At 36.6% G+C, this 130,160-nt stretch overlaps 5 protein-coding genes across 8 annotated transcripts; 4 read left to right on the top strand and 1 right to left on the bottom strand.

The window, feature by feature from the left end:
- Positions 1 to 25,126: 25,126 nt before the first annotated feature.
- Positions 25,127 to 25,591, top strand: LOC114353938 (uncharacterized; the record flags this gene model as incomplete). Its single annotated transcript, XM_028306129.1, has 1 exon — positions 25,127 to 25,591. A coding segment is annotated over one exon (465 nt), but the record flags the coding sequence as incomplete, so codon positions are not given.
- Positions 25,592 to 26,888: 1,297 nt separating this feature from the next.
- LOC114353939 (uncharacterized) lies at positions 26,889 to 39,336 on the top strand. The gene is made up of 6 exons (XM_028306130.1): positions 26,889 to 27,122; positions 28,749 to 28,910; positions 36,733 to 36,755; positions 37,710 to 37,813; positions 38,167 to 38,340; positions 39,091 to 39,336. Exons 1-6 carry the CDS (start codon positions 26,947 to 26,949, stop codon positions 39,334 to 39,336), a joined length of 885 nt encoding a protein of 294 aa, XP_028161931.1. The 5' UTR covers positions 26,889 to 26,946.
- A 1,696-nt stretch (positions 39,337 to 41,032) lies between these two features.
- Positions 41,033 to 45,842, top strand: LOC114353940 (uncharacterized). Its single transcript, XM_028306131.1, has 4 exons — positions 41,033 to 41,062; positions 42,162 to 42,335; positions 43,416 to 43,657; positions 45,809 to 45,842. Exons 1-4 carry the CDS (start codon positions 41,033 to 41,035, stop codon positions 45,840 to 45,842), a joined length of 480 nt encoding a protein of 159 aa, XP_028161932.1.
- Positions 45,843 to 72,505: 26,663 nt separating this feature from the next.
- Positions 72,506 to 76,562, bottom strand: LOC114353937 (uncharacterized). Of its 2 annotated transcripts, none has more exons than XM_028306128.1 (8): positions 76,327 to 76,562; positions 74,600 to 74,628; positions 74,440 to 74,519; positions 73,549 to 73,628; positions 73,247 to 73,282; positions 73,137 to 73,160; positions 72,813 to 72,936; positions 72,506 to 72,709 (listed from the first exon to the last, which is right to left on the bottom strand). In XM_028306128.1, exons 1-8 carry the CDS (start codon positions 76,391 to 76,393, stop codon positions 72,559 to 72,561), a joined length of 591 nt encoding a protein of 196 aa, XP_028161929.1. In that variant the 5' UTR covers positions 76,394 to 76,562; the 3' UTR covers positions 72,506 to 72,558. The 2 variants fall into 2 exon arrangements, with proteins under 2 accessions (XP_028161929.1, XP_028161928.1); XM_028306127.1 differs by having other exon boundaries at positions 74,428 to 74,519.
- A 1,207-nt stretch (positions 76,563 to 77,769) lies between these two features.
- Positions 77,770 to 120,504, top strand: LOC114353926 (uncharacterized). 3 transcript variants are annotated; one of them, XM_028306111.1, is made up of 9 exons: positions 77,770 to 78,167; positions 79,072 to 79,268; positions 79,825 to 79,863; positions 90,818 to 90,928; positions 113,267 to 113,367; positions 114,070 to 114,133; positions 115,513 to 115,604; positions 116,770 to 116,917; positions 118,061 to 120,504. In XM_028306111.1, exons 2-9 carry the CDS (start codon positions 79,157 to 79,159, stop codon positions 118,336 to 118,338), a joined length of 945 nt encoding a protein of 314 aa, XP_028161912.1. In that variant the 5' UTR covers positions 77,770 to 78,167; positions 79,072 to 79,156; the 3' UTR covers positions 118,339 to 120,504. The 3 variants fall into 3 exon arrangements, with proteins under 3 accessions (XP_028161912.1, XP_028161911.1, XP_028161913.1); XM_028306110.1 differs by lacking the exon at positions 114,070 to 114,133 and having other exon boundaries at positions 113,267 to 113,431; XM_028306112.1 differs by lacking the exons at positions 79,825 to 79,863; positions 114,070 to 114,133 and having other exon boundaries at positions 113,267 to 113,431.
- Positions 120,505 to 130,160: the final 9,656 nt, after the last annotated feature.

Below are 130,160 nucleotides of genomic sequence, written 5' to 3' on the forward strand. Positions count from 1 at the left end.
ACATTCCTTAAGGTTTACCAAGTTACATTTTACCTTTATAGCAAGTTGCTTTTGCGAAGCCCATCGCCTTTCAACTATTATATGATGATGATGATGAGACAAATAAAAGTTTCTTTGGAAATTCTATCTAACCACTTAACGCATTTCACGGAAGCGTTGTAACGGCCTTCCGAAGGGATTAAATTGATAAAAATGCAAATCCCCATGCATAAAAAAGGGATAAGGGCTTCTATTACCATCGATTTTATTAAAAAGGAGTCTAATCCGATTTAAATTGACAATCGGGGTGTGGACCAATCATTTCAGCCAGTGAGCAGTATCCAAGCTTTTGTTTGGCTCTTTAATATCGGTTAAACGAATTACACGCTCCCCTGAATCCAGCTGGAGGTTCAGTTACAATTGGTACGTTTTTGTATAACGATTTAATTTGATTTTACAAAAAACTTTGGTGAAACTCAGTAAAGAGACCTAGGAAACGGGACTATTCCCACCTCTCGTTCCCACCACTGCAACTCCAGTGTAGCCAAAATCTACAGCTTGACCGCCATAAAAACCCAACCAATGAAGGAAAGTTAAACTGTCATTGGACCCGCAACGAAATTAATCAGAAGAACGTAGGAGGCGTTCGAAAAAGTGACATAAATATACAAAGGTTATACGCATGTATCACTCATCGGTAAATCCCGATTGAAGGATCATCGACGTCAAGAAATCAATGCGTTGATGAAAAAGCAAGAAAAAGCACTAATTGTTAATGATGATGGGTTCGTCCGTATGAAATTCAGTTTGTCACAGAAATACCGACTTACTTACATTATACTTACTTAAATTACAGCCTGTATATTATTCTGTACAGTTTGTTTCAGTAGTTTCTGCGTGGAAAAGTAACAAGTATTTTTCCATCCTCCCCAATTTTCATTTTAGTAGGATTAGTAAGATAAGATAGGAAGAAAAATAGCATACACCTTAAGTAAATATTACTTTCTCATAGCACTGGCGTAATATCCAATAATAAATGAAAAACCTTACAAAAATGGGGACTGCTTGCTCTAATGCCCGGAGCTAACTGGATAAATTCCGCCAAAGCTTATGTGCGAATAATGAGTTGGAGCTTACAAAAAGCTTCCCGGAACAAAACGACGGCAAATCGTCTGCGGATAAAGCTGAAGGCTTATTCATGGTATGTAGCGGTTTGATTCCGTTAAGCCTTTATGGGACTTTTGTGCAGCAGCGACGTCAATTGCTCTTTTGTTGAAAAATCTAAGGAGAGTACACATTTTCTTACTTTCTGAAATTAGGCAATGAAAAATATAGGCAAAAATGCCTTAAAAAAGCTGCTGGCTAAGGCCTAAACCCTTCTATCAGGATAATCTATAAATCGTGATTTTTTTATCTATGGAAGAATCACGTTTGGTCAGCTCACACAAACTCCTTAATTTGAGTACCTAACCCTAAAGGTGTCGAATACACACATTATTCGCTACAATGCCTGTCGCTGCGGCGTCATTCAACCGCGTGTAACCTTCTGTAGCCTTTCGCTCCTTCGTGTCAGGCTGAAAGTTTTTCGTCACAGCGCCATTCGTCGCTAAAGCCCGGTCTGTGAGCACGTAGAATTTTGTCCAATGACCCCAAGCTACCCATCCTTATCGCTCGCGCGTAATTATGTTGCTGTTGCGCTCGCACACTCACTGCGGGCTCCCGTCGCACAGTCGCGACAGCAATATAATTACGCGCGAGCGATAAGGATGGGTAGCTTGGGGTCATTGGACAAAATTCTACGTGCTCACAGACCAGACTATAGACATATCTCCGCTTCGCCCCTCACAGTATCCTCACCCTGTTCATATTGGAGCAATAACAAAAAACATTCCGTGCCTATTAGGATTACCGGGAGACGTATTGTGTATAAATAGCTGGGCGTTTATTAAAAACAGTGATAAATATGGTTTAGGAACCGCAATTTTGACGGCTGTGTTCCCGCGAAAAGGTTACGGCAACCTTTCATGATATTATTACAATATATCATCTGCATAATGTTTCATAACATGTATAGGTACGTACCGTGGCAGCCATTAAAGAACGAATAGATCATGATCCTAGGTTCTTAAAAATCTCCAATATTGTCTGCGTATGCCTCTGGTAAATTAGAGAGAGTCGTTCTCTTGCGGTGGAGACCCTGTTTAGTAAGGACATTTCAGTATAGCGACTCATAGTCTAACGCCCGTATTCACAAACGATGCTTGCTTGAGTGAAGCAGCAAAATATGACAGCACAGCGTTGAATGGAGCTCTGTGATTGGTTCATGTGTCACCCTGTGCGTCCACACGCACTGTGAGACCTGAGAATTTGGGCGTAACTCTCGAACCGCAAAACATTTTTTAAATGATATTAGCAATTTGTAAATACAAATTACTAGTAATCCTGTTTACCCCTCGTGGTAAGCTAAATATGCTTGTATTACGAGTGGGTTAACCACGATCGACAAAGTAATCAATTAGTTTAATTAAAGATATAAATTACCAAACATAATAAAATCATGAGATTTTATCAAGAAAGATCCAAGATAAAAGCCAAAATCCATGAGCCAAACAAAATACAAAATTAAACATACGGAATAATCTCTCAGCCTAATTGTTTTCTCCGCAAGAAATTTGTACGCTTCTCCTGCAGAATAAGTAATGCGGACAAATGAAGACGGAGATCCTCCGCTAACGGCTTGTTACTCATGTATGTGCTCATCCGACCAGAACGGCGTTTCGATAATTGCCTGCTGGCTGTATAGAAGTATTTCCTAATAATAATACATGTTTGTTGAAAAATACGAAATCTTCTAAGAAATATACAGGGTGGACCAATATTGTTTGCAAATAGCAAACCTTGGTTTCTCGAAAACGGTTCGAGGTAGGGACGCGTGGATGATGAGAAACACTGCATAATTTCATGAATTTTTAGTCACTAAGGATTGCTGAAATAACAATACTGTCTGAGTTAATGATTTACAAGACTTCATCTCACTTAACACCAGGTGCGATTGTGGTCAAATAACTGCCTTGTTATGCATAAAAAATTTAGATCTTCTAAAAACTTCTGCATCTCTTGGTAGAAAACAGAAAGTGAAGAGAGAGTAGGTGCAGGTAAACTTAAAATAGGAAATAGCAAAAGTTTTCTATAATGCGAAGACTTAACTATGTATAGTTAACATTAGATACCTACTTGTTATTGTAAAACCACACAAAGCAATTTGCTACAACATTTAACAATCAGATTTTACCCATTTTCATCATACAACCCAATGTCCATTTACTAATAAAAACCCTTTCAATGGGTGGTAATTTGTTTTAATGCAAACATTAATAAAACCTACATCGGTACAAGTTCTGCAAACTTCTTTTGACATCTATTCTATAACCACAGAATAAGTAATAGAAGTACCAAGCTATAACGCTGCCCCGATAGTTAAAAGGGCGCATCACACCAATCAAAACTGAAATAAAAATGTTTCAAATAATTTTAATGGAATGTAATAGAATTAATTCTTAGCTGTCCTTGAGTTTAACTCATATCCGAAAAAAGTATAAGGCTGAGTTGTACCACCTAACTTTGACCGTAACTATAACGATAACCGGTGTTTTTTGTATGCAGTCCGACAGCTCTTTGACTTTTGTTAAAGTTAAAGTAAGATGGTGCAACACAGCCTTAGCTGCGCCTTTTCAACTATCGGGGGCAGAACGGCAATAAAAAAACTCTTCAAACTCAATAATTTGCGTAGGGGTAGGAGTTAAAAATAGATCCAACCCTGCGAATGGTTTAGGTATTGAAATTCAACCGATGTCAGGCTTCTACTTATTGGTAGTCTGATACTGGGTTTCGTTTTATATTACGGTCCTAAGTGTTTAAATCAAATTCCTAACCTTTGAATTCGAAGACTAAGCTCGCAGGTCTCAAATTTTGTTGATTTAATCTGGGGGCACGGCAGTGCCCCCGCCAAGTCGAGCGCGAAGCAAACACTGCCGTACCATCTTTACTGGAACCATTTCGCCCCATTTTCAGGCCCCTATTTGAGAACCTCTGGATAAGACTAGAACGCAGAAATTTTCGTCATTTAGTAAGCTATAATCACATACTTAAAATCCAAAATTTCAAGTCTGTAGGTCATTTAGTTCCGAAGTTAAGCGAAAGCAAAGTTTCGCATTTATGACACTCACTCACTGATAATCATCAAAATAGAACTAGTACTTCCCATAAACTCAGAGAGCTGAAATTTGGTACAGAGTTNTTTTAAGAGATAAACAACAGCTCCATCGAGACTTGGCTAGTTTTTTACAGAATGTTTTTGGTGGGATTTGTTTTACAGCCGACAGACTACATATATTATGTAAAAAGGCATATAAAATACATACCCACAACTGAATAGTCGGCCGTTTGGTGTAATGGTTCGAAACGGACTACTATTCCGGAGGTAGCGGGTTCGATTCCCGCACAGTACAAACATTTGTGTGCATGAACATATTTGTTTGTATTGGACTGGGTGTTTTCTATGTATAATTAGTATGTAATTACAAAAAAAAAGTATTTAGGTATGTTTATATTCGTTGTCTAGTACCCATAGTACAAGCTTTGCTTAGTTTGGGACTAGAAGCGCAGTGTAAAATGTCCAAGGATATTTATTTATTTTCAATGCTCACTTTTGTCTTTCAATTAAAAATAATGAGACATTCCTTGAGAGCATTGTAGGACTACTGTAACAAATAAAGCCATTATTGATTTTGAATTAAAATTTTGATTTTGGTTACAGTAAAAACATATTTTTTGTCAACCTTGAACTGATAAAACATGTAGCAAAGAGGTTTAAAAGTAACAAAATGAATATATTTTGTTTAGGGACGTAACCTAGGATTACAGAAGATTACAAAAACCTCATTATAATGTTAATAAAGAGGAAACAGGCCGGAAAATGGATCCCACCATTTTAAGGGGATATAAAAAGTTAATTATTAAAGGGAAATGCCTGAATGAGACTGTATCACAACAAAAATCTACAAAATAAAGAGTTTATGTATGAGGGAAATTAAATCGTACCTATAAAGGACTAAGGGCTGATTTTTTAATCGTTGGATAACTTTTAACTGAAGAAACACATTGACAGTTTTAGTATGGGAAATATGTCAAAATGACAAGGTTATTCTTCAATTAAAAGATATCTGACGATTGAAAAATCAGCCCTTAATCAGTCTAAGAAGAACCTACAGAGATTTTGTAAATATCTGTCTATTTCCACTTTGTTTAACCGTGGAAATCCTTGGGGGAGGCCTTTGCCCACCAGTGGACGTCTTTCGACTGAAACGAACGAACAAACGAGGCATGCAACCTTAGATGTGCCTTAGACCACCCATAAGGTGATAATTATTTAGCATTTATATTAGTCTGTCACAAATTGTACATCTATTTGCGAGATAGAGAAATCATCTGATAGTTCATATTATAAATCTTTACCAAAATTCATTTAAAAAAATATAGAGTTAGGGTACGTTCGCTCTGTTGGAGACTTTCTTAGCGCCTAGAACCTAACGTATTACTGTGAGCTACCTACGCCCACACATATTATGTAGAACTTATTTATAATACCTAATGTTAAATATAAATTATGACAGCCATATTACATACGATTCCATTGCGTATCTCCAGATCATCAATCAATTACCTTATTCCAATGAAATTTCCAAGCATTTCGTGTCTTTAAAAGGTTTCGGTATATTCCAACTGATTATAATGTATCATTTAAGAACCATTAATTAATTGATGGATGCGTGTATTCAGCGTAAGTATTTCTAAATGTAATTGTGTTTTATATTTTAGTGTTTTTACTAAAGGCTAATTCAGTTTCAATTAAGGGAGGCCTTTGTTCAACAGTGGAAGTCCTGTAGCTGAAACTATGATGATGATGAAAAGCCAATTTTTTGGCTTATGTCAGATTTTCAGCAAATAGTTTCATCAGTGTAGGGACACCTCAGGTACACCTAGGTACATCGGTTGCTTAGTGTAATTGGAGGAATACCGACGTGTATGTGTGTATCATTATCATCATTTCAGCCACAGGACTACGCCTTCCCGATGATTTCCAGATTGGCCGCTGGTACTTACGAGGTCGTCTGTTCACCTTATGGCACATTATTAGTAATTCACAATGTTTTTTATCCCATCTGGCTTAAAACCCATCCTACGCTGAACAAAATCTATTAGCATCCTCGTACCATCCTCATTACTTCTGCAACATTTAATAAGAACTTACAAATAAACACTAACCTATTTCCCGCTTTCCATGTCCAATTGATTCCCATCGCGCCCTCGGGAAGTCCCTGACTGTAATAGAGTTGCAAAACTATCGATAATTTGATTTTCGATAGTTGATCGCAAAAATAATCACAATATCGATATATCTGTTTTCAAATCTGCTAGTTTGTTACCAGAGTTTTTTATACATATTGTATTTTGACTTTCTTAGACAAGTGTGTTTTTAAGAGTGTGGAATAGTATTCTGTTAACCAACAGATTGCATGACTAATATTGATGATAGGTAAAACCATCTTTAATATCTAAACTATTCAATTTAGATACCATCGATGTATCGTTTAATAAATAGTTATTAATATTACTGTTTGATAGATTTTAATCGATAATATCGATTAATAGTTACTATTTTTCAAGGATATTCGTAAACATCGTGGATAGTATCGATAGAATTATCGATATTTTATACTATTGCTTGCAACGCTACCATAACTTCTCAAACAGTACGCTGTCAAAACTAATTTGTATGGAGCAGCGCAAACAGCGCCCTCTACAAGCCGTAATTAACAAAATGAAACAAGTTTTTAATTGTTTCTTCAGACAGGCTATTTATCTCAGTCGCCTCAAGTTTAACGAAGACTTTGTATTGTAAACATGTGTCAGTCGTAAAGAACGTCAGCTTGTATTGCCTTATATCGGTTTGGTTAACCGTGAAGGTTGAACTGTTGGATAGTTCGCCATTTTATTTATTGCATCGAAATTAACAACAATTGTTGTTTCTTGCAAAAAGAACGGCAAAGAATGTTATCTATCTTTTATACATTTCACAAAATTAATACCTAAAAACTTAAACAAAGCTGAAACCTACAAATTGTTGTTTTACAGCGCTTTTACTTCGCCTACGCTACATACGCTAAAAATTTAAGTGCCCATAACATTATTATGGTTGAAATTATCATTACATAAAATCACACCAGTTAATTCCTCTAGATATCAATCCAAAACATCATCATCAAAATATAAACGCACAATCACTGATGCGAGCGATAACCAAAATTGCGTTACGTCATCCGTTCAACCTTCAAACGTCATTTCCCATCAAAGTTTCGAACCGACAGGGATTCGAAATTCGAATTCGAAATCTTTTTAATATTCGCCAAATCCGTGACAGCTCTGGGAAACGCTAGTCGCGCCGGAAATTAGGAAGTCGAGCAAATCCAATATAAATTCTTGGAGCATCTAAAAAGGTGTCTAGTGGACTAACGAGCTAAAATAGAAAGCCATGAAGCTGGGATTGGATTGGATGTAAGGTTTATTTAGATATTAATAGAAGTATTTTTTGCGGAAATACATTTCCAATTGTAATGAAGATTTTATTACCTATACATGTTATTGTGTGTCTTGGAAGATACTTTAAATTAAAGGANAGTCTAATCCGATTTAAATTGACAATCGGGGTGTGGACCAATCATTTCACCCAGTGAGCAGTATCCAAGCTTTTGTTTGGCTCTTTAATATCGGTTAAACGAATTACACGCTCCCCTGAATCCAGCTGGAGGTTCAGTTACAATTGGTACGTTTTTGTATAACGATTTAATTTGATTTTACAAAAAACTTTGGTGAAACTCAGTAAAGAGACCTAGGAAACGGGACTATTCCCACCTCTCGTTCCCACCACTGCAACTCCTGTGTAGCCAGAATCTACAGCTTGACCGTCATAAAAACCCAACCAATGAAGTTTAAGTTTGTCCCCGGGGAAAGTTAAACTGTCATTGGACCCGCAACGAAATTAATCAGAAGAACATAGGAGTTCGAAAAAGTGACATAAATATACAAAGGTTATACGCATGTCTCACTCATCGGTAAATCCCGATTGAAGGATCAACGACGTCAAGAAATCAATGCCTTGATGAAAAAGCAAGAAAAAGCACTAATTGTTATGATGATGGGTTCGTCCGTATGAAATTCAGTTTGTCACAGAAATACCGACTTACTTAAGGCCCTTATAAATTACAGCCTGTATATTATTCTGTACAGTTTGTTTCAGTAGTTTTTGCGTGGAAAAGTAACAAAAGTATTTTTCCATCCTCACCAATTTTCATTTTAGTAGGATTAGTAAGATAAGATAGGAAGAAAAATAGCATGGCGTAATATACAGTAATAATACAGAAATTTCTTACAAAAATGGTGACTGCTTGCTCTATGCCCGGAGCTAACTGGATAAATTCCGCCAAAGCTTATGTGCGAATAATGAGTTGGAGCTTACAAAAAGCTTCCCGGAACAAAACGACGGCAAATCGTCTGCGGATAAAGCTGAAGGCTTATTCATAGCATGTAGCGATTCGACTCCGTTAAGCCTTTTATGGGATTCTATCTTATGGCCACCATAATTTGTGTTAGTGAAAAGCTGGTGACCCCTAAGAATATCCCAGATGATGTTTTTTTTTCAGACTGTAAACTCACATTCAACTCTCAACCAGTCAATAGTAATTGATTATTAGTCAATAGTAATTGACCTATTGATACCTCAAATCGCAAACCAGCCAACTCCATTGTGCTGAAGTTTGCAGTAGACACATAAAACTTTCTAGTTTTTATTGTAAATAAATTAAAAATGTTAAAGTTCAACAAATATTACAATTTGAACTCACTTTTCCATGGTTAAAGTTTCAACCCATAACCAGCGGCTTATGCCTGTTTTCACTATCAATCCCCAATTTTTAAGTTACCCCTATGGTAACAAACAGCAACAATTTTGTTTACAAAGGGGTCACTTAAAAATTAGGGATTGATGGTGAAAACGGGGATTAGTCTCTTCTTCGCTCCTCACAGTATCCTCAGCCTGTTCATATTGGCGCAATAACAAAAAACATTCCGTGCCTATTAGGATTACCGGGAGACGTATTGTGTATAAATAGCTGGGCGTTTATTAAAAACAGTGATAAATATGGTCTAAGAACCGCAATTTTGACGGCTGTGTTCCCACGAAAAGATTACGGCAACCTTTCATGATCTTATTACAATATATCATCTGCAAAAATATGTTTCATAATAACATGCATACCTGCCGTGGCACTGCTGAACATAGGCCTTCCCTAATGCTTTCCACGTTGATCGATTGGTAGCGGCCTGCGTCCAGCGCTTCCCTGCTACCTTTACGATGTTGTCGGTCCACCTTGTAGGTGGACGTCTCACGCTGCGTTTTCCGGTACGCGGCCTCGCCAACCCGCCTGCCAAGCGTGGCGAGTACTGGCAATTCCCCCAAATGGAATATATAATAATAATAACAGAATAGATCATGAGTTTCTTAAAAATTTCCAATATTGTCTGCGCCTCTGGTAAATTAGATAGAGTCGTGCTTCTGCAGTGGAGACCCTGTTTAGTAAGGACATTTCAGTATAGCGACTCATAGTCTTACGCCCGTATTCACAAACGATGCTTGCTTAAGTCAAGCAGCAAAATATGACAGCACAGCGTTGAATGGAGCTCTGTGATTGGTTCATGTGTCACCCTTTGCGTTCACGCGCACTGTGAGATCTGAGAATTTGGGCGTAACTCTCGACCCGCAAAGCATTTTTTAAATGATATTAGCAATTTGTAAATACAAATTACTAGTAATCCTGTTTACCCCTCGTGGTAAGCTAAATAATGCTTGTGTTACGAGTGGGTTCACCACGAAAGACAAAGAAATCAATTAAGTACATAGTTAATAAAGGTATAAATTACCAAACATAATAAAACCAGAGATTTTATCAACAAAGATCCAAGATCTAAAAACCGAATCATATCCATGAGCCATACAAAATACAAAATTAAACATACGGAATAATCTCTCAGTCTAATTGTTTTCTCCGCAAGAAATTTGTACGCTTCTCCTGCAGAATAAGTAATGCGGACAAATGAAGACGGAGATCCTCCGCTAACGGCTTGTTACTCATGTATGTGCTTATCCGACCAGAACGGCGTTTCGATAATTGCCTGCTGGCGGTACTGAAGCATTTCGTAAGAAGAATACATGTTTGTTGAAAAATACGAAATCTTCTAAGAAATATACAGGATGGACCAATATTTTTTGCAAATAGCAAACCTTGGTTTCTCGAAAAGGGTTCGAGGGTGATACGAAACTGCATAATTTCGTGAATTTTAGTCACTAAGGATTGCTGAAATAACAATACTGTCTGAGTTAATGAATTACAAGACTTCATCTCACTTAACACCAGGTGCGATTGTGGTAATAAAATACCTGCCTTGTTATGCATAAAAAATTTAGATCTTCTAAAAACTTCTGCATCTCTTGGTAGAAAACAGAAAGTGAAAAGAGAGAGAATAGATAATACTTAAAATAGGAAATAGTAAAAGTTTTGTACCTATATTGCGAAGCTATAACTATAACCGGTGTTTTTTGTATGCAGTTTGACAGCTTTTTACCCGACTGCGCCAGAAGGAGGGTTATGTTTTTAACGTTTGTTAAAGTTAAAGTAAGATGGTGCAACCCAGCCTTAGCTGCGCCTTTTCAACTATCGGGGGCAGAACGGCAATAAAAAAACTCTTCAAACTCAATAATTTGCGTAGGGGTAGGAGTTAAAAATAGATCCAGCCCTGCGAACGGTTTAGGTATTGAAATTCAACCGATGTCAGGCTTCTACTTATTGGTAGTTTGATACTGGGTATCGTTTTATATTGCAAACCTAAGTGCTTAATTCAAATTCCTAACCCTTGAATTCGAAGACCTTGCTCGCAGATCTCAAATGTTGATTTAATTTGTTGTACAGCCGACAGACTACATATTTTTCTTGCTTCGCGTCTTCTAAGACATACTTACCATCGTCTAACCTTATTTACCTATTATGTAAAAAGGCATGTAAAATACATACCCACAACTGAATAGTCGGCCGTTTGGTGTAATGGTTCGAAACGGACTACTATTCCGGAGATTCCGGAGGTAGCGGGTTCGATTCCCGCACAGTACAAACATTTGTGTGCATGAACAATGAACATATTTGTTTGTATTGGACTGGGTGTTTTCTATGTATAATAAGTATGTATTTACAAAAAAAAAGTATTTAAGTATGTTTATATCCGTTGTCTAGTACCCATAGTAAAATGTCCAAGGATATTTATTTATTTTCAAAGCTCACTCTACCAAAGTTCACTTTTGTCTTTCAATTAAAAATAATGAGACATTCCTTGAGAGCATTGTAGGACTACTGTAACAAATAAAGCCATTTTTTTTTTATTTGGGCATTTTTAATTTCAGAGAGAGCGCGGCGCTATCGGTTTACGCGTTGCTCTCTCCTACGTGATTTAGAATTTTAATTGTTGAAAGATTTTAGGTTGCTAACTATGTTTTCAATGTGGGTGGTAAATAAAGCCATTATTGATTTTGAATTAAAATTAAGATTTTAGTTAAAGTAAAAACATATGTCAACCTTGAACCGATAAAACATGTAGCAAAGGGGTTTACAAGTAACAAAATGAATATATTTTGTTTTGGGACGTAACCTAGGATTACAGAAGATTACAAAAACCTCATTATAATGTTAATAAAGAGGAAACAGGCCGGAAAATGGATCCCACAATTTTAAGGGGATATAAAAAGTTAATTATTAAAGGGAAATGCCTGAATGAGACTGTATCACAACAAACATTTACAAAATAAAGAGTTTATGTATGAGGGAAATTAAATCGTATAAAGGACTAAGGGCTGATTTTCTATTCGTTGGATAACTTTTAACTGAAGAAACACATTGACAGTTTTAGTATGGGAAATATGTCAAAATGACAAGGTTATTCTTCAATTAAAAGATATCTGACGATTGAAAAATCAGCCCTTAATCAGTCTAAGAAGAACCTACAGAGATTTTGTAAATATCGATCTATTTCCACTTTGTTTAACCGTGGAAATCCTTGGGGGAGGCCTTTGTCCACCAGTGGACGTCTTTCGGCTGAAACGAACGAACGAACTAGGCATGCAACCTTAGATGTGCCTAAGACCACTCATAAGGTGATTATTATTTAACTTCTATATTAGTCTGTCACAAATTGTACATCTATTTGCGAGATAGAGAAATCATCTGAAAGTTCATAGATATCTTTACCAAAATTCATTTAAAAATAAAGAGTTAGGGTACGTTCGCTCTGTAGGAGACTTTCATAGCGCCTAGAATATAACGTATTACTGTGAGCTACCTACGCCCACACATATTATGTAGAACTTATTTATAATACCTAATGTTAAATATAAATTATGACAGCAGATTACATAAGATTCCATTACGTATTTCTACATCATCAATCAATTACCTTATTCCAATGATTCCAAGCATTTCGTGTCTCTTAAAATGTTTCAGTAATATCCAACTGATCATAATGTATCATTTAAGAACCATTAATTAATTGATGGATGCGTGTACTTTTCAGCGTAAGTATTTCCGAATGAAATTGTGTTTTATATTTTAATATATTTCTACTAAAGGCTAATTAAGATTCAATTGAGGGAGGCCTTTTTTCAGCAGTGGAAGACTTGTAGCTGAAATTATGATGATGATGAAAGGTCAATTTCTTGGCTTATGTCACAATCAATATAAAAAATATAAATTCATAAGTATTCGACTATTTTCAGCAAATAGCTTCATCATTTCAGCAACAGGACTACGCCTTCCCCGATGATTTCCAGATTGGTCGATTGGTACTTTAATGAGGTCGTCTGTTCACCTTCATCATTTTATTCACCATCATCATCAACATCATTTCAGCCATAGGACGTCCACTGCTGAACTATGCTATGATTTCCACAATGGCCGGTTGGTGGCGGCCTGCATCCAGCCAGCCTTCCTATTCACCTTATGGCACATTACTAGTAATTCAATTTTTTATCCGACCATCTGGTTTAAAAACCTGTCCTGCGTTGATCAAAATCTTTTAGCACCCTCGTACCATCCTCATTACTTCTGCAACATTCAATAAGAACTCACAAATAGACACTAACCTCTTTCCCGCTTTCCATGTCCAATTGATTCCCGTCGCGCCCTCGGGAACTCCCCGACTGTAATAGAGTTTCAAAACTATCGATAATTTGATTTTCGATAGTTGATCGCAAAAATAATCATAATATCGATAGATTTTTTTTCAAATCTGTTAGTTGGCTACTAGAGATTGGTGTTTTTTTATTGTATTTTGACTTTCTTAGACAGATGTCTTGTACAGAGTTGAATAGTATTCCGTATCGATATCGATAACCAATATGTAGTTTGTATGACTATTGATGATAGTATCTATTCTATAGAATTTAGATACAAATGATACAATCGATAGTTATTATTACTGTTTGATAGTTTTAATCAATACTATCAATGAATTGTTACTATTTTTCAAGGTCAAGACAGTATAGACTATCGATATTTTATACTATTCCTTGCAACGCTACACTAATTTCTCAAGCAGTACGCTGTCAAAACTAATTTGTATGGAGCAGCGCAAACAGCGCCCTCTGCAAGCCGTAATTAACAAAATGAAACAAGTTTTTAATTGTTTCTTCAGACAGGCTATTTATCTCAGTCACCTCAAGTTTAACGAAGACTTTGTATTGTAAACATGTGTCAGTCGTAAAGAACGACAGCTTGTATTGCCTTCGGTTTGGTTAACCATGAAGGTTGAACTGTTGGATAGCTCCCCATTTTATTTATTGCATCGAAACAATTATTGTTTCTTGCAAAAATAACGGCGAAGAATGTTATCTATCTTTAATACATTTCACAAAATTAATGCCTAAAAACTTAAAAAAAGCTGAAACCTACAAATTGTTGTTTTTACAGCTCTTTTACTTCGCCTACGCTACATATTTTGTTTAAAAATTTAAGTGCCCATAACATTATTATGGTTGAAATTATCATTACATAAAATCACACCAGTTAATTCCTCTAGATATCAATCCAAAACATCATCATCAAAATATAAACGCACAATCACTGATGCGAGCGATAACCAAAATTGCGTTATGTCATTCGTTCAACCTTCAAACGTCATTTCCCATCAAAGTTTCGAATCGAACCGACAGGGATTCGAAATTCGAATTCGAAATCTTTTTAATATTCGCCAAATCCGTGACAGCTCTGGGAAACGCTATTCGCGCCGGAAATTAGGAAGTCGAGCAAATCCAATATAAATTCTTGGAGCATCTAAAAAAGTGTCTAACGGACTAACGAGCTAAAATAGAAAGCCACGAAGCTGGGATTGGATTGGATGTAAGGTTTATTTACATATTAATAGAAGTATTACATATTTTTTGCGGAAATACTTCATTACAATTGGAAATGTAGTATTGGAAATGTTGTATTCATTTGTTATTGTGTGTTTTGGAAGATGCTTTAAATATTAAATTTATGTGGATGACATGCTCATTCATGCACTGACTGTAGCTGAAAAAGTAAAAAAGTATCAACTTAATTAATTTAAAAGTTATACCAAAATAATATAAGGGGTCCAAAGAAACATAACTCTAGGGAACATTACTAAATTTGTTACTTGTAGGTAGGCCCAGACGGAGTGTGTCTTGAATACTCATTTTTGCTTAATTCCCTTTTTCACTCCATTTGGTTGGCGTCGAGTTCGTGACTTCACTCCGTATGTAACAAGAAAATAAATAACGAATCAGGGAGCTAATGAGAAGTTTCTGAAACACATCGGAGTTTATTAGTAATGGAATAAAACAAATTAGTAAGAGTTACTAGGTGCCGTCCATTTTCATGTTGAAATGATCTCAAAATTTTCTGTAAATGAGACTATTCTGGAATGATTTTCTATATTTAGCGACCTCTTTTGAGATATTCATTTATATTCAATACTCTTATATTACTGCAATTTAAATTACTTATCTTGCATCAGTCTGAATTGCACCTTTTATTCGCTTCAGCGAAACATTCGTCGAAATATTATTTTCGGAGAAGCGTTTAGTTGAAACATGTATTTATAAATTCCATCCATTGTAGTCTTCAAAAAGCTCTTTTGAGCTTTAAAAAGAGCAAACTTCGAGTTGTTAATTACTTTTAACTGCTGCAGACATTGAATAATTAGATAATTAGCTCTACCCAATCACTACCAGAGAATATTAAGTGGGAGGCGTCTAATACAATAAGCAAGTTCTAATGCAGTTAATATTGTGTGCATTTCATGAATGTAACTGAAGCGTATGGGCGCTAACTAGTTGAATAGCAGGATTGCATGACGTAATTATACATATTAGGAGCGTGGTTGAAGTGCTAACTAGGACGTGGTCTTGAAACTACATAGGTACATAAGACTGATTGATGTCTGAAACACGGTGTGTTAGATCATTAAGTAGTGGTTAGACTGGGAGTCTGAGCAAAATCGGTCCGAAGTGGGAGTAGTTTCATTTGTATGAGTGATTAAGATTTGTAAAAACTTGTATAGGTAGAGTTACAATTATTGTCCACAAAACATTGCAAGCAAAAATTTATTGCTTTGTTTGCAAGAAAACAGGTTCGATTGACTGTCATGTGACGAACAAAGGTGAATTCATCATTTTAGCCTTAGGACGTCCACAGCTGAACCTGGCCCTTCTAATGTTTTCCAATTTGGCCAGTTGTAGGTAAGTGGCCTTGTGGATTGACGTCCTTCTCTGTGCTGCTGTCAGTTCTGCGTGTTATGTGTCCTGCCGTGTGGCAGTTACCGCTGAATGGAATCCCCATTTTTTGTTTCAGATAATGCCTCCAAAGATATGCCGCGCTCTCAAAGGCAATTCATTCTGGTTGTGATTGTTATACTGCTGTACAGTGCATCCTGTTGCTATTACCCCAGACCCACCACAACCACCACTGAACAAACCACGACGAAAAAACAGCCATGTAGAGGGTTTTGCTTATTGAAGAAAGTATTGCTGTACACTATACAACAATTGTTGGACGATAATTAAAGGGTGATCCTACTGTGCCAGGATCTTAGAGGTAAGATACTTTGGCGAGTAATACTCTGCCGTACTAGCTAGCGATATCGACAGTAACTCCAATTATTTGCTGTTACAAAAACGCCTGTCAGCACATACGATAGAGCTCATTATAGTTTTGCCAAAAAGTGGAGTTACTGCTGATACTGTTAGTTCGTTTACTGATCTCCTCATTGCTGATTCGATCGAAGAAACACCGAGCATAGCCTCTCCAAAGCACGCTGGTAACTTTGAGCTCCCTTATAAGGCCTATAGTAAAAGGCCTGGTTTCCTAAACATATCACTGAAGGTGCAGTGGATGATGTGAATTTCTGTGGCTGAAATGATGATTATGATGATGATTTTACTATTAAGCAGTTTGGCATTTTAAACTAAGGGCTAGGTATCTGGTTAGGTGCTCAGGCATAGTGTGAACGAACAAGGACAAAAAGACGGATTTAGCTTTTTATGTTAGTCATGTAATATTCTTTGGCTCCTGAGCAGGGAGACGACAAATGAAACAGCTGGATGCGTGTGCGATAATCAAGAGCGTAGTTTATTAATTATTAACTGCTTATATACCTACTAATAAGATGTGCGTCAGTCGTGACGCGCGACCTACTGTGTTTTGTCTAATAAACAAATGCAGTGTACGCTGACGCTACATCACTCCCCCCTTAAAAAAGTTCAATGTAANCGGAGTGTGTCTTGAATACTCATTTTTGCTTAATTCCCTTTTTCACTCCATTTGGTTAGCGTCGAGTTCGTGACTCCACTCTGTATGTAACAAGAAAATAAATAACGAATCAGGGAGCTAATGAGAAGTTTCTGAAACACATCGGAGTTTATTAGTAATGGAATAAAACAAATTAGTAAGAGTTACTAGGTGCCGTCCATTTTCATGTTGAAATGATCTCAAAATTTTCTGTAAATGAGACTATTCTGAATTGATTTTCTATATTTAGCGACCTCTTTTGAGATATTCATTTATATTCAATACTCTTATATTACTGCAATTTAAATTACTTATCTTGCATCAGTCTGAATTGCACCTTTTATTCGCTTCAGCGAAACATTCGTCGAAATATTATTTTCGGAGAAGCGTTTAGCTGAAACATGTATTTATAAATTCCATCCATTGTAGTCTTCAAAAAGCTCTTTTGAGCTTTAAAAAGATCAAACTTCGAGTTGTTAATTACTTTTAACTGCTGCAGACATTGAATAATTAGATAATTAGCTCTACCCAATCACTACCAGAGAATATTAAGCGGGAGGCGTCTAATACAATAAGCAAGTTCTAATGCAGTTAATATTGTGTGCATCTCATGAATGTAACTGAAGCGTATGGGCGCTAACTAGTTGAATAGCAGGATTGTATGACGTAATTGTACATATTAGTAGCGTGGTTGGATATTAGTAGCGTGGTTGAGGTACTAACTAGGACGTGGTCTTGAAACTACATTGGTCTAGATAGGGCTAATTGATGTCTGAAACAGTATGTGTGTTAGACTGAGAGTCTAAATAAATCAGTGCGAAGTAGAAACAATGTTATTTATAAATCATTAAGTACGGATAAATGAATTGCATCCGATTTGCAAAAACTTTTATACAAAAACAAGTGCTATCTTTTCTGCTACTGTTCTAAGCGGTGTTTGCTAATACACAAAACATAGCAAATAAAAATAGATTGCTTTGAAAACGAATCGAATTCATCATTTTAGCCTCAGAACGTCTACGGCTGAACACAGAACACATCCTTCATCTAACGCCTCATGAGTGGACGTCCTAACTACGCTGTGCTTGCCGTTACGCGGCCTCCACTCCAGAACCTAGCTACCCCATTGCTCTGTGTACTATGTGCCCTGCAGTGATTTACCAATGACAATGAAATTAACCCATTTTTTGTTTCAGATAATGCTTCCAAAGAGATGCCGCGCTCTCAAAGGCAAATCGTTCTGGTTGTGATTGTTTTATTACTCTACGGTGCATCCTGTTGCTACTACCCCAGACCCACCACAACCACCACTGAACAAACCACGACGAAAAAACAGCCATGTAGAGGGTTTTGCTTATTGAAGAAAGTATTGCTGTACACTATACAACAATTGTTGGACGATAATTAAAGGGTGCTCCTACGGCTGTGTCAAGATCTTAGAAGTAAGATATTTTGGTGAGTACTGAGTATTATTATAATTGGTTCGTTTACTGATCTCCTCATTGCTGATTCGATCGAAGAAACACCGAGCATAGCCTCTCCAAAGCACGCTGTGTAACTTTGAGATTCCTTATAAGGCCTATAGTAAAAGGCCAGGTTTCAGAACCACGTCATTGAAGGAGCAGTGGACGTCCTGTGGCTGAAATGATGATGACGATGGTGATGGTAAGGTGCTCGGAACGGACATAGTGTGAACAAACAAGGACAAAAAGACGGATATAGTTTTTTATGTTTGTGATATAATATAGATTCTATGAACAACAAAAACACATTTATCACGAATTTCCTATGAAAACCTATTGAAGTTTTTCTATGAAATATTGATAAAAACTGCTAAAAGATTATTTTCCGTCATATAATGGTGCGTCCAGACTGGGCGAACTTGCTCGCGCGGCAAACTCAACATCCTGCTCACTCAAGAGCAGAGCAAATTCGCCCAGTCTGGACGTACCATAAGAGACAGAAAAACCTATGAAACATACGAAGGCACATTTAACTGCGTAGGTGCGAATTCCCGAGAAAGTCGATACTTTTCTCGGGATAAAAGAAAAGTTTGTATCTATAGTGAAAGTATTTATTCAATATCAAAATATAAACAAACTCAAAGGTGTCTGACTGACTGACACAGTGATCTATCTACGCACAGCCCAAACCACTGGACGGATCAGGCTGAAATTAGGCATGCAGGTAGATGTTATGACGTAGGCATCGGCTAAGAAAGGATTTTACGAGACGTCACCCCTAAGGGGGTAAAACGGGATCCACGCGTACGAAGTCGCGGACGGCCGCTAGTCAAAAATAAATCTCGTAGATATTTAGGTACAGGTAGATATGACATCTTATATCGTTGAAAATAGGTGCTATTTTGCAATAAAATAATAAAGTCTGATGGAACAAGACGTTTCTTTTGAAAGATTTCTAATAGAATGTGAGGTATTGGTTTGTTGGAATTACGCGGTATTTGGGGATTCTTTGATACTTTTACGTGTAAGTACGATAGAGAAATAATCTTAACATGCTATAAATAACTTACGTAGGTATTTTGTAATAAAAGTATTTATGATGTGGGTGGGGTTAAGGCAAAAAATTATATTGGGATTGGGACATATAAAAATGCTCTATAATCCAACTTACCTAAATTCGTTAATTCGTCATACGTAGAAAGGGAATAATACCTACCTTTCCTTTTTATTTTGAAAATGACGATGAAAATTCTTTATTCAAATTTGACCAAAAAACACTTATGAACAAGATCATAAAAAAGTTAGCTCTAAGGGGCTCTTCACATGTCTCCTTAGGTTATCTTTTGGACTCTATCAACGCTTCGCGACAAACTTATGGCAAGTACTGAGAAGACAATTTTAAATTGTTATAACTACATTTCCCAACCGTTTTTAAGATTCTTGGATACGTCATATTCCTAACCAAAGGACAGAGCACCGCAAAAATAGCTCTTATTCTACTTGAATATACAACTGGGAGTAGCCTGTCTACATACTTGGTAGTTTATTGTGTACCCTATAAAAGGATTTTCTGGAGATAATCCCATTTGTCTTTTTGTATCCCGGACAATGGTAGAGTTCCTCTTTATGCTTGAAACATCTTAACCGACGGCAGACAAGTGAATTAAAGTTTATAAAGAGACTGATGAAGTATAAAATTAAAAAATAGGTACGTAACGTATTTGCGGATTACTAAAGCCATAACGGGCGACTTTGGTTTAACAAAAAAGTATCGAAATTGAGCAAATCTTGCGACCAATTAAAAAAAATGACGTCAGTAATGCTATGTAATAATTGACCTGTAGACATTGCTATGAAGAGGTGTGAAATTAAATCTTTTTTTGTTTTGAGCCAAAGTTGCCCTGTAGGACTAAATATAAGGTAACTTCTAGAGAATCTTCTGAAAGTGTATAAAGTACGTAGTATGTACAATAAGCATACAAAATATTATTCTAAAGCAGATTGTATATTTTAAGTTAGTTTAAAACAAAATGTTTTCGTCAACAATGTATCTAAAATGACGAAATGTTACTTCAATCTAACGTTATTTCTCAAAAAACTTGTAAAAAGTAAATTGTCTTCCTTCAGAAGTCGAATTTTCGTCTCTTAGCACGTGATATTGTGATCTAACGCAGACTAGCAATATTAAAAACTATTTCTAACATTACACTGGAAAATCCCAAACAAAATGAAAATGTTTACAACATACATCTTGTCCAACAAATCATAGAACTTGTGCATTTCGCCGAGATTGGTTCAACAGAGCTCGCACATTCATCTTCTTTAACTCCGATGATTTCTCACGGGGCACGTCGACTTGATAGCTTTCCCTAGAAAAGGTATGTACAGCACCCCAAAATTGTTATATCGCTGTACCCCACCGACTTAAGGTCGAAAATAAAACATGTTTGAGCGACTGTACTTTGGATATGAAAATGTAGGGGCAAACTTGAATTTTAAATCTACTCTGTTGTGTCGAACACAAATATGGCGGATAGGTATTGAAATACCTGGGAGAATTGTGATATTAGTGATTTATAGCTAACGTGTCTGAATTATAAGTTACAATACGTATCTATCTAAACTCGACTTTTTTGCCCGTTATTTAAGGGGACGCTCAGGCCCGTATTCTATAAGGTCTCACAGTGCGCGTGGACTCACAGGGTCACAAACGAACCGATTACAGAGCTCTATTCATCGCTGTGCGTTCGATTTACTGCTTCACTTAAGCAAGCATCGTTTGTCAATACGAGTGTAAGCCAACTACCGTTCCAAATGAGTTATGTTAATTTTTTTTTATGTCTAACACCAGAACTATGATGACCTTAGTGGTTATATTCATAACAGAAAAAGAAATAACAATAAAATACTTTCTTTTGAATCTTCGATTGAACTGAACCTCGATTTTGAGATTTTTATAAAACAGTCATTCAACAACTTATTTATCACAATATGGCAAATATGTTTCCAATAAAGATATTTCTAGACAAACTGACAAAAGAACCACCTGTCTATCTTACATAATAATTGTCATCAACAATTTTTATCAACACCTGCTAGAAAAAATGTACTAAACCAAAGCTTGTAGCTTATCGCCATTTACGAACAATGGCGATTGTTTCAAAACCAAATGGTATATAAAACATAGTTCCGAAAATACCTAAACAAACCTTTTCAGGACCGACAACGAAAATTATACCAGTTTGGTTGAGCAACTCCACTTTGACTGTGCTAGAATGAGTTTTAATTATTCTTTGTGACACACTAAATTACGTTAACATGGAAAGTAAGTTTTTATTGTATTTTTTACTGTCAAAGTTAAGACAAAGTAAAGTTCATTCGAAAGTCTAACCCATTTTATGCAAAAAACCTTGGGCCTTATTACAAAGAATTAAACGCGCATTGAACACTTATTTAAATTGAGCTTTAATATGGAAATTAGACATGCCACGAATATTCGGCTACTANCGGTGCTTGACTCTTGAGACAGGCTAAATTACACCATATTGTTAATGACATTGAGCATACATTTTTTTAAATACCTTCGCGAAGTAAAACTTCTGTACGTAGCACTTATTATTATTCTGTGGTATTATGTACAATAAGCATACAAAATATTCTTCTAAAGCAGATTGTATATTTTAAGTTAGTTTAAAACAAAATATTTTCGTCAACTATTTTTCTAATTTGACGAAATGTTATTTCAATCTAACGTTATTTCTCTCTAAAAAAACTTGTAAAAAGTAAAATGTCTTCCTTCAGAAGTCGAATTTTCGTCTCTTAGCTTGTGATCTAACGCAGACTTGCAATATTAAAAACTATTTTTAACATCACACTGGAAAATCCCAAACAAAATGAAAATGTTTACAACATACATCTTGTCCAACAAATCATAGAACTTGTGCATTTCGCCGAGATTGGTTCAACAGAGCTCGCACATTCATCTTCTTTAACTCCGATGATTTCTCACGGGGCACGTCGACTTGATAGCTTTCCCTAGAAAAGGTATGTACAGGGATCCCGAAATTTTTATATCGCTGTACCCCACCGAAATAAGGTTGAAAATAAAACATGTTTGGGCGACTGTACTTTGGATATGAAAATGTAGGGGCAAACTTGAATTTTAAATCTACTTTGTTGTGTCGAACACAAATATGGCGGATAGGTATTGAAATACCTGGGGGAATTGTGATATTAGTGATTTATAGCTTACGTGTCTGAATTATAAGTTTAACTATCTAAACTCGACTTTTTTGCCCGTTATTAGAGGTCACGCTAAGCTAATTATCGTTCCAAATGAGATATGTTATCTTAAAAATCATTATATCTAACACCAGAATGACCTTAGTGGTTACATTCATAACAGAAAAAGAAATGACAACTAAATACTATCTTTTGAATCTTCGATTGAACTGGCCCTCGATTTTGAGATTACTATAAAACAGTCATCTAATCCCCCTTTCAACAACTTATTTAGCACAATATGGCAAATTATGTTTCCAATAAAGATATTTCTAGACAAACTGACAAGAGAACCACCTGTCTATCTTACATAATAATTGTCATCAACAATTTTTATCAACACCTGCTAGAAAAAAATGTACTAAACCACAGCTTGTAGCTTATCGCTATTTACGAACAATGGCGATTGTTTCAAAACCAAATGGTATATAAAACATAGTTCCGAAAATACCTAAACAAACCTTTTCAGGACCGACAACGAAAATTATACCAGTTTGGTTGAGCAACTCCACTTTGACTGTGCTAGAATGAGTTTTAATTGTCCTTTGTGAAAAACTAATTTACGTTAACATGGAAAGTAAGTTTTTAATGTATTTTTTACTGTCAAAGTTAAGACAAAGTATTCATTTGAAAGACTATTTTAAGTGACAACCCTTGAGCCTTATTACAAAAAGTTAAAATCGCGTTAAACTTATTTAAAATGACATTTACTATGGAAATGCCTAGACTGCATCTCACTTAACACCAGGTGACACTTAACACATTTTAAATCAGTGTTCAACGGGTGTTTAACTTTTTTCTAAGATGGCCCTTTATATTCTTTGTTACCTAACATACTATTTTTAGAACAATGGTCTAAATATGGTCTCCGAATTAGGCAGAATACAAACTCCAACAGCCGCGAGCGTTCACTTGTTTTATAACAGAGAAAAAATCCAACAAAAGAACAGATTTTTCTCAAGCAAAATGCAAATGTAAAATGGAAATATTTCAGAAAACAAATCCATTTCTTTAAGAATTCGCTACTATGTTATCGCGAGGGGAGAAAGCGTTAAGAATCTCCTTACAACAAAAGAATATTTTAACAGTGAGAATGGGACTTTTGATTAATTCCTTTGAAATAGACAAAAGGTATAAAATATTTTTAAAACAACTGTTTTTATGAAACTAGTGTCTGTGAAAGAGAATGAGTGATTCGTGAATACGTTAGTTATGAAAATTGCAATATTTTGCTTTTTTTAATCATCAGTTTGAAAGAACCATCAGACTAAGTTTGGTGGACAGAAAGATTTTGTATCGAAAAATATGTCATCAAATAGCAGTCAAATAAAAACCTTGCCACAGAAAAATCAGGTTTTCAGTAAGTAATATAAACAGTCAGTTAAAAATAAACAGTCATGTTACATAATAAGGTAGGTACGTTATTTTTTTTATTAAAAAACTATAGTTACTGAAAATTAAATAAATATCAACATCAGGTGATCCGTCTGCTCGTTTGCCTCCTGTCACATAAATAAAAAAAAAAAGTTATTTTTGAACAATTAATCGATACAATCTTTATCGTACAGGGGGCGTAGAGTGAGTTTACGTCAAACGCATTCAATGTCGACTGCGTAAAAAAGTGACATTAAATGTATGACGAATTGTACAACGCCCCTAGCGGAAACTTTCAAGAACTAAAATCTTCATATTTTATATTTTTTTAACGCAGTTGATGTTGAATGCGTTTGACGTAAACTTACACTACGCCCCCAGAAAGTGACAAAGCATACCTACTTTCTAATAGACCTCACGGTCACTCTCATAAGTATTATAGTTACTATTGTAAATTTTTCACGCCTCAAAGAGGTCCAAAATGGCATATCCTCTTTTTCGTTAGGATCCATTTAGATGCAATGCACTGCTCAACTTCCTTTGACATGCAAGATCGATGCAACCGTTCGCTTATAAGCTGGGACGTGTACACGAATTGAATCTTAAACGGACGTGCTAAAGTTTAAAATTGAACGCAAGATTAACTCCCTTTGAGCGAGTACATTTCTCAGTAACTTGGCCCGTTTCTAATATATTAGAAATGGGAATGTTAGGAATATACATTTTATAGACATGTAATGTTCCACGGAAATAAGTGCCCATTTGGTTCTTCTTATATCTTTTATCCTTCGATACAGTAAAAAAATTCAAATAACTGTCTTTTACATTCAAAACCTAGTCGCAAACATGATTTACTAATGGAAATACTATAATCAAAACACATGCGAATCTAAATCAGTTTACTATATATTATTTTCAGACGTTTGCTACAGACTGAAATATTTGTACATATAGCGAGAGAGTCAAAATACAAAATTGCGTAAAACTCGACATCGCTTTCTAGCAATTTTTTTGGAACTGTCGGTTCAGTGTTGTGTGCAATAAAGAGTGTCTATCTAAATACTTTCAGAGATACTCATCTTGACAATTCTGCCGCTAATCACGGTGGAGGCCAAAACCAAGTTCCTATCGCAAAGCCTGGACTCGGAGCCGTCGATATCCATCCTATACGCCAGAGACAAAAAGAGCGACAAGGTCACCAACGAATGCTTGACCGAGATGTACCCTCGGAACTTATACCAGTACCCTCTCCACATAGACAGGAATGACATCCCCTGCATCATCCACTGCGTCTTGAAAAAGTTCGGGATCATGTCCAACGACGGTCTGATCAACATCAAGAACTACTACAAAAGAGTCCAAGCCATCCACCGATATGACCCAAGGATCCTCATCTCAGATGTAGGGGAGACCTGTGCACAGAACATCAATGGGATGAATTTGGATCACGATGTTTGCAAGAAGGCCAAAGTCTTCAACGACTGCACTCAACTGTACGCGATTTCTTTCAGAGACCCTGAAGAATGGTAGTTAACTAGAATATTTTTGAATTTTTGATACTTTCGTAAATAAACAACACAAAGTTCCCGCTTCTTTTATTCAACCTTTGAGTTACCAAAATTATGTGTATGACTAAAGTGAACGAAAAGTTTCTGATTAGGAACGCTACTTCAGCATAAAATGAATATCTTAGCATATCAAAGTGTTCTGTGGATTTTTATTACATGTTTAAATTTCATGAGAATATAAATAAATAACTTGATAGCCATGTTACTATACTTAGAAGGTATTGAATGCTTACCTGTTTTCTGGAGAAGTTCCAAAAACTAGTTACATAATAAATAAATAAATAAATAAATATCCTTGGACATTTTACACTGCGCCTCTAGTCCCAAACTAAGCAAAGCTTGTACTATGGGTACTAGACGACGGGATAAAGATACTTAAATACTTTTTTTTTGTAAATACATGCACATTATACATAGAAAACACCCAGACCCGTCACAGATATTAAAATTCATCATTTCAATTTCTGCCCGGCCGGGAATCGAACCCGGGACCTCTCGGCATAGTAGTCCGTTCTGAACCACTACACCAAACGGCCGACAACATAAATCTAATATTATACTAGCAAGCCACCCTGAGTTCGTCTGGGTTGAAAATTATCAGTCTTGTCTTATTTACTGAGTGTACTAATACGTAAAGTAATTCCGAAGAGTACCTATATACCAATAAACAAACTTGTAACGTAAATTTCGTATAGCTAATTACACTTTCCCTGAACAAACTACATAGTTTTCAAACGTCAAAACGTCGAAGCCATCAAAATTGGGTTAGCATTTTTAGGGTAAAGAAAACTTTACACACATACACTGACGGTATTACCACAGAATAATAATAAGTGTAAATTACTAACACTGTGGGCCGAGTGTGAGTTTACATCATATAAAATGTATGAAAATTTTAGTTTTTGAACAGCCAGGGGCGCTGTATACAATCCGTCATACATTTAATGTCATTTTTGACGCGCTCATAGTGAGCGCGTTTAATGTAAACTCACACTAGGCCCTCTGATCTAAAGTCCTATGTATAACGAGGTAGCCTCTCTGCAAGTCTGCAACTCTGTATAACTAAGAAGTATATGAAATACCAAATGGTACAAAACATCACACTTTTTTTGCATAATAACTAAGTAGGTAGGTACATAAGATGCCACAGTTATGCTTTCGTCTGTACTGTACATGATATAAATTCCAATTTACTTCACATTCTCGTAATAAGGACATCGGATAAGCGAACCTCCGCATTACCAAGCTCCCATTGTTCCAGGCTCAATCCTTCTGGTCCTGCTGCTTCCATACATCGCCCAAGCCCGCATCTCAGTCATGTACGCCCACGACAAACTCAGCGACTTGGTAGCGCAGCAGTGCTTCAACGAGATGTTCCCGAAAGCCAAACACGTGGAAATCCAAGAGTCTGATGAGCCGTGCATCATCTTTTGTGTCCTGAAGAAGCTGGGTATAATGTCCGCGAATGGCGTCATCAATTTGGAGATTTATAGGTGAGGAATTGAAAAGAAAACTATAAGTTATAGCCATAATACGAAGAGCGCCTTTGTTTGTTCGTTTCAACCGATATGACGTCCACTACTGGACAAAGGCAAGGATTTCCACAAAGACCGGTCCTACGCTTGCGGAGCGCCTACTACTAATATTATAAATGGGAAAGTAACTCTGTCTCTGTCTGTCTGTCTGTCGGTCTGTCTGTCTATCTGTCTCGCTTTCACGCCTAAACCCCTGAACCGATTTTAATGAAATTTGGCATAGAGATAGTTTGAGTCCCGGGAAAGGACATAGGATAGTTTTATCCCGGTTTTTGAAACGGACGCGCGCGATAAAGTTTTTCTGTGACAGACAAATAGCGAAGCCGCGGGCGGAAAGCTAGTCATTAATAAATTCCAATCTCACTGACTAAACAAAAAGTTTCATGCTTCAGCTATTAAACTAAGGTTAGATTGTAATTTACAGAATTCTAACTTTCATAATCATCTAGCGTCTATAGTTTCATATTACAATCCAGCCTATAGCAGAATTTGTGAATACATATTAATTACAATCAAAATCAAATTCGAATTACCAAGAACTCGGAGTAATCATTAAAAGGCTTCTAGCAGTAACTATGAACATATAACTGGAATTTTCTCATTAAAACATATAACTTTTGTACATAATAATCTGCCGCAAAATGGCGAAGTTCTTTGAAACCAGCAACTTTAATTAGAAGTTGGTATAAAAATGTAATATCGAACTTCATCTAGAATCAAAAGCAAAAGCCTTCAGCTTCTGAGAACTCAGAACTTATTTCAGCATTACTTAGGTATAAATATAGTGCTGTTTAACGAAATACTATTTTTCCTACTTAATTGTGTGACGTGATGTTCAGCTTATTCCATAAGACACTTGTAAGATTTTTTTATTTTACTCCGATTTTTTTTCGATTGATTTATCTTCCGATTTACATCAGGCTTTAACTGAATTGTTTTTTGGATCAACTATAAAATTTCAAATACTTATTCTATGTCTGACCAGTGCAGCGCGCAGCGTGGGTAGTGTAGACAATCCTCTATTTTTTTTTATTTATGTATACTTCAGCACACAAAGTAACAAATGCACTGTGGCGGACTTAATGCCGGATGGCATTCTCTGCCAGTCAACCACGGGCCATGCAGAAAGAGTAAGGCGGTGCAAGAAATTTACATTTTTGATAATAAACCTACTTACATAAGATTACATAAAATAAATAACATAATACAAATAAATGTAATAGACATACACATAAATACATAAACATAATAATATTATAGATGTACGCATCACTCATGTCTGAGATAGCGAGAAAATGGAGAAAAAAAGGTCATTCCTTGAAATGTTTGCGCAGAGCCTGTTTTTTATGCACAACAAGGCAAGTATTTAACCACAATCGCATCTGATGTTAAGTGGGATGCAGTCTAGGATGGTACATATCTATTTGCCTCCGGTAAATTATTAAAGGGCCGTGCCCCTACGGTGGAGACTGATGATGATGACAATCATCAAACTAAGTGTTACAGATGTAAATACGTAAACGTGCTTGATGATCACCAAACCAAGTTAGGTACGGTAAATTCTAAAATTAATGTTATTTTCAGAAAACGAGTGCAACTGGCTCACCAGCTCGACCAGAGGAACCTGGTCAGCGACTTCGGAAGCTCATGCGTGGAGAGCGCAGACGCAACTCAGCACAAACAAGATGTCTGCCGAAAGGCTAAGGTCTTCAACGACTGCACGCACTTGTACAGAATCTTATTAAAGTAAACAGTTTAAATCCAACGTCTTTAGTTGAGACAGCATTGTACCTACTCTGTTGGTATTGGAATAATGCCAGTCTTCCCCAGTGAAAACAAAATAGGGCAAAACTTTTTTTTATGAAGACAAGTCAGGTATTTGACCGAAACAGCACCTGGTGTTAAGTGAGATGTAGTCTAGGATGGTACATTTCTGCCCTGTAAGTGCCTATTCACTCCTCGCCTAGAAAAGGCCCGGATTATAGTGTTCAGAATGAGTGTGTGTTTGCCATTAATGGGACTATTCCCAACTCTCGTTCTAACTGAAACTCATATGTAAATGACTGACCGCCAAAGCCCAGCGAAGTCATAGTAAAAGGCATTATGAATAGCTCACACAATTATGTTCAATGAGTATTTTAAAACTCTCTATCGTGATCTTTTATAGATAGAGCTTATAGAAATATAGCCAAATGTATCAATTTCGTTTCAATTACCTTCCAAAGTGCGTCCTCATAGATTTTCATGAAAGATAAGGCCCAACTAAAAGCCTTGCCTAAACCTGATACCTAAACTATTAACTACTCATACAATATTACAACGTTTCATCAAGATTCGTCGAGTAGTTTACTTACAGGAAAATAATTTACAAACGTCCGTTCATCCACATACAGAGAGTAAAGATTGAACTGTATCACACGTCATTGTACAATCGAGAATACGTAAGCCTTTACATTTTTGTTGCAAAATAGCGTCTATTACAACTGTATAAGGTCCTATGTGGTCGTATAGTGTAAAGCTTGACGCGCCTTTATAGGTACGTTGCTCAGATCTTTGGCAGGAACACAAGTAATCCTTATAAAAGCCTACTCGCAGCTTGAATTTAATTTGACACGTCGGATTAGTCGGAAATGATGACGTTCTTTTGGGATAATACCACAGCTCGACAAAGATCAGCCAGTACATTCACACTATTTTATTTTATTTGCCTCCTGTCCAAAAAAAATCAACAAATTTCTACCAATACGAACTAAATTACGAACATTAACATTTGGTTACGAGGTAACTACAAACTTAATTAAATATCAATCAATACACAAATATTAATCCAAAAAAAATGTGTGTTAACATAAGATTGCTCTGGGTCGTGTTTAGCACAACTTGTAGCCCAATACAGTACGACAAATTATACCTCATATTCATAGAAAAAAGTAAATGCAACGATTAGAGATTTGAATATTCATTCAACGTATTGAACTTGCGTTGATGTCGACCTTAAAAGCTTCAGAAAGGTTATTATTCAGCACTTACGCTTTATGTCCCCATGATACAGGATTACCTAGTTTGAGGACTACTAGTAAGCTGTAATTTGTAATTTTGGTAATGAAAGATTTTTTTACTAGGTATCTGGTCAAAGAATTTTGGCTAACACTTTTCTGAAAATCTTAAAAAATTTCAAAAAATATATTTTTAATTGAAATGGAATGGCTTATTTCTTTTAGCTGTTCCTTTGTGAGGTATCGAAGCGCTCCTGGCATAGGGACCTGGCGGGAACATTAAAGGTATTAATGATCAAACAAACGAACAGAAAATGTACCTACTTACGTTCAGAAATCATTTGATAGGGGTTTGTTCAGGCGACGACACGTCAAGGTAAATACTGGCATTTTATAGGGGTTTATTTTATCAGTGTTACTTTATGCACAACTTTTTTCTTACTACCTCTTTTCTAACAAAGGTGGACTGTCTTCCGCCACGTCTTCCCAGTACCAGCGGATATGTTATTATAAATGCTTTTTTCCATCGAAATTAAAAAGGTTTCAAGACATTTTCCTCATTTCAAGACATTAACTTTTCTTGATATTCTGGCATGACACCATGACCATGACCACCAGTGCCTTTAATTTTTTATAATTAACAATAGAAGTACTAGTAATATACGTAGGGGTATATTGCTATCATTAACAATTAGTAAAATAAGGATGTGGCGAAGCGAACATAATCTCGAAATTCTCGAATAAAAACTACTAGAACATGAGTCACAAGTTCTAAATACGTTAAGTACTTCTAGCAATCCGTCGAGAAAATTCTTAACAAGAAAAATAAAAACCTCTCGATACCGCAGCATAATTTAATACTTCCCCGTCCCGCAATTGGAAGATTAAGTTTAACTCGTTTCGATCAAAATTAAGCTGCTCCAGTAAATTCCTAATACCACGATGATCCGTTCATATTCCCATTGTAATACGCACACTATTGCAGCTGCTAGTATCTCGTTATCTATATTTAGTTACATGGAAAGAAACTGTAAAATAAGGATTTATCTATCTACTAGCTTTTGACCGCGGCTTCACCCGCGTGAAATTTAGTTTGTCACATATACATAAATGTCACACGATATATCGTCATAATTTATAGCCTATATGTTATTCTGGGTTATAAACAATAATACTGTACATTAAAATCCTTTCAGTAGTTTTTACGTGAAAGAGTAACAAACATCCAGACATCCAACTTTCGCATTTGTAATATTAGTAGTTATCTACTCGAACAGGGGGATGAGTAGGAAGGCGCTGGATGCAGGCCGCTACCAACCGGGCGATGTAGAAATTATTGCGGGAGGTGTAGTGTGAGATGTCGACTGCGTAAAAAAGTGACATTAAATGTATGACGGATTGTATAGCGCCCCTAGCGGAAACTTTCAAGATCTAAAATCTTCATTTCAATAACTAAAATCTTTTTTTAACGCGCTCGCTAGCTAGCTACAAAGCCCTCAGTTAGAAGAATACAATGTGATGCATATAAAAGTATCTACCCTTCCTACCTACCAGTTCCTTTTGATGTGACTACATAGGTAGCTATAGCTGAATTAAAGTTTTTAAAGCAACTTTTTAAACATTAATAAGTCTTGCACAGAAAATGTTACTAATAAAATAAAAAAGAACGACTAAATGTGTTGCTGTGCAAGAAATACTGAACAAGTAAGCGTTTTTTGTTGATATTCACTGAAAACCAATAAACCGAGAAGGAAAAAGAAAATTGGAAATATTTTCCCTGAAGACATCAAACTATCTTTTGCCATCGATTTCGCCCACATGTTTTTGGTTTGTCACTCACAGACAGAAATTTTGTCTATTCTCCTTACAAACTTTTACATTTACGTATAATATACCTAATATGAACTGAAAGTCTTATTTTCTAAGGAAAATTGATTTCTGTTAAGATACTTTTAATTTCTGGACGAAGAAATAGGTTTCTGTGGGGATACTTCTAATGTCGATATCACATCATCAACAACATAATAATGTAACCAAACATACTTCCAAAGTAGTCTTTAACACATCGAAAAATACCCAAAAATTCTGACAAAAATAAAAACGCGGCAAATGTGTTTGATTTAGACGCCGGCGCTCGTTTGCCGAGCACTCAAGACTGTCGGATTCACGCAAAGGAAAACAGTCAAGCGTAAATTGGAAAACTTACTGGGTTCCACAGCTTAGTAACGACATGAAAATAGAAACCAGTTCATAAAAAAATTCTTCAAAAGCTCTACGGCCATTGTGGAAGTCATTTGGGGAGGCCTATGTTCAGCAGTGGATGTCCTATGGCTGAAATGATGATGGTGATGATGTTTGTTATGTTACATACATATCCGCTGTAAAAATTAATGAGTTATCTCATTTGACTTGTCTTAATTGAAACGGTGCCTTTCTACTTGCCCTCCAAATCACAACCTTGTAAGAAAGATAGCAATCAAAAGGAAATGCTCTTAAAAAGATTATATGAGTACAGCAATAATCATTTTGATTTCAATATTAACTATAACATTACAGATATGTTTGTAGTTTTAGTCCTATTTCGACTTGTTCGTCAACTCGCCCCTCTAAATGTGCGAGTTGGTACCTTCATTGGTTCACGGATCTCTAAAAAAGATACAAATTTATTTCAAACGAAGTTGCACTGCGGAAAGTTACGGAATGGAACCGTTCGCCGATATATCTGAACACTTATTTATCCGTGACAAGGATGCTTACACTTAAATGTGTAAAGCGTAAAATGTTTCTCTCCTTTCTACTTTATTTTCAAAACAACTTTTCAGCACTGTTATGCAGAAGAACCTAGCAAGATTCTATTGTCTTCATTGATTACTCTACTAAATAGAAGAAAATTATATGGGTTGAGTTGTGTTATTTTTCATGTAAACACTTAAAAAAAGAAGATTTCACTTCATTTATTATCATTTAATTACTGATTGAGAAAGAGCAAATATATTCGACAATACAATTTAATTCTTCGGTCACCATTTCAGAAATAACTAATAAAGTAGGAAACTTCACTAGTTCATAACATTTTAACATAGGATCACATTATGAAATCGGTATTACAAGAATTCAATTGGGAAAAAAACACTGTTAACTTGCATCAGTATTTTAATTACAACACACTCAGTTACCACTAAGAAGCTGAGAAATAACAAACATGGCGATCTTCTGTATCCAACACCAAATCGAGCAGCCTTTCTTCGGCGGTTCTTCTTCTTCTTCTTCTGCCTTTGTGGTAGCTGCCGTCGTCGTTGAACTAGCTTCTTCTTCTTGACAAAGAGTAAACGAAACCAGAAGAGACGTCAGGAACAGAACGATCAACAGCTTCAGAATTGTCGATTTCATTTTACTGATCTTCTTTTCCTTTTAAAGTATGAAACGCGAATGAATGAGTTTGGCTGATCCAACACAGAATTTAGATGTGTATCAACTAATTCTATTTTGGTGATTAGTTCCAGCAGAGCTTAATGGCGTTTATGCATCGGTACAACGGGCTCGATTACAATAATTTATTTTAAATGGCCGACCAATTTTATAACCATTTCGTGTTGCTAATACTCTATGCTGAAGGCTAATGCCAAAATATTTACTCATGTAATATGCATTAAACAAAACCTCAGACCACCACTAATTATTAGTTTCATTGAAAGTCTATTTTCTTGGATTCGTAGATTAGTTCCAAGAAAAAAGTATAAGTATACCTATCTATCACTAAGCTGAAAAGTCTATTAGGTATACCTACCTACCACAAAAAAAGTTGCAAAGTAAGACAGCCTCTGGCTGGCTTACTTTTTCATTTGAATCAATAAAATGAGAGATGAACCTAAGAAATCAAACACGAATCGTGTAAAATAATTTGGCAAAACGCAATCATATAGAGTGACCGCTGAAAAGCTACCCATGCATCATTTTACACCTTCTTTTATAGCATAATCACCCTTATTATAGCTTAAACACAGTAAGATATACTTCCTCGGTCAATATATCATCTACAACATAAGGCACAACAGAACAATTTAGCGTCTAATATAAATTTGTTCACGCCGTATCTCGTGCGACCGCGATGCGAAATAAACTCCTATTACTGACGACCAAGATATCTTGAGCCATGATATTTTTTCATTCCCTCACAAATTGCATAAGGAGACTAGCCGTCTTCGTCACAGTATAATTATGGAACAATAGGTCAAGTTCGGATTTGAAGAAAACCATGAAGTTGCCATTCTAGGACCTTGCTGCCCCATCGGCCGTCAGTTCTGCCCTGCCCATTGCCACTTCAGCTTGCTAATCCGTAGGATTATGTCCGTAAAACACAGAGTGGGACGTCTACCCACAAGATGACCCGACGACCTCATAAAAGTAAGAAGGCGCTGGATGCAGGCCGCTACCAAGCGGGTGATGCGGAAATAATTAGGGGAGCCCTATGTTCAGCAATGGACGTCCTGTGGCTGAAATGATGATGATGAGGTTGCCACATCTTATTTTCAAACGACTTAAATACCACTCTCACTCTTATAAGCAAGATTTTTGAACCAAAGCAAATTGTTATGTGGACAACTTGTAAACTTGCATGACTCGAGAGACTTTTCAATTCAATGTCTGTGCCAGTTTATTCCAGAACCCAAAATGGCCTCAGATTTGAAAATAAAGTTATCTTTGAAACTAAATTTCTCCACAAAATCTTTTCAACCGAGAGCTGTCCACTGCTGGATTTAATAAACGCTTTCTCACAGGATTTCGACCACGACCGGCTCTGCGCTGTCTGCACCCAAGTGCTCCCGCGACCTTCACTAGATTGTTAGAGTTATTGCCTTCATCTGAACTGTGGCATCCTCAAGGATCAAGTCAAAGTAAATTGGTGGCCGTGTAGAGTCCCCGCGAACAATTTGCGCGGGGACGTCAAAAGTTCCCGTATTTCCCCCCATTAGTATCACGTCCCACGTCCCACACCAGTGGAGATGTCCCAATAATAATAATGCTAAGTTTTTGGCATTCGTAGGCTGATGAAAAAAGTTCGGTATAAAACGGTGTGTATTCAAAATAGGTACATGCGAAAGATTTGAAGGATAGCCAACTTTTTTAATTACTTTAGTTGCGCTCTTACAGTGCCTTATTCTGCTAATTATAAATAGAAAATGTTATCGACGATAGCATATCAAGCTGAACATTTTGTAATTATTAAAGGTGACCGCTTATGTAAAATTTGTAATAGACGCTATTTTCGGATAGGTATCAAACTGCATTTTTAGATTGATGCTGATGAGTTTTCATAGTGAGTCATAATAATGGTTTTCCGCTTCATTTTCTATGAAATTCTTTTCTTATCTATGTACCTCTTCTTATCTACACCAGATAAACTTTTACACATAATAAGTATTATCTTTATACCTAGAATTTTTACATATTGATTGATCGGATGCATTGTGTAGCCGATACAAATAAAAAGACCTGCATTACCTACACACGTCTCGTATACTGCTGGCACTGGCAAGCGTCGAACCCACGCAAAAAAGTTCCGTATCACAGCATTCGCAGCGCGTATTGTAAAAAAACGTTCATGCGTGGAATTTCACCGAACTGTTTTATTTTTCAACGTTTCAAACCCACTCAGATGTAGGATGATATCGATAATCCTAGTGATGTGCGATGTCAATAAATTTATTCGTTTCTTTAGAAGGAAACATTTCAACAAATATATTTTTCAACAAATTAGATTCGATAATTCACTGAATGTCTCCCTATTAAAATTTAAAATGCACATTGCGCACTATCAGTGGTGTGTAACTTTTTCTTTAGATTAACTACATTATCATTTCTTTGCTATCTGCAATCCGTTTTGCATTGGACTTATCCCAAGTCAAGACTTATCAGCTCTCCATAGAATTTGGTTTCCTTTTTTTGGAGTATTAAGATTCTCTAAGTAGGTAAAATTTCAGCTAACGAGATAAGAAGTTACTGAAAGGTGAGTAGAGAGATACAGGCCCTCAATGCGCGAGTTTGATACACACTTTCACACTCTTTTGTAATTGAAAACACTTTTTAAACAGTTTAAAGATAATGCCAAAGCTATCGATGATTAAAGTAACATCACTAATTCTACTGTATCGCTATGAATTTCGCATTTGTTAACTGTTATGTAAAGTTATGCAACCTGCGTAAGCTTATATGTATTGTACGAAACAACACTGCAACTGGTGTGTGTGTTTTTGGCATTTTTGATACGAAACGAATTTTTATCGCATGCATATTTAATTTTTAGTCTGTATCAATGAACTGTATAAAAATTAATACGGACGGACGGATATATCGATATCATTTCGAATATAACAGTTTCATGAATATGTAGGTACAATGATAATTTCTGAAGTTTATTTCATTTCCAAGAAGGGACAAATTGTGTAAAACCAGTTTGTAGTTTGCTTTCGTTTAGTTAGTTACATACTCGTAATTGATTCATATGAAACCTTCATGTTATTTTTTGTTCAAATCAATCGAATTTTCAAATAAAAAAAAATTCTGTATTTCAGAAAGCACAAGCCGGATTATGGGGGTATGGCAGTTCAGTAAGTGGTTCATAATAAAGTTTGACATCGCTTTAATTCGCTAACTTTATGATTCGACTTACGAAGCGATATACGTACTCAATTCGAAATCGAAGGCTACATTTTCTACAGACAGTAACCTCAAATATATTTTTTATGTGACAGGAGGCAAACGAGCAGACGGATCACCTGATGGTAAGTGATTACCGTCGCCCATAGACAGCCGTAGTCCCAGGGGCGTTACAGGTGCGTTGCCGGCCTTTAAGGTGAGACGCTCTCTTCTTGAAAGCTTGCAGGTCGTATCCGTCCGGAAACACCGCAGACGAGAGTCCATTCCACAGTTTGGTAGTACGGGGCAGGATGTTTTCTTCTCTCTTATCCCTCTACAGTCACTGAACACTCAAAATATCAGCCAAATTGATGTCGTAAGCTGAAACAAAAGCTAGTTTCGCAACAATAGTGATTGAACATTGTTTGATCGCACAATCGGAGTTTTTTCAGGTTTCTTTTTAAAAGGACAGCTGGCGCGAGCGCAGGAAACGCATTGGAGTCTACAGCTGCGCGCGAGACAGTTCATGTAAGTTCTGTGGAAACGGATTTCTGTACCATTTTGCTGAACCTTTTTATTCGACCTTTGAGTCAGTTTATTCAATAATAATTGATGAGTACGCTACGTACGTACGTACGGTAATATGCTTGCTTAGTTCATATCACAAAATTACGTAATAAGTTCTCTACAGCTTAAAATATCATAAAGGCCTTCTGTAATAGGTAAATAATAATAATCTTTCTTTACTAGAAAGGACCGTGTAATTTTATCAAAAGCTGCTCAGTAACTTTTGCTTAAAGGAAGAAGTGTACTCACTCAAGGAGTAGTAGTAGATTACTTACTTTTATAAGCCTTAATTTCACAGTTGGCTTCTTACGAATATACAGCTTCAGTAACAATTTATTTATTTCAGGAACCATGATGGGGCTCAATATATTGACGGTCATTCTACCCTGCATGCTTACGGTGCAAGTTCATGGCACCTCTGGTACTCTGGTCGATTTTACAGATCCGAAGGTAAGAGATATGAGCTTAGTGATCACACTATAATTATGACTATACTAAACACCTTTGGCTCCATCCAGTTTATTTTAAATTGCGTCTGCATCCTACTATTTGTGGGTCTCCCGGCGCCCTAAAAGTAGTCTATATCAACTCAATCAAGTCAATTGAGACTTGCAAGTGGTCTATTTGAATGCAGCAACAAACCTAGTACCTATTATAGGAGAATGAATTTCCTCCACTGTCTCACTTTCAGGCGAATCAAACAATTAAAAAATATACTAGGGATCTTTTGAAAACTGATTCATAAACCTGGAACTTCTAATTTATACCATTAGGTATTTCCCTCTCATGTATGATCTTCCCAGGTTCAAGGTCACCTGGACGCCCTAGTCCGTCTGGCGCAGTCCTGCGTCATCAAAGTGCGAGCCTCCCCCAAGGACGTCAGAGCATACTTCACCAACTCCTCGCCAGTCTCCAGGTCTGGACAGTGCTTCGCTGCTTGCATGCTGGAGCAAAGTGACATCATCAACCATGGGAAGGTGAGGGTAAAACAGACGCGGTATAAAAAAGGTACTATTTCGTGGGTGCTACGAGTATGTGTATTTATTTAAGGAAATTATTCCTGTATTACGCACCGCAGCGTGGGACGTCTAACCACAAAGTGGACCGGCGACCTCATAAAGGTAGCAGGAAGGCACTGGATGCCGGCCGCTACCAACAGGGCGATCTAGAAATCATTGGGGGAGGCCTATGTTCAGCAGTGGACGACGTCCTGTGGCTGAAATGATGACGACGATGATGATGATGCCTGTAGAAAGCCATGTGACAATCAAATTAATAATATAAGCTATCCACCGTGGACCCAGAACCTACTTTTCTGGGCTAATGTTCTATAAATACACAATGGTACAGACGACAGCACGTCAAGGAAACACTGTGGGGTCTTTATGCAGTTGTAATACGAACGAATTTTCAACGAAAATGGGTAGTCTGATGTGCTGTTTTTTGTACATTACTTTCTTTAGCGTTGGCGTTACTCCAGAACACCCCACACAATCGCAGATGGAAAAATTTTACTCGGTTACTTTTAATCGGTTTCCTGGAATTGAGGATAACGTTGCAACGTAATTTATGTAGGCGTTTTTATTTCAGAAGAATTGTTTTCCTGTTTTTCCCCTTTTCTAACTGCCCAAAAAAGGATATTCATGATTCTAAATTGAAGGGGTTGAAACAATTTATTGTTTTTTGTTTAGTGGGAATCTTTTATTGAAATAAATTCTTTTTTGTAGGTTAACAGAGATCTGCTGGTGCACCAAGCGAGTCTCGTCAACGGCAAAAACTCGAGGGTAGTCAGGAAACTCAACAGCATCTCCAGACTCTGCCTGGACAGCATCGAGGGCATGTCTGACAGGTGTCAACTGGCGTCGACGTATAATGACTGCTTGAATGAGAACATGCTGGAGTTTGCCTTCCCTCTGGATATTGCTGAGGAGGCTGTGAGGAAGATGCCGTTCCATTTGATACAACCTAAGTGAGTATGATCATCATCATCATCATCATTTCAGCCGTAGGACGTCCACTGCTGAACATAGGCCTCCCCCAATGACTTCCACATCGCACGGTTGATAGCGGCCTGCATCCAGCGCCTTCCTGCTACCTTCATCAGGTCGTCGGTCCACCTTGTGAGTGGACATCCCACGCTGCGTTTTCCAGTTTCCATCATCATCATTTTAGTCAATAAAGCCAACTGGAATAAAGTCTACCTTCTCTGGAGAGAGTACGGTATCCCACTTTTTTCGAATCATATTCGAGCGACAGAGATAAAAGAAACCAAAACTGGGAAGTTATTATCTCTAATAAAGAAATAGCCAAAGCTCAAGAAAATCTTATCCAAATCTATTAAGTGCATTAGCACTGAAACTAACCAAAGGTACCTATTTTTTAATTCAATTCGAATTATATTAGGTAGGCCCTTTTCATGGCATTTTCACTACACACATCCCAAATTATAACTTGCCCTACCATAAAATAACCTCACCCATTTTTCTCAGTATGAATATCGTTTATTATTACACTAGCGGCCGCCCGCGACTTCGTACACGTGGATCTCGTTTTACCCCCTTAGGAGTGGAGTTTCGTAAAATCCTTTCTTAGAGGATGCCAAATTTCAACCCGATCCGTCCAGTGGTTTGGGCTGTGCGTTGATAGATCACTATGTCAGTCAGTCACCTTTAAGTTATTATTTAGAAGATAATTAGATAATGATAATCTTAGCCATTTTGAATTCACGTTGAAGGTAAAACGGTAGTCCATAACTCACAAACTTTAATACCAATGGAATTACCGAGATCTCACAACTTCGGGAATTAGATTAAAACTGCTGATTTGAAAGTCTCGAAGAGGGCTGGAGTTGATTAAAGGGTCGGTGAATCTTTAATTACCATGCAGATTGATCCTGGCTTGCCACTTCTAGGGGAGGCCGAGGAGAGTTGTGACGTTGACGATTTTAGAAACCTATCAACTGAGCTATTTTTAGCTCGAGACTTGAACTAAAAACGCGCACTGTTACGAGCTCGCTAACGGGACTATTCCCAACTCTCTTTCCCACCACTGCAACTTTTGTGTAGCCAGGATCTACTGCTTGACCGCCAATAAAAACCCAACCAGTGAAGGTCAAGTTTGTCCCGGGGGAAAGTTAAACTGTCGTTGGACCCGCAACGAAATTAATCAGAAGAACATAGGAGGAGTTCGAAGTTGAAGTTTGACTTCCCTCCATTGCAATGCGGATGACAGTTGACAAAGAAAGGTTTTGTAACCTAATGAAAAAGATATGCACCACGGACAATAAATATTAATTAATGGGACCTATCTTACGAGCTCGCTAGTAGTTAGTCGTTAGTTTCAGCCAAATGACGTCCACTACTGGACAAAAGCCTCCCCCAATAATTTCCACAATGACCGGTCCTGCGCCGCCCGCATCCAGGCACCTCCCAGGCTAGTAGTTAATAGGTTCAAAAAAATCGACAATGTCACATAACTCTCCTCTGTTACAATAGCCCCGGTCTCCCCTGCGTATTTTGTACATTTTGTACGGCTTTGATGAGAAGCCGGTTTCAGACGAAGTTTCAGGTACCTACCTAGCCAGAGATCGATCGAGTAAATTGTCTGATCTAAAACCGTTTGATGTTAATTTTTTATAGAGCTTTTTTTAATCAAGCAAACGAAAATACTATGCATCAGAAAGTTCATGTAACTACAAAGGTACATCATGAACATTATAAAGATATAAGATAGATTAAGACTGTACAATAAAGCCAGAGTTGTTGACGATACGAAGCTGCGAAGTAAAAAATATTATCAAATCAAATCGTTTTTATTTGCGAACAAGAGTTTATAAATAATTTTGCATTGAGTATTAAATTCCATTCCATTTAATGTGAACGCGTGGATTTTCAAATAAGAATGCCAAAAATAGTTACGAACAAACAACACCACTTTATTAGTGGTCATGCATTATTAATTTTATCGTTAATCGTTCAGTAGTTCACGTGATAGAGCAACAAACATTCTCACTTTATTTTAACGGACTTTTCCCAGCTTTTCCGCGGAATTTTCCACGTTGAAAATACAATACCTTCCAGAAATTGAAGCGTTGAAGCTGCTGTTTTGTAATAAGTTTTTGATGTAATTTCGCTTCTGTTTCAGTTTACCGATGGAAATAAGGCAGTCCCACTTCTGAAAGCGCGGAGTTCTATAGTGTTTTGTATTCTTTTCTATGTTAATAAATACTTTTTGCAACTTGGCTGTTTTGTTTCATGGATTTCAGCAAAAAAACAACTAGAAAACTTGGAGATTTACACTTAAATATCTATCTAGAAGGCGTCTCTCTCGTACCTACTGGTTATCCAGNTAAGGTAAGAATTAAAGGGTAAGGTAATAATCCTAAGGTAAGGTAAGAGCTTAAGGGTCACACTAATCAACTACTGGTGAAGCTCTGTCCTTTTATTTAAGCCAATGATACCCAAAGAAGTCTCTATCGACCATGACAAGTGATCGGGCTGTCTGGCTACCTAAAATAACCTAGAATAGCATAAAAATAGATTTTCAGTCACAAAAAAATTTTTCAACTTATAACCTGCTGTTAATTGACTGAATTACCATGTTATAAGAATCAGTTAGGACGGCCCCATAAAGGTGGCAGGAAGTCGCTGGATGCAGGCCGCTACTAACCGGCCTTTGTGGAAATCATTGGGGGAGGCCTATGTTCAGCAGTGGATGTTCTACGACTTAAATGATGATGATGAAGAATCAGTTCCAATTTTGAGGTGTAAACTATTATTTCTCACATATAACTTCCCAGGTCCAAGGCCACCTGGACGCCCTAGTCCGTCTGGCGCAGTCCTGCGTCATCAAAGTGCGAGCCTCCCCCAAGGACGTCAGAGCATACTTCACCAACTCCTCGCCAGTCTCCAGGTCTGGACAGTGCTTCGCTGCTTGCATGCTTGAGCAGAGTGACATCATCAACCATGGGAAGGTAAGAGAATTAAAGAGGTACGAAGAAGAATACGAAAAAAGATTTTTACAAGCCACGATAAATACCTACCACCTATGTTGGATTAGGTATTTACTTTTGTACCACGCGAGTATTGTAACACCAGGTGCGATTGCAGTCAAATACCTGCCTTGACAGCAGCGCTCTCTGAAAAACATCAATCTTTTAAACTGCGATCTCCAACCCGCCTGCCAAGCGTGGAGATTATGGCAAAACCCTCCACTATAGTGGAGGAGGCTCATAGTCCAGCAGTGGACTGTAAAGGGCTGTTGATGAATGAACCTGCCTTGTCTTGCATAAAAAAATTGAGAATCTTTCAGAACGACTTGGCCCACTTTCAGCTTTAGGTCCACGGGTCAAGTTGCAGGATTGAATTTTTAAAGATTTTTTCTTCGGGCAACTGGGTCCACCTTCAATGTTTTATTAATAATTCAAACACAATATCAACAAAAATCTACTCTAGTATGTTAGAGTGGGCCCACTTGCAGAAAAAAATATTTAAAAATTCAATCCTGTTTGTTATCCTAAATAAAATAAAATCCGGCTACTTGGCCTGTGGACCAATCTAAAAGTGGGCCAAATCGCTGGAAGACTCATCATGGCAACAGTTGGATTTACAAATTACAGAGTACCTAATTAATAAAGTACAGACTAAGTTGTTATAAATTATGTTTCTAGATGTTATTTTTTATAATCGCATTCAAATGCTTTATCAGTCTGCCATTAATAAACCCCTTTTCGGGGCAAATGCTCCTCAATAGTATAAATAGAATGTATGTACTACATTATTCCACAATTATTCTCTTTAGCGTAGGCGTTTCTCCAGAACCACCCCACACAATCGCAGATGGAAAAATTGCACTTTTAATCGGTTTCCTGGAATTGAGGATAACGTCGCAACATAATTTATGTAGGCGTTTTTATTTCAGAAGAATTGTTTTCTTGTTTTTCCCCTTTTCTAACTGCCCAAAAAAGGATATTCATGATTCTAAATTGAAGGGGTTGAAACACTATTGTTTTTTGTTTCATGGGAATCTTATATTGAAATTTCTTTTTTCGTAGGTCAACAGAGATCTGCTGGTGCACCAAGCGAGCCTCGTCAACGGCAAAAACTCGAGGGTAGTCAGGAAACTCAACAGCATCTCCAGACTCTGTCTGGACAGCATCGAGGGCATGTCTGACAGGTGTCAACTGGCGTCGACGTATAATGACTGCTTGAATGAGAACATGCTGGAGTTTGCCTTCCCTCTGGATATTGCTGAGGAAGCTGTGAGGAAGATGCCGTTCCATTTGATACAACCTAAGTGAGTACTGACAGAGTAAATACAAATGAGTAGGTCATCTTCATAAAAACGCACCGAGCGCGGTTTGTATGTGAGCGCGCCAATACGTATGCGGCGCGCACGCACACACTGACAAAATTCGGCGCAACACCCCGCTAATCCACGCTAAATTTTGCTCGCTCCGCGCTCGGTGCGTTTCTATGAAGATGCCCTACTCATTTGTATATACTCTGGTACTGATCATCATCATCATTTTAGTCAATTAAGCCAACTGGAATAAAGTCAAACGTCCCCGGGGAGAGTACTATATCCCACTTTTTTCGAATCATTTTCGAGCGATAGAGATAAAAGAAACCAGAACTAAGAAGTTAAGATCACTTTGAAGAACTAGCCAAAGGTCCAAAAAAATCATAACCAAATCTTAATGCACTAAAACTAACCAAAGGTACCTATTTTAAAATTCAATTCGAATTATTTAAATTATTTATTAGTGTGCCCTTTTCAAGGCATTTACACACGTCCCAAATATAACTTGCCCTGCCATAAAAGGACCTAACCCATTTTTCTCAGTATGAATAACGTTTAATATTACACTACTATAGCGGCCGCCCGCAACTTCGTACGCGTGGATCCCGTTTTACCCCCTTAGGGGTAGTTTCGTAAAATCCTTTCTTAGCGGATGCCAAATTTCAGCCCGATCTGTCCAGTTCTTTAGGCTGTGCGTTGATAGATCACTATGTCAGTCAGTCAGTCAGTCACCTTTGAGTTATTATATTTAGAAGATAATTAGATAATCTTAGCCGTTTCAAATTCACGTTGAAGGTAAAACGGTGGTCCATAGCTTGCCAACTTTAATACCAATGGAATTACCGAGATCTCACAACTTCGGGAATTAGATTAAAACTGCTGATTTGAAAGTCTCGAAGAGGGCTGGAGTTGATTAAAGGGTCGGTGAATCTTTAATTACCATGCAGATTGATCCTGGCTTGCCACTTCTAGGGGAGACCGAGGAGAGTTGTGACATTGATGATTTTAGAAACCTATTAATTGAGCTATTTTCAGCTCGAGACTTGAACTAAAAACGCGCACTGTTACGAGCTCGCTAGTAGTTAATCGTTCGTTTCAGTCAAATGACGTCCACTACTAAAGCCCGGTCGCTGAGCACGTAGAATTTCGTCCATTGACCCCAAGCTACCCATCCTTATCGCTCGCACTTAATTATGCTATCGCGCTCGCACACTAGCTGCGGACGCCCGTCGCACAGTCGCGACCACAATATTATAATTACGCGTGAACGATAAGGATGAATGTGATAAATTCTACGTGCTCGGCGACCGGACTATAGACAAAAGCCTCCCCCAAAAATTTCCACAATGACCGGTCCTGCGCCGCCCGCATCCAGGCACCTCAAAGGCTAGTAGTTAATAGGTTAAAAAAAATGGACAATGTCACATAACTCTCTTCTGTTACAATAGCCCCGTTCTCCCCTACGTATTTTGTACATTTTGTACGGCTTTGATGAGAAGCCGGTTTCAGACGAAGTTTCAGGTACCTAGCCAAGGATCGATCGAGTAAATTGTCTGATCTAACCGTACCGTACCGTTTGATGTTAATTTTAAAGAGCTTTTTTTAATCAAGTAAATGAAAGTACCTACTATGCATGAGAGAGAAAGTTCATGTATGTACAAAATAATGTACATGAATATTATAAAGATAAAAGATAGATTAAGACTGTACAATAAAGCCAGTGGTGTTGACGATACGAAGCTGCGAAGTAAAAAATATTATCAAATCAAATCGTTTTTATTTGCGAACAAGGGTTTCGTCGGCTGTATATTGGCATATCAATTTATAAATAATTTTGCATTGAGTATTATATTCCTTTCCCATTCCATTCCATTTAATGTGAACGCATGGATTCAAATAAGAATGCCAAAAACAGTTACCAACAAACAACAGCACTTTATTAGTGGTCTTGCATTATTAATTTTATCCTTAATCGTTCAGTAGTTCACGTGATAGAACAACAAACATTCTCGCTTTATTTTAACGGACTTTTCCCAGCTTTTCCGCGGAATTTTCCACGTTGAAAATACAATACCTTCCAGAAATTGAAGCGTTGAAGCTGCTGTTTTGTAATAAGTTTTTGATGTAATTTCGCTTCTGTTTCAGTTTACCGATGGAAATAAGGCAGTCCCACTTCTGAAGGCGCGGAGTTTTATAGTGTTTTGTATTCTTTTCTATGTTAATAAATACTTTTTGCAACTTGGCTGTTTTGTTTCATGGATTTCAGCAAAAAAACAACTAGAAAACTTGGAGATTTACACTTAAATATCTATCTAGAAGGCGTCTCTCTCGTACCTACGGGTTATCCAGTAAATATACTATAGTTATAGTATCAGTTGATTGAAATGAAAAGGATCTAACTGACTTTGCACCTCTGTAAAACCTAAGTGAAGACACCATAACAAACTTCTCTAAAGCATAGTTCTAAACCATCTACCTATAGTGCAAGTGTGAGTCAACAGGTAATATAGAAGTTTAGTAACTTCTAAATTACCTTTTTGTGTAGGTACTTACTGAAGTAGGTATAAACTATTTTCTCAAAATTGGTAACTTTCACAGTCACGTTCGGGGAGGTTTTTTTATACATATTAGTGCTACTGAAATGCATTTGCAACTGGTGCTAGGTTTACTCCAATTGCAATGCGGTGTTGTGGGTGTTCATTTATTAAAATCTTTCAGGCTGTTTACTATGTAGGTGGAGGTTACCCACCTTATTAAAACCTTTGTTTTCAATCATCATTTTCCTGAAAACCTACAAAAGGCAAGTTTGATTCTCCTTGGTCCTGAATCAGCAACACCTGACCTCGTAACTGAAGCCCAACAGATTTGCACGAGTTAGCTAGCAATCATACAACACAATGAGAAACACACGCGGTGCAGCGTACTTCATATTAGCTTTCAACTCGATACAACGGAATTTTCCGATGCAATAAGTCTAGGTCAACGGTTCGCAAAGTTTCAAAACTTATATCCCACTGGAAATATAGAAACAAGCATAAAATACTTCATAAGACTCTACATTAATTAATTATTCACAATACCAATCTTATGTTCAAGGCTCATGAGACAGAAACTNTACAAATCCTTACAACATATAACTTTCAAAGTAGTTACACCTGGAAGATTCAGTTGAATGTTAAAAATATTGGTTGAATGTACCCAATGCCTCTGTTTAGTTATTGTTTTTCATTTCATCCTAACTTTGGGGGGAAAATTTCTCTAAAACAAGCATTAAAACGCTTAGATGATCAAAGAATTTTATCGACGTCAAAGGCTTGGTGAAAACATTTTACCAAGCGCCCCCCACCCACAGGAAATAACCAATTTCCAGTTTGGGAAACGGTGGCGCTGATCGAACGGAATATGCGCAGTTTTGCAGATATTACAACTTGCTCTTGCGTAGTTTGTTGGAAATACTTTTCCCCCAACTATTTACGACCTTATGACCCTTGAATTAGAGACTATGGGGATTAACCACATACTGCGACATGCTTCGAACACCCTTGGTTAGGCAGAACAAACAATGCTTGTATTTGTTCGCAAACACGGCCCCAATATCGGTGCAATAGGACGGAAAATGTGTCTGAAATGGGGAAGGAAAAGAAGTGTATATTTAGAATCGCATTTTCCTATGTGCTTTTGTCCTACATTCTTTGAGCGAGTAAATGAATACGTTAGGTTCTAGCATATCAAAATAGCTTTGAAGTTACTTTTACGAGTTCAATTGCTAGATCCACCCGTTATGTGCATTGTAGTAATACAGTCAGTGTATCAGATTATTCAGTTCCCAGTTTTGTTAGAATATAGCAGGCCTTAATGGATCATGTGTCATGTGGTCAAAAATCACAGCAAGCTTACATAGCAGCAAGCCGACTAGCCAGCCTCGATATCCAGAAAAGAGGTAATTAATGGCTTCTAGATTTGATACCACGTTGTCCATGTTCTACCCAACTGCATAATAGACTGATGACTTTAAGAAGGTAGATAACAATGCCAATATAAAAAAAAGATATTGTGCTTTATAGAGCTTAAAGTAGAACAGTAGACTGCTATAGGAGGTTAAAATGATAAATGCCCCACTATGGTTTTCCTGAAAAATTAAAACTAAAGAACACGGCAATATCCACGTTCAGCCACTTTGCTCAGGATGTAATTACCGCTTTTACTCGCTTCCAGATTAAATTAACAACGCTCTACTTTCTATTTTATTAAATACAGGGTAGTTTTAAGGTTCCGTGTTGCCTTAAAAAGAAAAGAAACTCCTTCCTTACTAAGTCTATCTGTAGAGTCATCATTTTAGAAGATTAGAAACATTATAACAACAGCAACAAGTCTTGGGTACAGCTACTCGTATAATAATACATTGAACATTTTCAATGCTTGAAAATTATTGTTCCTTACGAAGACTTTATTAGTAATATTACTTTATTTCTGACTTTGGGAAATCAATTAAAACCTAACCCCCTTATTAATAAAAGTTACACCATAATTTTATTGAACCCTGTTCTAGTAACGTTTAGTATGGAAATGTCACTTTAAAACAGTGTTCACCTAGAGCAGGGATGGCGAACCAATGGCACGCGTGCCACCGATGGCACTCGCCACAATATTTAGGGCACGCCACCAATCACAAAATTTACAATAATATAAAATAAAATAGTATAATGTGTTTAGATTATGGGCGTATTTGCCCTCATCAATTAATGCCACTGTAAAGTGGTCCTGTCACTTGTACGATACTACACCTCATTGATACCATCAGGTGTTATTTTGATGGCACGTCTATGACTACATCAAAAAATATTTACAAAGGTGGCACGTTGATACATAAAGGTTCGCCATCCCTGACCTAGAGTGTAACTTTTATTAATAAGGAGGTATGAAATTTTTCCGTTGACCTATAATCATAGTAAGAAGCAAGTTAGAAAGAAGTATAGGATAAAATCTGAAAGTCGTTCATTAGTAAATCTCATACCATTACTTAGGTAGGTACATTAGATAGTTTAATGAAGACGTATCTCATCTGCTCAGAAGTTTATTTTTGTATTTCAGTTAAGTTTCTTCGAAACCCTCAGTGCTCGACTCGCACTTGGCCATTTTTTACCCGCATATGCTAGCTGAGAAATGAGGCTACATTAATGCGATCATTATGGGTGAAATATTTCCCTATACTTCCAGCTTCGTGTTTATTTTCCCGGGAATTACCTTATAATTTTAATTTACTTATTTATCACCGTACCATATGATAAAAGTGTGTAAATTATTTTCAATAGAATGTATCTTATAATGCCATCATACTCGTGTCTTAACGCTTCGATGCCAACCAATAAAATGTGACTAGTGGCCACTAACTAACTAATAGGTATAAAGTTGCCATTTTTTTTCTTTACCCATAAAATCTCCTTTTTTTCTGCAATAATCATGAGTTAGTGTAAAACCTATTACAAAATTTTCCAAAGCTCTTCTTTAACACGATACACTTCTTCAATATTTAGAAGCTTGCCACTTCAGCAATACTTACTAGTAGCTGCTGCTAATTAAACAGTGATTGAAATGAATGAAACAAATGACAATCACATGATTACTACCGTGTTATCTCTCCCTCACTCACTGTAAGTTGCTGATAATAAGTCTTGAGGATTAGGTATACTCGTACATTCGGAGTTGATGCAAGGAAAACATGACTTTATGGTAAGTGGAATTTACAGGATACCAAAAAACGCATATGTTCTATTCATGGGGGTTTTATAGTCTTTCCACGATGGTGGCTTATGGAGGGTCTGACTATTAAGAAAAGTGGGACACGTCAAAAATGTTCCAAGTACTCGTAAGTCAACTTGTGTGTTGTGGACTCTCCTACTTACATTTTTGATGTTGTTTTGGTGCACACACATCACACCACCGCCCAAAAAAGACACTTAAAAATAACAAATTGAAACGGCACAATTAGTTTATTACATCTAAAAAAAAGATGAGTTATCTTGGAAAAATATCTAACAGTAAATAAAGCAAGTACAGTCGCGGAATGAAAAGGTTCGTCACCTTAGTGTCGGTTTTCGCTTGCACTAGGTATTGTAAGAGTCAAACCTGCCAACATAACAGTGCACGAAACAGTGCTGCTAACATTTAAATAAATACGACGTTTGCTAACGAATAAGGTTTTGCTTGTTTATTTTTCTATCCCATCAGTGCAATGCAATGATGACATTGACCAATTGACAATAGTTTTTTTTTATTTAATAGAAATAATAATGGCAGGTTGAACCAACAAGAAGGTTTTAGTTTATCAATCACAATAATCTCTTGACAAAATAAAACGTCAAACAACTTTGATCTGAATAATTTTGAACTTTACTGACTAACAGTTAAAGATTTATTTTCTAACTCGAGATTATTCTGTAACATAGTTTCAAAAGGTAATATGTGCTCGCGATTCGTTGAAGGAATCAATTTGAAAACTGACGAACCTTTTCATTCCGTGACTGTACAAGCAAGAAGGAAATCCCATTATGAAAAATGAATTGTAAAAAGCACGCTAAAATTCAAATCATGAAGGTAGCAGAGAAGCGCTGGACGCAGGCCGCTACCAATCGATCAACATGGAAAGCATTGGGGGAGGCCTATATTAAGCAGTGGACGTCCTATGGCTGAAATGATGATGATGATGACGTTAAAATTCGTTTTTCTTGCCGCTCCAATTTAGTTTTCATCATTTCTCTTTAGAATTAAAGCTAGTGTCGTCATGTCTACACATACTACGCTCATTCGACTACCATACTTCGAAGGTGTGCCACTCAATCGATCACCAACTCCAGCCCTAGAGCTTAAGAGCCAACTCGATGTAAGTATGTCAAGCATAAGTCGCTCTCCATTGCACCACGCCTGAGAGCCAATTGCCCTGCAGTGGTTTCCTGTTCATACCAGCGTTCCTCAAACTTTTCCTGTTGGACGGCCTGCGGGATAATTAAATTTAAATAAAGGAATCAACTGCATTATTCGACTGATCTGTAACTGGCATTAGATTCGTTCGTTTAAGCCAAATGACTTCCACTGCTGGACAAAATCTTCCCTCAATGATTTCCATATTTAACGACCGATCCTGCGCTGCCCGTATCCAGGTACTTCCTGCGGCCTCCACCAGATCGTCGGTCCACCTAGTGGAAAACCTGCCACTACGAATAATAAGTAAACTAAATCTCGAACGAAGGATGTTTGATAGAGACAGTTCCCTCACTTCGTGTTTGCATTTTCGGACCATTCTGGCTGTCGTTAATGCTAGCAGCGCGGTTTGTGTGAGAGAAATACCTAGTTGTTACCAAAAATAAAACCAATATTAGATTGTGAATTACGTTTCCCCCATAGGTCTATAGATTCTACATGTTGGGAATCGCTGCACTATTCGTTTATTAAAATACCAGGTACCTATAATATGGAATGTTTAATAAACGAAAAATCTGGGCAGTTCAATTTTGTTCAGGTAAGCTTCCAACATTTAATAACCTATCCATATTAATGGCGTTTTTTGAGTATTAAATTCATAAGCTTTTCGTTTTCATTTAAAGTAAAAAGTAGCGGTATTTTGAAGAGTCTGAAAATTATGTTCTTATGACCTGGATTATCTAAAATGTCTTCAAAATGTGATGGTCACTCATCATCATCATTTCAGCCATAGGACGTCCAGTCCTGGATCTGTCAATAGGCCGTATAGGCCGCGGCCTAGGGGCGGCAGCGTCCTAGGGACGGCAGATTTCAGAATTCAGATGACGCTTACTCGATTTCAGAAGATAAAAGTTAAATAAAGATCCAACCCCATCCTAGCCTACGGGCGGCAATACTGTAAATCCGCCACTGAGGACGTCCACTGCTGAACATATAGGCCTCCCTCAATGCTTTACATGTTGATCGATTGGTAGCGGCCTGCGTCCAGCGTTTCCCTACTACCTTTATGATGTCGTCGGTCCACCTTTATGACGGTCACTAGATGGCCAGAAAGAAGAAGAAAGGTGAATTAAAAGGTGGATATTCCAATGGAATGACTTGGCAAAGTTAGTAAGTATAGGACTTTGCTATGGACCGACGACTTTAAGAAGATAGAGAAGCGGCTGGATTAAAAAATCGGGAGATTGCGGTGTATGTCCAGCAGTCGCCTTCCATTGGATGAAATGATGAAGAATGTCAACATTTAACAGCGCCCATTACGCCAACATGCGACCTTTTGATCAACGCGCCGTATGACTAGTGATGGTCACAATAAATATCGATAACTTTTTGTTGAGCTATCGCTTTTTATTAGACATTCGGATTGAACCATGTTGGCGAACACATGGAAAACGTAGTGTAAGCGCCTGGGGAGGTCAATTCCTGGGGAGATCTTTCGACGTCTTCTGTTTGATATGAAGAAGAAGAAGAAGCTCAAACATTTTTCTCGATTACAAAGTAAGTACCTACCTACGTTCATCCTGGACTTTAAAATTGTTAAATCCCATGCTTATCTCAAAGCCATAAAATAATATTTCATAACGACAGCATCACATCCCTAAAACCAAGGCATAAGCAATTAAAATCGCCTGAACTTTGTGATAGCCGTGCACCTGCCCCGTGGTCACATTACAGTTATTACACATTTTACAGGAGAATTTACAGAGGATTTATTCAGGTCATTTTAAAGCCATTTAAAAAGCCTGGTGTCGCAGTCATGTAGAAGTTGAAACAAGAAGACACAGGTTCAATCCCTAAAATAGGTTATTAGAAAACGAACATTCAAGAAAACATATTATTTTTCTCACGCCCACCCACGTCACTTTCTTTTTTTAATCTGGATTACGAACAAACTAAGTTTTTCGGAAACTCAAAATTGGTAATTAGTTTTTCGCAAACTTAAAATTAGTTTGTTAAGAATAGAGGTTACGTTAATTTTTAATTTACATTAAACTAGCGGATCCGACAAACGCGCTTGAGTAGGTATCTAAAATAATCTAATTCCTTTTATTGACACTCAAACACACACAAAAATGACTTACCTCTACAGAAGAATTAGTTATTATCTAACTTTTATATTAAACAAAAGTATTATACTGAGCTTAAAAGTAGTTTCCCTTTTTATGAACCAAGTAAACATTGGATATTGAAACGCAGGATCCTTATTCAACTCAAAGTTTCTATTGATTTATTTTATAAATAGTTCAACAAAAAATAATACAACTCTGCGGTATCGAATACTGTCCATAAAACACAAAAGTTCGTGCCAAAGCTTGCAGTTTTAATTTTATCAAAATAAGCTTGAAGATTGGATGAAACTTTCAGCGATTTTATAAGTCCTAAAGAACGTCCATCATTCAGAATTTTCGACGATGTTTTTCTAAGTTGTTTATGAAACTTGTGAATAAATTAATTAAACTTCGTTTGGTTTAAACAACGTGACTTTAAAATTTTAAAGAATATTCACGTTAAGAGTAAAGTACAATGATATTCCTGGGTTGATTGCAGTGACGGGGTATTTGCAAATTGAAGACCTCAGTAATGATAAATGTCCTCTACATCGTATGTACCTTAACTTGTGTATTATGTACTATGTTTATATCCGTTGTCTAGTACCCATAGTACAAACTTTGCTTAGTTTGGGACTAGAGGCGCACTGTAAATGGTCCAGGGATATTTATTAACTTCAAGATTGTATCAATCATTATGTACCTAATTAGTGTAAGTAATTAATTAAACAAACCTTTGGTGTAATATTCCTGAGATAAACGTGTTCGTATTATTTCAGTTGTGTTTGAAATATGAAACTTATAACCAAGTCAACCGTTTATTCTTAGACCCAAATAGATACCTACAAAGGTCTTCCAAGAAAACCTTTATAAATATCAAACCTTTTGTCAGCGTTTCAGAAAGCCTTACCTATTTACAGGCTGTAATATCAACCTTCTCAATTTCCTGTAGCGAAAAAGAAACGCCTTTGCAACGGCCTTTGCCATTTCGTTAATTGGACGTCAACTGAAAATGACACTCGCTTTAAATTCAATTTTCGTATCAAATGACAATTCAAGTATTTTTAAACATTTGAACTAGCAGCCCATTTCTTGGCAGGTTTGGCGGCTGCAGTAAGTAGGTAGGTATTTATGTTGTGTGTGCAAGCCTGGGTGCAAAGGTACCTTAAAATATTATACATGTGCAATCTTAACAATTAATACTTACAATGAGATAATGTTCTTGAGTGTATGTTTGTAAGAAGTAATTTTTGAAACTACTGAACCACTTTCGAAAAATATTTCACGAAAGCTACATTATTCCTATCGAAATTCCCGCAAAGGAAACCGTGGGCGAAAGCTAGTTTCTGATAACATTTTTGGTACAAAATAGGTAAGTCGTTAAAATATTTATCGGGTATCGGCCCGATAATTTTAAATGTGCCCTAAGCTCATTATAAAATCATTAAGAATCCCCATTTAATTATACTTTACAATGTCGTCTTAGGGGGAAAATTATTCCTCATTTTTTGAATATTTAAAGATTACTAAACGTTTACAAGAAAAAGGTCACACAAAGCCCAAATTTCATAACGTTATAATTTTGGGAAAAAAGAACGAAGAAGTAGTGTTAGGTTGTGTAGCAGTTCTTAGGTTAATACCTACTTTTTCATTTTTCTAACAGCAAAGCTGAAAAATAGAGTTATATTGATAATGCTTTTTCAGAAAAATCCATTTGAGAGTTGTAATGTGGGGCATTAGAGCTCATTGGGTGAAGTTACGATCAAAAGCAATCCATTAGTGTGAGTAAAGAATCCATAAATGTCAAAATAACTTAATCCCTTGAATATAAGTGAGACACAGCTATGTAAGTGTCAACTGTAGCTAGGTAAACACAAAATTAATGGCATCAAAGACTGACGAATGGATTATTCTTTAATATCTAGAAACATCTGCTAGTGGCTGCTCTTTTGTAACTGCCAATATCCTCTCATATCAACCACATGTCCAGTCCAAACTGAAAACCAATTTTTCACCGTTTTCCAATCATACACGGTGGGTGGACTTTTCTGTGACAAACAAAGCATGCAAAGAGTATGCTATTAGGGATGGTAGGGATAGCAAGTCTGTGGTTAAAATATTCTTATTTTTTATCATCATCATCATCATTTCAGCCATAGGACGTCCACTGCTGAACATAGACCTCCACCAATGCTTTCCATGTTGATCGATTGGTAGAGGCCTGCATTCAGCGCTTCGCTGCTACCTTTATGATGTCGTCGGTCCACCTTGTGGGTGGACGTTCCACGCTGCGTTTTCCGGTACGCGGCCTCCATTCCAGAACCTTGCTGCCCCATCGGCCGTCAGTTCTGCGTACTATGTGCCCTGCCCATTGCCACTTCAGCTTGATTTTTTTATTAATAAAACAAAGTCACTCCCACTTTCTGTGCGCTTAGATCTTTTAAAGTAAGCAACGGATTTTACTAAAGTTTTCAGCAATAGGTAGAGCCGGAGCAGGGCGGGTCGATAGTTTACTTAGGCTCGATACGATCAAACTTTTATCCGAGAATAACTCCTGGTATAACTGGCACATTGACAGTTTCAGTATGGGAAATATGTCAAAACTGACGATTTATTCTAAGATTAATATTTACTCTTGTTTGGTCGAATCCACCCTTAATATAAAAGTATTTGTAGATTAATCTCGGTTAGTAGGTTACAACAAGGACTTTTAGACACCAGTGGCTAGATTAGATTAGATGAAGTGCCTAATACCAACGTGACCATTTGTAGTATTTACGACGATCGCAATTAGTCCAACAAAAATTATTATGGATCCAATCCCACAGATTTGACGTCGCATCCATTCGGATTCCGGCTCAAAAATATGAGCCAATATTTCAGAGCAACTAATCGTAGTTTGTGTCGTCGAATATTGAACGCATTCATTCCGCTGTAGCCCTGTTTTATGATGACTTTTTGATGCCAGGCCTGTGTGTGTAGGTGCAAAATTGCTGCAATACATACGTAGGTGTTTAAAACACAACTGTACCTCTGGCATGAACAACTTTCGTTCGAATTAAACGATAACATGACAATTTAGATCCTCAAAATAAGTTTCGTGCAACCATTTCTCATATACTAAGTTCACTTTACGACACTTTCACAAGGGCGCTCGTCGTGCTTCAGCCGTACTGAAGTAGAAGCACATGAGTGTTACAGTTACGTTTCTTAGGTATTTGGGCATAATGATATTATTCTTTACAAAATAATGTTTTTGTCCATCAACTTCAAAAAGCTTTCAGAAACCTGCATTAATAACAAACTTAATTGGAATCTTTGACAGACGCGTAAACAAGATCGGCTATGAACATAAATAAACTACTTAACAACAAACATCCTTTGCCCATCAAAATAACTTTATATTTTAACTGTAGGTACTTATAGATATACCTAAGTACATAGCTGGGCATTAACTCGTTAATCCATTAATCGTTAATTAACGAAGTTAACATTTCTATTAACGGATTAACTTTTAAGTTAACTTTAAAAAATGTTAACGGACTCGTTAACTTCCGTTAAATTATCCTAAGTCCGTTAATCGTTAATCCAGTACCCACTATTTACCAAACTCACGCTGAAAAACGCTAGAAAAACGCTTTCTGACAAGTACGTTCGGGCTTTCAGAACTTCCAGAACCCAAAACAACAGTTTTTGTAACCAGATCACTAACGACATTTGTTAGTATGTGTGGGACAACTCTTGCAACTGAATTTAAGACCAGTTTTCCTCAACCGATTGAGCTGAAATTTGGTATACTTATGTAAGTAAGACAATGCAATGTTATGGTACCATTGAGCTGGTCTGATGATGGAGTCATGAGGTGGCCATAGGAACTCCTAAATGAAACGGCGGCATCGCATCGACTTTGGGTTCGTTGGATTTGTGACCGCGAANTATAAATTATAAACATTACTTAATGTAACACTTAGCTGTAAGTTTTCCAAAAAATTGTAAAATAAAATAAATAAATAAAATAAAAATTATTCCTCGTTTTTTGAATATTTAAAGATTACTAATCGTTTACAAGAAAAAGGTCACACAAAGCCCTATTTCATAACGTTAAAATTTTGGGAAAAAAGAAAGAAGAAGTAGTGTTAGGTTGTGTAGCAGTTCTTAGGTTAATACCCACTTTTTCATTTTTCTAACAGCAAAGCTGAAAAATAGAGTTATATTGATAATGCTTTTTCAGAAAAATCCATTTGAGAGTTGTAATGTGGGGCATTAGAGCTCATTGGGTGAAGTTACGATCAAAAGCAATCCATTAGTGTGAGTAAAGAATCCATAAATGTCAAAATAACTTAATCCCTTGAATATAAGTGAGACACAGCTACTCGTATGTAAGTGTCAACTGTAGCTAGGTAAACACAAAATTAATGGCATCAAAGACTGACGAATGGATTATTCTTCAATATCTAGAAACATCTGCTAGTGGCTGCTCTTTTGTAACTGCCAATATCCTCTCATATCAACCACATGTCCAGTCCAAACTGAAAACCAATTTTTCACCGTTTTCCAATAATACACGGTGGGTGGACTTTTCTGTGACAAACAAAGCATGCAAAGTGTAAGCTATTAGGGATGGCAAGTCTGTGGTTAAATATGTTTATTTTTTTATCATCATCATCATCATCATTTCAGTCATAGGACGTCCACTGCTGAACATAGACCTTTGCACCAATGCTTTCCATGTTGATCGATTGATAGCGGCCTGCGTCCAGCGCTTCCCTGCTACCTTTATGATGTCGTCGGTCCACCTTGTGGGTGGACGTTCCACGCTGCGTTTTCCGGTACGCGGCCTCCATTCCAGAACCTTGCTGCCCCATCGGCCGTCAGTTCTGCGTACTATGTGCCCTGCCCATTGCCACTTCAGCTTGATTTTTTTATTAATAAAACAAAGTCACTCCCACTTTCTGTGCGCTTAGATCTTTTAAAGTAAGCAACGGATTTTAATACAGTTTTCAGCAATAGGTAGAGCCGGAGCAGGGCGGGTCGATAGTTGACTTAGGCCCGATACGATCAAACTTTTATCCGAGAATAACTCCTGGCATAACTGGCAAGTTGACAGTTTCGGTATGGGAAATATGTCAAAACTGACGATTTATTCTAAGATTAATATTTACTCTCGTTTGATCGAATCCACCCTTAATATAAAAGTATTTGTAGATTAATCTCGGTTAGTAGGTTACAAGTATTTTTAGACACCAGTGGCAAGATTAGATTAGATGAAGTGCCTAATACCAACGTGACCATTTGTAGTATTTACGACGATCGCAATTATTCCAACAAAAATGAATATGGATCCAATCCCACAGATTTGACGTCACATCCATTCGGATTCCGGCGCAAAAATATGAGCCAATATTTCAGAGCAACTAATCGTAGTTTGTGTGTCGTCGAATATTGAACGCATTCATTCCCCTGTAGCCCTGTGTTATGATGACTTTTTGATGCCAGACTTTTGTAGGTGCAAAATTGCTACAATACATACGTAGGTGTTTAAAACACACAACTGTACCTCTGGCATGAACAACTTTCGCTCGAATTAAACGATAACGTGACAATTTTGACCCTCAAAATAAGTTTCGTGCAACCATTTCTCATATACTAAGTTCACTTTACGACACTTTCACAAGGGCGCTCGTCGTGCTTCAGCCGTACTGAAGTAGAAGCACATGAGTGTTACAGTTACAAAACAGTTACGTTTCTTATTTGGGCATAATGAGATATTATTCTTTACAAAATAATGTTTTTGTCCATCTACTTCAAAAAGCTGTCAGAAACCTGCATTAATAACAAACTTAATTGGAACCTTTGACAGACGCGTAAACAAGATCGGCTATCAACATAAATAAACTACTTAACAACAAACATCCATTGCCCATCAAAATAACTTTATATTTTAACTGTAGGTACTTATAGATATACCTAAGTATTAAAGGTGAACTAACTTTACTTAAATGTAAAACGATGAACATATTAAGCCGACGAAATGTTATACTTTCTTGGCATACTACATTTCCCTTATTATTTAGAACTGATACTTAAAAAATGTTTCTATCACTAAGCAATTTATTGTTAATAATATTGTTTTAGTTAGAACATCGAATATTTTGCTTATTAGTTAGTAATCTCACGTTTTCAGAGACAATATATCGCAAGGGTGATTAGCATTCAGGCTAGTAGAGTTTTTGCCGTCTTATCTACTAGATAATTTATCGGCGCCCTAAGCCTAAGGCCCGGTCAACTAATTAATGTTGTTATTTCAATCCTTTACCAGTAGATACTGTAACATTCGATCTGGAATTGAGATCTGTGTGCTTACCATGAGTTTACGTTAGATGTGCTCGCTAGCGACTGCGTAAAAAAATGACATTAATTGTATGACATATTGTGCAGCGCCCCTAGCGGCTACTTTCAAGAAACAAAATCTTCATAGAGATTTTTGACGTACTCGCTAGCGAGCACACCTAACGTAAACTCATGGTAGGTACACTGACCTAATTGCTTTGCTACGTCCCAACATTAAATACATGCATCACAAGTTGTATTCCAGTAGTTCTTGTGGTTGAGGAAATGAGGATTCCGGTTGAAGCTCGCTTCTTTCTACGGCCTGATCATCACTTTCCATCAGGTGAGATGCAGGCCAAAAGCTTCTTCTTCTTCTTTGGATAAAAAATTATTGTCTTTAACACACTTTTTTCCTAAATCGCAATACAACATACTTACCTATCTATCACATTAAGTTTGATCCACAATCCATAACTGCACGATACCTACCCGCAGCGAGCGATATTAATTTACCCTCAACGGCAGTTGATTGGGCGACCAATGAAAACGCGGAGGCGACGGAAATTGGAAATCTCACCGTAATAGAAAGCGCGAAGTGTTCACAGCTCACACTGTACTGTGAGCTGAATGCCTAGGTACATACTGTTTATACCTAGGTAGAGGTAGCTACTTTACTAAAGTACTTTAGGTACAGCGTTTTCCGCGATTTACTTTCAATGGACTTGGTTTTCTAGTACCCGAGTTCATCAAGATCACTAACTGCTACTGGCCCAGGATGCGCGCCGCTATATGCTTTTATTGCGCCATTTTATCGATTTACGTGATAGGTACGCATACATGTGTCACGGCGCACATAGCCCGGTTGGAAACGAAACCTACTTATTCCGTTTTGTACTAAAAAACCTACTGTATTTGTAACTCGAAAGGCAGTAAGAGGAAACTTTCAGCACGTTTCTTCTTCTTTGCCATTCCCATTTCATTTGGGGTCGGCACTCCGCATCATGCGTCGCTAGGCGGCTCGGTCCTGGGTTGTCTTACCTACTGTTAAGTTGGGCTTCTTTAACTTTATTTCACTTTAAACTTTCAGCACGTTTAACACATTGGCTGCGAGCGTCGCGCCGTACGTTATCCCTCAGTGCTAAAATCTCACACAAAGCGTGAGCGCCCGCACCGGCGCACAGTGTGTTATGGGACTGTATAATCGGACATTCTCATTGATTTGATGAAACGTATAGAGCTCAGTTATACAAACATGATAGTAAAACTCGCGTTTGAAAATTCCACGTAGTTTTCGCGGTATAAAAATTCAAAGTTACCTATTTTTTTACTTCAAAATTATGCAAAAATATTCTCACTCGTTAACTAATAACATTTAAGTCAGAATTGTTCATAGAGCTCTTAAAACTACACGTAATAAGCGTATTAAGTGCTTCGTAAACGCATTCAGTTAATTAGGAAAAGTGATTTTAGTGATTTTTGTTTTTATTTTTTTTTTTCTCAATTATACCTTAATATATGCAAACATTTTTTATTGCAAGATATAGTCTGATATTTAATCTAATTGTATAAAAAAAAACCTTATACCGCGAAAACTACTTGGAATTTTCAAACGGGAGTTTTACTATCATGTTTGTATAACTGAGCTCTATACGGTTCATCAAATAAATGAGAATGTCCGATTATACAGTCTCATAACATACTGTGCGGCGTTCCGCGCGCTATCTGGATCCAACGCCTGTGCGGCCGAACACACATTACGCGTAAAAGTTCGACGCTACGGCTGTGCGGGCGCACACGTAAAGCGCGTAATAAAATCTGCCCATACGTCAGTGCGGCCCAACACATATGCTGTGTTTTTCTATAAATTATGATTTTCGAATGTTTCTTTTGACAAATCGCGATCCTGACCACACATACAACTTATATTATCTACACTAACGGAAAGAAGTAGGAACTTAGTTAAATACTTATTAAAACTGAATTTATAAAGTTTATTTAACAAGTTAAGACCACATAGGACTGGTTTCCTATTAGTTTTAATCATTCATTCGAGTGCAATCAGTGCTTTCATCAAAGTTCACCACAAGTTCCGCTTTATGAAGGTCGGAAGTTAGGACTTCCACGTATGCAGAATGGTTTAGTTTAAGGGCTGGAGTTAGGGATCTGTTTATTTCATTTGGCAGTGAATGTAGAATTGTAAAAAGAAATACCTACTTATATTCTTTATGATACAATAAATAGAGAGTGGATGTAATATCGTTGAGATGCAGTCCAAAAAAACTAACAAGCTTATTCTACGACTATACTCGTGTTAGTACATAAGATAGGTAGGTACCTTATTTCATAAAAGTGTATTACGATTTCAAACTTCTCTGAAGAAAATTCCACTCTACGTAGCAGTGACTCTATCTACTCTACTGTCGTATAATGTCGTAAACATAAGATTAAGCAAACTATTTTTTTAATTCGATAAAGATCGCGATATGATTACCTACCTTAGTAGGTACCTACTTATTATGGGCACAGGTTCCAAAAGACAATACTAGTGTCAGAGCGCTACTTAAGAATATACAGGATGGAATTTTCTAATGCCACCTGGAGGAAAACTACTCTTAATATTGTAGATAGAAAAAATTTCTCAAAGAAAACATTCCTTTATTTTTTAAAAGAAATAGAACTGCATTCAAAGATTTCCAAAAAATTGCTTGCCACACCCGGGAATCGAACCAACTAAAATATGTTAAAAATTACACCCTGTATTTTTATAGCATCGATCGTTAGGGTCAAGTATAAGGATGAAATCTCTCTAACAAACTTGATAAATCAAATGAAAGGAAATCCATAAAATCTTAAATTATTTTAATTATGTACAGAAAATTGTATGGTATGGGAGTGAATTTTCGAAAATTTTTCGAAAATCTATGAATGCAGTTCTCTTTCTTTTCAAAAATAAAGGAATTTTTTCTTTCAGTAAAATTTTCTATCTGCAGTATTAAGAGTACTTTACCTCCAGGTGGCATTACAAAATTCCACCCTGTCTTACATATAATTAAGAATATTTTTGGTATGATGCTTTTCTGAGAACCTGAAGCGCAGTATGATATAATAAGATAGGCCTTGTTGTGATTAAGATCCGTAACGTGGTTAAGATGTGAAACGTAGTGAGGCCCTTTTTTGCGTCAGGAAAATACATCTCTGTGCCCAGCCTAAGCATCAATTTACTACACTACAGGTAATTTTCAAGTTCAACACAACCCAACTTGGACTGGCTTGAATCTCGTCGCGGACTTGTTAGCGTGTTGGACCAAGTTCGCCTTGATACCATACACACGGCGTGATAATGATGTTTGAGACTTGAACAGTTTGGCAGCCTGTCCCATTGGTACTTGGTAACGATTCACTTGTACCTACTAAAATAGATTTCAGTCTACTTTCTTCATTTGTACTTGGTAATGATAATAAATTAAGCTTTTTTTCAGCGCTAACAGGAGCGGAGCGCTCTGAAAATGGCTACATTCTATTAAATTATTTTATATTCAGTANTTCTAAAATAATAATCCTTGCTTGCTTATGAACCAAATAGTATGAATTCATGCATAATTTTTTTTTTTCCGATGCGCAATAAAATTCGCCCGCTGTGTCCTGAAGAAAAATATTTTTCACCTACTTTTTGCGAAAAAAGTACCATACAATGTTATATTTTTATAATCTTGATAAATGTAGCTTTCAGGTCATATTTTTTTTATTAGATTATCTCCAGTGGTTTAAAAGTAAACGACGTTTATTTAAAAAAATACTTTTTGGTTTTCGTGAATTTTGCTCAATATTTCTATTTTTTTGTATGAAAAGGCAAAAAGTTTGTTCTAGAAATGAATTCGCCATCCTTTAATTATCTGAAAATGATACCACACTACCCATAATACCCATAGTTTTGAAGATATGGGCCTTAAAGTGAAGCGCGGCAGAAGGAAACTTGCCCCCCCTCCCCCTGCTACCACAGGGGGGGCTCCCGATGTCTACCGACGGAAATCCACTCAGGAGCACCCAAAGAACCATTGTTGCAAAAATGAGCCTTCTATACCAAAGTGGAGGGGTTCTTGCACTAAATTCCCTACTATTGGCTGCGAGCGTCGCGCCGTACCTACGTTATCCCTCAGTGCTAAAATCTCACACAAAGCGTGAGCGCCCGCACCGGCGTTCCGCGCGCTATCTGGATCCAACGCCTGTGCGGCCGAACACACATTACGCGTAAAAGTTCGACGCTACGGCTGTGCGGGCGCACACGTAAAGCGCGTAATAATCTGCCCATACGTCAGTGCGGCCCAACACATATGCTGTGTTTTTCTATAAATTATGATTTTCGAATGTTTCTTTTGGCAAATCGCGATCCTGACCACACATACAACTTATATTATCTACACTAACGGAAAAAACTAGGAACTTAGTTAAATACTTGGTTTAGAACTGAATTTAAGATTAATTAACAAGTTAAGACCACATAGGACTGACTTCCGATTAGTTTTAATCATTCATTCGAGTGCAATCAGTGCTTTCATCAAAGTTCACCACAAGTTCCGCTTTATGAAGGTCGGAAGTTAGGACTTCCACGTATGCAGAATGGTTTAGTTTAAGGGCTGGAGTTAGGGATCTGTTTATTTCATTTGGCAGTTAAAGTAGAATTGTAAAACTAAATACCTTAGGTACTTTAAATAAAATAATGTGTCTGGAGTCTCAAAAAACTAACATGCTTATTCTACGAGTAATACTTACTTATTACTAAGAAAGATACCTGATTTTAATTTCCCATAAAGAAAATTCCACTCTACGTAGCAGTATCTAACTCTACTGTTGTCTTATGATAAGTAAACATAAGATTAAGCAAACTAGTTTTTAATTCGACAAGGATCGCGATGTGATTAGAAACGTACTCGTAGTTATTAAGGGCACAGTTTCCAAAAGACAGCACTTGTTTACTTACGTAGGTACCTACCTACCCCTTTACTTGCTAATAAAACTTACACGCACGTTGAAGTGTTCTAAAGTAACGTTTAGTATGGAAATGTCATTTTAAAACAATGTTCAACAACTGTGTAACTTTTTATTAGTAAGGGGGTTAGTGTCAGTATTAGGAATATTTTTGGTGTGGTACTTTTCTGAGAACCTGAAGCTCAGTATGATATAAGAATAAGCCTTGGTGTGGTTAAGATCCGTAACGTGGTTATGTGAAACGTAGCAAGGCCCTTTTTTGCGTTAGCAAAATGCATCTCTGTGCCCAGCCTAAGCATCAATTTACTACGCTACAGGTAAGTTTCAAGTTCAACACAACCCAACTTGGACGGGCTTGAATCTCGTCGCGGACTTGTTAGCGTGTTGGGCCAAGTTCGCCTTGATACCATACACACGGCGTGATAATGATGTTTGAGACTTGAACAGTTTGGCAGCCTGTCCCATTGGTAGTTGGTAACGATTCAATTGTACTAAAATAGATTTCAGTCTGCCTTCTTCATTTTTGTACCTACTTGGTCTTGATAATAAATTAAGCTTTTTTTCAGCGCTAACAGGAGCGGAGCGCTCTGAAAATCGCTACATTCTATTAAATTATTTTACATTCAGTAGTTAGGTAAATTAAATGACAATTAAATGGTTAATGAACATGCATGCCTACTCATTAGTACACTCGTATTTGAACATAGATAGAGGTTTACCTAGTCTAATGACAACATTCACAAAACGTACGGATTTTTTCGATATGGGTTTGAATGATAATTTGAGATTTTTTTGGATAATAAATTGAATGTATAAAAAAACAATTGTGTATAAGTAATGGGTAAATATTTATTTTCAAAGTTTTACAAGATAACTGGGAGTAGACACATTAGAATAAGTCCTTCAGTCACTCTGTTGGCAAAATGGCAGTACCCATCCGTCCTAATAAGACACACACGGACGACTTTTTCGCAAATCCATTACATAATATGTATTTTTTATACATTTACGACGATTTAAAATATGTAATTTGTAATTATTTATGATTTCTGTAACTCTTTTCTTTTTAAAGGGAAACAAGAAAAAAGAGAAAGAAAATTAAATTAAATTAATTTCATTGAGTAATCAAGAATAAAGATCCGTTAACATCAGTTTTTTATATCATAATTTCTTTGATAACTCCAAAAGCCGGGATTCACGAAACCCTATTAGAAACTGTACCTACTTCTTTGCATGAACAACTTTCGTCTTCGAATCGTTTGCGTATTCGACAAATTTCGATTGATTCTCAAAATAAGTTTCGTGCAACCCTCAGATCATAGAAGAGGTGCAACCATTTCTCATACTGCGTTCACTTTACGACACTTTCACAAGGGCGTTGTTGTAGTTTTCGTACTCAATATTTTGATGGCGATTCGAATACGCAAACAATTCGAACTCTAAAGTTTTTCGTGAAAGCCGTACTGTATTTAATCGGTTCGCTGACGTGTTTTCGCGGCGGAGACTACAGCGCGGTGAATACTTAAGAGACTGGTTAAGTTGATTCCAAAAATTTAAAGCAGATCATAGGAGTAGATGAGAGCAAACCATACATGGCCAGTTTAGCTTACTATCATTTCTCAAGACATAGTCGTCCGTGTGTACGTCACACGTCTATCACACAGGTTGTGCGCTACAGAAATCATCCATAAACTGTGTTAATTTATTTGATAAGAATAAAATTCTGCAATTAAGTACGTAAGTACTTAATAATGATTAAAATGATTTACTATTTCTTTAAACCACTACGAGGTAACTCTTGGCCTGAATCTCACCTGATAGAAAATAACCTAATTTATGGATGATTCTGTAGGAATAATTATAATTGAATTACAACATAGTCACATTATATTCTAGTTAAGTATACTTAATTACAATAGAGTACCATCTTAGTTTCCTCAATAAACTTAAACTAAATTCTATAAAAAGTATAAGTAGAAGCAATGTCGAAAAGATTCCAATAGGAAACGAAAGTTCGTCGAATTGAACACGTTTTAGACACGTTTGTTTGTAGACTTAGTAAAATACTGTTTTTCTATTAATTGATTTTAACTTCGTCTGACTAGAATAAATCTACACACTACTCAATGTAATCACTATGCGTTGCAGTAAATGATTTTTACTAGAAAGTTCCTAAATTTTTTTGTCTTCTTTATTTTCCAAAATCCAGGTTAAGATTCAGTATATTGCCCAGTTTTTTATACACATTTTGATCATTTGACCATGACCATAACGTTTACATAAAGTTTTGCTGTATACATAGTATAAGATTTCAGCGCCCTACATATACAGGATGTTAGGTAAATGGGTATATGAGCCGACACTAGCCCATGTTAACATGGTCATATAAATCGTATGGTGAAGTCAGAAATTTGATATCATCATTTTATTTTTTTAATTTTCATACAAAATAAATTTTATAAGATCCGATTTGTATGAAAATTAAAATAATTAAAATGAATGATATCAATTTTCTGACTTCACCATACCATTTATATGACCATGTTAACATGGGCTAGTGTCGGCTCATATACCCATTTACCTAACACCCTGTAGATATAATACATATTTTACATAATAAAAGCATGACGTGTAAGACTACAATATAAGTAGTATAATATCTATTAAATTGAGACTTCAGCCTTCACTACATAATATTATATTTTAAAATTTCAGATGCCTTTAGGTATCTTAAAAAAGTATGTATACTTTGAAACACAAACATTTTAATTACAACACCAATAAATACAAGTACATTTTAAAATAAAAATATCACAGAAAATATCAATGTGCAATAATAATAAAAAAGTTAAGCAATAAAATATTAAGCGTTTCGATTCTCGATTTTAAATGTCCCTCTCTCTCTTTTTCTCTCTATTTCTTTATCTTTATCCAGGGTGTTAGGTAAATGGGTATATGTTAATTTTCATACAAATCGGATTTTATAAAGTTTATTTTGTATGAAAACTTAAAAAAATAAAATGATGATATCAAATTTCTGACTTCACCATACCATTTAATATATGCCCATGTTAACATGGGCTAGTGTCGGCTCATATACCCATTTACCTAACACCCTGTCTATCTTCAGAAAACATGATGTTTACGGCAAAAAAGACTAGGTACTTACATTACATATTACATTTTATTCCAAAATTGCAATTATTACGACTACTATTTATGATGCCAGTTGCCATTAATATGTTTTAAACATGAAACAACCGGCGCTAAAATATCGGTATAGATTCACTGAGTTACAAATTATAGGTTTAAATCTGTTTTACTTCAGCAATGTTTCTAAACTACGTCTCATATTTTACAACTATAGTTATTAGGAATATAATTTAGTTCCGTTACGGAGGAAATGGCACAAGTCTCACTAGGATATCAAATACTGTACCTACTCTACAATCTACGAAGAGTTTAAGGCAATGTTTACTATTGATTAGTTCAGCTTCAGAGAGCATTCTCCCGCGTCTACACATTGGTTTAATTTATTATATTACATTCAATCAATACAAGGATTTATTATAGTTTGTCTTTAAACAGCAAAAAATATCTTTATTTATTTACGTTAATTATGCCGGGTACAGATCTGCGAAATGTAGCTTGCAATATAACATCTGTTCGTGCGCGTAGTGAGCACGGTTCGGGCGCTCAAGCCGTCCACACTATGGAGAATTCTGTAATGTATCATGCAAATACATTCCGACAATGTGGACGGCAAATCCTTGCATTGCGTGTTACATTGCATGCTACATTCCGCAGATCTGTACCCGGCTTTACCCAAACAAAATTGTTTACTTTTACTTTGAACTTTGATTACAGAGACAAACAATTTTATTTCAGTTTTATGTTTACATTAATTTAACTAGTGTGCAGACGCATAATAGAAATGTCACTATACTTTTAAGACGCTTACTTAATGTATAAATTAAATACAATATTATATTCTAGAAAGCTATACTTGTCACTACAGGGTGTATAAAATAATATTGAGATTTTGAAAATAAGTTATTCTTAAAAACCATATTCTGACAAGATGTGTGCAGTGCACATATTATTAGAGATGTCATACTGTATCATTAGGCACTAAGTACTATCAGGGACTCTTCCGCCTGANTAAGTAGTATAATATCTATTAAATTGAGACTTCAGCCTTCACTACATATTCTATTTTAAAATTTCAGATGCCTTAGGTATCTTAAAAAAGTAGGTATATGTAATGTATACTTTGAAACACAAACATTTGCTATTACAACACCAATAAATACAAGTACCTACATTTTAAAATAAAAATATCACAGAAAATATCAGTGTGCAATAATAAAAAAGTTAAGCAATAAAATATTAAGCGTTTCGATTCTCGATTTTAAATGTCCCTCTCTCTCTTTTTCTCTCTATTTCTTTATCTTTATCTATCTTCAGAAAACATGATGTTTACGGCAAAAAAGACTAGGTACTTACATTACATATTACATTTAATTCTAAAATCGCAATTATTACGACTACTCTTTATGATGCCAGTTGCCATTAATATGTTTTAAACATGAAACAACCGGCGCTAAAATATCGGTTTAGACTCACTGAGTTACAAATTATAGGTTTAAATCTGTCTTACTTCAGCAATGTTTCTAAACTACATCTCATATTCTACAACTATAGTTATTAGGAATATAATTTAGTTCCGTTACGGAGGAAATGGCACAAGTCTCACTAGATATCAAATACTGTACTCTATAATCTACAAAGAGTTTAAGGCAATGTTTACTATTGATTAGTTCAGCTTCAGAGCTTCCCACGTCTACACATTGGTTTAATTTATTATATTCAAACAATTCAAGGGGCTTATTCCACTATTCCCCGTTGACAATCCCCGTCAACGGGGATTTGTGAACTTTTTGTTCACTCGGGGATTAGTGAACAAAAAGTTAACGCCAATTGGAGCTTAAAAATTAATAATTGGATTGAACGTTAAAAATAATCGTAATATAACGGGGATTAATGAACTTTTTAGTTCATTATTTCCCATTATAAGTTCCAATTGGCGTTAAAAATCACCTTTGACGGGGATAGTCAACGGGGAATAGTGGAATAAGCCAAAAATTTGACGGCCCGACACTTCTCCGCTCCGCTCCGCCTTGGTGGAAACCGGGGCTTAGCCAATTTCAAAGCTAATTGGTGCAAATATCTTTCACCAGTGTGCGGACGCGTAATTAATAAGAAATGTCACTTTATTTTTAGACGCTTACTTAATGTATAAATTAATATTATATTCTAGAAAATTATTACTTGTCAATATACAGGATGTATAAAATATTGAGATTTTTAAAATAAGTTATTCTTGAAAACCACTATTCTGACAAGATGTGTGATCATGTGTGCAGTGCACATATTAGCAATGTCATACTGTATCATTATTAGGCACTAAGTACCTATGTAATGATCGTAAAAAAATATTTAATCTATTTGGATTGAATCCAGAGCAAAAAGCTTAATATGTAGTTTGAAAGGTCGATGTTCATTCTTTATTGCTTGTTACTGTAGGTCCAATACAGGGTGTTTGTCGTCAATTAACAATATGTAACTAAATCTCACTCATAGATTCTGTCCTGTGCCTGTGATTGGTTCAAATTAATATATTCATCAAATCAAAAGCCACAATTTGTTGTTGAAATTGAATTGAATTTTTTGAGCTTATAGCCATAGAGTATCAAAAATTGAGACCAACCTGTATAGACAGACAACTATGTAGACATAATATGTAGTAGTTAATTAAAATATTTCTCTCTATTGATAATTACATTTGCTTTAAATTTTTGTAAGCTTTAGAGCTTGTAGCTTGCTTGTAGCTATAGAAATTGACTGATCAGGATTTTCTTTATCAGACTGTATAAAAATATCATTGGTAAAACAGACCTTTGACTATGATAAATGATAAATATGTGACAAACAAAGCACATTAAATTAAGTCACAAAATGGAGTATTCTTCTCTTATTTTATCATTTTTTCTCATTTAATATAATCAAAGGTTAATTAAGTAGTTTAAATATCTAGAACTAGATCTATAGTTTTAAGTATATCAGTAGGTATAAGTATTGACAATGAAAAGGTATAAAAAGTTTCATAAACAGTATTCGAAAATAATGTTATCACAAATGTAACACGCTTATTATTCTGTAAACTTAATGGACCTTGTTTCTCTCATTTGTGAATGTCATTCCCTTACTATAAATCCCTTACTATACTTTTTTCTGAAAACATACAAAGTATTAAAAAAAACTTAGAAAAAGATTTCTAAGAGGTTCCAAGACATACACATACATATCTGCTGTGCTAGCGATATCAGCAGTAACTCCATTTTTGGCAAAACTATAATGAGCTTATCGTCGTCGTTCGTCGTTTCAGCCGAAAGACGTCCACTGCTGGACAAAGGCCTCCCCCAAGGATTTCCACAAAGACCGGTCCTGCGCCGCTTGCATCCAGGTACTATAATACCAATGAGCTTATGTGATATTTCAAATAAGCTGACAGGATTTTTTTTAAAAGCAAAATTTTGGAGTTACTGCTCATATCTCTAGCACCTCAGATATGTACTACATAGGACTTTTTTCTATATAAGCTGCTTATATTTGACCTCAGATTTAAGAAAAAGACATTTACATGATGTTAAAGTCACTCTCATTTTACGTTTAAATCACACTGAGTCTGTTTATCAAGCTTTATTAGGAAAAACATTTTACCTAAAGGTCACAGACTCATTAACAACCTATTTAGACGATATACGTTCAAGTATATCATTAAATGCACATTACAATAGAGATCAATTCCCAATACGTATCACACAGAATGCTACAGCATTTTATGAACAGGTTTCATATAATTATGAATACTGATCAACAAGGCAAAGACTCCCACAGATCTTACTTTTTCTTAAATCAATACTTTTAAATAGTTAAACATAAATTTCTATAATCTTTGGCATGTAAACAAGATTGTAATAATATAAAAATTGTGAATAATCCACAACGCAAAGACCNTGAAGACCAACAGATCTTTTTTTACCTAAAAATAACAATACTTAGCATAACATTTAAATGAAAAGTCTTTAGTTAATAATAATAGTGAGAGCTAAAGAATTATACCGACGTCAGGTACCATGATGGTGCAATTTTCGTTAGCGTGCGGCGACCGGCAATGAGGTTTTTCGTGTAAGTTGTCTAGATCTACCTGGATGCCCTTTTTCCTTGCAAGCTCCATTAGATAGCACTTCATTTTCAAGTCACTGAAATTTGAAATAGAATCACACTTAAAAACGGTATCTTTTCTAAATAAAATAAGGATATAGGCTTCCACACAGACTGAGAGACTGTATTATTTAACCCTAGAAACTAATGGATGAGATCCTGTTACCTTTCATTCATTGACCACATACCAAATCAAAATTCATTAATAAAATATTATAAACCATCATTTCAGACAATTAAGAATAGGATTAAATAACCATGAAAAGGTGGCCCACTAGGTGGACCGACGATCTGGTGAAGGTCGCTGGAGGTGCCTGGTGCTCGCATCCGAGCGGCGCAGGACCGGTCTTTGTGGAAATCCTTGGGGAGGCCTTATTCCAGCAGTGGACGTCTTTCGGCTGAAACGAACGAACGAACGAACCATAGAAAGAAATAATACTTTATTATGGATGGTTTAGTCCGGAAATAAATAACAACTTACCTAAACTTCATACACATGCAGCATAAACAGCAAATCATAGCCATTGTGATCAAAACACCTAATGTAGCGAGGACCATGTCCATCAAGCTCATTTCCAGCATTTTGTCAGTCTGTAGCCGCCAACACAAGTAACTTTATCGCTGTAATTAATAAAATTGCGCCTTCATAAACACACTCAATCAATAATCATGTTTATTCCAAAATACATGAGAAAACGAAGACTTACATGTAATTAGATTTTCGTAAATGTAAACATCAGAAATAAGCTAGTTTATTTTCACTTTATCGTCTTCAGTTTGTCCAGATTTGTAGTAAATACAAATTTATTTACGATTCTGATTTCAAGCTGTCAAAAAGCGTCATGAATGAAAATATTGGGAAAATTAAAGTCCAGTGTGCCGCGGAAACTCTCCTGAAAGCTGAAAATATTTATTTACGTTGTTTTTGACCAATAGGCTTTCAGAGTTGCTGACTGTCATACACCCTGATTGGTTGGCTAAAAAGAAATGACATTTCAGCGCTCGTTCGGAAATCAAGAGTCAAAGTTTTCCACTTCGAGTACAACGGTCAAAGGAGAAGATAATATTATATTGAAAAAAATATGTGGCCATAACCATATTACGTGTATTTAAAAAAAATATAATTTCATTTTCATTCTTACTCATAGTAATAAACTTCAACATCCATTATGGGCCATATATGTTGGAAAAGAATAAACGTGAAAGTATTAAAGGGGTATTTATTAGAATCATTTATGTTATAACTTTAATTTGAAGAAAAAAACATTAGACCACAAACACACCAGCATCTTCACATACAATATTGCAGCTTTGATTAGCTTGCGTCTGCGGTTGCTTTCTTGAAATCTTACGTAATTTTCCATCTCTATTTAATTTATTCGCCAACGCCTTTACGTCCTTTTTCAGCGCATAATCACTGAAACAAAAGAATCAATCAGAAATCTTAAATCTCTATACTTACTATAAATAGGTATACTTCAAGTCATATTAACTTGTTAAAAAAATACTAAATTACTTGCCTGTAACTAATTCTGCAACAGTAGCAACACGCTGCTACAACGCAAACAGCACAGCAAGTAATAAATAATATCACCGATATCATGATCGAGTTGAAAATTTTCTCGGATTCGAGTCGTATTTTATCTGAAACAAAAAATATTTTAGTTCGTAAAATTATTATTTCTAGCGTTAAGAGTTGCATCTCAAACTAAACTGCCTAAGGAATCGAACCCACGAAAGGTAGCCTAAGGTGACAATCTTAAGGCTATGCTTAAGGTCGTAATGATAATGTATTGTACCTACTTTTATTTACAATGGCGATTGTTAAATAATGATAGCCTTACTTGACATGGTACCTCCTCCGGCAACTGTAAAAAGTTAAATGTTCATTAAAATAAATAGTAAAAATAATGCAAATCTATCCTTGAAACTACTTTAATCGCTGAAAACTTACTGGTTCCTCCATCCTCCGAATCTTTATCTTGGCTGTCTGAAGAAAAAAATATAAGTTGATGTAAAGTATAATGTAGAAAGGTAGGTATTACCACCTAATGGAGTTAACTGCGCACCTGGCAGCCGTGACGTCATATCGTGGTACGAACAGAGTTTGACCGTGGGGAGGTGAATGCGAGTCGCATTTCAGCGAGGTGCGCAGTTAACTCGATCGAATTGTACAGGTTGAGCTACTAAGAAACTGAATGGATTCTGTTTAGGATCAGTTTGTGATCATCTGTATGTAAAGTTAAATGAACTCACCATATATTTTTATTTCAGCGATCATCAGATGTCTGAAACTTACAACACACGTCTTTGTAGTTTCGTTGTATTGTATCGCCCTGCAAAGCAAAATGTGAATAACAATTTGATTGGATTTGAGTATTATCTCGTGAAAGTATGTACCTAATTGTGTACTTAAGTGTAAGAAGTCTGACATAATAAGCAATCAAAGCCAATCGAAGTCTATTTATTCAAGATCACTCTATGATATCATGTAGAGGTAGCATTTTCCTCCTTTTTTTTTCGGGGAAAAAATGCATTGAATTGCATACCTACCCTGCGGGAACAGGGTAGGTTACGTGGGGCTCAATAAGTCAGAAGGATCAAGGCATACCCACAGACTAAAAAGACCATGGTGCTCCGTCATTCGCCTTAAGTGGGAAGGAACTGTGGGCCCGTGGGATCCCGGACAAAGCCTTCACTACCACAGTCCCTCCCGGTAGCATTATCTCCCTACTTTAAGTCTTCTAGCTAGACTACATATCATAATTAAATTATATTAGTCTTTAAAAGTCATTCAGGCCAGGAATGTGTAGATAATACGTTTTGGTAGCATCCCATCAGTTCAGAACCCCTGCCAATCTCTAGCCCGTAAAAACATGAGCCTGAAAGTAGCACGCAATGCTTGTGTGCGAAACTTTCGTGGCCAAAAGTTCTGTGGACGGAAAGTTTAAATGTGAAATATATTCATTTGACAAAATAATCCATCGTTTTCATTGAAGAGTCAACATGAACTTCTGGACCCCTGTTTAAAAGACTTTACTACGTCCATTAAATATTGAATTAAAAAATCGGTTATCTGTATGTTCGTTCTGTGTAGGTAACTAAGGTGTAGTAGCAATTCCAAGCAATACATACATGAACCCAGACCTGTCGCAGCCACATATTTCATGACAATCCGTAGAACTGGATGGACAGTCACCATTCTCGTCACATTTAAATGCTGCAGTCTAAAACATGAAATAATACACATAATAAAAGATTTACTCTAGTAAGTAACAGTAAATAATAATAGGAAATATGATCGTACTTTGTTGTTTTCATCATGAGGAACTGCATCTGCAAAAAGGATAAAAAGTTTGCTTCATAAGAGTAACAAACACACTTACTTACTTGGTTAGTTAGAACCTTGTAATTTCACCCGGATCCTATAAATCTCAATAATATGTACCTGCCTACCTTAATGTTGCTGTATTATGCTGCATGTAATAAATGTCATTTTTTTTTTAATTCTATAACGTTATTATAACCCGAGAAGTGTGTTTAAATTTTTACCGAATTCATGCGAGCGCGAACACAATCTTATAATCATAAATATCCGACCAATAGGCGTTCAGAGTTGCTAACTGTCATACATCTGATTAGTTAAAAAGAAATGACATTTCAGCTCTCGTTTGGAAATCAAGCGTCAAAGTTTTCCACACTTCGAGTACACCGGTCAAAGGAGAAGATAATATTATATTGAAAAAATGTGTGGCCATAACCATATTTCATGTATTTTTGAAAAATATAATTTCATTCTCGCTCATCGTAATAAATCTCAATATCCATAATTATTATGGGCCATACCTACATGTTGGAAAAGAATAAACGTGAAAGTATAAAAGGGGTATTTATTAGAATCATTTCTGTTATGTTATAACTTTAATTTGAAGAACAAAACATTAGACCACAAACACACCAGCATCTTCACATACAATATTGCAGCTTTGATTAGCTTGCGTCTGCGGTTGCTTTCTTGAAATCTTACGTAATTTTCCATCTCTATTTAACTTATTCGCCAACGCCTTAACGTCCTTTTTCAGCGCATAATCACTGAAACAAAAGAATCAATCAGAAATCTTAGCTCGTCTTGGGTATACTTCAAGTCATATTAAGAGTAGGCGCACACCGATGATTTTTAGTTGGCCGATAGTTGTGCCCGATTTTAAATTGTATGAAGAATCGGCCAAATCGAATCGGCATAGTGTGCGCACTCCCATACAATCCCATATTGATCAACTGCCCGACTAAACTATCGGCCGACGAAAAATCAACGGTGTACGCCTAGCTCTTACTTGTTAAAAAAATACTTACCTGTAACTAATTCTGCAACAGTAGCAGCACGCTGCTACAACGCAAACAGCACAGCAAGTAATAAATAATATCACCGATATCATGATCGAGTTGAAAATTTTCTCGGATTCAAGTCGTATTTTATCTGAAATAAAAAATATTTTTGTTTACTTACTAGTTACTTAGTTCTTAAAAATTATTAAAAATTCTATCAACTCTTAAAATTGCATCTGAAACTAATGTGCCTAAGGTGGGAATCGAACCCGCGAAAGGTTGCTTATAGGTGGCAAGCGTAAGGGTCGTGGTGTTAATGTTTGTTGTACTTGTACCCATAGTTAACTTTTTGGTTATACCTACTTTTTTGATCGCCATACTTAGTTATATATTTTATGATTGCCTTACTTGACATGGTACCTCCTCCGGCAACTGTAAAAAGTTAAATGTTCATTAAAATAAATAGTTAAAATAATGCAAATCTATCCTTGAAACTACTTTTTATACTACGTAATTTAATTTAATCGCTGAAAACTTACTGGTTCCTCCATCCTCAGAATCTTTATCTTGACTGTCTGAAGAAAAAAATATAAGTTGATGTAAAGTATAATGTAGAAAGGTAGGTATTACCACCTAATGGAGTTAACTGCGCACCTGGCAGCCGTGACGTNTAAATATCATAATTTAACAGATGATAAATAAACTTACACGCGATCGCACTAAACAAAACGAACAATAACGTAATCAAACAGTAATTCGCAGTCTGATTAGCCATTCTCAGTCTTCTCTCCGAACTAATTCTTTTAATATCGACATAAACATTACGCCTTTGTAAAATTAGAACTGAGAAACCAATTCAGAACATTAAAGTCACAATAAATATAAAATTAACCAAAGAAAACTTCAATAAATGATTTCGTACAAGAGCTTCCAACTAGACAGCTTTAAAGCGTAGGGATAGGTTTAAAATAGAATGACCTCGTATCGCATGTAACAAATATCAACCGCGCAAAAGTTTAATCTTTTCTTATGAACCTTTTACATAAAACTTGTTTTATACTAAAATAGGCTTTTACTTATTACCCTAATGTTCATTTATCACAGTTCAGGCACGTTTTGATAGAGAAGGTTCACTCTTTATTCAGTGATTTATGAACCTAGCAACAGCGACAATAGAAATTATTTGGATAAAAATATAAACAAAAGCAAATCGTAATTTTATAAAAAAAGGTATTGTACTTATCATCCCTTATTTAATTTACGCACGAAAGGTTACGCTTCTGTGATAAACCTAAAAGTTTATAATTTATTATTCTAGCAGCAGACATTATTTTACCTATTCTAAACAACTGACCCCTAGCCTCCAGGTTGTCTGGAAGAGATCACTTAATTGCGATAAGACCAAAAAAAAGAGACATACTTCAAGAGGATAAGACCGCCCAAATTGTGCGGTGTTTCTTTTTTATTTCTTTTCTTGTCTTGTGTGGTGTACAATACAGTGTGTTCTATACATAATAACTATCTATTAATTTTCCAATAAGTTTTAATTTCAACTCATAATCCCCATGAACCCTCGCGACTGCGCTTTTATTTGGTTAAAAAAAAAACTTTTTGAAAGAGGTTGGCACAGAGCCCCGATTACGGTAATTTTTAACGTCAACAATCCAGACACGCTTCTCGATTCTGCGATACGATTGGTCGTTCAACATCGTACGTCAGCTGTTTTGACCAATCGTATTGCAGAATCAGAAACGCGTCTGGATTGTAGACGTTAAAAGTTACCGTAATCGGGGCTCTGGTTGGCATGTCAAATTGGGGTGAACGAAACGTTTTTCGTTCAGAAATGAAATGATACACTTTGTGGTTAAATTGTGGAAAATAACTGGAAAATTCAATATTTAAAACAAAAGCACAATCATTTGTTTCCAATTTTCATTAAACCGTTCATAAAAATCTAAAAGAAACAATTTTTTATAGAGACAAGACGTGGAAAGTTGGTTGGCTCCCCTATGCAAGTACTTTGTCCCTTTCGTCGCAGTTGTCATCTGCAACTAGTAGGCACGGGAGCGAGCGAGAAAGATATAATTAACTTGGTCGGTAGTTAAAAGTGAAGTGTTTGCACGAAGCCCGCTCAACCCAAAATTGAAATCAAAAAACCAGTTTCCGTACCGATCACATTCACATCGCGCGCGGCAATAGCGTAATCGAGCCGTAGTTTTTATAAAATTGTTATTCATGTTTTCTCACGTAGATTAAAATCTCAATAGTTACAGTTAGTTATTCCGCACAGTTTAATTTAGGAAATTAAAAACCGTACTTTGAAGATACTACGGTACAGTTGTGATTTCCAAGGTGTGTCGTGGTTCAAATTTCGAATCGTGAGTGAACTTTTGTGCATTCACATGAAAATAGGTGTTTTGTTTGTTGCAATAAGTTTGTGTGCAAAAGAGATGTTGAGAAACTGTAAAAGAAGTTGATTAATTCAATCGTTTGTGTTTGCATTATTTGAGTGATATTCCGTGTTTTCTACAAGTCCCAGTGAAGTAAACGTGAGTAAAAAGTACCATCTATGCTAACTGTTTTCAGCCTTTGTGCGCTCTATGCTTCAATTACCACGGTTTATAGTTGTGTGAGGTCCCCAGTAAGATTTCTGTTGGAAAAGAGTTTCCAATAAGATTATTTTGACAACAAAGTTTGCGTTCGTATCCATGCGAATGTTTTGATTTGGCATTCCACTGCGGTTGCATACGGTTGGCCTGAGACCGGTTTTAGTGAGTTAATAACTTTATAATGACTTTGTACGGCATTAAGTTCGTAAAACAACGTGATAGAATTGATCAGTCAAACTATAACGCGACCTAAAACATGCTAAACTACAAATTTTAATAAATATATTTATGAAAATTTTGGCATTACATATTCCTTTTCCTGTAACGAGAACTTTATTAAAATGTGTTTACATGAACTATACTAGGTAGGTATATTATTCAGTTACCCAAGCACTTTACTTCTATAAACCCTTTTAAAACCCCATCACTTTAACATGTTTGTGGTTATCAATACAATCATTTGAATGGGATTTTGATTTACATGGTATTAGAGTGTCACAGACAAATCATTCAGGCTTTCTGTATAAATGGTTATTCACAAAAAATCCTAGAGAGACAGACTTATGGTAAAGTTACATACCAACTTATTTAGTTGAATGAAAAGTTTGAATTCTTAATAAATTCTGTCATAAAAGTTTTTAATAAGTGTAGAAATTACATTAACTTCCTAAAATTAATATTACTAATCTATTCAGGCATAGGTCCTTAAATAAAATATACAGCCTTGGCCAAAAGTATTGAGCACCCCCTAAATACTGCTTATACGTGATAACTATAAAAGATACTCAAAGATATTTGNAAAGACATTGTCTTGACGTAACTAACAAGGAAAACCTTCCTACAGATGGCTGGAACGCAATCACGGCTTCACCGGACAACGATCAGCCGTTCCTGATGCCCAACCACACAGTTGTCGGAGTCATGCAGCCATGGCCTGCAACAAGGCCGTATATTCCATATTCATAGTGATTTTCGGCTTCATTTGCTTCATCGTTGGAGCTGTCGCAGTCGGACTCCCAAATTGGGGGTATTTTTTCAGCTGTGAGTATAATTTACATACGGTTTTACATACTAAGTGTAAATTAGTGTACAGTTCCCAGAACCTGTTAATTTATTAAATGTAATTAGATTAGTAACATCAAATACCTTTTAAAATTAAAATAATATCTTTCAGAAACAAACACCAGCTGTTCCCTTTTTCATAAAAACTTCACAGTTTACTTTAAGTTTTGTAAAGTTTTTTTGGGACTAAAAATAAACAGTCCTATAAATTAGAATGAAACACTATATTTTGTTCTTTTCATTAGAGTAAATTTAACTTTCAACAAAAGTAAAGCATTAAGTTTTTATGAATAAGGGATTTGATCTATTTGCAATTCAATTAATCAAAATCGGGTAATAAGAAAAAGAAAATCTTCATTGAAAAAAGTCGAGATTATAAAACTTTTGACCAAAAAAACTTAATCGTAGATTGATTTTTCTTTTTTACCAGGTTTCTAATTTTCTGTACAAAATTCTTTCTTACTGAACCAGCAATTCTGTCCGCACAAACCTTAGTATAAAACCAAATAGAAATAGCAATGCACCGTTTTTTCAGATGATTCCAACTTACAAATCTCTATGCAGTCGTACTACTGTGAGTACCATCTTAGAATCCAAATAACGGTGGTGGTAATAGAATTAAATACGTGACTTATTTTTGGTGAAGGGTTTATCGTTAGAATATTTATTTATTGTAGCTTTTTGTATTATTATGTAACTTAACTAACCAATGATTGTCAACTGTGGTGTAATGAAGAAAATGGGTTATCTTTGATGATTTTTGATTGATTATGATTCATTATTTTATTTGTGTCTTGTAACTTAATATTAATACCTATTATAGCATTTTTCGTTCAAGAGCTTCATTATGCAATTGAAATTGGCTTATCGAAATAATTAGGTAACTTAATTAAAATTGATCAATTATAGTCACTAACCGATCGCATAACTGCGACCTGCTCTGCTCATTAAGTCGCTTAATTTCTCTAATTGCCTTTTTATTAGGTCCTTATTAAATTATAAAAACATTCTTAAAATTTTATTACTGCCTTAGGTACTATTAAAAGTTACACACACGTTGAGTAGTTGTTAAAAGTGTCATTTCCACGTCACTTTAATTAAACTATTGTTCAACACGCATGTAACTTATTAATGAAGAACCAATGGAAGATTCATTAGCAAACGCGCTCAATACCTCAAAGTTTGACACGGTAACCGTAAACACGTAATAATGTTTAAAAAAACCGGACCCTATCGCAACGGAAGTTGCACTCCCTAGGCTGCGCCGGCGCAAGCGAAGTGGGACAAACCGCGATGGTGTACTGTTACCTGCCTTTCTAAGTCCCTTCTCGTTAGATCACGGAGATAGGGCATTGCATCAATACTCTTAATAACGAATCAGTTCAATGTACGCTCTTGGCAACAGCGAAATCTATTCAGAAGTAAAAAAATCGCGACAAAACTGTCTCTTGCAGAAATGTAGAGATCGTTCAACCTGGTGCGGAAAAAACGTGAATGTAGTGTCAAAAAAGCTATCGCAACTCTCAAGAATTTACTTAATTGCTGGAATGATTTATAGAGCAACATTTTCTAATGCCTGCCTAATTCCTCTTTATTAACTCTCAACGACTCTGATTGTCTGTTAATTAATGCTAATTACGATAACCTTACAAACTCATTACTATGTTAACCTCTAATGATCATACTTGTAGGCTTTATAAGACACTTACAAGCGCTATAAACCCACAGTGCATTTAAAAATGTGGCACGCCTGCCAAACGGGTCGATGACCTCCGAGACCTTTGTGACAAAACTTGTGGGAGATGCACAGGCGCTGTTATGGACTGTATTTTTAAACCCATACATCGAGCATTCAACTTTATCCGTACAGAATATTAAAATCTTATCAAATAATGCCTCGATATTTTTCATGAATTAAAAATATCTATTCGATCTCACAGTTCTCTTTTCGATTTGCATACGGCCATGGCATTAAGAGATAATTCGGCCGACTTTGTATGGTTCCAATACAAGCTTTCATCCTTACATTTGAATCCAATGCAAAATAAAATGTCGAGCGTTGTTTTCTTTCATATAAATGACTACCATTATTCAATCCGGTTTGATCTCTAAAGCAACGCTCCAAAAAATAGACAAAAGTGATGTGATGTGCAAGCTACAATAGAATAACTGTTGTTGAGGTTTGTCTCGCGTATCGCGTTCCATCAATGGTCAGGCATGATAATGCTATTTTTCGACTGACAGCCAACGACCTCGAATGCCAATACTCGGTTGAAGGTCTTGAGAAAGAGCCGTTTTTCTTCCCTTGTTTTTGTTAACGATTTGTCTTCGGACTCTTCAATGTCTTCATTGTCCGTGACATTGATGCTAAATGAAGTGTCAGCTTCGGCGATTCATTAACAGTTAATTTTGTAACGCTATCTGTTGTGCATTGTTTTTGTACTTGTAAAATTAACAGATCTTTAGCCTTTAGGAATGCATCTTGGCAGAGCAAAAAACGTCGGCCTTTAACAGTTCGACCTCATAATTTCGTAGCTTTACTCGTCATCGGCATTGGGTTTAATTTAAAAGTTAAACTTACATCTAAAAATATCCTTCCAGATTAATTTTTTAAAGTAATAAACCAGGAGAAGGCAAAACAAAAGGCAATCAGCTCTAATGGGTTTTCAACATCATTGCTATCGCAAAACCCAGTTCTTATAGAAAATTGATTTTTGCTTTAGATTGGTTTAGAAAGTACAGCGTGCTATCAGTTAAGTCGTAGGGAAAAGAAACATTACCTATATCTAGGCTATCGGTTAACAACTTAGGACTGCCTACAATCGTAAAATTTATCGTTGCATAGTTTATGACTTACTGTTCTGCGGTGCTTAATGATTTAACACTACGGACGGCCATGGGTCGGTAAAATGCAGCAATCTGCAATGCTGCGGCAGTCACGAATGCATTCAGAATTTATTTGTCTTTTCGATAGCCTGTGGGTATGCAAAGGGAGTCATTTAATCCCATCCCGAGATGGAAAACCGTTTTCTTGAGAAGGAAGAATTGATGGACAGAATTTACTACCTATATGCAAAGCGCATCTTAAATGATGAGTGAGTGAGTGACTGAGTTTGTTCCGACGTTTCTTCTCAGCAATTGCCATATGTTTGTCTCGAAGCGCTGGTAGGGCCCAAAAGATAAGGAGACATGTAAAGTGCCCCATAAGGGCTACCTTTTCTTTTTTTATGTAAATAACATTTTGACGTTCATAAGTGCCACTTGTGGTCTAAACTGAATAAATATTTTTGATTTTGATTTTTGATTTTGAATGTAGAATTCGAAGTCTTAGGGCTTGTTCCATTGGAGACATCCCTTTTTTGGATCCCGAGTCTTTCAAAACTCTACTATTCATATTCATGATGTTATTGCTTCTAATATTCCTGGGAAAATACCAAAATATCATCTAGCTACACGGCAAAACGCGTCATTCATATTTTTTCGTGGTCGACCCAGTAATATGATTGATCATCATGTGTGAGCCAGGAGATCATTGGTCATCAAGAAGTCAATTGACAGTACAGTGGCGTGACTCATTTCGTCATTAGAGAGGTGTTAATGAGGACTGCTGTAAAGAGTTTAGAACACAGCCGTTGTTGGAAGTACATTTATCATGCCCTAAGACACAGAACTGTGAAAGGGCAGGACAGAAAAAGTTAACATATCGCCAACTTCTTGTCTTTGTTTTTCGAATGGCTTGACCTACATTTTTCTATGGTGTTAACACGTAACAATACAAATTCAATTCATTATGTTCATGCGTGCATTACTGTTGTATTGATAGACTGATATGATTCAAGAGGTTATTCAACGTATTTCGGTTTGATTTGTAAGCAGTTATAATTAGTGACCGACCGAATATTCGTTTTCGTTTTCGTTTTCGGCCATTTTCGGCCAAAAAATGGTCATTCGGCCATATTTTCGTTTTCGGCCAAAAACCAGCCGAAGCTTCGGCCAAACCGAATATCAAAAATACGTGAATAAGATGGGGACGTTTATCGTTCCGATATCTTCGGGAGTGAATCTGATGCACTAATGGTTCCAATCAGACTTGAATGGAAGCGGTATTGTCACACTCTTTTGAAGTTTTGAAGTGAGGTTACGTTGTAAAGGGTGTCCAGCGAAAATTTTCCAAGTTCAAAATTGAATACAAATAAAACCAAAGAGTTTTCATTAAGTTTAATTGTTTTAAAATAGAGTCTAATGCGGATTTGAAATACGCCATGAGTCACTGGTCTGGAGCCTACAGAGCGTTCGCAGTTGAGCAATAAGTATTTTAAATTTATTGTCGAATGATCGATGAATATCTGATACCACAACTGCAACTGCATCCCGGCCTACTACTATTTCAGCAAGGTGTCTCACCACACACGGAGAGTACCTCAATGGAGACACTGAGGACTATTTTTTCTAGCCGCCTCGGTCACCAGATCTCACACCATGCGACTTTTTCTTGTGGGGATATCTCAAGTCAAAAGTTTACAGCAAATAATCCTTAAATAATTCAGGTTCTGTAAGAAAATATCCGCCGTGAAGTTGCAGGAAAATTATTAGCGCGATTTGCTCTCGCATAGTTGCAATTGTAAGGGTCCGGCTGTGAGAGTGGCTATAGTAAAACGGGCATCATTTAAAAGACATTGCCTATAAAAAAATAAATCCGCATTGTTAAACTCCAGTTTGCATTAGTAATAAATAATAAAAAATAATTAATTTATTTGTATTAATCATTTTTGAAGTTGAAAAATTCCCACTGGACACCCTTTATTTCTTCTTCACTTCCCAATATTTCAATATACACCGGAAATAATATTCTATTAAGAATTCATAATTCAATTTTTTGTGTTTTAATGCCGGTTTTCTTTAATCAATCCTTATCAAAAACAACTGTCAAACGTCATTATGTTTTTGGTCAAAACGGTATAGTTCCAAAATACTGAACTGTCCTATCGATGACATTGACAGCGGGGCGCCACCGTCAATACCGAATCGCTGGTTCCGATTTTTGCCATGTTGGAAACCATAAAGTTGAACGATGGTAGCGCCCCCCTGTCATTGAGTTTGGCGGGACAGTTCAGCGTGGGTCATCTATAACGGTTTTCAAAGATTTTACATAGGTAATTTCAGATTGAAATTTGAGAGTTGTGAAGGTCATTTTCGTTTTCGTTTTCGTTTTCGGCCGAAAATGAGACTGCAGCCGAAGCTTCGTTTTCGTTTCCGTTTTCGGCTGAAAATCCATATTCGGTCGGACACTAGTTATAATTAACATATTCACTTAATATAATTTCAAAATAATGAAAGTCTAGTTCCACTTCAAAATATTAAAACGACCTAACGGTAAATACATACTTCTAACATAACTAGTTCGGTAACTTTTTGAGATTACCTCATGCAGCATTAAGATTTAAGAATACAGTGAATCGTTTAATAAATAGTTAAGCGTCATCGATTAGCAATGTTTCACCGAGTTTTTTCCGTTTTGTGGTTTATTTAATTGTCTGACTCAATACAAGCGTTCAATCTCGATTGTTAAAACCATCAATGGGTGATGAACGTGATGTCGCAACATTTAACTTTATTCAAATTTTCCCAATTGAACTTGAATTGAGCGGATTAGAGTTGTAAAGAGAAAGTTGTGTTCAAATGTTGAGGTTCGTTTATTGGCTAAGTTGAAAAATTATGACAACTTGATTTTTATTATACATTAAGCTTCGCAATTATGGGTACAGATTGAAAATAAACCTTTGTACAGTTAGATAAATCCATTAGTTTTGCATTCCATGTCCATTAGTTTGTTTTTTTCTGTAATGTATGTATTCTAATTAGTGCTGTTCTTTTTGTCGTGTCGACAACAAACCTACACAGTGTCAGCCCAAAACTCTACAAGTTTGGCGTTGACAAGCCTTTATTAGTGCTGTTGTTACATGAACAAAATGTTCATATTTAAGCAGTAAGCCTAGAATGAGAACTTTTATCGAGGCATTCTGTCATTTTTGCGCGACAAGCCACTACATTTTGTCGTCTTAAATCGTCGATAAGATTTTATCAGCCGCGCATCCCAGCCCGGCTGGAGCAGAGACATTTCCGGATATATTGCCGACAGTGGCAATAATTTCCCGACAGTGGCAATAATTTTCCGACGTCACATGGCCAAGCGAGAGTCGGCTCGTTACACGATTAGCTGGGCAATTCGCGATGCGGTACCAATTCAATTAGCATGCAGGAAGTCGTGACGAGAGCCTGGATCTCTTAGCGCATCTCGACCTTCAGTCAGACCTTCGGATATCCCAGCCTTTGTCTGCTTTCCGTATGTCGGATTAGCGTTCATTTCCAACACGTCTATTTTAAACTACTAGGTAGGTAATATCCCCGTAACCACCTGCATGTAAAAGTGCTCTTTGGGAGTCTTAATACTCAATAGATTATTACTTCCATAATGCTTGCAAAAGGTATTATTGGTAGGGTAAGAGTTATCCCATCNATGAAAGGGCAAGGAAACAGAAATCTTAAGTTAACATATCGCCAACTTCTTGTCTTTGTTTTTCGAATGGCTTGACCTACATTTTTCTTTGGCTTGAACACGTAACGATACAAATTTATTCATATAATTATGTTAGCATGCGTGTATTACTGATGTATTGATAGACTGATATGATTCAAGAGGTTATTCAACGTATTTCGGTTTGATTTGTTAGAAGTTATTTAACTTATTCACTTAATATAATTCCAAATAATGAAAGTCTAGTTCCACTTCAAATATTAAAACGACCTAACGGTAAATACATACTTCTAACATAACTAGTTCGGTAACTTTTGAGATTACCTCATACAGCATTAAGAATACAGTGAATCGTTTAATAAATAGTTAAGCGTCATCGATTAGCAATGTTTCACCGAGTTTTTTCCGTTTTGTGGTTTATTTAATTGTCCGACTCGATACAAGCGTTCGATCTCGATTGATAAAACCATCAATGGGACATGATGTCGCAACATTTAACTTTATTAAAATTTTCCCAATTGAACTTGAATTGAGCGGATTAGAGTTGTAAAGAGAAAGTTGTGTTATAATGTTGATGAGGATCATTGATTGGCTAAGTTGAAAATTATGAGAACTCTATTTACTATAGTTGGTTTTGATTAACGTTAACTTCACAATTATGAGCACAGACTGAAAATAAACCTTTTTACAGTTAGATAAATCCATTAGTTTTGCATTCCCAGTGGGTCCATTAGTTTTGCATTCCAACATTTCGTAGGTTAATTAGTGCTGTTCTTTTTGTCGTGTCGACAACAAACCTACAAAGTGTCAGCCCAAAACTCCGCTACAAGAGCGCCGTTGTTATTTATTTAGTCCTGTTGTTACATCTACAAAATGTTTATATTTAAGCAGTAAGCCTAGAATGAGAACTTTTATCGAGGCATTCTGTCATTTTTGCGCGACAAGCCACTACATTTTGTCGTCCTAAATCATCGATAAGATTTTATCAGCCGCGCATCCCAGCCCGGCTGGAGCAGAGACATTTCCGGATATATTGCCGACAGTGGCAATAATTTCCCGACGTCACATGGCCAAGCGAGAGTCGGCTCTTACACAATTAGCTGGGCAATTCGCGATGCGGTACCAATTCAATTAGCATGCAGGAAGTCGTGACGAGAGCCTGGATCTCTTAGCGCAGTGGTTTTCAACCTTTTTCATGACACGATTCCCTGGTATGAAAAAATATTTGGCGACCCCCCCGACCATTCGCTTTTTTCATGCATTTTTTTATAATGATCATTAACCGGCTACCTTAACATAAGTGATCATGCCGCATGCTGCATGCACCGTTACAAAGATGTTTGTAGGGACCGAATACTTCAATCCATACAACATCATCTGTCTTTATAACTAATGTTTTTTTACTGAGGTAGTTTTTACGACCTCTCGCGACCCCCCTGTAGAGGCTTCGTGACCCCCCAGGGGGTCGCGCGACCCACAGGTTGAAAAACAATGTCTTAGCGCATCTCGACCTTCAGTAAGACCTTCGGGTATCTCATCCTTTGTCTGCTTTCCGTATCTCGGATTAGCGTTCATTTCCAACACGTCTATTTTAAACTACTAGGTAGTAATATCCCCGTTAGCCCCATCATATAAAAGTGCTCTTTAGGAGTCTCAATACTCAATAGTTTATTGCTTCCATAATGTTTACAAAAGGTGTTATTGGTAAGGTAAGATACAATTATGGACCCTGTCGAGCACTGCATTTTAGGAGAGAAATATTACTTGCATAAATAAATAATTTGAATTCGATAAATGCTTTTGTTAGGTTGAGTTGGTTCACCGAAAATCGACCAGCAGTCGGTGAGATTTAAACTAATTTTTCTCTATTCTCGAATCGGCAGCCGGCAGTCATATGCTTACATCCTTATGGCAAAGTCACTTCAATTTGCACTTCTTTTACTGCTGATTATGTTAAACCGGTGAAATAGTTTAATCAACTTGTAAAATGTAAACATAAACATTTAAATAATGAAACGTGTCAGGTTCCCTTAACCTCGCTGCATTCTCATTTTCTTTGATTACTATAATTATCAACTATCTTGCACGAACGGATATCAGAGATTCCTATAACTTAGATGATCCTAACACCATTTAATAAGCACGCGAAGTTTTTATATGCATATTTTATGCGATCGTGCATTTAGAATTTTAGTTCAGACAGGCTATAATAGGAATACACTTGGAGTTTTTGGCGTGGCCTCTTTTAGACTAGATATGGTTTAGTTTTCCATTTGCTAATCTAAGTCCGGAAGAGCAAACCTTGAGTTGGGCTTTATTTGGTTTATCTGAACCAGATAGGTTTGAAAAAAATATGAACAGACGACAACATTGCATAGTTTTGTTGCTAAATCACTGCTATTACAACTGTGACAAACTTTTATTTGCATAATATTCTTCTAAACCTCTGATTCACCATAGGCATCTGACATTACTTTGACGTGTTTCAATTGAAGTGAAGCTTAACTTGCTCTCAGTATACCAATTTGATTCAAGCCTGCTATGTCCTACTAAGAAAATTGAAACAATTATACAGATTAGAAAAATCTTAGACATTTTGGTTGGAAAGGATGATGTAAAGTTTAAGTCGGTAGGAAATTCTCTTACAAAGAATTTCACTTCAAAAATGAGGATGGATGACACAGACATACAAATACATACGTTTGGCCTTGTTTGTATACCTTACCTCACTTTATAGTAGCTACCAGTAACATCTGTGTAACTGTTACGAAACCCACGAACTATCGAACTTGTTTATTTATTAAAGTATTGTCATTCATAAATGTCGTAAGTTAGTAGGCAGATCGAAGGTCGTTCTGAACCAACGACATCATACTAATCTATTAGGTAACGCGACATAGATCTATGGTGAAAAACCCCAAGCAACTACCTACCAATATGTGAGGAAAATCGGATTGTTCTCACACCTTATGTCACGCTCTTAAGGTTCATTTTCCGAGGTCGGTGACGTAATTCCATGCATATTTTCCTTGACTAGGTGTGGTGGANCTAGGTTGTGATGAAGCGAAGAAATCTTTATTGAATAGACTCATTCACTTCGTTCGTGAAGCGGAAACCCGCATATATTAAACTTAAGCAGACGCAAGATAAGTGAAAAATTATGTATCTTAGTTACGGATTACGAATCAACTAAAATAAACTAAGTCACAAATAAATACTCTCAAATGAGATAAAGTTCCAATATTGTGATAATCATGCCCAGAAAACGAATTTTTAAAACATTCGATTCCCAATTTGCATGCAAATTGGCCCCAATAGGGATTCGAAAACGATTTTTGCTGTTTTCGTTCGAAATTTGGAATTCGATATCTTTAAATATACGTAGACGATAGTCATTTGTTAATAAAAAATGAGTACACATTCGAAACAAAATAAGAATCTATTTATTTTTAAATTACTTGCAACTAGCCAGTATCATCCACCAAAAAGTTGTAAAACAAAATCAAGTCCATTCTGTAAATAGGTTTGAAGTAACAAACAAACTTTCTCAAAATCCATTTCTAAGATGAGCATGAATAATTCCAACTGCCTACTATTGTCTGTTACTACGTCAGTCGCTGGAAAGGTCAGTTAAATTCAATGCCAGTTTGTTCTGGCTGTAGTACCTAATGTATTTTTGATTTCCACTTCATGTTTGTTGTTCGTTATTGATTACGAATTCAAGATTATGTAGAATGGTATTGAGTTATTTGTAGTCGATTCATCAGGACTGGAATGGTAGTTTTTTTTAACAAAATAGTTACTTGAATGAAATATTTTTTTATAATAAAGCTTGTTATTTATTACAAAGGCTGAGTTGCACCACCAAACTTTGACCGTAATTAATTATAACGATAACCGGTGTGTTTTGTATGGAGTTTGATAGATTTTTTACGTTTGTCAAAGTCAAAGTCAGATGGTGCAACTTAGCATAAGTAAATTTTAAAGTTCGTAGAGATCTTGGCGCTAACGATTTCCGCTAAACTCTTGTTTTAAATGTTTTATTACAATTAATACTCAATTTATTATGTATTGCATTCAGAATGTTAGAAAAGTGGTATTATGTCGTGTCAAATTATGGGTATAAAATGTTTTGTATATTTTATGGATCGATATTGTATTTATTTATTACTTGTAGTTTTTCGACAATGTATTGGTGATGGGGATGTGGTGGTGACAGAAAGTGCTTTCCAAAGTTTATCTGTGCTAATCTAACAGTTAAATATTACTGAGTATATCTTCATTTGCATGGAACCATTTTCACCTGCAACTTGATGATAGTATTTTCCATGTTTTCACTTCCTTTGGTTACAAGGGAAATAACTAGATAACTACGTTTATCGATTTATCGTGAGAAATGGTATGCTAGGGAAACTTTGCCATCGGTATTTTGTTAGTTTGTTGGTGAAAAATAGTTTTATAGTTAAGACAATTCAATTTCAAGGCGAGAGTGAATAGGCACTTACAGGGCAGATATGTACCATCCCACTTAACATCAGGTGCGATTGTGGTCAAATAACTGCTTTGTTATGCATAAAATATAAACCTTTATTTATTTTTTATTTATTTATTTACTCAAGAAAATCAATTTTCCGTCTTATGATTAATGTCCAAGATTCCAATTTACAAAATCATAAAATCACGCAATCCAGCAAAATAACACGTGCTTTCAAATTCCGGTCTGATGACCGATTAGCATATTTTGTTGGGTCAGAATGGCCAGTGATCGATTGTTATGACGTAATATTAAAAAGAAAAATATTTATAAGACCTACTTTGAAGAAAAAGTTTTTCGTGAAATCACTGAATATCACGCCTTGCCTGCTCTTGAGCAAAGGTCTTACAACTTACAACCTTACCAAATTAGTCACCTTATTCCATTCAAGACCCTATCACTATATTAATAAGGTTGCAAGTTGGTCACTTGATGTTAACATGAAATTTCCTTTTCCAGTGGAGAACCCCAGCTTCGAGCAAGGCTACTTCGGGCCATGGATCATGTGCAAGAAGATGTTCTACAACAGGGAGAAGTGTGGTCCGGACGTGTCGAAGTTCCGGCCGTCTGGTAAGTCCAATATTGTCTACTTCTACTAATTAATATTATAAAGAGGAAAGATTTGAAAAATTCTTTAGAATCCTACATTAGCTCGGTGACCTACGAATGCAGGAGTAACCGCGCCTTAAACTTCTGTAATTTCAATGTTGACCACTAGGTATATCTCACTTTGAACAAACTAAATCATGTTGCGAAGACGTTGGTTTGAATTTCTAAAGTTTTTCTTCCAGTGACGGGGCCACCTTCAATGTTTTATTAACACCTTCGCTGCCAGCCTAAAAATGGCACTGTTCCGTTCGGGCCATGGGGGACAATGATGGGCGACACTTTAACTTTCCGTTCGGGCCGCGTCGGACAATGATGACCGCGAGTCAGACCTATGTTTAAACCTCTGTATTGAGCCGATGGGCAGCATTTCTTCAATAATTCTCATATAAGCTGACCCGCGCGGCTTCCAAGATTAGTGTACGTCACTNTGGGCCAAGTCACTGGAAGACTTGTTCGTTCGTCCCATAAGCAAAGAAATTACTTAAAATAAACTCTCTCGCAAAGGTCGCGTCTAAAATAATACGGTAGAAAGCCGAATATAAAATTATTTTTAGTCCTTTATAGATCACTCTATCGGCCTTGATCTCATTTCAAGTCTCAACTACATGATGTTTGTCTGCTCTATGTCAGATTTGAAGATCAATGTTATCTAGTCCGTCGCTTTTAAAAGCTGCTAATTAGAAAAGCAATAATTACTGAGCTACTTAGTTTCTTGCGCTCCTTCTCAGCACTAGCCCATTCATTGTCTCGAAGCAGTGGTAAGGGTTACGGTAATACTGGGACGTGTAAAAGCGCCTTTTGAAGAAAGTAACTTAATGATTTTTATGACTTCATCATTATTTCAGCCACAGGAAGTACACTGCTGAACATAGTCCTCCCAATGACTTCCACATCGCACAGTTGCTAGCGGCCTGCATCCAGCGCCTTCCTGCTACCTTTATTAGGTCGTCTTTATGACTTTATGATTGCGTAATGTAATGCTCATCAAAGATGTAGTGTTGGTACACTTGGCAAGAGACAAGACATTTCCCCATTTCTTACTACAATATTGTTTCTAAAAACGTATCTTCTCCGATATATTCGCCTTTATGGTAATTTATTACTGTTACTAATGTGTTCGTGTCACGAAACACACCCCAAAACGTCTTTGTTATTTTCATTCCCACTTTGGAAAAAGTTTGGTTTCCCGGCAACCACACCGATTCCCGACCCCCTAAATGTACCCACTGACCTATTTAAAGCGATTCACTTCCCTTAGGGTATAACTAGTGAGGGAACTATTGATCTAGAGACCTAATTGAGGGTACAAGCACAAGCATTGTTGTGTTCCGGCAGTTAGAGGTAAGATAGCCAGTTCCTCCGTGGTTGAGGATTCCGGGTGAAGCTCGCTTCCACCTTCGGCCTGATCATCACTTACCATCAGGTGAGATACAGGCCAAGAGCTTGTAAAAAGTAATAAACCGCAAGGCGTTATAAAATATAAACACAACACTTCAGATTTTTTTTCCACAGAAAATGCCAATAATTAAATAGCAGGAAACGTTGGACTGTCTCCAAATTACTGACTTAAAAAACAATGATAGTCTGTGTTTTAGACCAATGTATCGTTCTAAACAAGGTTACTGATGATTCATAGTTTTATCTTAGGATTTAGGAAAATACTGCATCAAGAATTCTAGACTAGATTCGATAGAGTCACGTACATCTGCTGTTTTGGTATTTCACTTGAGAAATGGCGACGTATGTAACGATCATAATCTCATATCGAAATTTTTTCTACAGGCAGGCACCCAGTTCTAAACCTAGTTATGCCTCTATTTAATAAATAGATTATATACCCGAAATTCATTTATCATGATATAATAAATTAATAACTTTCTGCTGGAATAAAAAAAAAATAAAATGTAGAGATGCTTATGTTTATTAAGAAAGGACAGAACCTTCCCAAAGCCAAAGGGCTTACAGGGCTCATGTTTTCGGGATTGTATTGTATGTATTTAAGATCTAATTGTAATATACCAATATGATGCAATAAAACATTATGACTATGACTAAAAGCCTCTATGTTTTGATAGTTTCCAAAACTCGTGCCAGCCTTTCAAGTTACCCTCCAAAAATAAGCATCGATGTAACACTATATTTCGCTACAAAGGGGTGCCTTCTCCAACAAAAACCAAACGTAAACAGTCCTTTCCACACCATCAGACTATACATTTGTGTTGCAATATCGTCCCTATTACAACTGTAAACTGTACACAGTGAAGCTTGATATGCAGTTGTTTGTGCACGATATCGATTCAATTTCCTTGTAGCTAAAGGACTTAATTCTGCATCATTAATCGATTGTCGCGACGGCTTTGTTTATGTAATAGGATACAACGTTGCAGACAGGTGCATCTGTTTAGTTTAAACACATAGGAAGTTAGTTTTTTCACTGTTGTTCAACCCAAGACAGGCAGGGCACAAAATATTATTTGGTATTTTGGTAATATTTGGTGAAGTTCGCTTCCACCTTCGGCCTGATCATCACTTACCATCAGGTGAGATACAGGACAAGAGCTTCCTCGTTGTGGATACAAAAAAATATTGTCACTGCTCTATTAAATTATTTCATGACCATTGTCAGTTATTTCATTGGCACTGCGATATAAGAAAAGTTTACTGCAGGGATTACTACTTCTTGTTCTTTGCCTGGCCCATTCCCATTTTATTTGGGGTCGGCCCTCCGCATCATGCGTCTCCAGGCGGTTCTTTCCTGGCTCGTCTCGCTGTTTACTTGGGCCTCTTTAAGGTCCTTATTTACCACGGACATCCAGTCTGTACTGCAGGGATTACTTCTAATTTTGTAAATAAGATCTCTAGGAAAATATTACTAAAGTTTATTACAACTTTTTCAAAGACACGCTCTATTTGAGGTTGGAATTGAACCTGCTCTCTCACGTTTCTTTCCCATCAACTATTTCACTAGTTAGCTAAGGTGATTCTTGACTGTTCCCCCTTTTTCCCACGACATAAAGGTAGGCCTATAATAAATTGAATTAGTATTAATATAGCTCTGTCTCTTTTCATCGCATTAAGATCTACATTTGACCTGAAAGTGACGAAGTATTTATTAACAAAGTCGGTATTATAACTTTTACACAGTTTTATGATCCAGTAACCAGTAAGGCAGGGTCCCAGGAAATGTGTGTGTGTGTGTTTAAGATTCTAACGCCCGTATTCACAAACGATGCTTGCTTAAGTGACGCAGCAAATCGAACGCACAGCGTTGAATAGAGCTCTATGATTGGTTCGCGTGTGACACCTGTGCGTCCACGCGCACTGGGAGACCTCATAGTAATGTTTGTGAATATGGATGTAATTCCAAATTCGAACGGATCGGTTTTCTCGGGACTGCAAACGGGATGTTCGTGTGAATTTTAATATTAATAAAGACGTATACAACTAAACGGGATCCTGCAAAAAACGGGATTGTCTGCGTGAGAAAGATCCCTAAAAGGTTGGGTTTAGAACTGATCACTACATAGTATAAAACAAAGTCGCTTTACTTGTCTGTCCCTATATTATATGCTTAGATCTTTAAAACTACGCAATGAATTTTGATGCGGTTTTTTTTAATAGATAGTTCAAGAGTAAGGTTTATATGTCTATACCTAAATTCTTTAGAAATTTCCTCAAATGTAAACAAACACTTGTGCACACAATAACACCATAATCACTTACTTAGCACCCGTGCGAAGTCGGGGCAGGTCGCTAGTAGTCTATATCTTACTGTAGCAATTCCTACAGCCGAAGTCTTTGTTCTTTATTGATTTCCTTTTGCCTGCTATCTAGCGGGTAGCGATGACAAGTCAGACCAAGCGGCAAATTGAAAGAAATTATTTCTTCATGCGCATTAGATTCGTTTGTAGTGTGAATAATGTTAGAAAGTGGATGTTTTGCAATAAAAATATACGTCCAATTCTCGGAAATATGGCGTAACGTTGTCAGTAATATTTCATGCTAATAATTTGTATAAGTAACTTTATTTACGCATGTTTGTTACGCGTGATCTCTGAATTTCTGTAACATATTGAGATGAAACGAAAACGAACGAGCGATATTGAGTTGCTAGTTTACATTTGAAGTATAGAAACTGGAAACAGAATTTGAAAATTATAAATAACTTGAAAAAATCGAACTGCCTAAGGCGTGAATTGAACCCACGGGAATTATCGCCCGGCAAGCATATAAGGTCGTGGGTTCAATTCCCGCCTTAGGCAGTTCGATTTTTTCAAGTTATTTGTAATTTTCAAATTAGTTTGAGATGCGATGCGACTCTTAATGCTAAAAATTAAATAACTATGGAAACAGAATTTTCGGATAGATCCAATTTATTTTCTTTGATACCGTTTGCAAGAGCTCGTGAAGGACTTTCTGGATCGGTAACCAGTTTTTAGATATGTTTCATAATTTAGAAATAATCGAGTAAGATCACTGATCGCTTCCACCCTGTACACTAGTACTAAAGTGCCACAAGAGTTTAATGGATATGAAAACTGCGGCCGTCTTTACTTCAACACTTAATTATGTTAATTGTTGCATTCATGCATCAGTTCTTTATAACCCTAAGACTTCATTCACTTCATTAATTAATATGCGAGACTTTTTATGCGATTGTGATTAGCTATTAATGTATTAACATTCCAATACTCATAGAATGTTAATGTTTATCTAAGGCGCTGGCGCTGCTACCTTTTATGGGTTAAAATCTTTGATGACGTATACAGGCATTTCTTCTCACGCCTACATAGGTCAGTCAATAATTTATTGCGAACTATAATAAACACAAATTGCTAGAGACTGTTTTTATGATGGTTACGTAAACATTACATAATTTTAATGGTAGAGCCAATCGACGTCTTAATAAAATAATCAATAGTCTGTCTACGTACAGTAGAACAAACTTTTTCTCACTCTAGAACTAGAACTCCTTTTTCGAAGTCTTTAAAAAAGTTAAGAGAAATACCTACTTTTTCTTTCCACTTGATATAGCACACTGGCCAGTATTCTCAGCAATAATTATAAATACGTACAGTACATACAACAGAACCTCCTTTTTCGAAAAAAAAGTAAGAGAAATACTTTTTCATTCCACCTGACATAGCACACTGGCCAGTATTCTCAGCAATAATTATAAATACTTTTCAAAGTTGTTAAAAAGTAGGGAAAATAAGTACTTTTCTTTCCACCTGATATAGCACACTGGCTAGTATTCTCAGAGCCTAGGCCCACTTTGATAAATCTAAGAACACTCGATTGCGTCTGCGGCTCTGCGCTCATTTCCTAATTGATTTGTTCCGATGCGTGCCACCGCGCCTTTGTTTTACTTTTACGATTAATTTCTTTAGCACTTTCTTAGATTGCTGTGGAAATGTTCGTAATTAGTATAGTTTTTAATTTTATTTATTTATTTATTTATTATTCATTATTGAGCAATTACATATTTGATCCAAATAGCGTCCTAAATCCTCTTTAGGTTTGTCTAGACGCTATTGTTCTCTATACAAATAAAAACAAACGTTTTAGTATAAGCATTCACAACACTTTCAAATATTATACAAAACATTATTGTATAATGCCTTTTGTAACTGGGTTAACTGACAAGTGTGTAAACTAAAATAATCGAAAATGTCTTTTATCTTTGACACTGTTTAAAATTGGTCGAGTGACAAACACAGCCTAGAGTTGAACCCGAAATCATTCTATAGCATTTGGGAGTTTTAAAAGTCTAATAATCAATATTTGATCATTTACATTACATAAGGTAGAGTTAGTTAATTTTTTTTTGGAAATCTGCTGTTCATAAGTATATGGTTCAACAAAATTACGCGAAATACTTGTCTAAATTCGAGTATCCATTCATATCGTAAAACTGCTTGGTTCTTGTCTATATATATAAAAATGAAACCCGTTTCGCGTTGTCACGGCATCACGTGTGAACGGCTGAACCGATTTCGATAATTCTTTTTTTTAAATGTTTGTGGAAGTCCAAGGATGGTTCTTACGGAAAAAAATATTAAGAAAATCTCTACGCTAAGGCGGTACGAAGTTCGCCGGGTCAGCTAGTCCAAAAATAAAAAATGAACCAAGAAGCATAAAAATAAGATCTAAAATGCCTTGGCAGGCACAAAACACACTAATGTCAAGTTGGCCCTCTATTTTCGCTTTGAGCGTCCCGGTTTCTGAACCACTGGGTTCACACATCGCTTCCTCGGAAACCTCTCTTCCTCCTTATACTAAGCGCCATATGGTTATTTAATTAAATATAGCTAAAGTTTATGTCTAATTTTATACTTGGAAATTTAGCATATACATTAAAGCATGACCGAAATCATCAACATATCCTATTTTGTAAAAGTCAGGCTCTTTTGAAGAAAATTATGAATTGAAAAATTAAAGGAATTTTGGAAATTATAAGTTAACCTAGCGTTACTGTTAATCCTAGAGACTGGCTCTGCCTCTGGACTGAACCATAGGTTAGTATACAATTTTATAAATCGAAATAACCAAATTATTTGAATGTGTGCCATAAAAATAATCGCGATCATCAACTAAGAATATAATACTGGTCTTAGAAATGTAATCGTGACCTAACTCACGAATCACATAAATGTGATACCTAAATTATTGCTTGCACATCCTTGCGAGAAATCATAACGCTACAAACACATATAAAAACATAACGCATTTGCAATTTGCATATTATTATTAAACCAACAGGTAGGACCTTGCATGACTCTCAGTGTACTTCATTAGCACTTAACATATTTGACACTAACATGTTTTGTAGATTCGCGTGTAAAAAAATTAATTTCGACAGTCGTCCACATTTAACGGTTTAAGGGTAAGTTGTAGTAGGTTGTAAGCGTTCCTGTTGACTTTGCGTTATCTCTCTCACCTGACAGGTGAAAGAAAAGGACAACGCGATCCAGACTGGCGTTAGCATGCCGTTGTTATGATGTCATCGTTGGTTTGAGGCTGCAGCATGTCTGTTATTTCGACAGAAATTTAAAATGTTCTTAAAAAGTTTGTGGCAGACAAATGTAATAAAAGTGTTTATGCTGATTTAAGTGACAAGTAAAGTTTTAGTTAAAACGTCAGTGTGCGCATACGCAACCACAATCTACTGTCTCTATATTTTAAATATTGAGGGCTGAGTATGAAGATAGATTCTTATTTAATAACTAAATCCCTCTTAGCCTAGACCATCGATTTTTCGTCGGCCGATAGTTTAGTCGGGCAGTTGATCAGTATGGGCATGTATGGAAGTGCGCACATTACACCAATTTGATTTGGCAGATTCTTCATACTAAAGAAAATCGGGCCCAACTATTGGCCAACTAAAAATCGCTGGTCTGCGCCTAGTCTTAGAATAGCAATCAGACATGCGTATTAGCTGTATTACATATTTTAATAAGTCGCGAGTTTTATTAATGCTTAACGGTAATGAAACATTTATAAAGTAGGTTTAGCGAAATATCTTCGTTCACATCCATAATGAGGTTTCTAATGAAACCAGTATCGGGAGATATTCAAGTTTCACTACTTACTTTGATGACATGGGTGTTTTTATGCCGGACTCTAGTATGCACTTCCTGTGGCTGGATCTAACTGTGTACTTTACTGGATTACTGATTTCATAATGATGCTGCACCACAGCCTACTTACAAATATTATCTTTATTCACCTCTGCAAAAATATTTAGTGGCTATACTAAACCAAAAAATGTTTTCACAAACTTTGTCATCAAGACAAGTTTAATCTTCTTTGCCGTCTTTAAATTCTTTACTTGATTTCTGAATCAGATATTTGCATATATCCACGTCTTTTAAGTTCATTGACATGACCCCAGAATCTCCATTACATTTTTGGTAGCTCTCTTGAAATGAAATCTTACTTTAATTGCACATCTACCCATGTTTTACAAATAAATGATTTGATTTGATTTAATTTTTAATTCTGGTCATATTTTAAAACATCAACCCCTATCAATGTAAATAAATAGAATTCATTGGGGAGGCTTATGTTGAGCAGTGGACATCTTGAATTGCTGGTGATCAACCTCTCGGAAGATCATATGCAGTAAAAAAGAGAATATACAATAAAAGCCAAAAATATCAAAATCATAAAAAATTAAGCCTTGTATGTTGTATCCGACACCTAACTCATAAAGTGTGAAACCGGGTGTTAAGCCCACACAAAGGTGTAAGTAATTCAACAATATAAATAAACCAGTACCGTTTCTTCTTTTGTTTCGAATTTGATCGTTTTTTGTTTTGTTTTGATAAGCGGCTTTCCCTCAACACTATATGGCTGGCTTCTTCAAACTTGATGCGTTAAGAGCAGAATTCTGCAATACGAATAAACTAGTACAGCGTTACTGTCAGTTCAAAAGGACGTATGTCAAATCCAAACTTTAAAATTATACATTTTTTTGTGTCTCCTGTACCTCTAGCATGAACAAATTTCGTCTTCGAATCGTTTGCGTATTCGACAAAATTCGATACTCAACCTTCCAATTAAACGATAACGTGACAATTTTGATTCTCAAAATAAGTTTCGTTCAACCATTTCTCATACTTAGTTCACTTTACGACACGTTCACAAGGGCGCTGTTGTAGTTTTCGTACTAAATCTTTTGATGGCGATTCGAGCACGCAAACGATATAAACTCGAAAGTTTTTCGTGCTAGCCGTACTGAAAACCCACTGGTTTATCATACATCCTTTTGAACTGACAGCGACGACAGATTCTTCTATTTGGATTTAGATCTTTTTTATTAATTTCGTTTTATAAGCTACTTTCTCTTATTAGTTTTAGAGTTTGTCCAGATGATGCTTTTTGACTCGCGCGATTGTGAGATACAAGCTAGACTTAACTAGAGGTTCATACATTCTGTCCACATACTCGCGCGTTTTCTAAAGGCGTCATCTGGACAAGCTCTTTGACCTCATCCATCAAGCTTGAGGCGGGTGTCCAAAAGCAGAATATTCTGCAATACAAAAATATCTGTACCGTTTCTTCTTTTGTTTCGAATTTGATCGTTTTTTTTTTTGTCTTGATAAGCTGCTTTGCCTTAACACTTTAGGGCTAGCCTCATTAACCGTGATGCGTGCGTCAGTATCCACAGTCCGCCGGCGCGTTGATAACGAGACGTGTTAAGTAATTACTTCGGACTTAGTGTCCCGCCGGTCGCTCCGGAATGCGATCGTTTACGGGAATTTTCCTATGACTATACATAAATATAGTAATGTGGACAATTCCACAGTGAGCAGTGACGAAGAAATCAGTTCGGTTGTGCAAAGGTAATAACAGCTGTTGTTAAGAGGTATCTGAATAGTGCTATTGTTTGATTAATGCTTGAATTCTAATAAGATATTGCAGAACTGGCCCAACTGGCCAGCCTATGGAGTGTAGGCTTAATCCTCTATTTGCCAGACAGTAGAAGTAATAGTTTTAGTAGTAGAGATTAGTAGTAGTTTTTACTTTACGGTAAACTGTAATGGAGATTTAATGATGATGGTGGTGATGATGCTGATTGCAGAATCAACTCAGTGCTATCTCTCCTAAATGATAAATATGTAGTTATTTTAAAGTTAATTGTTTATGGAAATTCAGTCGGATTTCCTGAAATTAAAGCAAATAGAACTCCTCTTTAATACTCTCGTAATTGCTAATTCTTGATGCACAGGATTCTATTAACCGCTAATTAATCTCCTTTGGTATATTTATGGAAATAGAGCTTGAACTGTCCCAGATTTAACTAAGTTTGTCACATCATACGGTCGTAGACCATATTATATCAATATAAGGTAGTTTTATAGTTCTGTAAATTGTTCGTTCTTCTGGCTTGAACAAACGACTGATCATCAAGCTAAATACAGCACCTTTAGTAGTTGTAATAGGTACTAATTTGCAACATAAATAGTCTGATCGTTATATACGTTGCCTTATATACCAAGACGTGTGATTCGAAAGTACTCACGACAATGCCCGAGAGTCGTGATCTGTTCTCGCACGCGCCAGTTTAGCTACAGATTAAAGATCCAAATTCGCGAAACACGGCTCTAATATACAGGGTGTACTGAATAAAGCAACAGTCTTTGATGCTACGTTATAAGTACTAAAATAGCCTATAACGTCTTTAACTTAACACCTTAAAGTTTTTGTCACAAATTCGATTTTAACTTCCTGCGACCTTAACTTCGAACTTTTATGTTCTTCTGATTAATTTCGTTGCGGGTCCAATGACAGTTAACATTCCCTCGGGACCTTCACTGGTTGGGTTCTTATTGGCGGTCAAGCTGTAGATCCTGGCTACACAGGAGTTACAGCGGTGGGAACGAGAGGTGGGAATAGTCCCGTTAAATTCGATTTTGTTAGAGTTGTTGATGTCAGTAACTGATTATGTAGTATCGAATACTGTTCCATTTTATTATACACCCTGTATGTGTGATGTTTAATGTGCTAATTCAGTTCCTCTGCCATTTCAACTGGAAAATGTTAACATTAGTGATGTAGAGACCCACAGTAGTGTTAAATCCGCATGGATTACCGTCTCTTAAGGTACGTCTTAAGCATGTAATTAAACTTCTTAGCACGAAATTTTACTGAAAGCAAATACGAGGTACTTACGAAATCTCTTAAAAAATATCGTTTAAAATAAAAATTCTCCACAGTGACTTTAAAAGCATTAAAATTCACGGCCTTAATTTACAATATTGAGAAACTTTCTTTTAAAAGTAAAAGTCGCTATTGTCATATGGTTATACTAATTCATGAGTGGCATTCTCAGTAACCAAACGTCAAGTAGCCACGTAATGCTCAAACAATTCCATTGTGCTTCAATGCACTTGTATAACGCATTGTTTTACAGCATGTCAAGTTACACACGGCTGCATCTTCTGTGGTTGTAATAGATGCTATATTGAAACAAAAATGTATAGGTTGATGTACTAGATAACATCCTTACACTGCTACCGCGGCGCAGTCGTCCGTGAGACTAGATGAGGCTCCAATGAAGCTAGTACTCAATGGTTTTGCTATGAATGATAGATTGAGTTTTATAGCTTATGATGAATATAGCTTTCTCTCACTTTTTAATGGGTTAATTTCGCACTTGATATAAGAAAGCAAAACTGCCATTGGACGTTAACCATCAACAGCTTGATGATTAACGTCCTGACACAACGTACAGCCAAAACTTTTGACGTTTGTTAAAGTTAAAGATAGATGGTGTAACCCAGCCTTAGTCTACTAACGTCGTAAAGTTACTAAAAATATCAGAAGGACATCAGTAATTTATACTTGCCCTGATCATCAAGTCTGCGAACTATATCATTTACAGCAATTTCAACTCTCATGCATTCGATACATCTCTTTCTTTGTTATCGGGTTCTCATGCAAAATCGAATTATATTTAGCTTTTATAATTATGTGCATTCTACTTTTTATTGGTACACATTTGTGTACAATATGCAATGCAAATGTTTTATCTATACAAATCGCCAAATTCATTAGTTTCATTGGAAATTTCGGTTGAAAAGTAAATTCGTATTTTCAGTAATTGTGACAAGGTCAAAAACGTCCCATGTGACTGATAGGCAGGCACGGCAATTAGTATAGCCGAGCCCATTATGTGTTTTGTTAGGATTATGTTAGTAGACAATGACAATAAATATAAGTACCTACATAATTTATATAAACTGTAACTCACCGGGGTTGCGGGTGTCTATGGGCGGCAGTAATCACTTATCATTAGGCGATCCGTCTGCTCGTTTATGTCCAGTCCCAAAAAAACATAGGTACTATGCTTCAACATTGATTGATCCATTTGTACTGTGGAACTGGAAACGACCAAGGATTTTATTAGATCAAGATCGTTAATTTGTAATACGAGTAAAACGTTTCTTTTCTGTAATTTAAGTAGGTCTAAATAAGATTATTAAGGTTAAAATTTAAAATGTGCCTATCCTTGTGCCAGATGTTTTAGTTCTCAAGAATTATCATGGTGAAGGCCATGATAATTACCGTTATTTGAAAGAAAACTACAAAAAAAAACATTAATTGTTAACAATCACAGCTATCGTCTGGTCACTCGGCCAAGAAACTACTTTATCAACTTAAGATATTTATGCCCTAATTATAAAACAGAAAACACATTATCTCATGGTGCAAAATTGTTTCCACAAATATATTTGCTACTGATGGGGCTCGAACCGGTAACTGATAATCCATAGCGTGAAGAGCTAGACCGGACGATCATCAATTAGTGTCATTTGGCAGCTATACTTTAGCGATGGTGAAAAACATGGTGAAAAATTGACCATATTTCTCAAAGATACATTTGCTACTAGCGGCACTGGAACCTGAGAGCTGCTTTATAGTTAACGTGCGAACACCTATACCGGACGGTCGTCAATTAATATTGTGTCATTTGTAACCTTATCTGTATTAAATGCTTTAGCGATGAACAATATAAAAACGTCACGTCACGTCATCTGCGACTGCATTCGACGTGCATCACATATTTAATTTGATAACCGCACAAAAGGCTGGCAGGTGTTCAATTGGGTTAAAGTTACATTACATAAACACGGGACTATTCCCACCACTCGTTTCCACCGCTGCAACTCCTGTGTAGCCAGGATCTACAGCTTGACCGCCAATAAAAACCCAACCAGTGAAGGTCAAGTTTGTCCTGGGGGAAAGCTAAACTGTCATTGGACCCGCAACGAAATTAATCAGAAGAACATAGGAGGAGTTCGAAGTTAAGGTTCGACTTCCCTTCATTGCAAAGCGGATGACAGGTGACAAACAAAGGTTTAATAACCTTTATGAAAATATTAGTTTGCATTAGTTTGCTTCCATATTTCGCTACTACCGAATTCTGCCTTCTGGAAAAAAGCCTCCATGAATTTCTACTAAGACCGGCCCTGCGCTGCCCGCATCCAGGTGCTTCTAGCGACCTTTACCAGTAGGCCTAGGATGTGCACAGTGATAAACCTTTTATCGCGCTATTTTATCGATTTTACGCGATAAGCCCATACGTTTGTCATCTAAGATCATCGATAAGATTTTATCACGGCGCGCATCTTCGGCGTTTTGACTGGGAATCCCGACTCTACGTTTTCTGGTCCTTGGTTGACTCTTCTGTCCCAACCACCATCAGTTGCGAGCTATTCATCATCATTTGAGTCATATCAGGTCATCCACTGATGAACATATACCTATGTGCCCACAGACAGTATGGCTCATTAACATTCTAAAAATCCGCTCTATGTACTAGATAGGGATGCCATGATGCGCTTGATATGCTAACATAATATCTTGTCTGATATATTTGATTTAGTTTAAGAGAAATAAGAATAACCTTATACTTGGTACAGTTACTAATGTCATATTTCTGTAGTAAATATTTATCAATAGGAATTTCCACTGCCATAAAATTTATGTCATGGCTTACAAAAATACAAACAACAGGAGCCAATAACACCTTTAGGTTTTCCTCATACAAGTTGCTAGTACTTGAGGTAAACACGAATGAAATATGAGTCAGTTTTATCCATTGGACAATAACTAAGTTTATTAAGCAATAATGAACCTTACTGCAGTTGCAGTTACTGCATCTGCATTACCTTGATTAGACCTTAATAAAAAGCACGCAAAAGTATTTCCACATCATTATNGTCATTATGATAATCCGAATAATCCTTAGGTTAATGAATTTGTCATTTTAGTATGACGATAAAATAAACGTTTAATCACTATAATACTACTTATATAATTTTCCTAGTTTGTTTGATTTTTATTTATGTGCAATCTTAGAAAATTTAATTCCTCTTATGGCAATGGCAATACATTTTATTTATTTATTTAAAACTTATATGCACATAGAACGGTGTACATAAGGCGGACTTAATGCCTTTCGGCATTTTATTATTTTGTTATCCCTAACTTGAGACATTAATAGCTCCCCATTCAAACGTTCATCATTTTAAACGAGTACTTACATCTATTTCTATCATTAAAAAAATCAAAGCTGTTTAAATGGTTTACCTACTCGAAACACTGCAAGAATAGACCAAACTTCCCCAGTTACTTTCAGATGTAGCTACTATATTTCTGCTGGGTCGGATTATTTTCAGGAAAGAAAAATACAAATATAATTTAGCGATATCATAAAATCTACGTTTGCAATCCGCAACAAGGTCAGGAGAGCCCATACGGACAAGATACAATGTAATGACATCATTTTACTGCATTGTCGTTTCAAATTGCCTGCAGAGTAGTAAACATTTGTCATTTCAGCACGACTGGACGGCTTTTGCAATGTAACATGCAATATTGTTTACTGAAACAACGGCAGTATAATAGGCCGGTATGTACTGGCTATTGTAGTCTAACTTGACACTGGCACTTATGTAGTTGTTAATACTAATAAGTAGATACAATTTTGCAACAATCATCATCATCATTTCAGTCACAGGGACGTCCACTGCTAAACATAGGCCTCCCCCGATGATTTCCAGTTGGTTGGTAGCGGCCTGCATCCTGCGCCTTCCTTCCTACCTTTATGAAANGCCTGGATGTGAGCGGCGCAGGACCGGTCTTTGTGGAAATCCTTGGGGGAGGCCTTTGTCCAGCAGTGGATGTCTTTCGGCTGAAACGAACGAACAGCCCTGGGCTATGACTCGCTCTGGAGCAAGCCCCCGGTCCTGGAGAGTANAAGATACAATGTAATGACATCATTTTACTGCATTGTCGTTTCAAATTGCCTGCAGAGTAGTAAACATTTGTCATTTCAGCACGACTGGACGGCTTTTGCAATGTAACATGCAATATTGTTTACTGAAACAACGGCAGTATAATAGGCCGGTATGTACTGGCTATTGTAGTCTAACTTGACACTGGCACTTATGTAGTTGTTAATACTAATAGATACAATTTTGCAACAATCATCATCATCATTTCAGTCACAGGGACGTCCACTGCTAAACATAGGCCTCCCCCGATGATTTCCAGTTGGTTGGTAGCGGCCTGCATCCTGCGCCTTCCTTCCTACCTTTATGAAATCGTCAGTCCACCTTGTAGTCTAATTTGATGTCAACTGTATTGACATTTCATTTTTTCATTTCATGCAAGCCGCTACCAATCGATCAACATGGAAAGTATTGGGGGAGGCCTATGTTCAGCAGTGGACGTCCTATGGCTGAAATGATGATGATGAAGAGGGTAAAACGGGATCCTACGCGTGGATCCCGAAGTCGCAGGCGGCCGCTAGTTTGAAATAATGTTTTGTTGTCAACTATATGGCCACTTTGGGTGTCACGCTCACGAACTATACAGCTGCTGTACAGCGAATCATACACCGATTTCGGAACCAGTTCTTAGCATATGGAGATCGGAGAACGCCCACGCGTTTTACTAGTAACACGCGTGCTAATAACATAATATATTAACATTTTCTCTTTGAAACTTATTATACCTTTTAACCTGCGGATGCGCGTGCGCTGGGAATGGTTTGACTCTTTAATTAAAGAGAGAGAATTACCTTTAGTACTAAATTGGGGCCCTGCATCTCTTACAATTTTTATCTTACTAAATTAAAAGGAAGACACTATTTCTGTATATTGCAGCGTTCTCGAAATTTGAGAATGATGCGGATAAAAAAAAACGTTATTTACATTCGGAATGATACCCTATTTAATACTGTAGTTTCTTGATCCTCTAAAAACTGATCTGTTTCCAATATTTCCAATTTCAACAAAGGCGATTGATTTGATTACACAACTGCACCAAATAACGACCAAATAAACCATGATACGATTCTTTAAGTCTAGACGTTTGAATAACCTAAAAATTAGTAAGTAAATTAAATGCAAAGATACACGGTTAATGACATTAGAACATAAGGCTGCGCGCATAGACTACTTACTCGGACCCACGCGGATTTTTCCCATTTTCCCCCTTTGAGCCCGCCACTAGGGTGGTTGATAGCACTAGTGAAGTTAGCGTTTACCACCTCAATGTTTAATGTCGGTTGTTTATTTTGTGACTAGCTTTCGCCCGCGTACTTGAGTATCGGTCTGTCATAGAAATACTCGAGCACGTCCCACTTTGAAACCTAAAATTAGGGATTGTTGGTGAAAACGGGCATTAGTGTCTGTTGTGTATAGAGCCTTAGACAGAACAATTAATCAGGTGGGCGGAATATTCTGCCAAAGATTAGGTATAATGATAGTCTAAGCGCGACTGGAGTGTACTTAATTTAAACGATAAAATCCACATCTTAATCGTTCATTATGTCCTACTAACTATGAGAGAGAGACTTCGTTATTTCGTTCGTTTCAGCCAAATGACGTCAAAGGCCTCCCCCAAGGTTTTCCACAATGCACGGTCCTGCGTTGCCCGCATCCAGGCTCTTCCCGCGACCTTTACCAGATCGTTGGTCCGTCTAGTAGGAGGAGAGAGAGAGACTAAAAAAATGTATAAATATGAATGAGAAAATGCCTTTTTGTTGCTTAAAGAGCGCTAAATAAATAACTCTGTATTTAAAAGCAGTTGTATTTTAAATAAAATATCTTCTTTTATATCCTTGTGATTGTGTCAAAGAAACCTATTCTCCACTTTTCACTTCGTCACGTGACGTCAGATATCGCAACAAATTGCACCGTTACCAATATAATGCAGACACTGCAGTGCAAAATTAAGTGCAACATCGCTCGATGCCAGAAAAGTGTGATTCACCGCACCGCTAGACGTGCAAAAATGCTGTCTGTCGTTTCCACTATGCAGATTACAGTTCGATGATTTTTTCTATTTAATGCCCGATTGGCACGTAACGGTGGTCTTGATTGTCACGGCTGGTTTGAGATGATCAGTCTTAATAATCTTGATTTCTAGTAGTTTTACAAATTCAGCCGTGAAATGGTATATTTAACCTTAAAAGTTGGTTAATTAATAATCAAGTTTTCATTAGACGTAAGTTTCGTCCCATTTCGTTTTTCCCTTGTCACATAACGAAATAACTTTTGACCATTAAAACGTAGAATGAGAATTAAAATGTAAAAAACTCAACTTTCGTATGCATTAAGCAACTCTTGGCATTTTGTAAAAACATTATACAAATCAAACGAAACAGAGATTAAACGTAAAGTAATAGGATATAATTTATGGTAAATACCTGCGGTAATACGCTTGTTGGTAGAGTTGACGTCGAAAATTATTTTACCGTTTGTGTCTACATAAACGACACGAAATTAATAAAGAATGACATCGAATTTTAAATCATGTGAAACTGATAAAAACTTTCACATGTTTGTTTGTTTACAAGACATAATAATGTTATGAATTAATTTTTGAAAACATTCGTATGTTGACAACACATTAGACTAACGCCCGTATACACAAACATTAGTCTTAGTTTCCCCTAGATGTCATAAAAGGGAATTGAGAGACGTAATGCGAAGATCAGGCATTCTCATCCCGTCTGGACACTCCCCATGAGTGTGGGCTAAGTTTTCCGTTTGTCTCTGGGTAATTAAAGAAACTCCTGCTCCTCCAGTAGCCTGTAAGCCTACAATGCGCGCCGCGATAAGCTTTTATCGCCCCATTTTACAGATTACTAGCTGTGCCCGCGACTTCGTACGCGTGAAGACCCGTTTTCGCAACATTTTTCATTGTTGCTCTGCTCCTATTGATCGTAGCGTGATGTTGTATAGCCTATAGCCTTCCTCGATAAATGGGCTATCTAACACTGAAAGATTTTTTCAAACCGGACCAGTAGTTCCGGAGATTAACGCGTTCAAGTAAACAAACAAACAAACTCTTCAGTTTTATAATATTAGTATACTTAGATACGCGATAAGCCCATACGTTTGTCGTCTAAAGTCATCGATATGATTTTATCACGGCGCGCATCCTAGCCCGGCTTATGATGATGATGATACACGTATGACGATAAAACGTTACATCTGTATTAATAATATTATGACGGATTAAGTGACATTTAAACTAAAATAGTAAATTAAAATCTACTAATATTATAAATGCGAAAGTAACTCTGTCTGTCTGTCTCGCTTTCACGCCTAAACCACTGAACCGATCTTGATGTTTGGCATAGAGATAGTTTGAGTCCCGGGAAAGGACATAGGATAGTTTTTATCCCGGTGTTTGAAACAGGGACGCGCGCGATAAAGTTTTTCTGTGACAGACAAAATTCCACGCGGGCGAAGCCGAGGGCGGAAAGCTAGTCTTATATAAGTGACATTTATTGCATGAAACATTAGAATGCGCACATTGTATTAATAAATTAACAGTGATAATAATTGGCAAAACTGTTTTTAATAAAATTCACCTTGTGCAGGGTCGTTTTATTGTTAATTAATTGTTAACCTCAGCTGTCAGTTAGTTCATCATGACATGGTGAGTCATAAATTAGCAAAGGTACTTATAATATTACTAGTAGTTACATACCTACATTAATTCTATAAATCAATTCATTACGTGTAATAATATGAAGTATTCTATTAACTTATCGTTAAAGTTAGGTGGTGCAACTTAGCCACAATGTTAATTTGTTATCTAGTCTTAAGAGTATAAGCTCTGCTTACTTTGGCATACTTGGAACTACAATTATTAATAATTGCAGAGTGCATGCATCTTTCAATGCCAAGCCATTTGCATTGTATTATAGCGTGATAGTTGTTTTATAATGTCCATCTATTGTCGCGTTTAGAGTTCCTTAGCAAGTGAGAAACTTTCGTTTTCGCTTTTTAGCGTGAGAAGTGTTGTAAAAATCTTTTAATTTTTTGAGAAAACAATTTCACAGGCTTTAGCTTATGAATAAACAATCGCCAAATATCTTAGGTTAATTAAGATAATTATAAACTACTGTAAGTTAGCTTTTTATAGGCCATAAAACAAATAACGTCTCTTTAGAAAATTTAGGTACTCTGCGACTAACTTACCATTTACAGGTTGGGTTTTGTTGACATTCAACTAGCCTGTGGCCCACTCTTCTCAGAGATGCATGCTAAAAGAAGTGACCAAAGGAAAAGTACTATGTGATAATCCATCTGGAGTCAGCACACAGCACCCATGCTGTGTACGCTCCCTAGAGCGTAGGCCAAATCCTCCATTGGCCTCTGGTAATATGCTTCTTTTTTATACAAGAATGCATGGTAAATTCAGTAAACTGCTCCTGAATCGAATGTACCTACNTTATAAGAAGCGACCAAAGAAGAAGTAGAATGTGATAATCCATCTGGGGCAACACACAGCACCCAAGATGTGTACGCTCCCCAGAGCGTAAGCCAAATCCTCCATTGGCCTCTGGTAATATGCTTCTGCAGTGGAGACTAACGCCCGTATTCACAAACATTACTATGAGGTCTCATAGTGTGCGTGGACGCACAGGGTGACACACGAACGTACGTTCGATTTGCTGCTTCACTTAAGCAAGCATCGATGGTGAATACGGGCGTAAACGACCTAATGATGACTATGATAAAAAATCTAGCTTCACAGGAGATAGTGGTAGGAAAGAGGTAGAAATAGTATCGAAAAAGTGCAAAATGACAAATACTGTAACCGGTGCAGTTTAAAAGTCAAATCGTGTAATACTTACGTCACGTGAACATACTATTTTGGAGTAGTAACTAGTAATGACGCAATCATTAGCCAAACTAGACAGCTATTAGCTCAAAGCGACCCGAATCATGTGAGGCCTTGGGATTCGACCTAAATATGCAAATGCCGCATTATCCTGCCTAATTACATGAGTACATAGACTTAGAACGTTGGCAAATGTTTTTAAAACTTTTCAGTACGGTTTCCATAGAAACAAGTGACTATCAGTGAGATTATCCAGGTGACTGAGTTTCTTCCGCCACTTCTTCTTAACACTAGCCGATATGGTGTCCTGCAGGCAAGGCAAAGCAATATTAGGACATCTTTAAGTGCATTAAATAGGGTCTACAACTCTACAACCTACATACCTACATAATAACTTCAAAATATTAACATTCTTCACTTCAACCGAAGTATAGCCAGATGACAGAAGACATTTTTTTTTTGCAAGAACAATGCAATACTAATAACAATAAATGGGGAAAATCATTAATTAAATGCAACTCTACATTAACACTTAAAAAGTAATTGAATGTGACTCATTAACCACGATTAACGTTATTAAAGCGCCTATTACAAAACATAATAAAAACTACATTAAATGTTTAAAACAATGGGGTTTTTGTGTCTCACGTCCACAGTCCTCGGTGTATGTGGTCGTTTGTGAAATGAGTAAGAGGCTACGAGGAAAGTTGCGTGATGTGCTTGTGACAAAGTCAGTCATATGGTGTCCAAACCGACAGTTGTACAGTCCACAGTAAATTTAAACTTTATCACTACAAAGCCGCATCTAACGCCCGTAGTCACAAACGATGCTTGCATANATTGCATAAGTGAAGCATCAAATCGAATGCACAGCGTTGAATAGAGCTCTATGATTGGTTCGTGTGTCACTCTGTGCGTGCACGCGCACTGTGAGACCTCATAGTATTGTTTGTGAATAGAACTGCAGTTAATAAAATACATACAGGAACTCAATTCTGAAATCCATCATAAATTGTGCAAGTGCATTGTGTGGTGAAACGTAAAAGGACTGCAGTGAAACTTTTCTATTGTTGGAAAAGAAAGGTGCGGTTTGTGAAATTTCATTTCATTGCCTAATTGTTATCGGTGTGGTGATTTTTCCTCTGTGCTCATCCATGCGTGCTAAACCCCAGGTTTCAAATTCATTGAAACGGAATAATGTTATTTATTTATATGAATTTGATTAGTTTACTGCATCGCTGTGAAAGAAAGCGACAAGTTCTGAAATTAAATTATATTAGTTTTATTTAAAGTCTGTGTGTTGCAAACAAATAGAACATAACATAATGAAATCAATATCGGCTAGCTTTTACCTGCGACTTCGTTCACGATTTATTTCCACAATCAGGTCTTCTTGGCCTGCATCATTACACATGATTTTGAAAAAGTTGCCTATGTGCTTATAAAAATCCGTTCAATAGTATTAGCGTGTTGGAGTAACAAACATAAATCTACACTAATATTATAAAGAGGAAAACTTTGTTTGTTTGTTTGTTTGTTTGTTTAGTTGTAATGAATAGGCTCAAAAAATACTGGACCATTTTTAAAAATTATTTCACCATTAGAAAGCTACATTATTCACGAGTAACATAGGCTAAATTTTATTTTGGAAAAAAATAGGATTCAGGGGTCGACGCGCGCGGTGCCGCGGGCGGAAAGCTAGTAAATAATAAATTCTTTATTTCCACCACAACATTACATTACAAACATATTCATCAATCCATCCATAATAATCATTAGCATCAATAAAATTAATTAAATAAAATTGCCAAGTTATATTACGCAGAATTTAAGTATTACTTATGCACGAGTTTCGTATACACGACATTTCTTTTTCTAATGAGGACGTGAACGCGTTAAAAATCACGTTACATAAGTTGGAGTACTAACAAGTTCAATTAACCTCAATTTAAACTCAGGTTGGAGGTGTTATGAATGATTTTGCTCACATATCCTCTGCGATATAATAAGATTACAACTGGCTGATATAATACGGCTAACTGTTAGATACGAACGATCTTGATCAGTGCATTGATGCACGTGGCTGATGGCAGTCAAGGTGAACAGTGCACTATGTAACATTTAATTACGTAACTACGTGTATAAGGTACATAAGTATACCTACTGTTATGTTGTATTGCATACCAGCTTACATTTCATGAACGTAAATTCTGATGGTGAACACTTGGTATTATAACGTCGGTCTTGAACTAAGAAATGCATCCTTTCTGAAGATGCCTTTTTGCTCCGATGCTAGTTCTTTTCAAAAGACGTTCAATGATTTCCACAACCATCGATCCGTGGTAGGAAGACTCAAGAACTTAACTACCTTAAAGGCCATCAGTTCTACGAGCCATATGCCTCACTGTTACTGAGGCCCAGTTTACACCAAAGCAAAGAAAATAAAAATACATCTTCTCTTGTTTGAATACCCAATCAGATTTCCGGACCGAAGCTGAGCAGAAAGGTGATTGGAAATAACGAAATCTGATTGGTATTCAAACACATCTCTCCTCACCCCTGTGGTACTTTGGTGGTCAGACTTTGGAAATTTTGGAAATGTAGACTGTCAAAATCTAAATGTAATCTTTTCTTTTCCAGCGGCAGTCCACATCGCTGGCGTGGTGGGTGCCATAGGCGTGTCAGTGCTGGGCGTCTACTGTATACTGTCGGTGCTTCAGCTGGCCATGATCTCGTCGAAGGAGCGCGTCGGCTTCAAGTACACGCACCTCATGATGATGAAGCTGGCGCTAGCACTGCTCGCCGGTGAGTTTTTTTTTTATCCACAACGAGGAAGCTCTTGGGCTGTCTCACCGATAGTAAGTGACGATCAGGCCGAAGGTGGAAGCGAGCTTCACCTGGAATCCTCAACCACGGAGGAACTGGTTACCTCTAACTGCCGGAACACAACAATGCTGTTAACATTGTTGTTATGGCGACAGACTTAGGTAAGATGTTGGTAGCTAGCCAGGCGGACTTAGAACAAGCCCTACCACCAACCAAACCGAACAGAAAAATCTGCCCTCACTGGGAATCGAATCCGGGACCTCTGCGTCTGAAGCAGGTGGTCTTACCACTAGACCACAGAGGCGGTTTTGCATCATCAGGTCTTCATTGCAGAAACACGTGACCCTCTCTTCTTCTTCTTCGTCGCTACTTGGCAAACCTCACAATCCGTCGCCATTCCTCCCGCACTGCAGCCTTTCTTGTGCACTCGTGGAGTGGACCATTGAGTGCGGTTTTGACCTGGTCAGTCTGAACCTAATCTGCTGGAAGCAAATTGATTTGCCACCAGCCCTAGGCTATCACTCGCTCTGGAGCAAGCTCCATCGGCCTCGAGGTAGTGGTGAATCTCACATGCTGCATACTATCCGAACTGTGTTCTGGCCATGATCTCGTCGAAGGAGCGCGTCGGCTTCAAGTACACGCACCTCATGATGATGAAGCTGGCGCTGGCGTTGCTCGCCGGTGAGTTTGCATCATCAGGTCTTCACTGCAGGAGCACGTGACCCTCTCTTCTTCTTTGTCGCTACACTCTTGCCAGAGTGGTCGTGGTCGTCACACCAAGTCAAGCACAAGGCAAGCGTCACAATCCGTCGCCATTCCTCCCGCACTGCAGCCTTTCTTGTGCACTCGTGGAGTGGACCATTGAGTGCGGTTTTGACTTGGTCAGTCCAGCGCATAGGCGACCTAATTTGCTGGAAGTAACTTGATTTGCCACCAGCCCTAGGGGCCGTCCATAAATTACGTCATCGATTTTTTCAGATTTTAGACCCCCCCCCCCCTACAATCATCNTAAAGAATGACATCGAATTTTAAATCATGTGAAACTGATAAAAACTTTCACATGTTTGTTTACAAGACATGATAATGTTAAGAATTTATTTTTGAAAACATTCGTGTGTTGACAACACATTATACGAACGCCCGTATACACAAACATTACTATGAGGTCTCACAGTGCGCGTAGCGCGGTCTCACAGTGGACGCACAGGGTGACACACGAACCAATCACAGAGCTCTATTCAACGCTGTGCTGCTTCACTTAAGCAAGCATCTAGTGATGGTCAACTCGAGTAANAGTGGTGAATCCCGCATGCTGCATGCCATGATCTCGTCAAAGGAGCGTTTACATCATCAGGTCTTCACTGCAGGAGCACGTGACCCTCTCTTCTTCTTCGTCGCTACACTCTTGCCAGAGTGGTCTTAGTCGTCACACCAGGACCGGCAAGCCTCACAATCCGTCGCCATTCCTCTCGCACTGCAGCCTTTCTTGTGCACTCGTGGAGTGGACCATTGAATGCGGTTTTGACCTGGTCAGTCCAGCACATGGGCGATCTCAGCCCTAGGCTATGACTCGCTCTGGAGCAAGCCCCCTGGGCCTGGAGAGTAGTGGAATCCCGCATTCTGTGTTCTGGCCATGATCTCGTCGAAGATACACGCACCTCATGATGATGAAACTATGAAATGAAACGCTGCACGCATCCAGGTGCTTGCCAGGTACCAGGAGTTTGAAGAGACCTAATCTTCACATAAGTATCCCCTAATCGCCTTTTGAGGACCCATTGTGCTCTTCCTGTGGATTTCGTAAAGTGGTCCTTTTCTACCACCACATGAACTCAGGGCTGTCAAAGCTTTATCTTTTATTTTATCCTTTGCAATTACCAGAGGTCCGTAACCCTTTGGTCGTAAAAAAGCTACTCAAAACAAACATTCACTCGTCGGCTAGTGATTCTGTATTTTGTCACCTAAGTCAAAAACAGTATTATTTTTAGTACCTTTTGTTTTCGCAATGGCTGGTATACAAGTAGAACTAATACTAAAGTAAATTATGTATAATGTTTCAGCATTGCTGTCGATAGCAGCAGCAGGCCTGTTTGCTGTCCAAGGCGATGACGGAGGTTACTATCTGAAGAGGGGCGAAGCTTTTTATGTTCAGGTATTACACTTTTACTGTCATATCTATACTTCTGTGCTTTCCGGTGATTTTCCACGCCTTTTACTGACAAATAGTCAACCCATTTAATTTTGTCTTTATCCGTTGCTTATATCTCATTCCTAAAAGGGTTAAAAACCTTTACAGTCATCAGTCTTCCGCAACGGAGGGAAGTGGATATTATTTTGGAATTCCTCCTATCATCATCATTTCAGCCATAGGACGTCCACTGCTGAACATAGGCCTCCCCCAATGACATCCACATCGCACGGTTGGTAGCGGCCTGCATCCAGCGCCTTCCTGCTACCTTTATCAGGTCGTCGGTCCACCTTGTGGGTGGACGTCCCACGCTGCGTATTCCGGTACGCGGCCTCCATTCCAGAACCTTGCTGCCTCATCGGCCGTCAGTTTTGCGTACTATGTGCCCTGCCCACTGCCACTTCAGCTTGCTGACGACGAACGACGGACGGATTCCTCCTATATGCTAATTAAATTCATTGCGGGTTCCAAGACAGTCAGCTATCCCCCGAGACTAATCAACCTTCACTGGTTGTCATTGGAGGCCAAGCTGTAGATCTTGGCTATACATGCGTATCACTGAGATATGATCATCATAATAATGGTGTAGGTATAGGTACGTATCGATATAGCGAGGCAAGGTTTGATGCACCACAAATATACATCACTAGCGGCCGCCCGCGACTTCGTACGCGGTTTAGATTTTTTCATACAAATGTTTTTTTCCCGCTAACTCCCGTTCCCGTGGGAATTTCGGGAATTCCTTTCTTAGTGCACCTCTACGGTACCTAAGCTACGTCCCTTCCAAATTTCAATTTCCTACGTTTAGCCGTTTAGGCTGTGCGTTGATCTGTCAGTCAGTCAGTCAGTTTCTCCTTTTATATATTTAGATATCGTGAGCAGCCTCGCAATGTCCTTACCTTCAGAATCATGCACGTTTTCACCATCAATCCCTAATTTTTAAGTGACATAACAGGAATTTTGTTTTCATAGGGGTCACTTAAAAATTAGGGATTGATGGTGGAAACGGGCATAAGACCACTTTCCAATATCTTCTTAGTTATGTCGTTGGCTTGAGTTGTAAAATGTTATTTATTTAATTAAATGCATATTAGGTGTGTTTCTTTAATTTCAATCTCTTACGTTGCAGATAGTGTGTATAGTAATCAACTCGCTGCTGTTCATAATGTCTTTATACGACGTGTTATTCTCGCGACGGGAGGGCGGCGATCCCACCAATCCTACGGGGGAGACGCACAGCACCACCATCAACAACCCCGGCTTCAAAGAAGGGAGAGGTGAGTTGAACAGTTAACTATACAGCCTATAGGTAGCGTAGCGAAAGTTGAGGCGATCACATATTGAACACACTACCAAACCCTGACCAAAATATGCAAATGTCAGTGCAGCGAGCAACTCTCGCTGCGCGACCTATACAGGGTGTTAGGTAAATGGGTATATGAGCCGACACTAGCCCATGTTAACATGGTCATATAAATGGTATGGTGAAGTCAGATATTTGATATCATCATTTTAATTTTCATACAAAATAAATTTTATAAAATCCGATTTGTATGAAAATTTAAATAATTAAAATGAAGATATCGATTTTCTGACTTCACCATACCATTTATATGACCATGTTTACATGGGCTAGTGTCGGCTCATATACCCATTTACCTAACACCCTGTAGATTCAACTTCGATAGAGGCAAATGTCGAATATAACGCGGCAGGACAATGTTCAATTTCTCGTTCAAAACACCGCAATGTCTTTTGGACCAATGTGTGTTGCCAGGGTCACCCAAAGGGCGATGGAGCTTGCCTATGCTTGGATTTTACCATGCGATCGAATCAGAAATATCCTTAGGAGAACCAAAGTAACCGACCATGGAGATTCCAGACGAAATCCGAACGTAAATATGTCGCGTCCGGATCCGTGCTAAGCACTTATCTGGTAACTGGTAGCCATAGAATCAAGCAGTCCTTATTTAACCTACTCGTATTATTCAACTTTGAATGGCATTCATATAAAAGGTTTTTTTTTTATTCTTTATTTGATTTGGGGCTTTTATCCACATGGATATGTCAGCCCCATTGTATCTTCACTTACAAACAACATAATAATATTATACTTAACTTAGAAACAAGTCAAAATAGGTACTATTTAGGTAGATTTACCTAAATTTAAGTATAAAAGGAGTCACTGTTCTGTTAAATAAGTGCTGCAATTCGGTGAATCAGATTTTTTCATTAGGTATGCAAACTTCGCCGATGGATAGTGTCCCGAACGAAGGCGTAGTGCAAGTTTGACGTAACTTCTACTTAGTTTAATATCGTCAAACCAAGGAGCGCGCATGGGTTCTCTTTGTAATTCCTTTGTCAGTAGATATTAAATCAAAGTGAAAAGTATATTAACTTTTAACTTCATTTTCTTACAGGGATATCGATGACAGACGCATCGGGCAAGCCGTACAGTTCGAACGGCCACGGCAGCGTGGGCTCAGTTAACACGACGGCGACTACGCTCACTGGTCTATCCGATGCCAGCACCATAACCCGTTCGCCGCTCCGCTCGTCGCTCAAGAAGCCACGCCCCCGGGAGGGTGAGCCGGGGCTCGGCATACACAACCCTGGTTACTCGGGCCACTCACCCCCACTCAACAGAAACGGCAGCCAAAAGAAAGTGCGCATACAAACACATAGCACCGAAGTGTAATAGTGCAGTGAAAGTGACTCTAAATCAGTGCGGACTGAACTTGGTTACAATCAGTGATTAAGCAGAAGTTTTGAAGACTTTGGAAGCATTTATGGTTTGAACGTCAATGAAAATTTTATTGGTATGTTTACTGTGGGTGAACGGACAGTTTTTTACTGCGGTGAAATCCTATGTTATGTAGGCAATTGGATCAAGTTTGTACGCAATGCGCTGATACTGAAATACATATAAAATTCAAAATATTTATGAAAGTACGATTGCCATGTGTGTAAGTATTTCAGTTTCATCGCCAATCAGTACAAACATGTTTGTTTTATAAAAGCCAATATTCTGCCAAACCATAGAAGGAATTTGTAAACGGTTTAATTACCTAAAAATTAACAAAATGTTACGATTTTTTTTTTATTTGTGATCATAAATGTTAAAATATGTAAAGAATGTGACCATTTATGTGAATTATTGAGTTACTCTACAATTAATGGCAAATTATTATTTTTACTGTGTTAACATTTTGTTTCCAATTAAAAATCGTAACCTTTAGGTATTTCTAACTTATTTCTGACACTGGTATTGTGAGACAGATCTTGTACTTTTGTTTAATTACAGTTTTAAAAAGATGACTAGTGCAATTTTGATGCCAGAGCATAGTCATATATCTATGTTTTTATATTGAAAAGACAGATTTTTAACTAGGATAATGTACATTTATAACTATGAATATCTACATATCTCACAATTATATTTTATATTTGACTTTATGAACTATTCTTTACAAATTATTTAAAATTATTTGCACATGAACAAAGTTCTTATTACATATTTTATTTAGTATACAACATAATTATACACATTGTATATAGATCAGCACAAAGTGTTGTATAAACTATATTTTATTGTTACGTCAAGCTTGTTGTATAAAATCACGCAATTTTAATTATGACTTATTTACATTACAGGTAGATACAAATTTAATTAGTTGCAATATAGTTATAAGATAAACTGATCTATTTTAGATAAGTATTGTAAATACACTTGGTATTATAAATCTAATTTAAAAAAGCCCACCAGACTTGTTGCAAGTCCGTCATTTAAAAATATCATAGTAGAATTATTATACCATATTTTGGTATGAACATTTCTGTTTCCATATTATATTTTATTAATTCATAGTCTTGTATAAACGGGACAAAATTGAATAAGAAAACAATTTAAATAACTACACTTCTCCTGTCAATTGGCACTCGGAAGGTGATTCTCACTATTTGTAAGTATGTATAATTGAGATATCTCAGATAAAATATATAAATGTGAAAATTTTCTCAATTTTTATACCTCTGGTATAGTGTGATACAGAAAGTAATGTGCCTTGCCTTGTGTACCCTAACCTTGTGCCTTATCCTATGCCTCCTTGGAATCTCTAAAAACCTTCTTATTCAGTTTATTTATGTTATACACTAGAAATACTTAGGTTATTATTATTTTTCAATCCGTCCAAACTCTGGTCTTAAGGTTATATTAAAAACCTTAAATTAGATATTTAAGTAGTTGTTTAAGAATAATATGGGATAATCACATTGTTATTATTGTTATATTTTGGCTCCGAGTAATGTTTTATCCTTTTTAAGAGTTTTATTCAAGTTTTAGTATTGAAGTAATAAAATTAATCATGTTCTATTGAACATTAACTATGCATAGTCTAAAATTCAGAAGACCCATAAAAATATTAACAATATTACGGTAATTCTTTGACAAGAGCATTACAAGAGTAATTTAAAAACATTGTATGTAACCAATGGAATGTAATATTCTATCTATACCATAGTCAAGAATATTGATGTATTTGATAAATGGCAAAACTATACACTGTACATAATCAATTAAGTCATAATTAACAAACTATTTATAATTAATTCTCAATTAGTTTCACCAATGCACGTAATATTAAATTTTACTGTGGTTATAAGAATATAATGTGTTATACATATAACACAATAGGTACATACCTACTACCATTTCTGTTATTTGATATAATTTTTTAAGTGATTTGAGAGACTACTCTTTGATCACATTGAAAAATTAAAATGAATCAAATTATATTAGGTAGATATCTCCGTCCGAATTGTTTCAAAATAGCAATATAAATTAATGATTGAATATTGTGTATGTGCATCATAAGTTTTGCTGAAATAAAGAAGTTTCAAAACACTTGTTTGCTTTTTTATTTGAGATCATGAGAGAGATTGGACTAATTTAAGACTTAAATCACAAAGTATGAACTATAAAACCGTGCACAGTGTAGTGATGAAACTTTTCTTGAAAAAATAATACGCAATAAAAAGCCATAGAGTTGGTTAATAACTCTATGTAAAAAGCACATCTTTATTAAATTGAATTCGGAGAATAGAAAAATTAAATGTCAAATACTAAAAGGAAGGAAATAAAGTGAAGTTAAGTTCTTGTCCGAGTCAAAAGTATAATTTCCCTGGGCCCCTGGGTCTTCTTTTCGACCATTGTAGTAACGAAACGAAAAAACTTAGAATGCAACGCACTGCACCGCTACACTCGGCCATTTCGTCCCAAGAGGCCATCGAATCGAGGCAGGACAGTACGTCGTTGTTGATCAGTTTCGCGACAAATCGCAAAAGTAGGTCCCTCCTTGGGTTTTTGCACAGGTTTTTGTTTACTAAAAAAAAAGTCAATTCCTTTGGACGGTTTTTTGCAGATAAACAGTGGATTAATTTTATTGTTTATTTACACAAATGTAGTGTCTGTAGGGGTAAACCCATGATTTAAATAGTAAATGCATAGGATAAATAGGTTTTTGTCTGTGGTGTCTTTTAGGCATAAATCAAATTTCTTTGGCCCTAATTTCCTTGTTTTCCGTGGCATAAAATGGCCTAGGAAATTATAAAAGACCATTTTTAATTCGGCGTAAAGTCAAATTTTGAGTACATATTTCTTTATTGGAATAAGTTTAAAATTTACATTTAATTTTTAAGAAATAGGTATCAGAATAGATATAGAAAAACTTGTTTTTAACTCTTAACTCAATCTACTGCATTTATCTTCCTTAATAATTGTGTAACAAGGTCGTAATGATATAATATTCATTGGTATGTTTGCTTGCGAAAGAACACAAAAATGGGTCGAACAAAAAAAAGCAAATCACAGAAGAAAACTCAGAGAAAAAAATATTCATAATAATTTCCTTGGCTACCAAAAATTCATGACCTCATAACTTTGTTTCTAAAACGAATTATGACACCCCTTTTAGATATATTAGCTTAGTTTTTGCTACTTAATGCAATGGGAAACTAAAAATAGTTAAAAACTAAAAAAAAATTCGTGCCAAGGAAATTAGGCAAAATTGACCATTTTTGCACCATCTATCTTTAACGGTCACTATGACGAGGTGCTTTTTGTATGGAATTTGACAGAGTTTTGACGTTTGTCAAAGTTAAAGTAAGATGGTGCAACTCAGCCTAAGGGTTTGACCACAGGCAGGTTTGACTTTGACATATTTTGGCGGGAGAACGAGACATTACGACAAATACACAAGATGATAAGAGACAGAATAGATAGATTGTCAATTCGAAAGTCGAATCGACCTTTTGTATCGCTTCTCGTTGGCCGTACTTTAACTACATAAACCCAAAACTACTTCAGTTAACACTTTCAAAATCTGGGTCTTTTCGACCCTTGTGGTACTGGGCGGNGTTATACCAAATTACGGTGAATCTACTAAAAATTTACCGTGTAATTTACCGTGTAATTTATCAAAGGAAAAAATACAATATTATTAAGAAATGAAACAAAACACATTTTTTTTTAAATTTTTAATAAAAAAAGCAATAACACGTGAAATATACAATTTAACATTAATATTATTCTGAATCAGACTCTCCTAGCACCACAGTATCTTTTTCGTAAATAGATTTATTCATTTTTGACAACATGTCGTTAGTTGGCTTAAATAAGGTTGAGACTAGATTGCCGATGTTTGTTGGTAGAGATCGACATAATATTACATACATACCTACATAGAATCTTAGATTAATTCTAAGCATAGAATATAGTGGGATTCCCCTCGGTCTCTCGGCAGTGTTGCCTGTTGTTTGTATGTATTATGTATCTATACCATGAATATAATACAGCAAAGTAATTCATAATTCTAATACGGTGATTTATGACACGGTAATACATTATTACCTTGACGGTAGAAAATGACCTGATTACGGTGCATCTACGGTAATTATCGTGTACATGGAGACACTGGGGCGGGTTAAAAATGAGAGAAATTGACAGCCAGCACGTTGACAGCAGTACTACTAGTGATGAACGATGAACGATTATCTCTAAATTCAATTGAATATTCAATTGCTTCCTTTGTTTGGTGATAATTATTCGAAAATTGGTCTCAATAACGGACTGCATTAATATTTAATTGTAGGTATTGTGTTTTTAGAAGAAAACATAATAATTAAATATTGATTGCATTTATTTTGCTCTAAATGATCTGGCTGGGTAGGCCTCCCACTAAGTGGACCTTTAGTCTGGTGAAGGTCGCGGAAAGAACCTGAATGCAGGCAGCGCAGGACCGGTCGTTATGGAAATACTTGAGGAGGTCTTTGTTCAGCAGTGGACGTCATTTGGCTGGCTGGCTGGACGTATGATCTGTACTGTCTGTCCCACTGTAAGACTGTAACGTGTGATAGTGTGACTCACAAAAAAAAATACCATCAAGGTGGGTTGTTACTACTTCTTTCTCTATTGTTTCCCAACGGTTTTAACAATATGTAACTTTCAAGTCAAGAGATTTCATTAAAACACAAAATAACAAACAAAGAAAATAACAATTAATTTAAAACTTTATTAATTAGGCAGAAACAGAAAGGTTAACTGATAGAGAATACCCAACGGTATTAAGTCCGCCTTATGTATCAATTTTATTGCATTAAATAAATAAAATACCCAAAATATTAATGAAAATACCGATTAGGAAGGTAAAGAGTCGTCTGAACAATTTAACTTTGATAGGAGTATCTTCCAAACGAGTCGCACTATAATAATAATAATTTACAGCGTGACTGGTTTTTTTTAAGGAACGCGCGATGGTAGCTTTAAAAGCTATATATCCAGCTTTACTGGGCAGAGTGGCGAGTAGAGAAAGTACTCTAAGTCTAGCCGTTTGGCGATCGTCGCGTCGGTGCGGGTGCCCGATCGATCAGTCACAGAGCAATCAGTATTACTTTTTCTCTATGGCAATCAGTGGCGAACCCAGCTCGACTGGATGGAGACAAGTGTAATTAATTAATATTTCTTTCCAATATTGCGATTTCAAATACGAGTAATCGGTTAAGGTTTTATTAATCACATAAATCATTCAATTTAATCGAATTCACCCATCTCTATGACACCAAGCACCATACTTTTCTCTATGCCAAATTGCCAAATTTGCCAAGCACCACGACAAGCACGTTGGTTATTTTCCAGTGTTGCCAGAAGGTTACTTTTGTAACCTTTTAGGTTACTTTTGAACTGCATTGGTTACTTTTAGGTTACACTAATGAAAAGGTTACTTTTAGGTGATTTTTCAGAAATTGTCGAATTAATTTTTACAGGTTATTCAGTAAAAAATATTAATAGTGACAATTTAAAAATTATGTCAAACTGCATTTAAACATGAATTTGATTTATTATTATTGTTAAAAAAAATGAGTTTTAGCGAATGTTTTTCGATAATAAAACGCAAATCCATGAAACGTTTTTATACGACCGGTCACTTTTCAGTCTTCATGGAATGGTCAAAATTTCGAATCCCCCCCCCCCGTATGAAGGTTACTTTTTATTCAAAAAGGTTACTTTTTTTTTAATTTTTGGTAATTTCCGACAAGACCCGACTGGCAACACTGTTATTTTCGCACGACGCACACAGATGAGCTCGTCGTTGAATTTTTGTCACAGATATGGATTAGAGATTTTTGTTGTTCTTTAAAAATAATCCAACAAACAATCGTTTTTCTTGCGGTTGATATAGCAAAGCAGAAATAATATGAATCAATAGATTTGGTTGTAAAACAAGGTAGCAAGGTACCTACGTAAGTTTGAAACGTTTATAAAAGTAGGTAAGTTGTTTTGTTTGTTGTCTGAACTGTCTGAAGCACAGCCTGAAGGTCAAGGAAGATGTCGGGGACCGGAGTAGGTTTTCGGTTGACCCACGTTCATCAATAAATATCCGTCCAGTAATATTTAAACAATTATACAGGTACAAGTGTGTATTACAGGTTAATCTGTAAGACATGGTGAAAAAGCCGAGATGTGAGGTTTGTGGCATAGCCAGAACAGGTAAAAACACATCTAAAATATTCCTAGCTACTTTCCCAAAGGATCCAAAGAGGTAATTAATTAAGCAAGTCTACATTGTAAATCTTTCTTAGTAGCATGCTTTGTATTTCCTATTATTGTTATCAATATTTTTGATACCCAGGTTTATGGTTTATTATATCCAATTGTTATCTAAACTTCAAATTCAAATTATTTATTGCATGTCACATGGGTAAGGGTTGACAAGAACATAATATTGTAGGTACATGTGAAGCCCAGTAAAGGCGTTGCAAACTTGGTCATAAGTTCTAAATTATTTTTAATATGACAATAATTAGGTATAATATGTTAGGATATAGAATTTTATCATGAGATGACATGTTGCTGGCAGGTTTTATTTTAAAAGTAAACAGCATTAGAATAAAGTTTGAAAATAATGACAGGTGTAGACAAGCAAGAAAATGTGACATTGTATCATTGTATTATTGAATTTCGATAGAGTCAGTTGTAAATGGTTTAATATTTAATATGTAATAGATTTTGATATTGTTTTAATAATAAAGTGTGTGTGAAGTATTGAAGTGGCGTTATTATGATTGAATAACCTCCCAGGAGTTGTGTAGAGAGGCACACTCCTCGAACAGGTTATGGGCCCAGCGTACGAACCCAGAATGGTGATATTGATGGTGATATTTGTGATGAAGTTATAAGCGGTGGTGTTGGTAATGAAGAAGTTAATGAAGATATTAGAAATGGTGTTGAAGATAATGGTGTTTGTGAAGAAAGAGTTACTGATGTTTTTGAAGATAGAGTTGAAGATGTTGAAGTTGATGGTGGAAATACTGAGAATATTGAAGATTGTATTGAAGAAAATATAAATTTGAGAGGAGAGGTGAGAGAAGATTCAGCTGTTGAAGGCAGTGATGGTTTAAGGATTTTACCAAATAGAGAGAGGAGATTACCTTCTAGGCTAATGGATTATGATTTAGAGAGTTCGTTTTTAACTTTTACGGAAGTTTTGAGTAGTGTTGATAAAGATTTATGGAAGAAAGCAATTGATGAAGAAAAAGAATCTTTAGAGAAGAATAAAACATGGGAAATTGTAGGAAGAGAGGAAGCAGGAAATAGAAAAATAATATCAAGTAAATGGATTTTTACAATAAAGCCTGGTGGAAGATATAAGGCTAGATTAGTGGCAAGAGGTTTTTTACAAAAGTATAATGTTGATTATAAAGAAACATATAGTCCAGTGGTAAACACAACAAGTGTTAGATTGTTGTTGGCTATTGCAGCTCAACAAGGGTTTAAAATAAAGCAGTTCGATGTGAAAACAGCATTTTTATATGGGGAATTAAATGAAGATATTTTTATGGAGATACCCTTAGGATACAACATAAAGGACAAAGAAAATAAGGTGTGTAAATTAAAGAAAAGTTTGTACGGGTTGAAGCAAGCGCCACTTATGTGGAATAAGAGGTTGACGGAATTTTTGAAGAAATTGGGATTGATACAAATGAAATTAGATCCATGTGTGTTTCATAATAAAAATAAAAATATATNAACAACTTTGATCTGAATAATTTTGAACTTTACTGAGGAACAGTTAAAGATTATTTTCTCTAACTCGAGATTATTCTGTAACATAGTTTCAAAAGGTAACATGTGCTCGCGATTCGTTGAAGGAATCAATTTGAAAACTGATGAACCTTTTCATTCCGTGACTGTACATGTGAAGCCCAGTAAAGGCGTTGCAAACTTGGTCATAAGTTCTAAATTATTTTTAATATGACAATAATTAGGTATAATAAAGTGGTTTTATAAAAAAAGTAAAGTTATAAAAGTTGTTTATTGTTTAAAATACATTGTTTTATTAATTCTAGATGCCGCTTATGGGTCAAAGCGACAGGCTATGAAGACTTGGCGTATTTACCATTAAGTAAATTAAGTACAATCAAATATGTCTGTGGAGATCACTTTTCTCCGGAAATGTGGAATAAGAAAGGGAACAGATTGCAAAGCTTTGCTGTACCTACTTTAAACCTCATAAATCCGCCACTATCGGATGATGTTCTTGCAGAATTCCCTCTTGATATGACACTAAATCAGAAAAGGCAAGGTGCGTATTTTGAAATACTATTTCTTGTAAATTTTAGATATTTCACTCAGACGCAAATCATCAGTAGCCGCTTGTATCGCTTACACTATCTTCGCATTAATAGTTCTAAAAATTGGATCTGAATTTTCCTCTATCTGAAATGGCTGCAAATCTTTGACTATCAGATTAATTAACGCGTTATAACCAGAATTTTGCGTTATTTTTTTTACAAAAGACGGGTCAGTGCCTTAACATTTTGTGAGGAGGCTCAACATCCAATGTGGTTGTTGATACCAGTGACTGCGATGAATGTTTGTTATGATTTATTGAATAAACGAACATAGTCAAATGATTGGCAAAATTCGCTCTAGGTCGGTTCCATTCGGTTCACGAACTCGAGTCGAGTTAGAGAGAATTAAACTCGAGTGGGTTTGAGTTACGCCCAACTCAAGTTACTTACTCGAGTTGACCATCACTAGTTGGGCATGTAGGCTGTTACTTGTTGGGACATCTGAGCCCCGATTACGGTAATTTTTAACGTCTCCAATCCAGACGCGCTTCATCGATTCTGCGATACGATTGGTCAAAACAGCTGACGTACGCTGTTTTGATGATTACGCTGACCAATCGTATCGCAGAATCGATGAAGCGCATCTGGATTGGAAACATTAAAAGTTACCGTAATCGGGGCTCTGTTTAAAATGTTTTGTTCCAACGAGTCACAACACTGCGCGTCGTTGGGATAAAACATTTTAAAGAGATGGGATTTTTTTTCCAACAAGTAATAGGGTTACTCGTTTGGATGTGACTCGTTGGGAACAAGTGCCATTTTCAGTTGACGAATGTTAGGACGTGCCTTTTCTTGCGCTTTTTTGTTTTAATCTAAGTTGTAACTTAACGGTTGGCTTCTATATCGTATATGACATGTGTTCTTTCACCTTATGCAGATATTTCTACGGGCATTTCACTAGACTATGCAGTATCCACTTCTGAGTTTGTTCCGGCGTTTCTTCTCAGCACTTGCCATATGTTTGTCTCGAAGCGCTGGTAGGGCCCAAAAGATAAGGAGACATGTAAAGTGCCCCATAAGGGCTACCTTTTTCTTTTTTTATTATTTTCTATTGACGTTCATAAGTGCCACTTGTGGTCTAAACTGAATAAATATTTTTTGATTTTGATTTTGATTTTGATTTTGATTTTGATTTTGATTTTGAAACAGGAGCTGACAATGACATGCAACTTGCAGAAGAACCAGCACATTGTTCAGGTAAACATTTCAAACACATTAGTTATAGTTACTGATCGGGTCCGTGGCCGAGTCCCCCAGTTTTCGATGCACCCGTGGTTAAAGCCCCCGATTTAAATAAATTTTATATCATATTTTTTTCGGCTTTTGCACTAAGTACACTCAACGAAAACCATGCATGTTTGACGCTATTTAAAATGATGTATTTATTTTTTGTTAAAAATACTTAAAACTTTTATAATTAAAACTTTTATTTGTAGTTAGTTAAATGTAGAGAGAGTAGAGTTATTTTAAAGACTGATTGTTACAATTATTTTGATTAGGTAAAACGATTTACATGTTATTATAGGTAAATAAAACCTATGATAAAATATGATAGGTTAAAATAAACCTATTATATTTTTAGGTATCACTATGGTAAAATAATTTAAACATTTATTTGTACGATCAGTACAAATATTTATTCGTTTATAAATATTTTTGTGACTGACTGTACATTTGATTAAAAATTGCTTCTATCTGACCGGGGGCGTCGACCACGGGTGCGTCGAACACAGGGGGACTCGGCCACGGACCCAACGAAACTCAATAAGCCTGTAGTTTTCCGATAGATTTTTTGGTTGACGGTTCCCTGATTGTCCACCGTCTCCGTATTATGAGAAAGGAAATAGATTGCAAGTTTGCTGTACTATCAGCAACAGTGTTAACTGCCCATTGCCAGTCATGTCATCTCGTTTTATCGCAAAGAATCACCATTTGATTAGAGCGGGAGCAAAAACGGACATGGATAGTTAACAGTGTAGCCGTGTGTACCTACATTAAACCTCATAAATCCATCACTGTCGGATGATGTTCTTGCAGAATTCCCTCTTGATATGACACAAAATCAGAAAAAGCAAGGTGCCTATTTAAAAAAAATATTTCTATAATGTAACTTTAAGATTAAAACAAAAAAAGTGGAAGATAGATAATCAGGTCCCTGTCGCTTAATTTTACTCAGACTCATATCATCACTTGTCTTGCTTACACTATCATCAATTCTAATTGGTTTGTATAGATCTGTATTTCACGTGCAAGTAGTTGGGCATCATGCCCATTTTCAGTTGACGAATAATAGAACGTGTTGTATCTTCCGCTTTTTTGTTTTAATTAAAGTAAGATAAATAAATAAATAAATACTATTACCTATATTTCTCTTTATGCAGATATTTCTACGGGTATTTCACTAAACTATGCAGTATCTACTTCTGTAGCAGAAGCTGATAGTGACATGCAGCTTGAAGAAGAACCAGCACATTATTCAGGTAAACATTTCAAACACATAAGTTACAGGTCGGCTTTTTGACGAAACTTCATAAGGCTGTAGATTTTTTGGAGACGTGTCCCTGATTGTCCACCGTCTCCTTATTAATCAAGAAAACTGGAGGAAAACACTTTCTTATATTGGAAACTAGCTTTCCGCCCGCGGTTTCGCCCGAACTATCTCTATGCAACATCATTATCGGTTCAGTGGTTTAGGCGTGAAAGCAAGACAGACAGACAGACAGAGTTACTTTCGCATTTATAATACATATTAGAATAGAAGTATAGATAGTATGTCATTGCAACACCACTAACTTTGGTCTATTATATTTTTTCTTTCAGATGATTCACAAGATTTTCCAGCATCAACAGTTAAAGTCAGTAATCATGATGAAATCAAACCTGAAGCTGTGAACCAAACTAATGCTAACACAAAGCCACATGCCAAAGAAACTCTTGGTAGGACACTGTTCCAAGTTTCGTTGTATTAATTATGTCATTGCAACACCACTAGCTTTGGTCTATTATTGTTATTTTTTCTTTCAGCTGATTCTCAAGATTGTCCACCACCGACTGTTGAAGTTAGTAATCATGATGAAATCAATGCTGAAACTGTGGACCAAACTAACACAAAGCCACATACTAAAGAAACTCTTGGTAGGACATTGTTATTGTTCTCTTACACTTGCCAAGTTTCGTTGTAATTACAATTTGATTTTTACATTATTTCTTTACAGATACTGTTACCCTTGGAAAGCTGACCATCAAAATAACACCTGAAAATCAGGAGTTTTTCGAACAAATGCAGGCTACTCAAAAATTTTTGGAAAGTTATCAAAACATGCTACAAGATGA

The sequence above is a fragment of the Ostrinia furnacalis genome, unplaced genomic scaffold (assembly GCF_004193835.3).
Source record: "Ostrinia furnacalis isolate ACB-3 unplaced genomic scaffold, ASM419383v2 OfSCF1862, whole genome shotgun sequence".
Classification (NCBI taxonomy): Eukaryota; Metazoa; Arthropoda; class Insecta; order Lepidoptera; family Crambidae; genus Ostrinia; species Ostrinia furnacalis.

Excerpts from the sequence above, each read along its gene's own strand:
- LOC114353926 (XM_028306110.1), top strand. The coding sequence starts at position 79,157 with ATGGCCTGCAACAAGGCCGTATATTCCATATTCATAGTGATTTTCGGC. Across the intron at positions 90,929-113,266 it reads GTCGAAGTTCCGGCCGTCTG|CGGCAGTCCACATCGCTGGC; the intron begins GTAAGTCCAATA and ends TTTCTTTTCCAG. Across the intron at positions 116,918-118,060 it reads CGGCTTCAAAGAAGGGAGAG|GGATATCGATGACAGACGCA; the intron begins GTGAGTTGAACA and ends ATTTTCTTACAG.
- LOC114353937 (XM_028306127.1), bottom strand. The coding sequence starts at position 76,393 with ATGGCTAATCAGACTGCGAATTACTGTTTGATTACGTTATTGTTCGTT. Across the intron at positions 74,520-74,599 it reads CTCATGATGAAAACAACAAA|ACTGCAGCATTTAAATGTGA; the intron begins GTACGATCATAT and ends TTCATGTTTTAG. Across the intron at positions 72,937-73,136 it reads CGGAGGAGGTACCATGTCAA|ATAAAATACGACTCGAATCC; the intron begins GTAAGGCTATCA and ends TTTTTGTTTCAG.
- LOC114353940 (XM_028306131.1), top strand. The coding sequence starts at position 41,033 with ATGCATCAGAAAGTTCATGTAACTACAAAG. Across the intron at positions 41,063-42,161 it reads AAGTTCATGTAACTACAAAG|GTCCAAGGCCACCTGGACGC; the intron begins GTACATCATGAA and ends ATAACTTCCCAG. Across the intron at positions 42,336-43,415 it reads ACATCATCAACCATGGGAAG|GTCAACAGAGATCTGCTGGT; the intron begins GTAAGAGAATTA and ends CTTTTTTCGTAG.
- LOC114353939 (XM_028306130.1), top strand. The coding sequence starts at position 26,947 with ATGTACGCCCACGACAAACTCAGCGACTTGGTAGCGCAGCAGTGCTTC. Across the intron at positions 28,911-36,732 it reads TTGTACAGAATCTTATTAAA|AAAGCACAAGCCGGATTATG; the intron begins GTAAACAGTTTA and ends TCTGTATTTCAG. Across the intron at positions 37,814-38,166 it reads TCGATTTTACAGATCCGAAG|GTTCAAGGTCACCTGGACGC; the intron begins GTAAGAGATATG and ends TGATCTTCCCAG.